A 121,896-nucleotide genomic window follows, 5' to 3' on the forward strand; every position below is an offset into this window, starting at 1 on the left:
CAAGGGTCTAAAAATTGTTTACGTGCCTTTTGAATGTTCAAAAAATGGCACGGCATTTCAATAAAGTATGGTAATAGCTTGAATTTAGAGACAGTACAAAATTGTCTGGCTTTAATGCTGCAGACTCACCCAGTAGAGCGACCATTAGCAGAATAATAACGAGGTAGTTAGCACTGTGTTGTTTATAGAAGTATAACAGCAGGCAGAACGTGATAATCTCCAGGAGCTGTCAATAAGGATAACAGCAACAATAAACACAAAATTAATTTCAAATAAACAAAACAGGAAGCACAGTAAGGTTCAATAATGGCACAATTAAGCTAATAGCCAGACACAAACATTTGTGATGAATGATAACACAGGTAAAGAAGGCTAGGAAGTTTGCTTTGTTCAGTGCAAGTTTTGGATCATGATTTGTGCCAAAAGGGGGGAGACCAGATACCAGAAATCAACAACAGAAACATGAAATACTGTAAAATACAGCATCCTTGCAGTAAAAAACAATTCAGAAAATCTAATACGCTTTGCTTTTGGTTAATACAGGCATAGCAGTTGATTTAACTCAATGGTCACATTTATGGCTCTGCAGTTGTCCAGTGTTTGTCTTTTTACTGTATGTCTTTATGTGTTTAGAGACTTTTAAAACTTGCTACATTAAATAGGGGAGTGGAATTGATATCCCCCCTAAGATGGCTCACTTGCGCAGGTGAATTTGTAATTGTGATTCAAAGTAGTCACTGTGTGAATGTCTGGTGGATCGATTACAACCTGCAATTATGCAAGGTGAAAAGACATGAATGCCAAACATAGGAAAGATTAACTTGGAAGGAGGAACAGCATTCACAAGTAGACCCTCGCCCACAGTAACTGAACGTCACAGGATGTTTTCAAACTACAGCCTCAAAAAAACCCACTGAGTTGAATGAACACCTCTGGCAGTCTCAGCAAATAATAAAACATGAGTCACCAAACCTGTACTGCCGGGTATATTGATGGAACATAAATGAGGGGTAAAATAGGTGTGGTAAAATTTGCATTTTGTAGGCCCAAAGGTGTAGAAGAATATTTCTAACAATACAATAACTGTCTAAGAGATTTTTTTCTTTCCCGTTTTCATTTATGTTCAGGACATACAGTATGTCTATATTTAATATCCTCTCTGGCAATGTCATGCATTGACACTGGGCTGCTACACCTTAATCAACTGTTTGGTTGGAAAGTAAGCACAATAGATCTTAAGATGGAAAACTAATGAGAAATATTTATAGAGCCTCATGCTTCTAAACTTTTTTTTCAGTGAATGAAAATATCTTACCAGATACAAGAGAACAGGCCATCCTACAATGTGCTTCACAATGTTCTCCGCTTTGAGTTTTTCATGAGAGTTTGGTCCAAACGCTACAAAGAGGTAGGTTCCTCCTATGGTTAGGACACAGCCCAGGAAGGACAGCCCGTAGCGCTCTGAAAGAAGATACAGTTTACAACTAATTGGAGGCATTCAGATGTGGAGAAGGAAATGTTTTAGGATATTATGTATAACAGGACACAGTAGAGGGAATTTCAGGTATCACAGTAAAACTCAAGATACAGTATTTCTTAGGGCACAAGAGAGAAAAAAGGAATTATATTTCCAATAAAATATGTCCCGCACATGGACAAACTCTTTGACTTTGTCATTTCAGTGATTAAAACAGCTGAGGCAGTGTGTACTCTGCCAAGTGCTGAAGAATTTGAATACAATGGCACGAATTACATGATATTTGCATGTGAGTGTCAGTGCCAATGACTGTATGGTCAGTAAAACTGCACATCTTCACACTTATGCTGATCTTACTTGCAAAGTCCTTTGGCTTAGATTTCTCGCGCAGAAAAAGAAGACCCAAAATTGAGCTTGCTGAAAACAAAAAGAAAAGCATAACACAATATGTTATACAGACTTTTCATTTAATTTGTTCCATGTATGAATTTGAAAGTGAAATTAGGAAATTTCAGTGAGTAGCTGCTTGTTTTTGCCAACGTGTCAATGATTGTAATGATAATTTATCTCCATCAGGATCATCAATAACATATTAGAGAATAGTATTAAAAATACTTACTCAAGATAGACACGGCATTAAGGGGTGCTACGAGAGCGAGGGGGGCAAAGGCATAAGAGACAAAGTTTGCTCCCTCCCCAAGACAGGTCAGTACAAAACCACACCACCAGGTTTTAGTGCGGTAGAAGGCACGCAGGTCCTTTGTTCCTGCTAACGTCACATGGCTGTATTTCTGCAAGTAGGCATGCAGGTAAGACACAGTAGTGACTGACATTAGGTAAAAAGAAAATCTACTGCAGCATACATAGCTTTAACAAAGCAAACATATAATTAGGCTTAAACCAACAAAACAAAGTAAAATGGTTTTCCTGTAGAGATATTGTAAATTAAAAAAAGGCAAAGAACAGAAGGGCAGCAGGAATAAAGAAATGACAGGTGATAACTGTATATTATTTCATCTACTGAAGGCTGATAACGATACTGTAATGGCAGCTTAACCCTAAAGGGTTATTCTAACCAGGTGACCCTCCAGCCATGTTTACACAGAGCACTGAAATATAAGTACATGATATACAGAAAGCAGAGAAACAAAACTACTCCATATAGGAGTCACAATAAGAGTACCTTTACTACAGCTAATACTATATTATCAAGATGCTTGGATGGCATAGCAGGAATTTTTATGTAGAAAGCAGCTCTGTACCTGAATACTTAGGGAGATGCTGACGAGCACATTTCCAAAAATAGCAAGTAAAGTCCCGATGAGATTGTCCTAAGGCAGAAAAAACATGTATTGAATTCAGTCAGGTTAAAAGAAATGTTTCGGTATTTGTTGTTTACCATCAGTCTAACCGGCATCTAGACTACTTTGCTTGCTTCCGAGTTTTGGTGTAATATGAATTTTTAGATGTGAAGAGACACAAAACACAGTTACATAAAACGTCTTTATAAAAGTTTCAACACCTGCTACGAGAAGAAAAAGTAAAACTATCGTACTAACAGACGATGAAAAAGTAAACTACTGTGTATGAGCCGAGTGTCTCACCGTGTAGGAGCCTCCGACGGCACTGCTGATATCCATCCCGTTCGCCTTCAGAGGCAATTTCTTAATTATCTGCCGTAGCCACACATTCAGACACCAGATATTTCATCTTGTCGATTTGACATTGTATAGCTATCGCTCATTTATTTGTGCTCGTCTGGCTCTACCGTGTGGGAGACACGACCATTTGGGACGAGAATCATTTCACTTCCTCATCGAATTTACTTGTTTTGGGCTGCGCTCTGACGCAATAACGCAAGTTACGCGTGAATCACGTGACCGTGAACAGTGAGGATTTATTTTAATTTAATTTAATTTAATTTAATTTAATTTTTTATTTTATTTTTATTGTATTTTATTTCTTTATTTACAAATGTGATAATTATCCCAGTAACAGGGACAGCCGATAGTGTGTGTTTCAGTTGTTATTTCTATGTGGTTAATTAACCGGATTGACTCTCGAACTGGCTCCTCAGTTCCACTGTCTTTTCGATCGTTTGCAGTAGTCTGGCTTTGTACTTTGCAGTACCACTTGAGGGCAGCAGGCTGTGCCATTGGGCTGTGTGTATTGATCGGTGTAATTGGTACTCAAGTCCCAGTAAATTCTTGGGACCCAAGTCGTGTGCCAGACGCCATTTCAAGCCTAGTTATTTTCAAAAGTCTTAAAAATAATGTCCATTACAACTCGACTACATGTTCATGAATTAGGTAACTCACAAGCTTTCGCATCACTTGAGCACATTCATCTCCAAAGCTGAATCTTTAACTGACTACAAGCTACCCCTCCTCCTGATCCTGACAAACACTGATGGTATGTTTTCTCCTCTCTTTGTGTCATTGCAGCCGTGAAGAAGGGACATAGTACTGTACGTCAGCAACTGTGTTTCTATAATAGGAGCTGTGGGGAAAAAAAACAAAGGTACGTCAATGAAGGGTGTGAGCTACTGATCCAAAGGACAGCAGAGATTTTTTTTTTTCATGTCTCAAAAACAGATAGAAATCATGTGAGCAACTGATGAGTCATTTTTTCAACATGAGATATTGTCAAGAAAATATACAAATCAGTGCGGTAGCTGTGGTAATACTATTTATACTGTGGATTCACAGAGTTTCCCACGTCTCTGCCTTTTAATGTACAAGATTGAACCTAAACTAAAGTTAGCAACTAAGAAAAACAAACATGTAGCTTTGTCCAGTCTAAGATGTTAACTTGATAACGTGAACTTGATATCAGACAATAAAATGACCCAAACTCTGAAATACCATTCAGTCTTCAGATTTCATTTGTTAACCAGCAGGGGGAGCTAAAACACCACACCTGGGAGAACACCATCAACCTGTCCCATTGTCCTCAAATCAAAGCCAGGTATTCCTGTGCAAATTTGCTGTTTTCATTTGATGTTTGATTGGCATTTAATTATGATCCTTTCTTACAATTATTTGACACTGTAAAAATCTGAATACCTGAAAGTAATGAGAAATTAATTATGTCTTCTTGGCAAACGTTCCCTCTTCTGACTGGCATGTTGCAGGAGCTTGTCCTGTTATTAGCTCAGAGCTATGACCTGTTGATTATTGCTGTAGATGTTCAGATTGGATTTTTATCAAAAGATACATCTGAATAATTTTTGATTGGAAATGGAAGCATCCTGCTTCTTCCTCAGAGCCCCAGAAAGCCCTTAAGATCATCACGACATCCAGTGACAGTTGCACTTCCTTTTATTTTTAGCCAGAAAAAGAGTAATCAGGACCACTCCATTTGTGATCAAATGGGTCATACATGTATAATTTACGATATACAGATCAATCAGTTTTTAAGACTTTGTAGGGGGTGGTTTAATTCTTTAGCAGCATACTTCTCTATATTACAATATCATCTCCTCACAAACCACAAAGCCTCTCTTTTCTGCCACGCCTGTGTTCAGTGCAAGTTTCCTTCACGTCTTGTTGCAACGATACATTGGGTTGTTGACCACAGATATTTATCACACAGACTCTGATTACAGCCCACAGACTGTGTGAAGGGAGGTAAGTAGAGATGGTTAGCAGGTGCTTCTCCCTCAGGGTGTTAACAGGTGTGTGAAGGCATGCAGGTGAATGACTTGGGGAATCATGTTGTCCATCAATCGATCTGTCAGTTAACTTTGCAATCAAAGTGTCAAGAATGTAATGGTAGCAGAAAAAAAACTTGAGAAATTGATTTTAACAGAAAGGTTTTTTGATGATTGATTTTGTTGAGTACAGTTTAGTTTTTATCAAATGTACTTGGGTCAATGTGTTTGGTTTAGCTGTAATTTAGTTTGTTTTATGCAACTTCAGTTTAATTGCAGAGATGTTGCACACATTTATGTGACTGAGATGATAAATTTAAAAATGAGAAATGTAATAATATGATTGATGATAAATCTATAAATAAATAAATAAAAGAAAAACAACTGGAACCTGACGACAAGAGAATAAAATTTAGAAAAAGAAAAACTCTGAATACAACATCTATAAATCTGTGAACAGCAAAAGAAGGAACACATTTCTTAGGCAAAATGCGCATACACAACACATCGGTAATGCCTTGTAATTTTACTGTCACTTCAGTATCATTTTTATTGTTTATTGCCAATAAAAACGTGTTTATGCAATGCAATGATGCAATGATTGCATTGCACTACAATTAGAAACATCAAAAAGCCCATTTGAGAGCCTCTTTCATGTTTTTTAATACAACTGACAGACAAACATCATCACAGAAACATCAACAAATTACATTTAATGTGCTTTTATGTCATTAAATATGCTAATGCTCCACAAAGCATCTATTTCTGTCATTATCGTGCCCTCACAATGCTCCTGCAAAATACTTATGATTATGTATTATGCCTCCTGATAGCAAAAGTTAAACGTGAACAGATTTTGAATGAGGCTGCTGGGGTTTTGTCATCTTCTTGGGACCGTGCAGGTTCAGAAGGCCTGCCAGGTAAAGGTGTGTCCCTTCCTCAGGACATCAGGTCATCCCACACAGTGGACAGACCTGTTCACTGCCACCTGTGTGTTCGTGTTTTTGTGTCGCTGTTGGACAGCTTTGAAGGCCCTGTGGAAGAATGAATGGATGTGTGGAAGGTTGAATCAACGAATTTGACATATTTTTACATTGTAGGCCTGCAACTAACAATTATTTTAATAACTGATCATTCTACTCCTTATTTTCTTGATTAATCAATTGATAGTTCAATCTTGTGTTTTCCTCATAAAATGTCCTCAAATGTGTCCTCAAAGACCAAGGTGATGTCTTCAAATGTCTTAATTTTGTCTGACCAATAGATCACAACCATGAATAATCATGAATAATATTATAATAAGAAAAGAAATGTTTGGCATTTTCCTAGAAAAAGGACTGAAACAATTAATCAGCTATTAAAACAATTGGTAATTAATTTTTTTGTAGATTGATTGATCAGTTAATGAAGTCATCGTTTCAGCTCCTCTAATGATTACTTTTTTTAAAGTAATCATTAGAGGATCTGCCATTTACCTTCGCGATAAATCAGTAAATTGTTTTGTCAGTAACTGTCAGCAAAAGCCCGTGATCCCATGATGGCGTCTTCAGATGTCTTGGTTTGTCCAACAACCCAAAAGATATTCAGTTTTCTATCACTGACAACTGTGTAAACGAGAAGATATTCACATTTGAGTAGCTGAAACCAGTGAATGTTTCCGTTTTTGTTTAAAAGAAAAAAAAGAAGAAGATGTAAAAGATTAATTTACATCGTTTGCAGCTGCTATATTTTCTGTTGAAAGACCAATAATTGAATCGACTAATTGTATCAGCTCTCATCAAATACAGCCTATTTTCCCTGGGAGTGTTGCAGGATAGAGGTCATAGAAAAGACTGAGTCAAAGGCTTTTTCTATTTTTTTGCTTCAGGTTACACAGAAGTTTGATTTGACACCTTTTGAGTTTGTCGAACTTTTACACCTCTGGCACACAGTTGAGGCACCCATATGGTTTTTAACGCATTTGACCCCCCTAACTTACAAGAGACAGGGAGCTTTTTCACCTAATGCGTCCGATAAATTGTATTTCTTACCTTCCAATTCCTTTTTTCAATCCGGAACATTAACATTAGTGTCTGCACACTAAAGGATGACACATTTTATTATTACTTTATGTGTACTATCAACAAAATATAATTGGTTTCTTACACTTGTGCCAGTTCCTTGGGGTGCGTGGGCGCCATCCACTATCTCTAGAGGAATGCATGAACGTTAGTGACAAGCATGGCAGTGTGTATTTAATAACTGCCAGGCCTGTTTTAAAAACTAAACAGACCAGCATCAATGTGTAAGGACTGAAGAATGTGTGTACGTTAGATAGGAGACGGGACTGAAGGGAGATGCATTCATTACTATACTGCACCATGCAACAGGAAGTCACCTCTCCATGAGGTGATACTCCATCTCATAAAGCGGTGGTGGAAGAGCAGGCTTTTCCTAAATCCTCTGCAAGTCCAGGCTTGTCAGGAACATTTCTATCAATGAGTCCTAAGTGACAATGACAACATTATAAAAAATGCTGGATTGAATATTTGAGTTTAATTTAGCTCTGCCTATTCCTGTTGGTCACAGGGCGTCCCTCCAGCAGACTGGTTTCGGTGACACTGAGGGGGCTTTTAACCATCAACCAAAAGGGATGAAGAATCGTGTGACAAAAGACACTCTCGGAGTCTGTTTTTAGTCACAGTAGTAGCATGGATATCAACCGAGAAGGAAGTGAAAATACATTTCCAACAAGGAGAAAAGGTTCATTAGGTTCTTCAGGGACTTATTCCTATTTGCTGTCACGGGTATGTGGAGTCTGTACTGAGCTGAATGCTGAGAAGCAAATCAAATTATTTAAGAACTTTAATTAGGGGAATCACACTTTTTACAACTGGCAAATTGTTCTTGTGGTTTTGCTTGATTGCTACTCTCCCAAAAACAACTTCTCGTGTCAAATGTAGAGCCATATTGCGCTTTCATTTATTAAAAGATTCTTACGAGTAATCCTCTTTCATATCAACCCTCAGCCTTTTTTTATGAGCACTATCAATCTCCAGCTTTGTTTAAATTAAGGTGATTATCCCCTTTAGCTCGCCTAATTACCGTAAACTCTTTTCAGTGTATACATTAATGATGGGAGCGTGCACCAAAACATCTGACCATTGATATAATAATCAAAACAACAAAGGTGCGTCCATCCTACTTCCTAGTGGCCCTGTGCGAGCCCTGCTCAGTTGCAGCTTTGTTGTTCTATGTTTCATACCTGGTAATTATGTGAGAGAGGAGAATTAGAGTCTGCTAATCTCTGTAATTAAGGATTTTTTGTGCATGAACACAAATGGAGGTCAGAAAGGCTGTGAATGACATTCCTACCTCGATTCCATAAAAGACTTCAGACGGAGTGGAATTCATGACTAATTCGGATACAATTATATATCATATATAACTTTGGTCATGGGGTCGTTATGCAACCATTATAATTATGAGGCAGTCATGGATTATATAATGTAAAGCCCTATTGACTAACACGCAGATGTTGTTTCTTCCTTCAAGTAAAATGTAATAGTGAATTATTTGTATTTTGATATAACAGAAACATTTAAATGATTATTACCCCACAATGAATGTATCCCCATTTTAGAAATTCATTCTTCACATAACATAGGATGTTACCAGTTTTGGCAGCACTTGAAGTTGCTCGACCTTTGCTCAGATTTCATACTTTTCACATACATTTCGAAACTATTTACCTTGCCATTCTGTTTCTCCGTAGGCTAATTATACTCTTTTGTTTTTCATATCCCTCTGTAAAGCCTTTTGAGGCAAATTTTTGATTCTGGCTATACAATGTAGATAAAATTGACAAAAGATTATTTTTTCTTAAAAATCACATCAATTAAATTTTCTAATAATAAAATCCAAGTAATCTGATATTACAAGGTCATTTGCGCGTAAAATCTTCATTTCATTAATGAAAATAAGTATTTCTGACAAAGTAAAAATTCCAGACAATTTTTTATCATGTTACATTATTATGAGTCAGGGCTTCAGTTCTAGATGCATAACTTTAAACTCTCGATACTCTCATACCCAGGTCATGAGGTCTGATGAGGAATTATGACAATCCGATTGATGTCCGCACAGTGACATGTGATTGCGTAACATTTAAACCGACATTTTAGCCTAGAGTCTGTGTTTTGTGTTCAAAATGTATAATCTTACATTACAAAAGATTATTTAAAAACTGTAAAATCACGGAACAGTTATTATACATTTAACTTCAGTAGTTATCGCACAGTGTCCTTGAACAGTGTGAATTTTCATACAGTTGACCAAAACTCTGGAGCCAATCGTTGTTGTAGTTACATAAAGACATTGTTGTGAGAGCCCACATACAACTGGTGGTTTGTAGCCTTTTCCTTCTCTCACCCGCAGTTAAGAGTACTGTAAGATGACACTTTATGTCAACTGTCGACCCCGACATACTGTATATGTCATGTCAGAGTGTAGCAGTGAACTATAGTTTATGGTGTTTATGGTTATCATTGCATCAGTATTAATAACCTTAGAATCTGAAAATACTCTAAAAATTGGTCATTGTGCATAATAAGTAATTTTCCTTTTGCAGATAATACTAAAGTATTTTTCTTTAATGAGGTATTTTTTATAATGTGGTATTGCTTCTTAAGAAACTACCTGAATACTTCTTCTACCATTTCCCAGCAGGATAACCTAGTGGTGAGGCATGTAACCCGTCTTTTGCAGACCTTTTTTTGGTTGAGATGTGTGTATTTACTGTATTAATGCATACATGCATGCATGGAGTATCTCTGTGTTCAGGAAGATCTTACACATGCTGCCTGCATGGTTCCTGACTGCCTGCCAGCGCAGCCGACTGCACACAACTTTAAACTGTCTGCTACATCTCTTTCGCGGCCTAAAAAACCTGCCTTGTTTGGAAACGAAGGTTTCTTCTGTTTGTGTATGTGTTTGTGCCAGTGATTGAGACACACATGCACATGCACAGAGAGAGAGAGAGAGAGAGAGAGACAGAACTCTCATCTGTCTGAAACCTTAGGAGAGAGAAGAGACCAAAGTGAACAAAAGCCTGTGTTTAATTTTCTTTTTTTTTCCTCTTGTCTTTGGTTGTTCCTTCATATTTTCAGCACCCTGCAATCACGGCATCTTGTTAGCTTTGGATTCAGGTTAAACTTGTTGCAGGAGACGACAACTCCCTCCCTCCTTTCCTACTTAATTCTCCGCCCCCCCCCTTTCAAGTCTCCTCCACACCTCCTCATCTCCTCCTCCTCACATCCTTTCCACTCTTCCATTCACATTTCTGCCTTGATTTGCGTTTTCTTTAAAACGATTGACAAGCTGCATTTGTCCTGAGGGCTAGACTGTATCTCTCCCTGCCTCCTCTATTCTTTCTGTTCCCCCCCTCCCGCCCCTTGCACTGGCAGGTGAATTCTCTTTTAGGAGTCATACAATAGCAGGTGCATGTTTGCCGGATCTGACTTGAAAAGACTGTTTATGTAGACTGAAAAAACCAAACTCTTAACCTTAGTATAATTAAAACAGAATGACATTTAAGCTGTTTGTCCTATATACAGTGTTCCCATTTAGTGCTAAAGTTTAGTCACTAAACTTTACGTTAAAGCACCCAAAACTTTCAGTAGTATTAGTACAATGCAACTGTTGCCAGTCAGTCAGTCCAATAATGTTTTAATTTAGTGTTTGGCTACTCTCCATTTTATCATCATGTGAATCTGTTATCCTGTACCTGGCCTAAATATAAGATGGCATGTGCACACAGCTGCATCTTTGAATCTAAACTTTACATCACATCCCTTTCCTTTACATATTCTACCGTAAGCCCAATTTTTCTTTTTGACTTAACTTAAGGTATTCAGAAAATTTTGTTTACATGGCATTTGCATTTATATTCAGATATTGTGACAGTTGTGTTCAAATCAAAAAAATTCAGTTCATTTAAATTATGCCCTGAGACTGATCTGAGAGTACTTCACTTTTATTCACTCGTTTTATTATTGGAACACATCCCTCACTATTTGATGCTTCACCCATAATAATGGCCATTTTCTTCATTGAGTACTTGACACTTTCCAAGACAGAATTTATCCACTTTGCAGCAATAATTGCTCTGCAATTTGAGGGGATGGATAAAATGTAAATGTTTCATCAATAAGAGATGCTACTCTGCATTAGCTGAGATATCATTAGATCATTTTTACTCCCCTTGGGTCCACATAATCAAAGACATCCAGTTCAATAATTAGAAGTCAAACAGATGGAGAGTAGTTTAAGAAAAAAAATCCTCAGACTTTTTTAGTTCATTACAATTGATATAAATTTCTGATTTAATTCTCCTCAGTCAGTGGTGAAAATCACACTACAAATCACAGGGTCAGAATTGACCCAATTTTGGTCAATATGCCACCAACTAAATAATGGAAAAGACAATTAGTTGTATCGATCCAGTCTTAGTGTTTATTTTTAATATTACTCTTGGTATGGTTGCTAACTTTTATAACCTATTTTAGCTCTTTTTACACTTGTGTCACTATTTGTTAGTGATTGTTAATAATGTCAATCCTAAAAATTTGTGATGGTTTTAAGGTAAAACTTGAGCCCAAACAAAAATAACCATATTTTAGTTTGGGTAAATAACCAAATAAAATTACAAAAAATAACACTAACATTGGGTCAAAACAATCTATTGGTACTGTTAAAGATAAACCAGTGTTAGTGCTCTGTTGACCCAAATGAATTAGATTATTAATGTGCAAGGATTCTATTAAAAAAACTTCCTAAATCATCTTTTAAATATTTAACATCCATAGCTATTTTAATTAGGGCTTCAAAGAGAAATTTAGAAAAGTTAAAATTTAGAAGAATAAGTTGAAAAATTAAAAAAAAAAGAAATAAAGAAAAAAATCAGTTTTTGACTCAAAAGATGTGAACTTTTGGCTTAAGAAGGAAGTTTCCATAATAAACCCCTATAGGATAGAATAACAGATAAGCAGGCATCTTATAACAGTCAAAAACAGATGAATTTATCACTGTGATAACAGATTCTGGCAGTGGACCAAGCCTAGAGGTCACAGGGATTGTGAGCCAATACGTCAGCCTTTCTTGTTCCCTGGTTTGCAATGGGGCGCACCCTGCTGCGGCCCTTGAGCAGGGCACGCTGTGATTGTTCTGGAGGATTGAAGAGAAAAGGAGTGTGTGGTTCCTCTAATTCTCTGACAAGCCAAGACATGTAGACTGAAACTGGGTGCGAGACGAAGAAAGGAAAAGGGAGGGAGAGAGAGAGAAATAGATTACGGAGAAGTATCACAGGTGAACATGGAAAAATTTTTCTGCCCTCTAACCTGAGTGAAACTTTGCTAGTTGCACGTCAATATAAACTTTATTCTGAAGTGCTTTTTTTTCTTAAGATAATAAAAATGCTGAAAAAGTTATAGCTGCAATGGTTAAAACTTCCAGACTGGTGGTTAAATGGTTAAAACTTCCAACTATCCAGATATTTAGGTTGGGTTGTAAATTGCAAAATGAATTCAATTGACAAGAAGCAGAAGAAGTAAGAGACAACATTATAAATAGAGGGACCGTGTGCACGGGGAGTGCATGCCTGCAAAATAATCAGTTTCTGTCAGAGGGTTTCATCACTGAACCTACGGTGAGGTGGTCTAAACATGTTCCCTGCCTTACTCGGTAAGATGAAGCAACAGTCCCTGGAAAGCGCCCCACCTCCACTATCCCACGGGAATATCACCACTCATCCATAGAAGAAGAGGGACGGAGAGGGATGATGGTTGGATGAGGAAAAGAAGCCGGAGGAAGAGGGAGTGAAAGGAGAGGGGTGATGGGGGGGGATGTTTATCGTTAGGGAAAGGAAAGAATGTGTAGAAAAGTGGTTCCTGCTTCATTTAAGACTGGTAATTGATCGAACCTGCTCACATGCCTGATTGAGTGTCATTTCCCTCAAAAATATTATTCTCAGCTCTGCCCTCATCTTCTTCAGTTTCCACTTGACTTTGACCTGCAAGTGAACGTCCATGCCTGACATGTAACAGATTGAACGTACACACGCAACTGCAGACACACACCCAAAAAAATCATGCAACCACATTTGACTCTTACAAACAGCTGAAACTCTAATGAACCTTTTTGAGTTTTAATTGGAACAGTGTCCCTTTCTGTCAAAGATAAAGAGCACATTGTTATATCACACCTCTTTGTGGAGAATATGAGCTGTACTGTATCTGCTGTGAACCCACACCGCCTGTGTGTGGCATTACGGCCTGCAGGAAATTTTAACCAAAATATCAGGTTAAGCGTTCTCTCCAGGGTGTCGAGGGCTTGAGGCTATGAGGACACAGTGCGCTCCCCTGGCAGATGCTCATTTTGCATTAAAATTACGAATGATGTGATGTGTGTTGCTTGGTACAGTGGGATGGACTTGCTTTAAGGAAAGTCTTCCTATGTAAAGGACCATACCAGTAGTTTCAGATGTTTGAGCAATTCACAAACACCGACCTACTGCATAGTGTGATCATTCTCCTAGGCAAACAGCCAGCGCTTTATACAGGTAAATCAACATGTAGTAAGCCGAAACTTGCTTGACATATATAATCATCAATGTGCAAACTATGTTTTAGGGGATAGTCCGCTGTAAATTGAAGAAACTTCACAGTCTCTGCTGGTTGCTGGTTGCCAGCCTCTCGGTGATGACAAGAATACAAGAAGTCACTGTGCCCAGTCAAGAAATAACCCAGCAAACCCTCCGTAAAACCACAAGTTGTCGTCTTAACACATCGGTTTTCCGACACGTAAAACTAACAAGATCTAAGGTGTCACTTAGGGACTTTTTTAGAGGGGCTAGTAGGAGGGGTTTGTTACTTTCTAAAAAAGCCAGTGCTAGCTGTTTCCCTGTTTCCAGTCTAAGCTAAGCTAACCGGCTACTGGCTATAGCTTCATATTTACGATACAGACATAAGTAGTGGTATCAGTCTTCTCCTGTAACTCTTTGCCAGAAAGCGGTCGTTAGGCGTATCTACCAAAATGTCAGACTATTATTTATTTTAAACTTACAAAACTATTGATATGGCAAAACTAGTTTAGACAGTAATGTTTACCTATGTTAATTATATTATGTTATTAGCATTAATGTTAAGGTTATACTATTTGTGTCTTTCTGTAAAGCAATCTGTTACTTGCACAGATCTAGGAATGTTCCATCAACCTAGGTCAAAGTGCAATTATGTACATTTCATCAGTCGCTGCAGATGAGAGAGTCCTCCAGAAGCAAACTAGGAAGTGAAGTTCTCTGGCCTTATGGGTCCAGAATGAAACCAAATATGGAGATGAACCCAGTACACACTCTGTTTGGGTGGGACCCCAATCAGTGGCCTGGACACTATAAATTGGCTGTGTGAGTGTGTGTGTGTGTGTGTGTGTGTGTGTGTGGCGATCTAACCGCTCCCTGTTCTCTCATACGCATTTAGTTTCACTTTTTATCTAAATATTGTGACTCCTTTAAATCTCGACACTCCTTGAGTTACTTGGAAGATGTTTCCGTCTGATTGGCATTACTTACTTAATTTGTCTGTTGGTCGATATGGCAAAGTGGAGAGAACTGAGAGATGATGCAGATACGTGGCTTGTGTGACAGACAAGATTATCACCTGTCTGTATCTGCCACCTTTGTTTTTGTGCGTCTCTGTTGCTGTGCATGTGTTCTTGGAGACTTCTCATAAGAGGGGGAGAAAAAGTTTGAATATGTGCTTAATTGTAGATGTATCAGCCACAACATTACGGCCGTTAACTGGTTTTAATGTTGTGGCTGATCGGTGTATGTGTGAGCGTGAGTGTGTGCGTTCACCTACAGTCTGCACGTCATTCCACAGCTGTTGTTATCTTACCGTCTCTTTCAGCTATGTTCATACCAGTGCTTCAAAGACAAAAGCATAGTCTGAGACAGAAATGAAAGAGGAATGACAGTATACAAACACAACACAGACTAAATATACCAACAGACTTTCCACTATCTTAAACACATAGTTCCTCCTCTATGTTTGGAGTGGGCCCATGTGCCTGTCTTACTGTAGTAACATCATCACACAGTTCTTTGAAAGGACAGTGGGAATCGATGCAGTTATCAAAGTAATATAAATCTATGAAAGTACACAGCCTGTGAAATGTCCTCTGAGTCCTCACTTATTTTCGTTTCCAAAGAGGAAATCGTCAAGAGACCTTATGCATGTGAACTTTACTTTTATCCATAATCCACCTGCAATCACTCTGTTGAACTTTACAGCGTCCATGGGGAGAATTCTGATCATTTTTCAGGAGCTAAAATGTTTTTCCATTTCAGTGGTACTTCAGTCAAAAGATTAAAAGCTCAGGTATCATAAATGTTCTTGGACAGAATTCCAAATTGTGCCTTAAAAACCATAATTCTCCTTTTCTTAAAAGGTTTTGCAAACGGACACTGCGTTTGCAGAAGTGCGGTGTGAGAAGCTTAGTAAATTTTTTGGAAAAGACTTTGTCATGGTTAAAAATCAAAACTTCACTGACTGTAGAAATGTTTTTGTATTCATTGAATTCTTGTCTGGATTGTCAGTTGAAGGCAAATGCCTTCTCTAACACCCTAAAGCACTCTTTGCGACTTCGAGCTCATTTCATGAAGGAAACTAGGCTCCTTATTTTGTTGTCTGTAAAGTCACTTTACAGCGCTGCAGTTACCCCCGAGCAGAGCTCAGAGAAATGTACTCAATGCAGCCACCATATTTTCCTCTGGAGTTACCCCTGCCCCAGGCGTGTAGTGTCCTAACCTCAAATAGCTACAGTGCAAATGCCAAAGGCTGAAACTCAAAAGCGGCTGTAGAGCTCCAAAACTCTGCCGTTCCCTCCTGTTTACTCCCCATTTTCCATCCCCTGCCCTATCCTTTCTTGCTGACACCTCTTCAGCCATTAATTTTACCCATTTCTTCTCCCCACCCCCGCGTCCTCCAATCTCAGTCCTGATCCCTCACTTGGGGCAATGTGGAGTTTCTGGGAGTGGCTGCTGCTGGCTGGTGGGTGGAAGAGTAGAAAGGAGTGGGGCTGAGGAGATGGGGGGCTAGAGAGTCTTTCCAGACTCTTGGAGCCTCTCTAGTCCAGGCCAAACAAAGTGACAGCAGGATTCTGCTAAAGTGGTCTCCCCATTCACATCAGTATCACAGGTCTTACAGGGTCAGGGCACCTGGCTAAGGCCAGCGAACACAGACATTGGTAAACCAGCTGCACAGAGCTCAGAGGACAACAAAGCCTTCAAAAAACAGTCTGCTGATTTTGGTATCAAACACACATGCACTCACACTCCTAAGTAGATTGTTCTTCCCAGCAGTGGACTTATAAACATATTTTGGTTTAGCAAACTAAAAATAATCTGTTATAAGTACAAGTACAAAAAGTACACAATATTTATATTATCGAATTATTTTAACTGCTGCTTTAGTGTGTAATTGGCAATTTACTGTTGTGTTGGACAGTATAATCTGCAAAAACCCCAATCTTATAAAGAAATCTGTAATTGAGTCCTAAAAACCATTTTCTTAATACAATTTTAAAAGCATGTCATTGCAGTGGTAGTATTTATTATGTGAATCAACTTATCTCAATATGTTCTAGAAATGAAAACCCGAATGTTGAAACGAGGAAGAAAAAGGCAGATTGAAGCTAATTTGAATTGAAAACAGATTATATATCTATATCTATATATATATAAAGAAATGCATCATGTTGCTGATCATATGTTTTGCATAAACTGCAGAAAAAGCAGTAATCCACACCTGTCATATAGTTGTAGTAGAGTGAAAAGTACAATATGTGTCTCATTTAATGTAGTGGAGCAGCAGAAACTCAAAATACTACAACAAACAAGTACTTTAGAACCGTATTGTGCATACAGTAACTACAGTACTGGAGTTAATGTACTTAGTTGCATTTCACTGTAGCCAGTTGATACCTAGTACCTGCAATACATAGGAATAACTGATGCAGGGAAATATGCTGGTTCTTACCTTCTTACCTTACCTTCTTACCTTCTTACCTTCTTACCTTCATCTAACAAATAGGTGCCTAATCGTTTTCTGATCTTTTCCATCTGTGTGTGCTTTTCTTTAGAAATATAATGAAGGGCATTCCTCCTGAAAAACTGCTCTGCCAACAATAAGGTACCTAAAAAGGTACAAATATACAGCAGATTGTGGTGCATAACTCAACACTTATTTATACGCCAAAAGCTATTGCACGATAAAAGGATTTCAGTGCTGTCAGCGCTTATCCTGGAACTTGAATTTACTGTAGAAGAGATGTTTGGAGCCGTGAAAAGCAAACAAGCTCTTTATATAATTGTTACAAGGGCCTAAATGAAGTTTACTTTTTCAGATAAGTTCAATATTTGTAATGATGTTTGGAATTTTAGCATCACTACTAGTGAAGTTTTAAGTTGGAGTTTCTGCAGAAGTAGTGGTGTTCAGGCTGGTGTCATAATTTCCAAACAGGCCCTGATGTCCAGCATCACATGCAGGACAGACATTTTTTTTGCCGTCCCGTGAGCCTGTTAGCAGCATGCAGTGATAAGGTCAGGAGGAGTTAAAAACTAACAGAGGAGGCAAGGAAGAGACCAAATTTTAGACAGATAAGGATACCTTGGAATTATTGATGCAGTGTTTGGAAATCCTAGACCCCTCAATACTGTTGAGATATATTTTGTCAGAAACATTTAATTATGTCTGACATTACATACATTTATCTGCTTTTCTTAATTAGACTGAATTTATATCAGAACACGGTGGGTGAAGGTAGAGAATTCAAGTTCTAGAGGAAAAAGCGGCATTTTGGGGGAAAAAGGAGAGGCAGCGGGGTTGAAAAAACATGTCAGGGCTTTACGGTAACAGGTGCACCACTCACCCTAGTTTCACAGTGTGAGCAGCAGAGCAACACGCCCCAGGCTCCTTATATCTCTGTCAACCCTCAGCACACATTCCTCCATGACAAACCAGACATTAGAGCAGATGCAGAGATATAGAAAGAGAAAGAGATGGACAGATATGTATAGTGAGTGTGAGTTGATGAGAAGGATCAGCCGCTGGACAAAAGAATTGCCTTCTATTTTCATTAATTTCTTCACCTCGCATGACTCATTCACTGCAGTTTAAGAGTTGGAATTTGCATCATCTTTATGTTCAGGGTTTAAGTCTTGTGTTGAGAATGTGCTCAAGCAGTAGGAGCAGGATGAGATTTACTGGTCAAACTGTCGAAAGGGGAAAGGGGGAACAGGAAACCCAGGTGAAAGGAAGAGTAAGTGGGAGACAGGAAAAGGAGAAGTACAGATATAAAGTGGGAGGAGGGAGGTGATGAGCGAGCCCCTTCTCAGCAGCACTGGTGCGTGGAGCCAGCGCTGATAACTGTTTGTGTGCTACCATGCATGGGTGCAGGCACCCACGAACAGGCACACAAACAGTTACACAACAGACCAAAGGACCAGAACACTTGGGTCTTGGTTTCTTACTCCACTGGTGAGTTTCAAGGCATGAATGGTAGTCATTTGAACACCTTGCGACATCCATCCGTCTTCTGTTTTCCCATTGTTCCTTGCTTGTCAGTTTGGGCCAGAGGTCTCTGTGGAGCAATTGACACTTTTAGGAAATTAGACATGAAAGTACAACACCAAACAAAATACTTCAAGGATGTTTGATTGAACTTTACTTGTGAAAAATTTGGGAAACCAAGAGACACGCAACAGAAACCTGACTTCCCCTGTTGTGAGCTCATCTTTCTTATATTCCTGCAGTTTTGTATATCTGAAATCATTCGAAACATTTAAATTTGTCACGTAACCAAAGCCAGTACTTCATTTTCTAGGCATGTGTTTGTGTACTGCAAACTCTGAGTGACCGAATTTTGTAACACTTCATGTTACAGGACGGAACTTTAATTATACGGAAAACAGTACCTTCCCTTAAAGAACTGCTTCACATAAACCCAAATAAATCATTCATTTGAAATTAATTGGTAATTAAACCTTAATTTCACCTTTTTCAAGTCGCAACTAGATCATAAAATGTATCATTCATGATTAAATTTGTATACAGTATATTTTTTTAAGGGTTATCATATGACTAAGCATAAATTATAAATGTAGAACTTGTTGCTCATGTTAACAGTTAAGTATTCAGCAGTTGCTCCCTTGACGTCATTGCAAATTTTAGAGCAGCAGATTTTTCTAAAAATAGTTTTTGTCTTGAGCTATATCAGACATGTCCAGAGTGTTTAAAGGGATGTTCTGTATAGCTGGTGTTTAGATGCGTGCATCAGGGCCTTATTGGATGTTTCCCGTGGTGGAACTGCAGAGAGAGAAACAGAGTTAGTGAGATAGGGAGAGAGTGAAGTGAGGATAAAAGAGCTTAATATTTTGATGCGTTCATTTCACAGCACTAATGAGGGACCGATAGGGATCATTTAAGAAATGCGTTGTTAGAGAAAAAGAAACCATAGGCAAGAGGAGCCGTTCACGGCCTCAACGAGCTGATGAAAAGTGAAGGAGAGGCTCGTCGCTTTGTGGAAAAGACCCACATCCATGTTAAAGCCAGCCTCTGTCCACTTCTTTTCCCTCTTTCTACGATTCTAGTTTTACACTATGTCTGCATGATTTATTTCGGAAAGCATATAGTACGTACAAACTGGGGTAATGTGGCATGGAAACAAATAGATTTTAGTTAACTGCATTAGCTTATACTCTAGCTTGAAGACCTTTAATTAACTTTAATTATATAAATGCACTTTCGGGACCGTGGTGTAATGAAGGTGTGTCGTACACAGAGAGTCTTCCATCTTTCCCTTTCTCTTTTGAGTCGATGCCACAGAACCCTCGGGGCTCGGTGTATATGTGTGTGTGTATCTTTAGGCGGTATGTGTGAGCGTATGGGAAAGCTGCACAAAGCACTTTGTGTGTTACCGCGCCAGATTCCCTCAGGTATCACCAACAACAAGTGTTCACACACACAAATGCACAGATAAACGAGTACATACAATTATGCCATCAGATGAAATCTGATTTGCTGTTATAGATGAAAATGCCCAACACTATATTAAGTAGGCCCGATTACTACTTACTGTGCATGTCAGTGCATCAATAACACTAATAATTGAGTATGCATATGATCAAATAAACCTCTAAAAGGGACCACTCTGCACTGAGTACTTCTACTTTTAATACTTTAAGTATATTTTTAGTGAGTAACTTGCAACACATTTTTCAACTCAATTAAAATGTATTGACTAAAAAGCTAAACATTACAATAGATTACTCAAAATATAAGAAATAAATAAATGTTTCTGTTCAAACCCTGAATTAAGCCCACCTCTCCTCAGCAGTTTTAACCAAAACAGTGAAGCATCCATTTTCACATCTATGATCCCCAGAAAATAAAGAGACCAAAACCTGCGTATGACATGGAAATAAAGGGGGAGAGTGAAAAATGATACTGAAAAACTATTAACATGTTAAAGCCGAGTTCCGGATCTCTCCTGCCTTTCTCAGACTCATTACCAAACCTTTCACACCTCTGGGATCCCCAATCTCACTCTTTTATCCAGTAAGATAATGAGATTCAAAACACTCCTGCCTTAGATTGTCTTGCAAAGTGCTCTCTTCGCTGCACACACTCATAAACATGCAAGCCAGTTTCTCTCCAGCCTGGGAAGAGTTAATAATCTTACACCTGTCCCATCAGACACCTGTTTCTAAGCTCTCAGCCAATCAGAAGAGAGAGGGAAAGTCTGCGCTGGCATGAAATAAATCTGGGCCCCGTTCAGAGGGAATCACAACACTTGAATCATCTGTGTGTCACTGCTCTTCTCTGCTAGACTGATAGACTCACCGACACAGAGAGAGAACTACACGGAAATAGCGAAGAGTTGAAAGTAAAGGAAATATATTCCGGCTGACTTGGACTGGAGACATGACCAAAGAGACTGAGTAAGTTCTGTGAGGATATTTTCTTCTGTTTTGGTCTAAAATTGTGCTTCATCAAGATTTTTTTCCCCCAACATTTTTTGTTCATCGGCTAAGGTAAACGCATTTTGGTTTAGACTTTGTGCAACACAGTAAATGTTTTATGTAAGATTGTTAGATTCCAGTCTGGGAGACAGACCCCCCCCCCCCCCCCTTGTTTCCATCTGCAATGGGACCCCCATGTGAAAGATCCCTGTTTTAAGAAAGGGGGGTTTTGTAGGGGAAACCGATATGGATAGTTTTAACACACAGACAGAAACACACACACAAACCTGAGGCTGTGTTTGTAGCGGGTCTGTTTCGGTTTGTGTTGTCACTCACCTAGGGGCCAAAGAGCACAAAAGGAGACCAGGAAATAAGAATCTCGTCTCAAGGTGTTGGATGGAGACAGAAGGCAAAGGCCGCATGTAATGCATTGAATTACACAATGGCGAAACCCTAGACACAAACCCCTCAACCCCGTGTCCGTGTAAAAACATCTGCACTCGGCTGGTTTTAGGGGGAAATGGAGAGTGACTAATAGAGTTGTGTGGCGCTCAGGTTTTTCTGAGGTGTCTGAGTGTGAGACGGAGAGACAAGTGCATCTTAGAGCAGGTGTATGAGTTTTTTTTTTAGTTTTTGTAATGGCGCTGAAATATCACTGAAACAGACATAAACAAAGCCAATAATTTTGCATCGAAACAAACGTTAAAATGACCAGTATTCCATTGCTCAAATACAGTATTTCTACTTTTAAGGGTGCTGTGTTAATATGCATTCACTACTCTTCTTTAATCCTTCGATTTCTCCTTAAACTTCGGTTTTGCTTTGCTTGTGAACACCTGTGCTCTTCCCCTCCTGTCAGCATATTTAATTAACTGTTTATCCAGAGCAAACTTGCTATTTGTTCAGTAGCTACTTCAGACAAACTCAAAAGGGAGTTTATCCCAGCAGACAGGATATTAGCAATCTAATGTTACTGCAAGTCTCTCCAAACAAATCTAATCATCAGCGTCCCAAGCTTTATTTTTTTACCTTTTTTTTTTTTTTTTTACAAGTGATATCTAAAACCAGAGTTCACCTCAGTGACGGTTGTGGGTTTCTATTTACTTCTTAAGAAAGTCTTGTAATCTCTTTTGAGATCTTTGCATATAAGAAGGCTTATATAACATTAAGGAATGTTGTTTGTTTACCGTTCACAACACTGGAAACCACAAAACGCTAGATATGTGTACGTGCATGTGCGATGGTGTTGGTGGGTGGCCCTTGGCTTTTTAAACTTTTTTGACACCTCTGCTCCGGAGGGATGTCACTCAGCTTAGTGGTTTTGCAATCGAAACCCTTCGAGCTCAGGGGCAAGTATGTACAATGCTCCAAGGCTCAGGTGCTGCAGCTGAGCTGCAGTTTGCTCTCGCTTTCTCAACCCATATGGGTCGCATAAGCATAAACACAAACACACTTGAACGCATTTATTTCCTTGGTGGACAACTGGACGATTCTAAATTTTTACCCCTTTTCAATCAACATGTCTGTTCAATCAATCACTCTCACCTATTTTCTCTTCTCCATAGGACTCTGGGACTGGTTTTTCAGAGCGAGAACTTCAACTATAGCCATTATACAAACTACATCATGGACTCCTGGTCCTACCTGGAGGGCCCCGTCCCTGAGCTGAACCACTCCAAACCCAGACTCCACCCTGGAGACGACCTGGCAGCACTGACCATGCTCTATGAACAGTGCAAGGTAGATAATGTAGAATCAGTACCAACGGGAAACCGAAGAGAGTTACATTCGTAATCTGAAGAGTCAATTTTAAGATCTTGTTTTTGTTGACTTTTTAATTTTGTTTTTATTTTTCCAGAGCCAGAAAGACCAGAAGAATGCTGCCTGCAGCCGTGGCAATAACATCAACAAAATAACAGAGAGGTAAGAGCTCATAGACAGATAGTCCATCTGTTCACCTAATAGTTGTGAATTTATATACAACTTTATGTATCTTCATTGCACACTTTGCACATTTTTGCTAAGAAAAGTGCACATGGCATTTCACTGTTAAATCGTCAAAAACTATAAAAATGACATATTATTAAAAAGTCTAAATGATGTCCTGCTTTTATTTCTATCCCATCCCGTTATCACTAAATTAAAAGTATTTTCGAGAGCATCAATAACAAAAAAAGAGAAAGCCAGGGCCTTGGGAGGTCATTAACAGTTGAGTGGGTAATCCTCAAGTCAAACACAGTCAGAGGGATTATTGTCTACCTCTCCAGTCCTTCCATCCATCTAGCCTCTGTCTATCGTCTTCTCTGGCTTGCTTAAAGAGTTTCACAACAGGCGGACGTACGGTTGTTTTCCTCCCTCTGTCTTCGCTGAGCCCCCTATTACTACTCCTTCTTAGGCGGGTGAGAAATGGCCATTGTTGGGGCGCAGTGTTGTCCCCTCAAACATTTTTAACAGAGAAACTCAAACACAGAGAAGAAAAAAAAGTGGATTAAGAGACAAATAGTTCCCACCCAGACTCAAACCCTGTCTTTCTGCGAGCTCACCTCGCGGTAGCTGTGTGTGCTGAGAACCGAAGTGCTTTTACTGACTGTTTGCACAGGCTGTCTGTAGGCTTCTGTAATGTTTAAGGCACACTACAGCCAGTCCCTTTAAGGCTGCTTGTTTCCTTACTGAGTCATGCTGACCTCACAAAAGTGGCTCAGCTGTTGTAATTGATCAGCTTTCTCTTTCCCCCCTACTTTCTCATTTTCACCTTTTTTGTGTTATTTTTTATCTTTTTTCCTCCCGCCCCACCAGGACTCCAACCAGTACCAATGAGCTGGTTTCCCTGGAGGCGTCCGCTAACGTTATGAAGATGCTCTCTGAGAGCATTCCCACAAGCCATCCCCAGGAAGTTTTGGGATCCAAACAAACCACCTCCCTGCCCATCTCTGTTCCCACCACCTCAGACACCTACACAACCTTGACCAGTGTGGTGGCTGACACTTACGACAAACAGGAGCTCAATATCATCTTTGACTCCCTGCTGCAGAAGTGGCCAGAGCCCAGTGCTTTCCCCGACCCCAGCAATGAGGTAAACATTGTGTCATTATTAGAAAGCTGAGCCCTGTTTCATGTATAGCTAGTCCTTCTTTGGGCCTCTCCCTCTCTCCTTTATTAATACATATCCTTGTGTGGATGTCAGGCTCTTCCTTACAGCGATCCCTTCCCTGAGGACCAACCCAGCCCCGTCTACTCTGGCTCCTACACTGCCTCCCCACCAGAGAGATTCAGGAGTGAGTTCCAGTTTTCCCTGGGAGCTCCCCTGGCTTCCCCTTACAAATCCAGCGAGCTGCCCATGGTCTACCTGAACAAGGGACAGTTCTACCCCATCACTCTCCACGGAGTGGACAGCAGTGCCTGCCTCACTGCCACCAAAGTCAAAGTGAGTCATGGTGACACATTAACAGAAACAAGTTTTAGTTAAGTTAGAATTTTTTTTTTTGTGTATATGTTTTGTAAAAAGCTATTGTTCAAAATGGCATCCTTCCCTCAGGCTTTTTTTCACGGGCTCATGAATACATAGATTCTTTGCATGCCACTGAGCAAACCCTTTCCAAGTATCTGTCCCTCCCTTGGAACCAGCTCCTCTGTGATTAATTCCCTGCTGACACCCTGCACAGTGGGCTGGTACCATTAAAATTACAGTGTTCTGCCCTGTGTAATTTATTCGTGCAGTGATGTAATGAGGCCAGAGTGCAGCGGAGCTCAGCTCGGCTCAGAATGGAAAAAAAGAGGAGTGGACAAGAAGCGGGGAAAAGGTGTGGTGTGGTTTAAAAACATAGGCGACAGCCCTTTTCTTTGTTGAGCGAATCCCAGGATAAGAATATACCCAAATACACACCAGCTCACTGCAAATAACTGACAATGCGAGGAGAAAGGGGGGATTTAGAGTGATGAATGGAACATGGTGGTTTTTAAAGGAGAGCTGGTGATTCTTGGAGACATAGGCAGGTGTATGGAGTCGCATTCAGTTTGACAAATGCACTTATTTCTCTGCATTTCTGTCACCTTTTCTTTCTCCACTTTAGACAGTAGTGATGGCTGTGTTTGAGAATGACAAGAGCCCAGAAATGCAGCTCCGCTTTTGGAACCACTGGCATGCACGGCAGCCAACTGTCAAGCAGAGGGTCATAGATATTGGTATGTTCTTCTCACACAAAAATACACACACAAGGTCGTTGTACACCTGTACATGGACACTTAACACCAAGGACATAAAAATGAAAGATTTCCTTAGTTGTGTGTTACATAAGAGAATTAAGCAATCATTCCCATCTGACTAGAAACCTGAGAAATGTATGCAGAACAGGAAAATGAACAATAAAATGTTTTTCTTTTTATAGCGGACTACAAAGAAGTGTTCAGCGGCATTAGCAACGTAGAGGAGGTGGCTTTCAATGCTCTCTCCTTTGTGTGGAACCCCAGTGAAGAAGCCAAGGTAAACACACTTCACTATCAAACTAGTGAGTGACAGGGGAAGGCCAATTCTCTGAAGAGAGAAGTAGCAGAACAGGTGGAAGATTTAGAGGAAAAGAGAGGAAAGGTAGAAAAGGGAGGTGGAGAGAGGAGTGGCAGAGGAGGGAGGAGCGGAATCCCAGATATGTTTTTTGTCCCCAAGGCTCCTTTCACCACAGCAGGCGAGAACCACAAGAGCTTATGCGAGCATCTCTGTGGCCCAAAGGCACAGGGGTGGGGCCACCAAACCCTGCTGGGAGCAGGAAGAGAGGCAACTTTATGCATAGAAATGGAGGTCATAGAGGGATCAAGGAGAGGATAGAGACTAAGTCGAAGATTGTGCGTTAATGGTTTAGAAAAGCAAACAAGGAAGAAGACAGAGCGAAATAAACGTGGAGAGGTGTCTTTTTCGAGACAGAAATGACAGGGAGAACAGCAGGTTCTCTCACTTTTTAAACCAACAAATCAGTATCTGTTTTTATCAATGTCATCAGCTTCTTCATTTGCTTTCATTGGCATGCGTCTCTAGAACCTCTCCTTATGTCTCGATTGGGACACATGCGCAAAAAAAGAAATTAGAAACTTAGAAACATCAGAAAAAAACCTGATGCCAACATGATGCATTTTAAATACCCTCTTTTCTTATTCTCAAGGTGTACATTGGCATCAACTCCCTGAGCACTGACTTCTCCTCTCAGAAGGGGGTGAAAGGCCTGCCTTTAAACCTACAGATTGACACTTACGACTTCAGCTCAGGAACCAACCAGCTCATACACAGAGCTGCTTGCCAGGTCAAGATTTTCTGTGATAAGGTACGTCACTGGTGTCATTTCACTTCATTCGCCGTTTTGACACATGATTAAATTTGGCCAACCACTAAGCCAAGGTCATTATTGTAACCATGTGAATGTGTGGGATGTCCCCAGGGTGCGGAGAGGAAGATGCGCGACGAGGAGAGGAAGAAGAGCAAGAGGAGGGGAAAGAACACTAATGATGCTAACAGTGAGTGTAGCAAATAAACAGCACCTTTTTAAGATAATTGCACTATCTGGGAGAGTGTGTTCTAACATTGTGGGGCATTCGTGCTTTATTTCCAGCCAACAAGTCTTTGGTGACCAGCTCCATGGGCAGTGAGTCTACCTTCTTCCAGACTATGGATGACCACGTCACCCAGCCAGTTCTCTTTATTCCAGAAACACACCTCTCCAGCTTACAGCGCATGGTAGGTACCCCTTTTCACTGTACTTTATAATTGCTCGCACCTCTCTGCCGCTTTTTCCTTTCCTCTCCTCTCCTCTCCACCTGTCCTGAGGGAATCATGTTCCCTGTAGGCAAGAGGACAGGCACGAGAGAGTCGGGAAAAAGCTGTGGGAAAGAATGTGGTGGGAAAAGTGGGCTGGGAAGAGGGAGGAGGGGATGGTGTCAGCGAAAGTGAGGTGAAGCACCGACATGAGATCAGATGAGCTAACTGGAGCCGAAACCAGGCACCAGAACAAGCCACTACAGCTACTGAGCCTGAGATTAAGCCATAGGGGCTTACACAAAAACACACACACCTGGTGCAGCAACACTCAGACACACAGACAGCTGACATTCAGTTTGCGCCACCCTCATATTCTCTTTTTCTTTCACTCACACACACTTGCAAAAACAGAGAGGGGAGTGTGCTGTTCAGACAGGCCAGTGTTCCCACAGAACAGAGTATAGAGAGATATGTGTGCGTGAGACAGATTGTGTTTGTGTAGAGGCAAAGAGACATTGGATGAAACAAGAAGAAACTGTTGATATACTGATAATTTAGATACAACATCCCTACCATACAGTGGGTGAAACAAATAAAGAATATGCAAAAACAAGACCAGCAATTACAAAAGACAGAAAATGTCTTTGATTGGCCAGTACGATAAAGCGTAGGATGGTCCTATCTGTGTCTCTCCATCAGTGTCCACGCTTATGTGGTTTTGTTAGAGGTTATGGGAAATGAAGTCTTAAAGTAATGATTACATTCCTTTTTGAAGGTGTTACGCACAGATAATGCTGGGGATGGGGACACTAAGCACTGCCTTTATCAGCGGAGTTGTGTCTAAGCAGATCTCTGATCTCCACTCTTTCTCTTTCTGTCTCTCTAGGCCGCTCCCATGGACGAGATCGAAAGGTAAGCATAGATAGTAAACACAAGGCAATGTTAACATCTGCCCATCACAGTAAGCTAGTTTCATACAGACACATAGTGGCTGCTTTTGTCTAATGTGAATGTTCGACTTGTGTTGCCAGGAGTACTCTGAAAAGGTTGTATCCAGAGAGAGACCAGAACAGCTCTCCACCCAGCAAGCAAGCCCGAAGAGAAGACCCGCAGAGAGGTAGATAGGACACTAAAAGTCCGTAGATAATAATCATCAGTAATGAGCCAATGACCCTTTGTCATCTAAACGTTTTTTCTTTTTCTTTTCTGTTTTCTTTTCTGTTAGTTCTGTTGTACGTTCGGACAGGCGCAGAGGAGGTGTTTGATGCGCTCATGCTGAGCACGCCAACGCTGTCAGGCCTACGAGACGCTGTAAGTATCACATGACTGCATCAAATACACCCACAAAAAACACATTCCTGATTTATCTGACCTGATTTCTGAGGATCTGCTGTTACCTTCCAACAAACGCATATTCACACATCACGCTCACATGGCATTAACTTTACCGTACGTTATCCCTCAAGTATATCGTCTTTCTTTCAGCAGGAGGTCATGTTAACTGTCATCTCATATTCCTTTCCTTCCTCAGATTTCAGAAAAGTACGGTGTGCCAAAAGACACCGTTGGGAAAATCTACAAAAAATGCAAGAGAGGGTGAGTATCTTATTGTTGCCTTGATATGTCTAATGCACGGCTATTATGCAACTGTCTTAACACACAAAGTTTGGTGAAAGGCGTACACAGAAGATGATCATAAATTCAGGGCTGAGGTTGTGTTTTTAATCTCATCTTCCTTTAAGGAAGCTCATGTTGACGGACCGGGTAGGTTGGTTAGTTGGCTTGGCCTGCTGGAATGTGTTAATTGCAGCTCCGCCAGAAAGAAAGACAGATGACTGAGGGAAGATGAAAACATTTCAAAAGTCCTGCAGTTTGAGTTATGGTTGATTGTTGTACTTCTTTTATGTTTTCATAATCTCATCTCATCGGAGCATCAGAAGGCTTTGCAGTGTTGAAAGAAATATCTGGTTTGTTAAAGACTCTCGAGGCTTAGTCACTGGTCCGTAGTTAAAGTTAGTCACATCAAGTTGAGAGCTGTTGCATTGATATCAGCTACCTATTGACAAAGGTCAGATGAGTTCTTAAGATGTGCACTTAAAAAAAGAACATCACTGTGATTCATTTCCTCATTAGATATTAGGAAAAAAGGTGGCAGTCCAGCGGTAATGAAAAGGTCACCTCCTCTCTTGATGACTGATGATTCACAAAGATCTACTTGTAAACTAATTATCATTATAGGTCGGCAGTGTCTCAAGCGTTGACACTGCTTCAGCTGTCGACCTGGTGATAGTTTGGGTCACTTCCTGGAGGAGATCATAGGGCATGCCTTGAAATGACAGCATGCCCTTCTGGCAGAGGCCGCAACACCTTGGGTGATTTTCCGGCTGCTTGTTAGCAGCAATCTCAGCAGTGGGAGCAGCTAGGCTAACAGGTTGGGTTACATTCTCCCTGCAGTTCCCTCCCTCCTCTTTTGCTCTTGTTTTCAATCAGCCCCGTCCCTGCAGGCAGAATGCGTGAGGTTAGTTTGGGCATTAAAGCCTTAAGGACTTACAGGTTAGTGTCAGTGTTGGGGAGGAGGAAGAGAGTGACCCGTTTTACTGCTCCTACTGATGCAGGAGATATGCCACTACTGTTTTTTCCACCTGAGAAGTTTCCTTTAAAACAGATGACGCGCTTAGCCCTAACAGGAAACCTGGGGATTTGTTGCTTTAGTCACACTTGAGTGAAAAGTAGGGCATAACCCGTTTTAGAGCCGATTGACATAATCTAGTTTTGGAGATGAATAGATTTTTATTTAAACAGGTTAATCCATTTTGATTTGTCCCACTTACCGTGCACCACTGATAGATTTTTCCCCCAGGATCACTGGATTACCCTTTCATTTTTGCCTGTCTTTTCTTCAGGATTTTCGTCAACATGGACGATAACATCGTTGAACACTACACCAACCAGTCGGCCTTCCTCATTGAGCTGTCAGAGGTGATCTCCGGCCAGTTCCAGGTCACTCTCATTGAAGTATGAGAACAAGTCAGCTGCCTGCTTTACTGAAGGATGGAAAAAAAAAAAAAAAATCACAGCTGCCAGTTTAAACCATCTCTCAAAGCACTGCCCAGTCAGAGACAATGTAAGCTATGGACAGCCGAAACCAAAGAGAGAACTGGATTGAAGAGACCTCTCCAGTTTTTGTGATTTCAGATGAAAATGTCAAATTGTTTCTTGATTTTGTAAATACCACTCGCCCCAATTCTTATAATTTTGTTTTATGTAACGTAAGAGCAATTATAATGAACACTCTGTACATATATAATGTAAATAGATTTTAATATGACAGTGTTTTATGAGCTAGCCATGTGCATGTTGCAATCCATTTTCCACAAATTGCTATGTATTTCAATTTTTTTCACAGCACCCTGTACATGATTTGTGTACAGCGTATTTTCAGCATTTTCAGATGTTGCTATTCTTGCTGCTTTCAGTGTACTCATCATTTCTTCAGCAAGAGCCAATGGTGCCTTCTCACCCACATCCTGCAAGCCATGTTTTTCACTGCCAGAAGTATCTTCCTCTAGGTTCCTGTTAGTTTCACGACTAAAATGGCCTCCGTCGCATTCTGAACCTAAAGTCACACATTTCCACCCATAAAACCACACATGAGTTAGTATTGGCCACCATTTAGCCCAAAGCTGTGGACATTTCCTGACTGTATGGTATAACCACAGACTTTTTTCCTGGAAACAGTTCGAACCCCTAAAACCTTGAGGCCTGCCAGAGGACTTTCATAGTATGTGTGTGTTTAAGCGTGTGTATGTGTGCGTGTGTGTGTAAAATGTTACGCATCATTTCAAAGCGAACATGTATCCTTGTAATATTTCATTATTATACAATGGCAAATTTTGGTTTTATTAGTCCAATCTTGTCCCCTTTTGTAAGAAATTAAAGAAAATGCATAGTAGCTTCTGTGGACTCTCAGTTATTACGCATAAAGGTCAGAAAAGCTAACTGTTTTCCCCTATTTGGTGACACAGACAGGGAAAGCAGGGAGGCACTCCGTCCTAGATATATCACAGACATCCTTCAGCAAGTCGACGTGAGAGGCTTACACACACACACACACACACGCAAAGTGAGACAGAGGCAGAGACGCAGACAGGCGGGGAGACAGCCGGAAGGCACAGACACAAGGACAAACAAGGTGGGGAGACTGCTGAAGCAAAGATAGATGAGAGAGAAGAGAGAGCATGAATAATGAAGATGTGGCTGCACCATCTGGTGCCACAGAGAAACAATTTAAACGTTCAGAAGAGAGTAGAGAGGCAGCAACCGACCTGCAGTGAGATACACACAACCCCTCCTGAATCGTAAGTGACTGTGACTTCATGGGCTGTGTGTTTGTTCGCGCGTGTGTGTGCGCTTGCAGTCGCTAAAAATGTCCCTGTTAGAGAGAGAGAGAGTGTTGGGGCTATTGATAACCTAAAGTATGTTCATCATTTTGAATTTACGACCAGCCTCTTCGATGCTGTGCCTCTGCAGATGTTTCCGTGCCTTTATTCTTGCCACCTCTGCATTGAAACAATCGGGCATCTTGTCAAGTCAATGCATTTACAGTACATCACTGCAGTGGCAGTGGACTTGGCAGGTGCAGTGTTTGATGGGACTTAAATGATTTAAAAAAAAAAAAAAAAAAAAGATTTCTAAGTGCATTTCTAATTCTAGCTCAAACGGAAAAAAATAAAAACTCTACTTGATTAAAAAACAAAGAGAGAACATATTAGTAAGAAGTGATACCTTTGTACGAAACACCTTGAACCTTGAATGAGGTGAGACTTTATCAGGCAGCCGACTGTCAAACCCACTTAATTCACTACTAATGCAGAGAAGCAATGATGTCCTGACAGCTGGGTCCGGTCTCAGATCCTCGTGTCTGTCGTCTTCTCTCTTTCCCGTCATGTCAGTAAAACGGGAAAATAGCAAAACAGGAACCACTGCCATGTTTCCAGTCACAATGTCAGCATTGATTTTGTCAGCACTGATGACACATGAGCGAAGGTATGTGTTTATGAAAATCCACTCCACTTTTTTCCATCTCTTCAACATCCAGACATTCTCAGGGCTGTTTTATTCTAGTCTAGTATATTATATTCCTCTATATTCTAGTATATTCCAGTAAATATATGTCTAGTATATATTCTAGTATAATTTTAGACTGATAGATGCCGGAGTGTCTAACAAATTAAACACTTTAATAGAGGTGATTGGTCAGTCTTCTCAAGCTAAATGTAATCAAGCCTCCGGCGACATTTTCAGAAGAAATTTCACACCATTATTCAGGTATACATATACAAACATGAAACATATGGGCTGGACATTCTCGCCAGGGCTTTATGTTGGATTGTGACCCTCACAGTTCAGCAATACTGCAGTACCGAGCAAATTCTTTCCCAGAAGGTCAGAAATTTTCACAGCCATCAACAGCACTGAGCCTGCTCCAGTTCACAAAAAAAATCCGTTAGATTATTTATAACACTGTACCCCCTGCCAGTAAGAGTTACTCATATGTTTTGTTGTAGCTTGTTGCTACAAAGAAGTGACTTTGGTAGCCATTTTATTTATTTTTATTTTTTTATGTGGAGATCACATGATCCTATCGTGTAAAATATTCCAGTCATTACAGCTCGGAAGTTTGTGAACCTTGTCCTATATGGGCTATAATTCTATTATTTTTAGATATTTAATGACCTTTTACTTTTGATTTTTCCCTGTGAAGTTCTTTTTTTTAAATGTACTGCAAGTAGTAAGGGATAGATTTTAGGATTAGTTCGTAACCAAAAGTGACAGGAAACCCAAAAACAATTTATAGCTTGCCTCATATTTCATCAACACACCGGGTTTTGGGTATAAGAAGAAAGTTTGGAGGAAAAAATGTACTGTTTTCTGACTTTAAAATCTGTACTGCCTATTTACCTGCTGTGGAAAATGACAGAATATGAAGCAAGGTTGACTTGCTCATGATAATAGCTCCTTTGTCGTCGTTAAAAGAGATGCGTACTGATTGTGCTTGAGTTTGTGTGTGTCTGCATGAGTAGCGCGTCCTCAAGATGTTTTGTCCCCGTCGCTGAGGGTAATTCTGTCTTTCTTTCTCCAGGCTGAGACACTGTAGCTGGACTCTACGTTCAGATGCTGGCCTGACATAATTACTAACCCTGCTGAATCCTTCCAAGGTCACATCTGGCTTTGAGAAAACAGCAACACACATACACATGCACAGCTGAACTCCAGTATGTCGCCATTTGAGTACACATTGTGGCTCTTGTATAGAGAGGAGTCTAACTAGGTCTCGTGATAAATACAGCCACACAAACTCTGTCACATTGAGACTGGCCAGGTTATCGTATCCTAGCAACAGAGACAGGCATCGACCGTTCAGTCTTTTTCTGTCGCTGCGCTGGAGCAGTGAAACCAGACCTCCTTCTGCTTTTTTCCGGCTGCTCGAAACACTTGTCTCTGCTCCGCTTCACACCTCTGTTTCATCTCATATCTCTGCCTCTGTCTCCCTCTCTTTCCATCACTTCAGCCTGACAAGCACTGCCTCCCTCTCTGACTGAGTCTTTCTCTTTCACTCAGACGGTCAGAATGAAGAGTCTTCCGCAAACGGCAGGAGAGTTTCAAGGAAGAGGTAATCGATGAACTCTTCTTTATTAAGCTGTGGAACTTAAATTTTTCTGATCTTTTTATTAACCTTTTTTTTGTTGTTGCTTTTGCTAATAGCTGATGTTTGCATATTCATGAAGAAAGTTCTCTGTTTCCTTGCAGACGCAGCTAATTCAGAAGTGTGTGGTCAGAGGAGATATTTGTGAATTGTGACTGGAAACAAGAGAGATTTTATCCTCTTCATCATCACAGCCGTGTTGTCTAATTTTTTCAGACTAGATCCACACTGTTCTGAGGGGTCCCGTGACATTGACATATGATAATAACTATCAGCATCGGTGTCTGGAGGAGGAGCAGCCACTGTCATCTTTCTTTTGGAAAATAGCCACACTGGAAAAGACATTGAGCATAGGTACGGTTTTATCTTTTTTCTCAAGAATTTTCCCAGAGAATCAGGGTTGTACCACTTATGATGCACACTCCAGCCTCCATGGTGATGGGGATTGTGTTTGCCCCTTTGGGATTGGTCCTTGTCTTCACTGCCGCAATCACCCCTCAGTGGAGGGAGGGACAGGCACGTCTGGGCATGACAGGGCCGGGGTCACTTCTTCGGTCAGGAGTCAAAGGTCAAGGGACGGGGGTCAGGTCTGGGTCAGTGGCGGCTCTGCTTTTGCTGCGCTCTGATGGACTCTGGGAGAGCTGCCTGCAGGTGGAGCACTCCGAGCTGAAGCAGTGCTGGCCTGTAGCGGGTCCATACCAGAGAGACCCACGGGTTCGCCTAGCGCAAGGTTTGGTCCTGACCTCCTTGTTCCTGTGTGGCGCCGGTATTGTCCTGGCTTGTATTGGAGTCCGGTGCTGGACAGATCTACCTCTGAGAGGTGTGGCAGCCACTGGTGGACTCCTGGTGGTGATGGCCGGGCTGCTGAGCCTGACAGCCCTTGGCGTGTACACCCACAACCTTGGGAGACTGGGGTTGGTAGATCCTAGTCAAGGGATCAATAACCACAGGTTCCCCCACCTCAGCCTGCGCCCAGCCGGCTCGCTCTACTTTGGATGGCTGGGTTCCTGTTTACAAGTGCTGGGGGGCAGTGCGCTGCTGTTCAGCTTCAAACGACCAAGATGTCTGACCTGCCCGTCCTGCCCAGAGCTGCCTGTCTGCCCTGCGTGCCGCTCGTGTCCAGAGATTACCAACAAGCCAGACACAGATGTATATGAGGTCAGCTGTTAGAGAGTAAACCTCAGACTTAAAAGACTTAAAGATGAACAAATCTGGACATGTAGGCACTTCCAACTCATCAGCTAATGAATCTGCCACTGAATGAAATGAGTTGATCAAAAAAATGACAGTGAACCACAGAACATTGCCGCTACTCGATGAATGTGCTCTGGTGGATGTAATTGCCTCTTATTGCCTATACAGAAACATAATTTTGAGGTGTAGAAAACAAAGTGATGATTCATGGAGTACAAAAGATTGTTACAGATTCATTAAGATCATCGTGGTTGAAAAGAGCTCAAGTTCCTGCTGCCTTTAACTGCACCATGTAGTGAAACATGATTGAAGTATCTCTTTGTGCTGCCTTTATCATTGTAGCCATGCCTTTGTACTGTTAGCAAGAAACATGAAATTGTTTGTGTCCGAAAAAAACTGTGAAATGTAAAATATTTGTGATAAATTATAAGAGCAGATTAGCAGCTGTTTAGATTACGTTAGTTTTTCAAAAACAGAAGGATGATAGTTTTAGATTTCATTATATAGATTACCATTGTAAAATTTTAAAGACTGGATTTCATCTGTACCCTTTAGTTTAGAGTTTAACTATTATTTAATGTGATATGGGATGTGATATTTAACTAATAAATATCACATTTCTTTTTGTCACCTTTGCGAATATGGTTCTTTGGAATCCAGCCAACAGTCTTGAATGATTTTCTGCATAAGAATGCGGAATCTGTTTTTTACTGTTTTTTTTTTTTTTATCACTGCAAGCAATGAAAAAGACCACTTTTAAAGGTCGGATTACTGTAAACACATCAGAAGTGACCCGCTAATTTCTTAGCCTGTCTGTCAGGGTAAATGTTTGTATGATACCTTCACTAAGGAGCCTTCATCTAACGAATGTGAGGTTACTGACTTGGTAACACAAACAGTGAGGAGAGACAAGTGTTTGAAGAGGAGGATGTGTATCATGGTGTTGTTTATTCTTTGCAAATTGCTTTTTTGGTGTTAACCTGTTATAGTGTGTTCATACTTGCATTCTGCACTGAATAAAACATTTCAACAATATTTCGAACAATCACCGTTCACTGCATCCTTGCACTACTGTTGAAAACAGAAATCAGTGTAAATGATGATGCATGATTCATACTATGCAGAATAAATCTCCACATACTGATACTGCCTCTGCTCTTAGTGTCACAGCGATATCATACCTTACTAATTACACTGTACGTGTACATCTTTGCTATGATTAAACACAGTGAGGCTATTTATAGAGTTGGACAAATATTTCAAAAAAACATTGTCTGCACAAAAAGCTGAGGGGCAGAGAGATCACCACAGCCAACGCACAACGGACAAGGCCACTGCACGTAAACCCACTGAATTATGTGTGTTAATGTTACATTATGTGACCTGATGAGAGAATGAACAATTTAGTTCTTTCAGTCAGTAGCAAACGTCATTCAGCAAGTGACAGCCGGTTTAGACCAGGGGTTCAATGTAATGAATTTGGTAGTAGTAGGTTGGAAAATCAGTTCCAGTATACTAACTTTGTACTTAAATAGGACAAGAACTGCTTTGAAAATGTTTTGTTTTTTGCATAATTTGTGTGGGTCTACTCATACCTGCACCATCAAATACACTCTGCACTGTAACACTATATATTGCAACTTACTGTACAAACCCTATGTTGTTTATTGCTATTTTTCAACTAATGGTTCAGGCTTTGAACCCATTATTGAAAGAATTAAATCCGTAAATTAATTTAACCTCAAGTTGCTGTAAAGTAGTTTGAAATGGAACGTTTTCTGCATTATTTTCAGTGACGTGACCTTCGGCACAAAGCTTAAAGAAAGCTAACGCAAAGTGCGGGATGCAAGGAAAAGTCTTGACAGGCTGAAAGTCATGCACGTGGACATACAGAAGTAAAGGAACGCATTTATAATCTGCTCTCTCTGTCTCAAATTAACTTACATGTACACGCTGTACACAAACAGAAAAAGGATGTAACTTCACAACACATTTCAGTGATCGTCTCGCTCCCTTTTTATTAAGCTGTTGAAGATTACAGTGAAAAGGAGAAGGGTCACATCAGACATCTAAGCACTTGAGGAATCTTCACTTGTTTTGCTGCATTCATGGCAGACTTGGGCAATAAGGAACACTGAACCAGAACGGTCATACAGCCATGCCATATGGTTCATATACACAGGTGTGCACGTACAAGAGGGCTCAAAAAAGGACATAACCTTGAAATACCAGGAGCTACAACAACAGTGTTTCTGGAGTAAATTTTCTGTGCAAAATATTTCAAATCTGTACCTTTATTAAGGTAATTAACAAATACATAGAGCATTTATAGTAAAACTGTATTTACATATCACATTACAAGAGGCATGACTTATATTACAGATTCTCGTTGAATTCTAAGAAAAGTTCTATTTGATTTTTATTTTTTTATCATAAGAAGAACAAGACAGCTTTAGAATCCCATAAATACATACTGAACTCAGATCGACACTTGGCAAATTGTTCTTTTCTCTGTTGTAAACTCGTCATATTTGTTGTGAGCAAGTACAGGGTTAAATTAGTTTCCAATAGTAAAAGACAAACAAGTGTGCACTGATACATTTCACTGACATACAAGATTAACGCGTTGATTTAGTGGCAATTTTTAACTAATCCTGTCAGATGAAAGTCAGTAGAGGACACGGTGAAATGCACCTCTCTCACAAGCATCTTCCATTTGTCTGACTTTTGTAAACAGAGCAATTCTCCAGTGGTGTGACTATTCCAGCGTGGTCTTAAATGTAGAAGTAGTTCTCAGCAGCTTCTCCGCTCTCCGCCATCTCACTCAGCTGTTTGTTTATTGAATCCTGCAGCGACCCCAGAGAGAGATCTAACACTGGACTGGTCTCTGTGCTCGGAGAACCCTGTGGGATCTCCAGGAGAGCGCCAGACGGCTCTGCGTCCACTAACTGCTCTCCGTCGCTCAGGCTCAGTCTGTATGCGCCTTCCGTCTCTGCGGTGGCCGTTTCCTTAGCGACAGTTTCCAAGGCAACCTCCTCGGCAGTCGCATCCTGCACCGCTGCATTGTCCCGTCCTTTGGAGGCCTTGAGTTCGGCCAGTTTCTCAATTTCTTGAACTAGTTCCTCGTTTTGCTCCTTCCACTGGCGGTACCTTGAGGCTGTCAGATTAGACTCCTCCAGGATCTTGTTGATTTGCTGCAACTCTGCTTCTTTTGCCTGCAGAGCAAATGGGGGCTTCAGTGAGTGACGTACTCAAACATGAATTTGTCTGATTTTGACTGATTGAGAACAACAACCCTGTTTAATTTGATTAATCAGAGTCGATTAATCAAATGAAAAACATACCACAGAGGTGTGACCACTGCACATGTGAACTACTTCTACAGCAACTACATCTACTTCTATACAGAATGTTCTTAAATTAAGAGAAAGTACCCTGATCTACGCCTGATCACATACTTCATGACAGTCCCTAAAACTTCAGTCAAAAGCAAAAATATATACGATCTTATGACTCAAGAATGGATCAAATGAGTATCACCAACCGAGTGATTTTTAACTGGCGAATGTGTCATTATACATGATTTGTCCAATAATTACTGAATGAAGGTGGTCGTCCTGTGTCAGTATATTGTCATTTGATGTTGTGTCTTGCCAGCAAATGAAAACCTGAGCCATGTGCCGATGGACTTTTTCTCCTCACCTTCAGAGTGCTCTGCAGGGCCCGGAGCGTGTGCGCTTTCTCGTTAATGATAGGGTTCTTGTTGCGTCGAATGAACGACTTCCTGAAGTGGTCGTGTGTAAACGGCTGCTCTTGGCCGATGAGAGAAACTCCGCCTTCCTTTATGTTGTTTAAAATCTTACCCATCTCATCTTCTGGGGCGCCTTCTCACAAGGACGGCGACACAGGCAAGGAAGTAAAGTAAGCGCAAGTAAAGGTGGAGACACAAAAGTGACAGGAGAAAGAGATGGAATTAAATGCAAAACAGGGCAGTAGGATTATTTTTGACAACCTCACACACATGAATCTGTGATTGGACCAAATATCTGCAGGGTAGTCAAGAAAACAACATGTCATGGAGAAGAGGATTTTCCAAAGACACAAATTATCAAAACATTTATCAACGGGACTCCATCTTCACAGATTAAAGAAATTATTCTTTGAGGGAGAAAACTAGAAAAGCAGCAGAGAAAACAAGACACTAGTTGAGCCAGAGAGTACAAACCTGTGCCTTTGCTGCCCCCTGTCGGAGGACTCAATAGTGGCATCTTGTTCGTCTTCCCCTTGGGGCGAGGCAGAGTGTTGGACTGCACCTTCTGAAGGACGTAATGAAGAGCTTTAGGATCTGAATGATACTCTGAATGGTGTGTGTGTGTGCGCGCGCACGGTTATGAATGTGTAACCCTCGAACTGACCTTGTTTCTTCTGCGGGGTGAAGGAGATCTCTCGCTTTCTGATTCCGTCTCACTGTAACATTCTGGTCACAAGTGTAGACAGGTGTTAAATAATGATACTACAGTACAGTATGCGCCAGTGTATTAACAATGCATGTGTAATATACTCAGCTCTTCTGATCATTTTTAAATGGCTGACAAGACTTGGTTAAAATCACATATCAAAATGCTGGTAACCATAGCAACACTTGACTCTGTCTGCTGAAATCATAGCCGTAGATTAACAGGACTGCAGTCTTAAAAAATATAATATTATCTATGACAATGAAATAAGTCTGAGGTGTCCAGATGTGAAACGTTTTAGTGATTATTTGTCCGAACAGATCAACCTACCTTCCTCACTATCGGGGCCTTTGTGGAGCTTGTTGTGCTTCTGTATGGATGTAATCAAGCAGTTAATCCACCTGGAGAAAACAAAATGACTTAATCAACATTGACAATTATGTTAATACATCTCTAACGTTTGGAATTATGCTACCATACATTTTATTTTCAACATATGTGATCATTACTTGGAGCAGCACAGACACAGGGTTCTAAAATGCAGACTGTAGGGGGCAGTACAGACCAACAACTGTTAGGGTATGATTTAACACCTCTACTGTGCTCGCTGTTTGCAATAAAATGAATGAATGACGATATTACATTGGAGCTAGTGCAGCCCAAAAACCACACAAACTAGATCCTCCTTTACAGTCGTTAGCCCACTATTGTACAGATGCATTTTGCAATCTGTTATTTCTGTAGGAATTTAGGTTTTGGTGGCTAAATTTGAATCATTACACTGCCTTGGGCCTGAAAAAGAGAAAGAAAGAAAAACGAAGAGAAGAGAGGCAGGCTGAACGTACTTGCTCATGTCGCTGACATTGTCAGCAGCGAAGAAGAAGTTTTGAAACCTCTGGTGGCACATTTTGAACACGCTGGTGGAGAGAGGGGAGTCACAAACATGAAGTGGATCTCAGAGTGCAAAAAACTCGTCACAGTGAAATTAAAACAAATAAATCATGAACACACACACACACGCGCGCACGCGCACCAACACAGAAGAAAGTCTCCTTCCCCCTTATCCATTGTTAATGGTGATGGGACTCCAGGAATTCATGAGATACTAGATGCACTTTTCCCTTAACAGTTAATTTTGAAAACAGAGAAAATGGTTTTGTTTCCTGCTCCATAAATATAACTGTTGCATAAACCCAGAACAGATCTTCTGCTGTGCACAGGGACAATGAAGCTTCTGTTTCAAACTAAAAGTTGAAAATAGTTTTTCATTTCAGCACCATATCTTTCATAAAATCTACAAACTACAAAGCCCTGCATATAACTAGATAAAATGTTAAAAAGCCTGTTAAAATGATTCATCTTTGAGTTCGTCCTTACTATTTTCTCTTGTGCTCTCCGGCGCTCTCTATGTTGTAGCTGGATATATTGACCAGACCCTCTGCCTTCTCATCCTGTAGGAAAAAAACCACACGAAAAAACACATTTCAGCAAAGTTAGACTGACTAAAGAAAAGAGGAACAGTAAAACAAGAGTAAATCTAATTAAATGACTCCTAGTAAAACAAAATGGAAGACAATGTCTTTGGAATAAATTAAGTGCCTGATAATATCTTTTATGATATGTTCAAAACTACTTCCAAACTTTTAATAAGCTGTCAAGTCTAAAAATACTTCCAGTAATATATTAAAACACATACTACACTAAAGTTTTACACAGCAAAATACTAAAACAACAGTACTGAAATCATGTTTCAAGGGTACTACTTCATTCATTTGGTTCTAAGGAGATAAAATCAAATTTACTCCCATGTGCCCACCTGTTGGCTGGTGTACCAGTAAAGTGAGGGCCCCTTGAGGACAAACCAGAAGCGCTGCCACTTCTGGGCGATGAAGACACTGCTCTCCTTCCTCTTCTTCCACAGCCAGCCATCGCAGTCGGGACGACCCAGCTCACGGCAGGACACACGACGCCGACTCAGAGCCGTCGACATTCCTGGGAGGAAAGGACATCCAGGGGTAATCTCAGTTTTTGCGTGGCAACATAACAAGGTATTAGTTCTTGGTTTTGATACGAGTGTTTATGTCATCACAATAGCACTTTCATGATGTGTCTGGCATATATTCTATACTCTTTGCGACTTAATTGTTTCAGGATCCATGGAAGGATGGGAACTTAGTTTATTTTTAATACCTATTTTGAGTTGGGTCTATCTTGATTTTTGGTCAATTCTGGACCCTGACTCTGACTCTGACTTTTTCAAGCCTATCTACACATTTCCAAAAGATAGACATACAATAACCAAAAGAAACTTTTTTTTTTTTACCAGTAGCTTATTCATGTCTCTTTTCTTACTAGCACTTATTATATTTTGGAAAGTAATCTGTTAATCATAAAGAAACTCCTAAAGTAGTATTTTTTTTCCCTATTTTGCCTTTAAATTGGAGCTAAGTTTGCTCTGGTCTTTTCTTTGAGTTTCATTTTTTGAGTTTTTGAGTTCCAGACTCTTGTCAACCCTATCCTGAATTCAGCTTGACTTTGGTTTTGGCTGGACGTTTTACTTATATGCTTGTATGTTTTTACAACAAAAAATGTTACCTTTTGTACAACTCTTTTTCATGTCCTTATTCCCCTGAAAAGAGAATCCAACAGAGTTCATTCAGTGTTTCAAATGAAGTTTAAAACAAACCCAATCAATCTGATCTGGTCGAAATTCAAATTTCTGGCTGAGAGCGTTATTCATTTCCTCTCACCGTGTGCCCCACCATTTCAGGGCAGGAACTGACGCTAGCTGTTTCTTGGTTGGCTCCTTGAGGTGAATGACTTCTGGGCGACAGCGACTGGTCTCTTCTGAGTCTTGGGGAGAGCCTTGAACTCTCCAAACCCTCAAAGTCCCCTGAGAAAATGTGTGTTGACAGTCAAGTGATGGAAACACGATTACTATTTAAAACACCATGAGTATTCAAGACTGAATCTGTGTCTGCAGTCAGCGATCTACATCAATTACTCTTTTCCTCCGTCGACATCAGTGAGCAATAAATCTCACTGGTGTTAATGGTACAAATGCTAATAAATCCATCGAGCTGGCAATTACTCCGACTAGTTTTACATTAAGAGAGTATTTTGCGATTTGTCGGCATCTTATCCATGGCAGGTCAGAGTCTCAAATCCTTTTGATGTTACAGTACAATCAAAGCCAAGATTGTCACCTAAACAGCCCTTGGAAATTCTATTTTTTGTAATACAGAAAAAATTGCTCAAAGAAGAGAATCGGGTGCACAATTTGAGGCTGAAAAAACTACAATTCCTTTACTATATGGGCTACAGAAAGATAATTAAAGCAGACCCAGGTGTATCAACCACAGTCTACACTGATCACAGCAGCATCTCAGTGGGACAGATCTATTTCAAATTACCTTTTAGTAGCAAATGTAAATGTGGCATTTTTATTTTTACCTGCGGACAGTGTATCATGGATTTTCTTCATTACCTTATTTAGCGTTTTTAACATTTTTTCCAAGAGATATATTTAGGAGGCTTAGTGTTAAGTTATTCTTTCATATCTGTTTAATAAAGACCACTTTTTAGCTGAACCCTCTATGTTCTAGCCAATATCCTGCTTTAACAGCTGAAACATATTGAGGACTTTTGAGGGAAGAAAACATCTTGCAAAAGGCCTGGATTTCCTCTAGAGTACATTTCTTACCTGGGGCTGACAGTGGTGACAACCCCCCTTGTTGGTTTTGATGTGAAGTGAGCATCAGACTCCCATCCAGCTCTTTTTCACAGGACAACACTGAGTCCTCCTGTCCCACAGGCCGCTGTTGTACCTCTGGCCCGTGAATAGCTTTCCTGTGGAATGGAAAAAAGCGAAACTGATCACAACGCCAACCGAAACAACTCACTGATGGTGCATTCAGGTGCTATCAAGAGGCTACAACATCTGAGGTTTTAGAATCAGCAATCAAAAAGCATGCAAAAATAAATAACAGAAAACATGGGGGTGTGTTTGACAAAATAATAGATGTTCCTAACTTATTGGTAAGAAGTCAAACCTGTGGTTAGCAGGTCAAAAATAAGATAAATGGTATAAATGACCTGTAGTATAACTTAAAGGAATGAAATACGACTCTATATGCCAGCAGTCTAAAGTTTTTGCTTATTTTTTTCCTTGGACTCGAGTTGTAGTGTATCAGGATGTGACAGGATTATTTACAGCCTTAATGCACCATCCCAGCCTACTCCCTCATTTGTCTGACTACGCCTGCTCTCCATCAGCTTTCACTGTGTCTTTCTGCCTGTCCATCACTTTTTCCTCCCTTCTCCTATTTTTCTTTTCTAGTTCCCCTGGTTTATGTCTTTCTTCATCTCTCCAGACCTCCCTCATCTATTCATCTTTCTCGTCATCTCTTTCTTTTCTCTCTTTTCCAGTCAGATGTGGGTTGTGGGTGTGTGTGGTGGAATCTATGGTATTTGCGTTGTGACCTCATCACAAACCTACCAGTTCCTGGCAGAATAACAAGGTCAAAAGGGTTCATGGGAGCTTCAGCTCTCTTGAGTAAATCTCTGGTAGTTTAGTAAACCAAATTTATGTCCAACCCCTTCTGTCTGCATACTGAGATTTTATTATGCTTCCAAACAGACTTGCTGAAAATTCCAAATTCCCGCAGATCACAGATCATTTTACTGGTTATTCACGAACTCAAAATACTTAATTTCATAGTCAGGACCGAATGTATTTGTGATGAGAGACCCAATTTGCTTCTGACCTATAGCTTTTGATTTTGCATATTCGGATTATGTATGCAGTTTTACAATTAAAGGTACCTTAACAAAGGTTTATTTTACATTCATTATATTATTAAGTTATCTCTGTGTATTACTACACTTGGTGGTCAGTGGAATAGAATGAAACCACTGGCAGGAATATGTATAATGTCAACCATATGCACGTGCACAAGACAGAAACAAAACAGGGACCCACTCATAAAAACATTGCTCGATAGCACTGATAGTGGTCAAAAATTCCTCCAGGTACCTTTAATTTACACACTTTAGTACACACTGTACACACATATTTTTGTTGCTATCTATAAAAGGGAAAATCAGTAACCCTCTACCACTGTATATCTAATTATATATTATTATATTGATATGTCTGGCTATAGAGTAAATATTCTAGAAAAATCAATTGAGAAACTGTCTATGGATAAAATAACCCAGGTGGTAGTTTCTGTTTTTGGCAAATCAACTGAAATAAATAGCTGACAAATCAGAAAACTTTATCACATTGATGCAAAAACCATTTTAAAATCCACTATTGCCCACAATAACCTAATATACCCAGAATTATTAAACAGAACAGCTAATTAGTAGCGGAAAAGCTCATTTATCCTCTCACCTAAAAGACAGGGACCTGACAGAAGCTGCTACCCTCTCAAATATGGAGTGCCTCGGATTCTCCTCCTCGTCCTCTGACCCCTCGTCTTTCTCTTCTTCCTCTTTCTGATAAGAAATCAGCAGAAATGCAAGCATGTGAGCGTGCACGCACAGAGTGCAACTCTGTGTGTGTGTGTGTTTGTGTGTGTGTGTGTATGCGTGCGTGTGTGTTTGTCTGTGTGTTTGCGTGTACTTGGGGCTTAGTGGAGGGATAAGGAGGAGGCAGATGTCATGTGGACTTTAATGGTGCCTTCTCCTCAGGTCTCCATCCATGCAATCAGTGGCTCAGAAGATGAGCACACACGTGCACGCACCCACACACAGACACAGACACACACACACACACACACACACACACACACACACACACACACACACACACACACACACACACACACACACACACACACACACACACACACACACACAAACACACATAAAAGAAATATGACTAGTCTGTGAAACTCTTGCTAAAAGCAGAGCATCTTGTGAGGTCAATAAGGAGTTGATACACACAGTTGTTATACATCTCCTTATGTGTGTTCTCACACCAGGCGCCACCAGCTAGATCTGAGATTAACATGGTAACGGTCACATGGGTGTGTGTGTGTGTATGTGCCTTCAGATGCAGTGTATAATTTAGTGTGTCGTTCAAAGACAAACAACGGTCGGCATGGTGACTACTGAAAGCGTGTAAGTGTTTTTGGAAACGGATCCCAAGGAAATCGAAAAGAGGATTCTCATGACAGAGACGGTTCAGGTACCCCTGACATAAACTATGTAACAATCCAGTTTATGAAGGATGATTTGATGTTTCTCCCCTGGATGCAATTACCCTAAACTGAAGTGGAGTGGTAGATAAATAAAATTGTATGTATGCAACCATAAAAAAATTTCCAGATGCTTGTGAGGCAAACAAGCCACAAGGAAAACGCCAGTCCTAAAAATGTTCCAGTCTCTGTGGGGCCCCATCATGAGTAATTCTGAAAACTGATATTTAGTAATGATATGCCCAGTTTTTCCCATTGTTCAGTCCCCGTGAGGTTGGTGGTGAAGATAATGTGTGTGAACCATGGATGAGAAAGCAAATGATTTAATCATAGGGTTAACAAAACATTACCTAAAACTCTGTAAGTTATTCCTGATGGCTATAATGTTCATTAAATCCAAAGATTTTATTATCACTTAAAGTTTTAAATGGAACTAGTATCATAGTGATAATTCTGCTATTCTTAGAGCTTTGTCACCATCATCTTCTGGAGATCATTAATATATCCATTCCACATTTCATTATATGATATTCATATAATTGGTGGAGTGATGAGGTGAGTGGAGAAAGACTTAAAAGGTCCCTGACCTGTGTAGAGGAGGCCTGCTGGACTAGGTCTTTGTGTCGGACTGACCCAGGGATCTTCTTCACGACCAGATTCACTCCACTGGGATTCTCCCGCAGCTTCTTCACAAGATTTGCTCTGCTCCAGCCCACCTGACACACAGCAAAACAGGTGATTATTCTAATACGAAGCTTACAGATTCAGACACATTGCAGGGACAGTAAATGTACACAACTCCGTGTAAGTTACTTTGTAGCTGAGACAATGTAAGGTTCATACTGTCATGAAGCCTAAAAGACTGACAGGATCACAAATACACATTGAAATGAAGCGGTCCAAAATACATACAGGCTTGTGTACACATACTTTATATACTGTATCACTCACCACTATCTGGTTGTTGACTAGAATCACTTCATCACCAGCCAAGATGTTCACATAGACATCATTCGAAGGCTGCAAAAGGAGAAACAAACAACACAAATAAGAATCCCAAAGAAAAAAAACCCAGTCAAATATGGTGCACAATAACTTGTGGTGTAATATTCTTCTTTATCTTTTTAGGAATGAAATTCTGTTCTTTTTCGCATAGTGCGAATCTCCGTGTTTTCGCCCGTATCGTGAAGCAGTACTAAGATCATGCCCACATTCATATAGTCCGTGCGTGTGTGTGTGTGTGGGCAGTGACCGTGTCTCTTATTAGCAGTCAACTGTGGTGATGCAACTGTAGTAGCAGGAGGATCTAGGCTACTTTACTGTTGACATCATGGAAAAATAACTTCTCCCTCTTTCTCTCTTACAGGAGAGCTACCCTCACAATCATCTTACAAGCCCTCCTTATTCTGGCTGATTAATACTCCTCCATCCTCCCAACACTAACATGTTTATTTTCCAAGTCCTCTGAGCTCAGTCCTCTTTGGCTTTCTCAAAAAAGTCATGCATCTGCTTCTACGAGATGATTTGAATTTTTACACGAGAAGCTTTTATGCATCTTAAAAGCCAAATCACTTTAAACTAAAGTTAACAAAATCAACAGACTAAGGTAATTCGCCACTTTTAATGTCATAAATCATATGTACTAGATTTCCCCTGTGGTTCTACGAAGTTTAACAGTCAACTACAATGAGTATGTTTATTCTAAATATGAAAATGGCAGATGAACTCTGCAACTAATACACACACTGTTTACATGCCGTCTGCAGCACTTGGAACAAGCAGCCTCAAGTAGGTATCTGCAGCACTAGGGCTCAGATTGGTTTCAATTATAAAACAGTGAAGCAAAGAAAGATAAGCCAACAACTAAAAATAATACGTCACACGAAAGTACTTCTAAGGGGATTTCTGCCTTCACAGTAGAGAAAGACCTCATTGTATACACCTGCTACCAAGAACAACCACTGAATGAAATTTTTGATATCACAAACATAGAAGAGAGTTTTATTTTGGAGTATTTTTGAGAAAGAGCCAGAAAAAGGAAAACTGATAATTCTCCCTTTTTATTTTTCGCTTTACATAACTGAAAATATACTTCCTGCAAGGGGCTTTTGCAAAGAGACAAACTGTAACTGAAGTTAACCTTTTGGTCTTGAGTTCAAGTGGAGCAGAGGTTTCGCACCTTTCTCCCCCGGGGGGTGGTTAAGGGCACTGAGGTGGCACTGATTTTTAACTCTGTGTGGTTTGTGAATCAACAGTGAGAGAAGGAAAGTAAATGAGAGAGCCTGACCTCAGCAGCAGTTCCGGTCACGTAGTGGTTACTGCAGCCAGTGGACGTAATCTCAATCCCCTGAGAGAAAGAGAAACAGAAAGATGTTATATACACTTCAGACCGATAAACCTACATATACCAGGAGCTTTGCCATAAAGAACGTCACATCACTGAGTCAAAATGATTCACCTTGATGTGCGTTACTCTGTCAGTGGAGATACTGATGTCTGTCTCCAGATGTATTAGTGGTTCAGCCTGTAATTACCCATCGGCCTGCCCTGATTGATTATTTCACTTTATGGGAATGGGGAGAGCCAATTAATCACACCCCAGATCAGCCCTGATCACATAATCAATAAACATCCCCTGACAACAGAAACATGGAGAGATTTCAACTTTGAACCGAAAAGAGCAGAGCCCAAGAAACCGTTCCTCCCTTCAACTCATAAAAACAACAGAAGATATATATGTATATGTGTATATATATATATATATATATATATATATATATATATATATATACATATACATATATTATTCTATCAACTTATTTGCTGAAAATATCAAAATTTTCTGGGGTTTATTGGCAACGGCTATGACGCATTACTGTATACCACATCACTTCAAAATCTGTAGCTATCAAATTCAAATTCAAACCTGGAAATTTCATTATGTTACCGCATCTTACACACAGCTGACCCTGTGGTTCTACACAACAGACAGCTGGTGATGTGAATGTGATGCCTTTGATGGTAATACTTACTTATTACTTTACTTTAAACCCCTCATTTAGCATTTATAGGTCGTATACGGCACATACAATACATTTAATAAATGGTTTAAAATTAATACTATGTATGTACTAATGTATCTGTAATCAGATATAAGCCATATGTGGAGGCTGGTGTCTAAACAGATTATGAATAACAATGAAGTAAAATACAATCGTAATGATGTAAAATATATTTTCATAGGAGAAGTTATAATTGTTGATAAATACTGTACATTAACAAAAAACTACAAATTTCAGCTGGGTACAGGTAAATTATAATGTGCTATAAAACCATTTACTAAATGTTAGTTAGTCCTTATTAATGCTATAAAGTAAAGTTTTTCAATGATAATAATATTTGTTTATGGATTATGATGACACATTAGGCACTGCTATTCCCAGAGATAACTTCACAACCACATAATGTAGTAAGCTATTCATCACCTATGCTAACTACCCAGATATTTTTCTCTCAAGTCCAAACATAGGGCTTTTATGCTATCATGAAAATATAAAAAAGCGTAATTTCCTATGCTTTAAGCTAAGACATTTACGAGTCATGTTTGAAAGGATATAGGATGAGTCACTGTTTTTGTCGGTCATGTCCTAACATTACGGACATGTCTGAGATACAATTCACATCTGAACTGTTGAAAAAATTCTCTTCTCTTCATCTTCACCCTCTCCTTTGTGGAATACATTTAAATTTGAGAAAAATGTTAGTTTAGATTCACATTTACTTCATGAATTGAACAACTGCAGAGCATGTTTTGTACATTCAATGTATGCGAACTATAATTCTTCCTGCCTCTCATTTCCCCCTCTGTCGTTAGTTCTGCTTACTCTCAATCTTTTGGCCTGCAGCCCTCATTATTGGTGATGCGCTCCAATCAGTTTCTCTCTGTCAATGGAGGATAATCAGGTTTTGTTGCTAGATATTAAGGGCATTTTTATAAATTATCCAGTTCCAGTGTAAAAACCTTTAAACAAGAATTATTTCCAACATTTTGGCTAAAACCCACTCCTCTTACACACCTGCAGCAACACACAGACACAAACAAAATGTGTGCTTGTCTACAGCATCTGAGGTGATGAAGTGGGGCTATAAAACGTGCATATTTTCTGTAAAGATAACACACTGGTGATGATTTGGAAGGACAATCAACTGAGTGAGTGAGCACAAGCAAAAGGGTCTGCTATTGTCATCTAACGAGAGAGGTTTTTACCTAATGGGCTGAGTACACAAAGGGGAAGGAAATTGGACAAACGCATTGAGCAAGCTTGCTTTTTACAAATGAAAACTAAAATGACACTAAATGATGCAGATAACAGAATAGAAAGTTGTTTATGAACAACTTGATGTGAGAGAAGGATTTTTGAGGAAGTAAAAAGAGTAGAAGTGGTTACAATGAGAACCTTAAGTTAGATGAAAGAAGTGATGAGTGGAACCAAATGATGATGGAAACCTCTGGGCAGTGAAGAAGGCAGAAAATGAATACTGAAAAATCACAGAGAGAGCGAGAGAAAATGAGACACAGAGCGAGAGCTGATTGTCAAGAAATTGGTGAAGTGATAGAGCGGGGAGAGAATTTTAAAAATTATGGTAATAATGAGATGGTAGGATGCTGTACACATGAGATGAAATGGAAAAAGAAATCTCATCCAGGGGAAGTAAAGAAGAGGCAGAACTTTTGAGAAAGAGCTTAAAAATATTAAACTGAGTTGATGGAGTCACTGAATGGAATAAATACTGAATATAAAATGTTTCTCAACCATTATGTGTATCTATTGATTGGGGATTGTTTCAGAGGGCAGCAGACCACATACAGTGGATTAACTTTTTATTTTTAAATTCAAAATAATACCTTTCCTGAATAGTGCAACTATCAAAATTGTAAATAGTGGGCATGAGATGATAATAGAAAGGTAGAAAACAATGGTCATTTCGTAGAATTCCTGTGCTTCTTATTAGGGCTGCAAACAGCACTTATTTTTATTACTGCTTAATAAGTTACATATAATATTTTCTTGATAAAATCAATCAAACATTCAATTTATAAAATGTCAGTCAAAAGTGAAAAATGTCCATCAAAATTTACCAAAGGCTAAGATTAAGTCTTTATATTGCTTGTTTTGTCCAACTTACACTCCAAAAACCAAAAATATTCACTTTTATTATCATATTGGACAAAGAAAAGAAGCTGAGATTAATAGAATGATTTAAACATTCAATTGATGATCAAAATATTTGCCAGCTATTTCTCTGTTGATTGACTAATTGATTAACCAAGTAATTGTTTCAACTATATCCTTATACATTATCAAATGGATTATTTACAGGTTATTGAACAGAAACAAAATAGATCTTTCTTTTGGTTGTGACCCCCAAGGACAGACCCCATTTTGAAAACCTCTGATTTCTAATTCTGAATGATTTAAACATCAGAAAGTTAAATTCACATACATTTTACATTTTTATCTGTGTTACAGTTACTGTATATGCTAAAATATACCATATAGTATAGTAAAAGTGTTGGGACTTTTACTGTACTAAATAGAATTTTGCATCTGCTCAGAAGATTTTTCACTTGCTCTACATATAATAGCAAAAGATCAGAGTTAGAAAGAACAAGAGGAGATGTTTACCAGCTGATCACCAGGAGACACAGGCACTAGGTCAACACTCTCGAGCTGAGCAGTGTGGGTAAGAAGCGCTTCAGGGCTGGAGTTCAGGATCTCATCGCACAACGCCACCAACTGACGGCACTGGCGATTGAAACACACCGAAATTTACTCCGAGGAGAAGTTGGTTTTTACTACAATTTATTTAAACATACTTTGAAAATCTATTTGGCATACTATCAAGAACATCTTATTCAGTCCTTGACAAAATAAAAGGTAAAACCAGCAGACTTACTACAGAGATGATGTCTTTTTCCTTTTCATAGACAGTAGTATCCTGTTGGATGAGGGAAACAACTTGACATGAGTTCCAGTTTCATAGAGCAGAATACCAAAATGACACCACAGCAGCCCACGACATGTAATGCTGATATTGATTTGTGGAAGTGGGACAATCTGACTCAAAACTCATGTCCTATTTCCTCCTCACAGCCTGAGCCAGGAAGTGAAAGGCCAGAGGGATACAGCGGCAGGAGAGGCATCATTCCAGACCTCTAGTGGTATTTTAACTGCCTTTTAGAAACGCCGTACTCTTGTAGAAATGAATAAATACATAAAGCATCAGAAAAATATTCTACAAAATTAGCGGTAGAGCAGGGAAGGGCTAATGGTGTGTGAAGTCCACCTAATCCAAGGATTCACACTAATCCCCTCAGCACACATGCGCACACACTTTATGTACAGTGTGTGAATGCAAGTGTGCATCCAACACAAACACACACATGCAGGAAGTCAGTGGTCAATTTACGAGTTGGTAGAATCAGTACAGTGGAACTAAACTGCTTAATCTCTGGTTCCTGGGAGGAAAGTGTTGACAATGCTCCTATAGGCATTACTATGAGGAACCTGAGCTGGCCTGGAGGCTGGAGAGTTGAGGGGGAGGCTTTGAATGAAGGAGGAAGATGAGAGGTTAAAAGATAGGAGGGTAGATGTTTACACAGCATTGAATATTTATTGAATAGACTAAACCAACATACCATTACTGCCTATAAACTAATTTCCAATCCCTGATGATGTATGAGTTACATAAAGGATTGTAAGGGGAAACGAATCCCTGGGAAATGTAACAAGGGATCAACAGTGAACACGGTTGGATTTCTGGGCTAATTAAAGGCTGTTACACAAGGCTGGAGGGAGGGGTAGGAATAGCTGAGGTTTCTGTCATGATCGCCGGTCAGTTCAACTTGTCTGCTTGTTTTTGTTTCGTGTGTGTGTGTGTGTGTTGCTATATTGCCCTCTGGGATTTGTTTTGAGTACGGATACCTTAGAGACAGCACTGCAAAATGTTGGGTATAAACACTTACAGATATCCTGATCTTTATCCTGATCCCTACTTGAGCAAAGTAGTCTTGCCATGGCACACTACTGCTTGCTAAACTGACTAATTTTATTTTAGCTAGTTAGTTAGTTAGTTAGCTAGTCAGTTAGGCTTCATTCACAGCATAAACAAACAAACAAAAAAAACCCATTTAGTTATAGTTATTTAAAACAGAACTTACACAAGAAGCTGGACTTAGAAAGAAATACACAGATTCAGTTAGAAAGAAATTATTATAAAATACAGAGGTGAGCTGTGTGTGAAGATGAGGCCTCTGAGAGAATGTTGCTAACATAACCAAAACATACAGTATTATTAGTGCAAAACAGCCCCTGGGTAAATGCATCTGAAAATAAATGTATGAATAACTTTAGCCGCTTAGAGAAACTTTTCCCACATGATAATACCACAAAAAACTTAGGGCAATCACAAGAAAGAGTTTTAAAACAAGACTAAGAGTCTATAGATGCTAAGGGCTCTGTGAGGCTGTAGGTAGTCACAGTGATGCGTTGAGCTAAATGCTAACAATAGCATTTTAACATGGCCACAATGACAATGTTAACATGCTGATCGTTAGCAGGTATGTTCACTATTTGCTAAATGTTAGCATGCTGACATTTGCTAATTAGGGCTAAACACCAAGTATATGAGGCTGATGGGAATGTTATTAGTTTTGCAGGCATTTGGTCATAAACCAAAGTATTGGACAAATTGACAATTTCACCAAAGTTAATACATTTGACCCTGAGGGGAAAATGAATGGCTGTACCAAATTTACCAACTAACCCATCCATTATTTGTTGACATATTTAACTCTTTTCCAGTAAAACTGCAGGAAAAGTCAGAAGATCATCAAGGTCCGTGGGCTTCATCCTATGAGGACTATGGACATCTGTAAAAAAATTTCACATCAATCCGTCCATTAGTTGTTGACATATTTCATGTCTGGACCAAAGTGGTGGAGTGAGCAACCGACTGACTGATAAACCAGCTTCGCCAACCCTAGAACCTCGGCGCTAATGTGGCTAAAAAACATTTTTTAGAATTTTTAATGACTGACAAAGTAAATGTTACGATAAACCTAATCCAATTAGGCATAAAAAAATGAATCCGGTTTAACTGCTGTAAAGCCAGGTCACACTATCAGGGTCAGGTAGATACAGTAGGATTCACCGTTACACATTTGCAGGTGGCTAAGTGCTGAAACAAGGGTTAAAACCCAGGACAGAAACTCTTTCATGACTTATCCAGATCCACATTGTAAGTGGCAGTTGTGTTAAGAGATGCTGAGGTTTAAATCCGATGCCAGCTCCTACCACACACTATCAGTTCTGCTTTTGATTCTGAAGACATGCGGTGAAAATAAAACAACATCCACACCGCCGTTTTCTGTTGTGTTTAGAGGCATATCACAGGACACTTCCGCACAACTCCGCAACCTGTTCTGCATTTCTTTTCTAACTCTGCCAGAACAGGAAATGACACCTTCATGTGCGTGAGGTGGGCGACAGGTACACTTCTGCTCTGAAACTGATGTAATGTCAGTAGGGTGTGGTGGGAAAACTGAGAGCACGGACCAACACTTCTCACTGCTTTCACAGTGAGGATGACTTTTTAGACACAAAGAGCCATTATGTCTGTATTCTCACAAACACAAATGTATGCACACATCATCACTTTCTGGCTTATTCTAATTAATTAAAATAATTAATTTAATTAATTAAATGGCTTATCTAATAAAAGCCAAGAGTGTCCAAACACATCTAGTACAAAAATATACACTATTGCTCATTTAAAAAATATCTGTTACTATGTTCCCATCAATTTTAAATTACTACAGCTACACCGTATTTGCACAAACACACACACACACACGCAGATATGCAGCAGATGATACTTATGAAGCGTATGATGCCTTTGCAGCGGTCACAGTATTTCATTGCTGAGGCAGAGGTACATGAAGAGGAGAGGGGGAGAGACAAGGGAAGAGGAAAGGAGATGAGAGGATAGGAGCTGTGGGACAGACATGTTTAGTAACCAACAACCACCAGCATGTTCATGCTCCACATGCATGCCCTTCTATTCATTTTGCTCTCAATAAAATATTAAAATACTTAACTTCGAAACAACTGCTACTGTTGTTACAGGAACCCCTCAGGTTTTTCAACATAAGATTTATAAACTGTTTATCTAACAGTGCAGTGTTTCTGTAGAGATGAACCACTTAATGTTCTCAATCAACTAAACCAGAACAAGGGGTCCAAAGTCATAGGGCTGAAACATTGAAAAAAACTGCAGCTCTGGCCTTTTAAGGACAAGTATCAATATAAATAGAAATAATAATTTCATTATGATTATTAGCTTTGTGGCTAAACAAAATAAAAGAAGAATACAGTATTGATCCGACATTCAAGATTGACCTTCTATTCCACTTCGCTGTAACTGCGGTAGTTACAGGTTAGCCACAATCACAGTATTGTAGACTCTAACAACAAATGTTAGGCAATCCCATGCAAAAAAGATGAAAAGTATTAATGTCACTGCATTCTGCTGCACTGTCAAGTAACATGCATTTACTTCACCTCATTAAAAGAAAGGTCTTGGGTTGAGCTGTCTTGTGTTGTGTTGTGGTGTGAAGCACAGTGTGCAGCTTGATCAGGCAGTGAGCTTACTTTACAGCAGTGCTCTGTGCCTGAAAGCTGTTCTCTCTATAGTTGTCTAGGAAACAAAGAATAGCTATAATGTGGGCGTAGCATTCTGGGGAAAAAAAAAGCAGGCAGCAAGGATGTATGGACACACATACACAAAAAGGCTGAAAATAACACGGAAAGATGCAATAACACACACAAACTGACATGCATGTTCAAACATAGACTGTTGATTAAAGGCACAATTAAACAGATTTATTTCTTTTCCGTTTTTTGTTGTCTGCAACTCAATATAAAAATGCAATATATCAAAGCCTTATCAATCAAAAGCCTTGTCTAGTCAAGCCCCATCGTGTCTGCTAGTTTGTTTATATACTTGGACTTTCCCAGTAGATATTTTCTATTTGCCACCAGGTCAGACTTGCTATAAAAAGACTGGGAGAGATACTGTTACTATGTTAGCTCTCTTTTACACCTGCTCCTCAGCTTTCCATCCAAATTTTCCTTAAATTTTCCCTCTTCGTTTTCTCTCCGTGTTGTCTTTCTTGCCTTTTATCACTCCACTCAGCCTTGGATTTCTCTTGTGCTCTCTTTTTCAGCCCCATAAATAATAAAAGTTATAGTCATTCACTTCTGACCGCTCACACGGGTGATGCCTTCTCTGTCCCGTCTGTATTTGAGCTTCTTATGATTTCCTCCGTCCTGCTCTTTTAGTAAGTCACCCAGTGGCAGCTCAAAATCAGTAAACATGTTGATCATGTGTTGTTGCCATATTTGGATATCTATTATAATATCTTCACTTGTCAAACAAAAACGTTACATAACCAAAATGTCACCCTTTAAAGAAAAAAGTGGTGATTGGTCTCAGAAGCATGTAATCTCCCTTATGTCAAAGGCAATTTCAAAAGTTAGATTTTGCAACAGAAAAGCTGTTTTTTTTCTTTTTTTTAGTAATCACCATTAAACTCACATACCTTCATGTAATACCTCCTAATTCATTTCGCTCTCAAATCCAACTTCATACTTGACACACTCTTCTCTCTTTCCCTCTGCCTGTCTCTATCCTGAACTTTGCTCACTGCTCGGCTGGTTCAAAGCAGACTGAGCATGTGCTAGTTAGAAACTCAGACCTGACAACTCTAGCGTGGGATCCCAAAAGCACCAGCTGACTACTGATCTCGATTGCCCCCAGGGTGCGAGAAGAAACACACAAACACTCAAACACACACGGCCAAACAGCAAATAAGAGCCCTTTCTTTGGTGTGAAGGATGTGCTGTTTCTTATGTGAATGAAGTTCTCCAGAAAAAGACGTCATAATCAAGCACGTCAGCTGTCACAGGGTGGGGCTGACACCAGCCTCAATTACCCGGGAGCTAACTTAAACTGGCCATAATGGCTCTAGTGTGTAATCCTGTATGAATGCTATGCTAAATGCAAAGCTGTTGATGTGATCGCTATGGTATAGGGACACACACAAGCTTATGTAATGTGACTCAGCTGTACAGTACATGCTACAAGTGTGTGTGAATTTTCCTCTGCACAACCTGCAGGTTGATAATACTATGATGACAGTTGACGAAGTCTGAACCCACGTGCCTGAGGATATCTTGTTTTGTCTTGTCTGTGAAACAGCTGTCCAAATCTGACCTTTTAGCTCATTTGCCAATGATTTTTAATGAATAACTACACAGCACCTGCAAAAACAAAAACCCGTACTATGCAGGTTTTATGCTATTTTGTGAATGGAATTAGTTACTATGTGGTAATTTAAACCTTGGAAACTCCTTCAATGGGTGACATTTGAGAACAGCGGAAGTCCAAAAAATGAGCCATCCTACTGTTTTCACTTCAGTGACTGATGTCATTTCGACAAGTGAGCCCATCAAAAACCAATTTACATGATCCCCCAACTAATTGGACAAAATGCTCTTTATATAAAACTACTTTTTTACTGACAGTAAATCTTACCTTTAAAACACCTGCATGCACAAACAAACAATTGTGCACAAAGTTCAAAAACAGGAATTGAGCAAACAATAGCCAGTCATTACCAAACGATGATCAACCGCTGAGAGGGACCAGCAACAAAAGCAGTGAAGGTTTTAGCTCAGTAGTCACCCACTAAGTGCTCTGCCTCCGTATCTATGGCACAGACGATGAATGAAACCAACAGTGGACGAGTCCAAATCTGATTTACCTCGTAATGGCAAAAACATCCGATCAGAGTCAACAAGCTAAATCACTCTCAGAAATCCATACTTCCTTCCTTCCCCTCTGTTCCTCTAAGTCCGTAAGAGTAATGTTACTGTTAGTATACACCAACAAAGAGACCGTGACTCTTATTTCTCACACAAAAGTCCCGTAGTTTTGTTGTAGCTCCTGTGAATGGCTAAACATGTCAAACAGCAAAATCTGGTACAGACTATCCTCAAATGGCTAGTACAGTGTATCTCAAACGATGTTTGAATGATTTCTAACATTATCATCAACACTTTAAAGAAAAAAAAAAGAAAAAAAATGGCTTTAGCCATTTTAAGAAGTCAAGCAAAGTGCAAAAGCAGCAAAAGCAGTGTCACCTTGTGGAGAATTATCCAATCAAAGAGGTGAGAACTGTACCTGTCATGTCAGGCAGGTGTCCAGATCTGACTAAAGGAGTGCTATATATAAACTACTCTCAATACTGAGCCTCCTCTTTCACCCACAGCTTCCCTGCACCTCTTACTGCCTCTCTCTAATTATCCCTCATTCTCCTGCTGTCTCTTTAGCTCAGTCTTCTTTTTGTCTTCTTAACCCCTGTCATCCTCCTTATCTCTAATGTCACTACAGTGTCGTTTCAGAGTTAATGGTCTCTCTGCCTGTTGCTCTCTGCTGAGCGTTCAGTAACACACACTCCTCCAGGATGCAAAAGTCATTTCACAGTCGCGGCACAATCCCTCTCTCAGTCTCCTCCTTCTTTCTGTGCCTTCCCCCTTAGCTTCTCGCTTTGCCCTTCCCTTCCCTCCCCCAGGCACTACAACATATCCAGGCCTGTCTGTTCTGCTACCTGTGAAAACTTTTCATCCACTTTAGATTCATCCAGTTATGAATATTCCTTCTCCTCCCTTTTCTTTCAAAGACTTCATAGTATTATGAGTGGGTCGAAACAAACAAAATCCAAACCATAATCTTCTTGAAGGTACTGCCACCTTCAAATATGCCAGGAATGTAGAGGTACAGAATGCATTACTCAGGCTGAACAGTATGAGTTTCTGTTTTGTCTTGTTGTATTTTAGGTAGTTGATTTAAAAATAAATAGCCGATCGCCCAACAGGTTGTAGTTCCTCTTTGGTAACTCAATGTGCATGACAATGACACTAGAAACATGGTTTACTCATGTGTGGTTTCTCTTAAGATGCAGTAAATGTGTAGTAAAAATGTACTAAACCAACACATAGCCATACAGATTGCATAAGAGAGATTTTTTTTAAAATTTAGCTGCAAAAGGCAGACAATAGACGACAATAAAATCAACAGCTGGAGAGACATACAAGAGATTTATGTACTTAATAGCTTAAAGCCATAAGTGGACCAACCTTGTGGACAGTTTCTCCCAGCTCTCCGCAGTAGCTGAATATGTTCTTGGTGGCGGTGAGCTGGAAAAACTGGTACCTGGAAAGAGTGGGATTAGATTTCAAATAAGCCTGGATGGAGACTGGAAGGATTTACTGCGAGCAGTTAGATGTACATCGATTTAATTTCACACAGGTACTTAAAGTGGACAAAGACAAATTAGAAAAGTCACAAAAAAAAGAAAATGAAAGACAGCAAACAGAACGGACTTGTATGGAGCAAGTATCACCTTTCTTAACAAGGGACAACACGTAAACAGCAGGTCGGTGTGTACACCAAAATATTCCCATACACAGTAAAGGTTACCCCTCTAAATGACGTTAGCCCACAGCCTTCTTTTTTACATAAAACCTACAGCAACAAAAACTACAGCCAGAACTGTTTTTGTAACACACAGCAGAGAACATTTCTGAGTAAACAATAACTGCAGAATGAAATAGGATTTCAAGTACTGTATATAATAGTTAGATATCCCCCTCTTTACAAACCTGTTGAGCAGAGAGAAGAGTCCTTTGGCAGAGATGATGAGCTCCACTACAACCTGCAGAACTCCAGCAGGCAGCTTGGTAGTGCTCCGTCCATCGTAGCTGTTGAGGCGCCAGCGGCCCTGGATGCCCATCTGGAGGGTGTGGGCAACGGCACGCAGCTTCTCTGTCAGACCACGCAGGTTATCTCCACCTATACCATATGTCTGGAGGGTGCGCACACATCAAAACACACACGTGCAAGTGGTTAAAGGACTATTCCGCTCCTGGAAGACTCTCGCGCTATTAAACATAATCAATCTGTTATGTTTAATGCATTTCTTCCCCTCATCATACGTACCGTCCCTCAACACTTCACGGATAGAGCCTTTACTACTAATGCTGATAGGCAAAGAATTCGTCTACTTCAATGTCTCATGACATAGAGGGAGGAGGTAGGTACAATATGGATGAAGTCCTCTATCACAGTATAATTAATTTTATATCATGAAATTGATACATATATTTTGGTTTTTTGTTTCTCTTTCTGAAGAAAAAAACATGCAGTCATGTGTTTTTGGCTGATCCAACCAACCCTATCATGGCAGCATAATGCAAATTTTTAGCTCAATATCGAGCAACATTAAAAAATCTACTCATTGTCAAAACAAATTTTTAAGAATGGAAGCAGCATCTCTTCTCCTGATCTACACTCAATTGTCACTTTAGTATAGTGTTAGGTATTAGGTACACCTAGCTAAAAACTAATGTAGTCGAATACAACAGTCCTGCAATAAATCCTCCCTTGCTGAAAGATATAATGCTCAGTTTTTGTTTAAAGCGTTTTAAAAGAGAACTTTATAGTCAAATTGGAGGCAGAAGTTTTACATTGAGGAGTGGTTTTAACACTTTGTCAATTCCATTTATCTCAATAAGGGAAGACTAAACTATACAGACTATATTTTATGTATTAGATAATCTCCCAAATCGCAACAATAATCAAAGGCACCGCAAACTTGATACGCTCACAGCTAACAAATCAAACTTTTTGCGAAGGATTAAGATAACTTTAAAGGTCCTTTATAAAGACAGAAGTTCTCATGTCCCGTGTCTCTGTCATGTGCCACAGTTTTCGGCCCACTGGTGTGAGACGTAACTCTTCACAGCCGCTGAGGAGCAGGTTATTGTCGTGACCCGCTCATCTTTGGTCGAGAGGTTTGGACTGATAGTGCTTTGTTGTTTCACGTGGACCAGCCAGGACAATCCTCCGTCAACAAGTGGCCATGAATTTTTCATGGCCTTTTCAAACCTGCAGTTGTTAATTATGTAACTGTGTAATTGAATGTGTTTGGTCTGTTTCATGTGAGCGTCTGATGTTTGATTTTATGAATGAGCACTGTGTTAGCACTTCATGGAGCATCAGGACAGAGAGGGAGGACACATGCATAAACACACATACACACAGCAGTTAAGGTAAAATTATACACTGTGAGTTTGTGTATGGGTTCTAATCTTGTTTTATATCAAACAAATTCTCACAAGTGAACTTATGTTAAGCTTTATTCACAAACGTATTTACACACTTATTCAGACTTTGGGTTGAACTGTTAATGCTGTAGTGACTGTTTCAATCAATACTACAGTTATTTCAGTAATTCAGCAACAAGCAGTTTAAGCACCCTGAGCTTCAATCTGATGTTCACAGGCTTTTACGCCACCAGAGCTGGAACCTTGCCTGGTACTGTCCTGCTCAAATAGTCCTTCCAATGAAACAAAGGCCATTCTGGAAACACACAGACACCCCCCACACACTCCAACACAACTATTTAAGTGTCCTAAAACTCCCTCTCAAAATTGGACAGGGAGAGGAAAATTAATTAGGCAGCAGAAAAAAAAATCAAAGGGGAGGCGGAAGTGTTTTTCTTAGTTGACTGCAAACTCTTGCAGAAATTTGCATGTAAAGTATTAGGCTCAAGCTTTTGTATTCTAAATCTGCTTTGGTTGCAGTTGAAGCATGACTAGTCCTTTGATGTTGAAGTAACTATTTTACTATGATTTGCTTGACTAGGGGGAATTTTGATATAAAAGTGCAGGGCAAAGTGAAGTTATGAACTCAAACTTGGTGCAAGTTGCCAAAGGGTCTGAGTGATTCAGTGAAGCAGGACTTGTATGGCAATAAGAGCAACTGCTGTGTATTCTGGCTGGATTTGTCAACCAGCTGCTGGTTCTGCTGTGCAAACAAGAGCAGGATCTAAAAACGGTGTAATGGTGGGAAAAAAAAAATCCGTCTCTGTTCTCCAGTATCAGACCATACACAACACCACAACAAGACAAGAAGCTGACTGCTCCGTAAATATCCAGAGCACACCTCCCCTCGCCCATCACCTCCACCGCACACGCACGGCAAAGCAGCCTTGGATACAAAGAGCACTGCTATGGACACCTATTGTACACAAACACACGTGATCCTGCTCTCTCGCTCACCAGAGAGCAGAGTTTCTCCACGGCCTCCAGTACGAGCTCCTGGTGTCCGATCTTATGGACTCCCAACTTTTCCAGGTCCTGAGAGGTCAACTGGAGCAGATCCAGACCGGACAAATGCCACTCCGAGACTGGGTACTGATGCAGGGGGGCGTCCAGACCTGGCCACAGCACACAAACACACAAACACTTCAATCACGTGCAAGGCACAAGTATAAATGGAAACCTTACATAGTCAGAAAAACACGTGCATGTAAAGGCAGAGACATGCAGAGTGAACATGGAATAACAGAGGTTAAACGTTGGGCAGTTAGGCTTGAAATAAGTAAAAATGTGTCTGTGAAACGCGAGGGATTTATATCATTTACTTGCTAAATAGTTATTAAACTCAGTTTGTAAGTTTTTGAAGTAATGACTTAGTAACTATAACCGCTTCAAAATAAAATCACAAATGGGCTTATACATTGTTTTAAATGTGTTTTTTTCATGTTATAGCCAGAGGTAGAAGAAGTATTCAAATAATTTACGTCACTAAAAATAGCAATACTACACCTTAAATGTTCTCCTTTGTGCCATAGAAATGCTGCATTAAAAATACAACATAAGTAAAAGTTTTGACAATATACAAACTGTACATAAGGTATCAAAGTAAAAGTGCTCAATGCGGAATGACCCCTGTCAGTGTATATCATTATGTAATTTGATCATTATTGTTGATGAATTAATATGTAAGTGGTACTACAATGTTGTTCGCTATGTAATTCTATTTCATACACTGTTTGATACTTTCATCTGTAGAAAGGCATCATACTTCACGCCGATTACATGTTTTGTATGTAAAATCTTGATCTGCAAAAGCAACCAGTAATTATACAGTTGTTGTTCAATAAATGTATTGGATAAGAAGTGCATTACTTCACTCTGAGGTGTAAAGTAAAATTGAAATAATCAGAAGTAAGTACAAGTACCTAAAATTGTATTTAAGTACAGTACTTGAGTAAATGTACTTAGTTACTTTCCAACACTAGTAATAGCGCACTTTTACTGTGGGCCGATATTCTAATACTAATGTTAATTTCCTTATATAACAGCATTAGAATGTATTAATCCATGTACTTTACAGTACGATGAACAGTTTCTTTTCTGTAAATGAGTCTTTGGGCGAGAGAGGACATTGGTCAAACAGGTCCTAGAAGTGGAAAACAAGACAGCCATGGTCACTGTCTCCGATGGTACTACCTCGGTGGCTGACGCTGATAGGGACAAGACTGTTGTGGCTTCTCCCTCAGCACAGGCCACTTCCTCATTCCACCTCCACCTTTCACTTCCAAGAGGATTTGTGTGGCGCTTCTATTTCGGACCTGGCCGTCCGAGCCAAAGTACCCGTGAGGCGATCAAGGCGTGACATAAAAAAAAGAAAAAAGGGGAAAAAAAAAGAAAGGGAGCCAGATATGTTCCTCACCTTGGAGCCACTCGCTGACTCTCTCCTCGCTCCAAGACGTTATCGGCTCCATGCTCGGAGTCCTGCTGCAGTCGCTGGTTCAGTTTCCAGCCGCCCTGGCCGACTTCTACCTCTCCGGGCTGCTGGAAGAAGGAAAAGTTGATCCTGATTTGGAGTCGGACGATGACGAGTGGCACTCCTTCCCGCAGGTACAGGTAAGAGTCCCCCTGCTGTCAGCCAATGCGAAACCGTCAGGCTTCGGCCAGGGTGCAGAGACCCCTCCCTCCCTCCCACCCACCCCCTAGAGCCCTTCCTTACCTGGAGGAGGAGATGGTGCGCGAAAGGTGCTGCAGCTTTAAGGCTTCATAACGTCCCATAGTTTTGCTTTCATGCCCAATCACGTCATCCGCACGAAGACCAAAAAAAAAAAAAAAAGGCTCAGGGCCTCTGGTGATCACTCAATAACAACAATATCAGTGCAGTGTAATGCAATTCAGCACAAATAACCCTGTAATAATCCTACTTTTGTGACCGTGTCAGAAAGGTCCTGCTTTAATCCTCTGGTGATCCCTGAGTGTTGAGGTTGCATTTGGTTGCATTACAGTGCAGCTAGAACCTATTTATAGGGAAATAAAAGACACTCTGCTTTTTGAAACAGAGTTGGGATCCCCGACACAAAAATACAAAGAATGCACACACCGCTGCTGCAGCTTTGCATCTTATCCCTCACAGTTCATGAGTAGTCACAAGGTTTAAAGGAAAAAATAACTTGGCCTCCCCGAACAGACCAGCACATCTAATCCTCTCTTCCAAGTCCACTGGTTAGGCTGCACTCCTAGGAATTTTCCGGAAATGTTTCCTATTTTATCCTTTGAGCCGCGTCGACTTCTGGGCTAAGACAACATTGCCTAAACTTTATCAATATTTTATTAACGCTCGATATTTTTACAGTAGGAGAACATTTCTGCCTGCTGAGTTATTTACAGTGTCAGTAATATATATCTGATAGATCCTACTGGAGGAACATAGAGTTTTTGACTTAAAAGAAAAGCAGGGATACTATTAATGTGTAATATTATATTTTGTGGTGATTCATGGGGGGAGGTATATAGTCTCTTGGGGAATTAAAAGCCTAAAACAGTGCTTCTGTATAATTCATTGCTATTTATTCTCCATCAGCCCTTATTATCATAACCGGTTTTTTAGAGTCTCATATTGTACAGTTCGCAACCAGTCTGCTGTTAAATGCTGCCCCAGAAGGAAAGGGTAACGTCTGATGAGTGGGCTACAGTCATGAAAGAGCTGCCCCCTGATATCTGGCACCCCCTGCTGTTATTCTATTTGAACCAAGAGAAAGAGGCAGAGGAAAGGGAAAACTGGGATTCATGTGTCAGCAGGCGAAATGGCACTGTGTCCCCGTGCGTGTGATGTATACGCTTCTTGCCAGTATCTTCAAATATTTAGAGAAAATCTGTTGAGCTGCACACAAAAAACGATTCCTGTTATGTCTTTGTAGATAAACGGTTACATGAGATAGGATCCTAGTGTATAGCTGCTTAAAATCTACGTGGTTTGACATAAAGCACTGTGTCATAGATGGTTGTATTTCAAAGTGTAAAAGAACAAATGAAACAGAAGAACTGCAGTATATTAATACGACTGTAGCGCCCAGATTGGAGTAGTGGAAACGAGTTTTAGTCATTCTGAATGCCGACTGAACAGCTATTGATCCTCTGCTGAGTCAAGATGTTTTCTGCTGAAAGCGTGAGAGGAAAATAACTGAGCTTGAACGTAAGGCATCAGTTCACTAGCCTGAAAGAAAATCAAGACTAATCTTAGTTGATGGAAAACAAATGTACTGCTCAATTCTTGCCCATTGCCGCTTAAGGTGTCCAGTATGACTCTGTGCTATTGTGCAGTATACGGCACTGGTTTTATTCCAGTGATAGCAGCAATTTGTGTGACATATTACTGATTAAAGTTTATGCTTCTCTTTAGCTTTCTTGGTTTCCGGCCTAAAAAAAGGGCATACTTATTGACTTGGAATGTTCCAGTACTTTACAATGGCTTGAGCCATTTCACAGTGAAAATCGGTGACACGGCGATGTGTTGCTGTGGCTTTCTTGTGCTGAACTTGGTCTCAGAGGTGGTTTTCCATAAAGACCTTGTGCGCGGTCTGCCTTTTCGCCCAGCCCAAATACCAGAGACACAAATTCAAGCCTCAACATGCTGCTTTTGCTTGACAGCACACCCAATACTACAGTCGTGTGTATGGAGTCAGCGGATACTGTTTTGCATTAGAAGCGATAACTGCAAAAGATAGTGTTTGTGACAAAGAAGAACAAGACTGTACACAACAACCAACAATGGAAAACTGTGTTTTACACTGTACATCTACAGACTGTCTTTGTTTCTCTCCCCCTTGATCTCTTTTTTTCTTTTATCGATCAATATTACTCCCCAGTCCATCTGCAGCCACAGTGTCCCTTGCAGCCATTTCTGTGACAAATGATGATTCCACAGATGTTTGAAAGACAATAACACTATTTGTACTGTATGGCACAGACCCAGAGTGAATTTTGAATGATTATAATATCATCTTCGCCTGCCGCAGTCAGTCAGCAGAAACTGGGCAATTACCCTTGCTCCATTACTGAGCAGCTAATTAATTTGTTCTATGCTGCAGCGCTACTGATGGTGTTGATCCTTGCGCTGCAGACATGTGCTCATTCAGCTCGGCTAAGCAGGAATTATTATCAAAGGTCTGTAAGTGCTCTTGCTGAAACCTGACCCACCCAGAATATTAAATCTAGAACTCAAACAAAGTGTACTAAGATGAAATTTACTGTATGAAGCACAAGTTATTCATGGGTTAACCATGACCATTAGCATCAGCTTCCTGCATTTATCTGTATTGTATATCAGCTATATCTAGAATATCGCTGCAATACTGGGACTGTTATATCTCTAAATGGAGTCAGTTCCTAGTGCCTGCGTTGCATCAATAAGTGAATCCCTTGGATTAACTAAACATTTCGCCTGACACATAAACTCTATTTTAATCTGCTTTAGATGCATTTCAGGTTTACTCATCCCTATAACAGTGAGTAGGAAAGGCATTGTTTCTCCTTCTACATACTCAGCATCACTCTCCATCTCCTCCACTTCTCTGGTTTCAGCTCATACTGAAAATGAGGCTAAACAAAGGTCTCGTATTTGCATCGGTTTATCTAATTTGCAGGCTGCCGTCTGGGGACTGAATTCCCCTTGTATTTGGTCACAGCTCCGCTAATGCATGTGTTCGACAGCTCCTCGACAAACAGACTTCATTTCTGCGCCAGGACACCAATAAGTCAGGGCGGAGTCTCCGTTGCAAATGCATGTCGAGCAGGACTGAGTCATATTCCCATGAGGCTTCATTCCTAGCCAATGTTGGGGGTAGGGTATCCCTGGGGTCTCTCTCACTGGACGGGAGACACCTCTGAGTCATCGCTGTCACCTGTGATCTCAGTGCAGCATCATAAAAAGAAGATATTCCCTGCAGTCAGAATAGCAATGTACTGTAGATCTCACAGAACATCAACGTGTCTATCAGAATCAGCGTATCTTATGGTAGATTGCTTGTTTTTACAAGAGGCTCTTTTCCAGCCACTAGCGACCCACTTCTTACGATGTATTGATTTTGGGGAAGCAATGCTCCCAATTCCCCGGATTCTTGACATGACTTTTCACCCTGCGAGACCATTTTCTTTTCTATTCATCCCCATAAATTGTCTTTATCACACCCTTAAATTTCGCCACAAGATCAAGCTGACAGTCTGGAATTCATCATAGCACACAGGAGGAGCCATAAACAGTGAGCAATGTCCAGCATCAATCTACTGGTTCACTTGGAGAGAAGAGGAGGGGAAAAAATAATTAGAAGAAAGAAGATGAGAGAGGAGAGGAGAGGAGAAGAGACAAGAAGAGAAAAAAAATGACCAATAGTCTGCTGCATGGCTGCACTAAATAACACACACCAATATAGCATTATGAGGTGCCATGAGTGTTCCCTTTGCAGCTGCTTATCCATCATAGAGACAAATCGATGGGTTAATGTGAGCTCTGGGATGACACTGACTTTGAATATTACATACAGTGTGAACGTGATGGATAACCCTCCCCCTAGGTTGGGAGGGTGACCTTCCGACCACCCTTTAAGCAGGTTGGTACGGTTTAGTCAGAGGATAAATTAGCCGCACATCGACCCGTAACAGCTTTGAAGGGAAAAGGTAAACAGCGTCCTTCTTTTTCTCACTCCATTGACTTTCTTCTCCTCCCCTGTTGTCTGAAAATGTGGAGGAAAAGGTGCCGACAAACAAACATTAATATACATCTGTTGAGTCCATATGTAGACGTAGCCTGACTTCAAAATTATGGCTCATGCAGGCATGTTGCATGCGCAGAAATACTGTCATGTGATATACAGAAAAATAAACGAATGTATGAATTCGTTGGAAGTGCAGTAGACCTTCACACGCGAACGAATGTGACAGTTTTTCTGGAGTGAACAGACAAGGTGTTGAATTTTTAACACCTGGCATACAAAGTCCAAAAGCCACAGATGTGTCAGGAACATGATATACAATTACACAAGACGGGAGGCGTTTTCCTCTACTGATTATATCTGTGTGTTCAACCTGTACCAAAGCTCAGATTGGCTATGGCAGGTTGGGATCACAAACAACCTTTACCAACGCAGCAGCAGCGTTTTGGGATATACAACACATCCATCAAAAGACAGGCACCGATTCAGAAGCTCCCTTTTCCGTCCCACCTCATTTTTAATTTTTGTTTCCATTTTTTTTGTTTCATCTTAATTTGAATTAAAAAAAAAATGTATGTGATTCATCCATGGCGAGGCGGTTTGATGTTCTCCAGTTGCCAATAGTAACCAAAGCTGGCCAAGAGCAAAATCCACTCGGGGGTGAATGAGGCGTGGAAGTGGTGAAGGTGGAGGGCTGGTTAATATCACTGAGGATTACAAGGACCATTACAAGTGCAGTTATCAATGAAAAGGCTGCTGCATCAATGTAATGTCCGGACAGAATCAAACAGCACTGGTCACGACCCAAAGTTCTAGCCTCTTCTGTTCTATTTTTTAAATTTATTGTGTAACCTATTATGTAATTTTTGCAACAGTATGTGTTGTTTTAGGCCTAGAGGAAGACGTGATGTGGGTATAAAGGTAAGGGGCGCTGAATATATTTTCGTGAAATTAAAAACATATTGTAGCCTGGGGAAAAAAAAGCAGGGCCACTCCAGACATGAGGAGTCAGCTGCGCGCTGCATTGTCCTGCAGTTCCCTCTTCTGTGATCACTCCAAGTTTACAGGAGATATTATGCAACCGCATATTTCTCCAGTGGCTCTGCGGCTGCCGCTGATGATTGACAGCTTTTCCTCTGAACGCAGAGGCTCCATGCTCCTCTGATGCACCTGCCGCACCACGGGCTTACCGGCAAGACTCCGGCTCCGGTCTGCATTACGTATTTGCAGTCCACCTCTCCACCGGATGATGGCGCGATCAGACCCGGGCGGAGCGAGGAGAAAAGGGGGCTGGACGAAAAGGCCCCTATTGGGGGAGTCTACCAATCGCAGCTCGGGCTGGAGCCTGCTCGTACTACAGAGCCACACCGAGGTCCCCTGCGCGCATGATCGCAAACTGTGGGGAACCTGGGCGGACAGAGCCAAGTCTTGCCCCTTCTGACCGGGAGAAACCACAAGCCCACGGGGAGGAAGACGTTGGGTACGGCGTCGACAGCAAAGACAGCGCGGACTCTGGCTAATTCCTTGAGGTGGGATTAGGCTCCCCGATCAGAGGAGCTCGGATCACACAGTTTCTCTTCTCTTCGCCTCTCCGCTCCTCTCCCGCTTGTCAAACCCCAAATCCCGAGCAGCCGACGCGCGTACCTGGGAGGACCAAGGGGTTTGTTTAAGTGTCGGCGTTGTTTTCGGTTGGAGTACCACTCTCAGCAAACGCACACAAGTGGCCGAGCGACGCCCGAGTCCAGTCCAGGGACTACGGTGGTTGGAAACCCTCTCGGTTGTGCCTGCAAGCGGCTGCCCGCCCGCGCGTCGTCCCCTCCGAGCGGAGAGCAAAAGTGCCCATAAATCTGCTCCACCTGGACTCGGGACCCGAGCGAGGCGCTTCCTCGGTCAACCGCACTTGACAGGCGCGAGCAGGGGAGAAAATCCTGGGAGGCCAAACTGCCACTTGAGCAGCCGAAGGGGGAACCGAAAATCCGGCGACAATGCCTCTCGCACAGATCGCGGAGCCATGGCCCACGATGGAACTGGTGCAGCTTGAAACTGAGGTAACGAGCGGTGAACTGTGTCGTCGCCGTTGTCGCCTGCAGGGCTCGAGCTGCTTTTCTTCAGCTCAGCTTGGTTTTCGGGGTTCAGGTGAAATTAAAAATGGCGAACGAGGGTTGAGGTCGTTTTTATGGGCACATCCGACACCAATCTAAGGTGATTTCTAGAGGAGAGTCCAGGTGATCGAGAGCAAAGTTACCAGAACGGTGGAAAGCCCGCTCTGCTGGTTTACTTAGACTTTTGGCAGCATACAAAGCTGGGGGTGAACAGAGTTCATGAACAATTCATAGTGTATGCCCCGTGTTTAAAATTGAAGCATGTATTTTTAATCAGGGTAAATCACAATGAGATGAATTGACGGTCCATTTAATAGAGGACATGTCCGTCTGCGTCCTGCATCCTCACTGACACTCAGTTTGTCGGAAACAATCGTGCACAGGCCTGTTAGAGGCTGTGATTGGCTGTCCTAACCACAGGGAGATGTTTCATCATTTCCCATCACTGCTTCTCAAAGAGCTCAAATTAACAAGACTCCTCTTTCAACTGAGGCTAACAAGAAATGCCAATTTCAAAGCCCGGAGCCACAGAGAGGACCAGTCTTTGATCCACACGCAGTGCGCACAGGCTCATCAACACTATCGGTCACTGCTCTCACCTGTAGAGTGGTTTCCAGTGCCTTTCCCGTGTAAGGGCTTTTCATACATGGCATCAAAAATGTAAGGGTAGTGAGAGACTGTCCTCCGCTTGGGGTGTTATCATTAAACTATCCCTAGCCGACAAGCTAAGCCATCAGAACAATACATTTAAAATTCAACAGTGTAATCATCACTTTATTTTAGAGTTAGTGGAGTTTTACTTTACAGAATGAGTTCTTTTTTTTTTCTTCTTTTCTTATGCTTATTAATGGTTTCCCGTAGAGTTTAAACATGCTGGCACCTGACCTTCTGCCACCAGTGTATGAGTGTGTGTGGGTGGTTGGGTGTGTGTGTGTGTGTGTGTGTGTGTGTGTGTGTATGTGGGTGGGTGGGGGGGTTTCCACTGCACAGTTTTAATTAAACATACCTGATGTCAGAAGTGTCTGATTACTACACAGCAGGTAGAGGATGACATTGTTGAGCATGGATTCTAATAAATATTGAATATTTTACAATTTTCTGTAAATACACCTCAGAACACGTAGAATTTAGGGTAAGAAGGAGAGAATAGTGGCCCTAATGTTGTCCAGATCCCTATTATTCTGATGCAGCATCATTATTCATGAACTACTCAACTGCCTCTTGAACAGACTGCTTTCTTAGTGAACATGCATCTGCCACATTATGGTTCTTATGAGCAGACATATGCCGCGTAGAGGCAACCTGTGGCGCATTAGGCTCCACTGGTTTTAAGGGGGGAAAAAAAAACACTCACTGTACAAATTGGTCTTTTGAATTAGTCTGCCAATTAAGCAGGCGATGCGAGCATTTGATACCCACACTATTGTGTGTCTGATCTCAACGATGAATAGCTCTGTGCATAGTATTACACGGTGTCCTCAATCAGCTTCACAGGAGATGAGTGTGACTATGAATGAGGCTAAGTTCTCGGCCTGGACAACCATCTTGATTGGATGGGAGTGGAAATGTAACAAATGCAGCACTAAGAGGAAAAAGATGCTCCCGAAATGATTTGCAAATACCTGATCGAAAATTGGTTGCCGAATTCGCTCATTAAACGTGAGGCCTAATTGATTAAATACTAAAGACAAGTTAATGAATCTTGACTCATTAAGCCATGCAGTTAATCAGAAGAGTACTACCACTATCAAGGAAGTAGACAATATTGATTGTGTACTTGTAGACTGACTGTAGAGATACAGTTGTTACATTTAATTTTAGAGCAGAGTAATATCAGTATTGGTGCATGTGATGAATGAAAAACATGCACAGTAGGCAGAAAGAAGCCCCTCAGATAATTTAGAAACAGTGTCCTCCTGACATAGTTGGTTCAACAGACTCTGCTATTTACAGTCCTCTGCAGTATGTAAGTTGGGTGAGTAGCATATCACAGCTGAACAGATGGTGGTGCAGAGCCTGTGAAGAGCGCCTGGCTCAATACTGTGCAAATACTCTGCCTTTGCTACGTGTAATGCTCACAACTCTCTACTAAACAAATTTGTGAGATTCTTGCTAGAAACTAAGTATATATGTGTAAATATCAGCCTATATATCCTAAGGAGAAATTATTTTTGTTCCCATATCTCAGTATTGGCCCCCAAAATCCGCTATCTGTAATTAATTTGGTCACACCAGTCACTGCCAGTCAGAGTGGGATCGTTGCCATTTATCTCTGTCACCAACCTACCAGCCAGCTGCACAATTTGGTTCCCGATGGCAGAGAGAGAGAGAGACAGAGAGAGAGAGAGAGAGAGACGGCTCAGGGCTAAGATTGATTGAGCATAAAGAGCAAGTGAGAATGGAGGCCATGCCAGCAAACATGTTGGGAGAGTCAAAAGGGAGGCGCAGCAATGGTAGTCTAACTAGTCATATGGACAGATGGGACAGACAGAGAGACACACTTTTGGCGGATTTGGAAAATAGAAGATGGAAGGGGAAATACATCAGTGTTTCATAAAAACATCTTTCTCATCTACATGAGTTAAAACACATGAAGCACAGAGTGGTGTGCTGTGATATGCTGGCTGATGAGATGTCTGCTTCCCCATCACTTTTTTTATGCGAGTGCTTCTGTTTGGAAGCAGAGAAGGTGTCCCGAATGGAAATCAGACTAAGTGCCTTTTTGTGCTTGAAGCAAAGCGGGCAAAAAAATGAATGTGCAAAGAGAGCTATTCTAATATATTTATTTGGGTAAGTCCTCTTATTCTTCACCAAACCACGTCTGTTTGAATGAACTAATCCTCAATGAATCATCTCTGATAAAGGCACTTCAACGAATCATGCCAATCCTGTCCCCGTTTAGTCACTACCACCTGCAGAGGTCACTGCCATTACTAGGTTAAGGCAGGTCCTCCAAAGGATCTGAATCAGGCTTCTGACAGTATTTATTTATCACAGATTTCCAGTACAGATATGCTAAATGGATCCACATTCCTTTAACCCTTTTATCCTTGATTTAAAAAAAGAAAAAAAAATTCCCTTCCCTGCCAAACCCAAACTCTTTCTTATTTTGTCTAATTTCATTGATTCACACATGGGAATGTTAAATGAAAAAATGATGAAAGAACATTGCAGCTGTATCATTATGCTGGTAATGCAGAGGCACTCAAACTTACACTTACAAAAATTTCCATGGTGTCACAGGTCCAGAAGGGGGTGAATTCAATGAATGATATTTAGGTTCTTAAAAACTCCAACCTTTTCTGTGTTAATCCAGGAATGGACACCTATGTTGTGTAACCAAGTCCTAAAGTGTTTATTAGGTAGTTTGCTCTTTCCCACTTTATTCATAATGGAAAAAGCTGATTATGTTGCCTGCTCTTGCTACGGCATTGATTTGCCAATTTTTTTCTGCTCATACAGTAGCTTGATAGGATACTTTCAGCTGGTTAGGTTTTGTGGTTCTTCCCTCTGTGGGGATAGTATGGTCAAAATGGACATGTACGGTGGCATACTCCTTGCAATGGTCATTGCTTCATTGCATATCAGTTCTCAACCTGTTCATCCTCGAATGCTTTATTTTCTCTGCTAGCCTGTCATTTCCTTGCATTGGCTAGTTTGAACCTGCCATTTCACTTTTTCAACCTGAACTCCTACCTCAAACAAGAAGCTTTCCAATTGCACCTACTAGTGTCCTTAAGACGACAAATGAGTTGATGTGATAGCAATGTTAAGTGAGAATTTAGTTCCCAGTCTGGATTTAAATGATCAGATCTGCCTACTGAGTATGTGGGGCTTCAAACCATTCTGTAATGTCGCCTAAAGTACTTTAGATACCCTCATCCTATTTCAAAAGACAGAGCAAAGTAAAAGGTAAAAGTCTATGTATTCATATAGGATTTATAAAGTAGGACTGTACAAGCCTAGTTGGTGAAGGAGAGATAAGGAGACGTGAAGCAACTAGAGTGGAGACTTTTTCTTCATTACATAATGGGACATGTAGAGGAGAAAGTAGGGATGATAAGCAGAATGTGTGCCATGTTTGTTAGCTAGGTGTGGTCAGCTTGGTACACTCAAGTACTTGTGTAAATTTGCATGCCAAGTTCGCATTCGTGCTGTGCTGCGTCTGTGCCTGTGCCTGTGTGTGTGTGCGTGCGTGCACTTGTGCGTGCGTGTGTGTGTGTGTGTGTGTGCGTGCGTGTAGGCTTAGACGCAGCTAATCTGGGTGTGACCTGAGGAACATCTAAGCAGGGTTGTGGGAGTGGAGTAGGGCTGGGTGGGCATGTGATAACACAGCCCTTTACTTGATAGGTGCCCTGAAAAAGTGAGCTCTCATTCCTATTGACTTTTAGAGTGAAAAGTTCATATGCAAGTGAAGCCAAGAGTGTACGTCGTCAGTCCACATTCATACTTGTAGCAGCAGAGCAGAATTGGTGCTGAAAAATCAAATTTCTTCTCTCCATACTTTTGTGTTTGCTGATGTTAGGGAGAAACCCTATAGCACAGACTAGAAAAGACAAAAAGAATTAGCTACTTCCATTTTCTGGCATTGACCAAAAGAGGACTAAAGTACTGTGACTTGCTGTGAATACTCACTGTCAAATTAGATTACGAGAAATTTAGGCAGATAGGATTACAGACACCGACAACATATGGTTATTGTGTTTCTTAGTTACCTAGTTACAGGGCAGAGCTCCTTTAATTTACGTCTTAAAACCCAAATATATCTATCAAATACACACACCGCCAGCACTCTGAGATTGTTTACTTTGTCTAATCATGTGGGGGCCTGTGAGAAATTAAAAGTTCTCCTGTCTGGCTCTGGCTAGGTCAATAGATTGGTGTGTTTACAGTACGCATGTGGCCTATGAAACTCTTCTTGTGAAGTTGTCTGCATCTTGTACAATATTTTCTACATGTGTGTTTATACAATTTAATTTTTATACTTCCTTACTATTTTTATGATATCATGTTTGTTTATTAATGTATTCGACTTCAAGTATATTCGTGTGTGTGCGTGTGTGTGTGTGTGTGCGTGTGCGTGTGCGTGTGTGCATGCCTGTGCTCTCATTGAGGAAGCCGAGGGGAGGGAAGGCACCATTAACTGGGCCACTTGGATCAACCATGCAGAGCTAATGAGGTTGAAATGTGTTGAGCAGCAACATAGGGAAGGCATGGCTGACCACACACACACACACACACACACACACACACACACACACAAACCCAGACGGTTGCACTGACTCACTTAGGATTCCCACAGTTGGTCCTCACCACAGTGGGTTAAACAAAACCAACATCATACACCTCACTGAGGGAGGATAAGGGAAAGGATCAGAAAGTGGAGTGAAGTGGGAAGTGAGAACACTGTGTTTCTTAAAGTGAGATCAAATGTGTCTGCAGAGTTCATCATAGCAACACACATTGCCAGTTTCCTCTTTGTTTTCTTTAAACTATCACTCCTAAAACACATCTGACTTTGAGCTGCACTTGGCCACTTAATTGCTTCCATTTCCCCCATGCCACCTCACATTACGTCTCTTACAGCTTTTATGACGGGCACAGTTTGGCTATAATAAATTGCCTCCCTTGAGATCACGATTAAAGTCCAACTAGATGAACCGTTGGTCTGTAAAAATGCCAGTGGTTGTAGCGCCCAGCCAGTTTATAGCTGTTGCTTGTTGCTAGAGGGAAACTCGAAGCAGAAAATAAGGAAGTACATCCAGTTGTCAAACAATCAACAACAATCCAATCTTGCAGCGCAGACGAGAATGTATTGTGAAGTATTACAGTGACAGTAAATTAGATCCACAGTCTGTGTTCTTTCTGTTCAGGTAGCCTTTTTTCCCTTCAGTGTTTAAGAGCCCGGCAAAGCTGCTCCGTTGTCACTGCCTCTGGCGCCTTCAGGGTCTCTACACACTCTATACCCTTTTGGTTTAGTGTCTGATTGTTAAGGCCACTGCTTGTCATTGTGTTGACTGCCTGTCTTATTTTGTGCAGTCTAAAGGAAGAGGGCATGGAGGAAGTGAACAACCTCAGGGTCGCCCCTCCGTAATGGAAAAACAAAGCAAGGAGCGGAAAAAGGGGGGAGTTGTTATTTAGGGTGTTCTCACACTTGGCCAGAATTCTTGACTCTGGGCCCAGGAGAGTTTCTTTGATAATTGGAAGGGGTCAGTTATCATCAGAGATTTATTTTCACATTCATCAGTGGTGCAAGACTACATTGTGAAGGGAGTACTCCACCAATTTTACATGTCAGAGTTAATTTACTAGTTACAGTTGCATGTGGAGTTGCAATATGGGAAATGTAGGATCCTGTGTTTTCAGAGTTTGCCCCATAGTAGGAACTAAAAGTCAGTCAATTCCACTGATTTCTTTTTTAATCAGTCTCTTCAATTTTTATGGAAGTAAAATACTAAATTGCTGGGACACCACTTTAGAATCACTCACATTTTAGACATCATTTTTCAGCAAAAAGTGGAAGATACTGTTTCCTATTATATGATGCAAAAAGTGAAAAACACCAGTTGAACACCATGGCGTGTTATTCACCATTTTCACCATGAAATTGAGCTCATTGATCATACACAGCCCTCTGGAATTGGTTATATACAAATTTTATTATTGAGAGATACCCTCTTGAACTGTTTTAAGACATTTAAAAATACTCTGCTTTGAATAGTAGTTTGTCTGATATAGCTTTTCAACAAAATTCGTGAAATTACACCTTCATCTATGCATTTGTAAACATTGTTCATTTCAAAAGTTTAACTGCTGGACACAAGCTGTCTTCTACTTCACTTAAAAGTCCATTCTCAGGTGTATTTGCCCTTGAAGTAAGTTGGATATTGTCTTCCAAACTGGTTGTGATATCACAAAGTCGTGCTTTACTTGCATGCCAGACTTAAAACAAGCACAGAGGGACCCCCCCCCCCCCAGTAGGTAAATGTGAAAACAGCCCTCTAGTGTTAAACCCTGCACATTCATCTTTCTACACAGTGGTGGTCAAACATCCAAGTGAAGTAACTATAATAGAAAAACAAAGTTTGAGTAGAGGGGGACTTCTAAAAAATGCGACCCATCACTGCAATATCTGTAACCTAACCGTACGTACGTCTGATAATATATGAATGAATTAACAGAAAATACCCGTCAATGTACAGTGTGTGTGATAATATTAAGACAAGTAATAATTTTATACGTTCAACCGGTAATGTTTTTCAGCCTCCAATATGTGGTTGTAATGGATCCAGGACTGATATTCTAGGCCTCGCTTTAGTTAGAAAAAAGTGCTCACTCTCCAATTGGGATCAGTCAAGTCCTCGCTAATTGTACAAATGCCATCAGTTCTGCTAGAGAACCCGCTTTACTGATGTTCTGATGTCTAGCCTCTATAGACTTTACATGGGCAATAACAAGTGATCCTAGTTTGATTTGACATCATAATGCCCCCTGCTTTTTAAAAATTACATCAAAGGTATCTCCCAAAATCACCTCTATCCTCTGTTTATCGTTCTCCTTGCTGTTCTTTGACTTTGTGTACGAGAGATGCTCATCTAATGTTCTAATCTGACTGAAATCCCACCGTACATTCAACGTTAGCCACCCACTTCTGCCGTGTCAACAACGTGTTGATTTTCTGAATCGCCTTTGGCAAGCCATTGTTTTACAAATAATAATGATTACCCTTTTCGGCAAGACTTACCTACTGGGGAGCAGATGAAGGATGTGCGTTTGTGTGTCAGCCTTGGATAATTAGGTTTGCCAGTGGAGGAGCAAATAGCTGGATACAATGGACTGTTGCCACCCACACATGCTTGCAAATATTCTCTTGCATCTCTCTCTCCCTCTCTTTCTGTGTCTCCCTTCTTTACACACACACATATGATACATGCACTGTCACACACACTGACTGTTTCTCACGTCTGCTTTCTTGACAGAATGGCCAGAGCACAGCTGAGGACGGACTCACGGCTGGTCTCAAGGTACATGGCTTCTCTAGAACACAAGACACACAAATGCAAACACACACACACACACACACACACACACACACACACACACACACACACAGAAATGTGACCCATTCATATTCATGCACCTTAACATCCAATGAATTAGAATGAGGACTTGGACACAATTCTTGCATAGACCTCTTGGCTGTTGTTTTTGCTTTTCTATGAAGGAGAAATTCCATCAAAGGGCAAATTCTTGTGTGAAACCATTCCCATCTCTACCAGAGGAGGAAAAGAAAGCCATCATGGACTCTCATGTCCATGCTCCCAAATGTGTGACTGTGCGTTGATTTATTCATTTAGCAGTTGCATCGACAGCGCTCAGAGGGCATACCGTCTGAGTGAGACTGATGGAGCAATTTTCCGGGCAACCGCGTGAAGTGATGTGTCTGGGTCAATATTATAGGGCCATAGTGTTACACATGCTGCTTGTCCTCATCTGTCCTGCTAACATGTTAACACTTCATACAGAGACAAATACACACAAACATGCACATACAGAAACACGCACTCACTGAGAATCATTGAGTCAGCCCTTTCCTGCCTCCTGTCTGGCCTCTTTATTGTCCTTCATTGTCCAGCCCTGAAACATGATCCTCTTTCCTCTCTGGCCATGTGGACAAGGAAATGTTCCTTCTCTGCTTAGGCTCTTTTTTTTTTTTTTTTTTTATTTCTGTCCTTGCTCTCAAGGGGAAGAGGCTCTGAAGAGCATGTCATTCTTTTCTCTCAGTTCAGAACAATGTGCTGTGACTTGGGGAGAGCTGAGTTTGCTGGATGAGAAAGAAGAAGGTTTTCAGTCGAAGGAGTCCGTACACTGCGCTGGTCAAAGCCAGTAACGTTTAATGGCAAGAAAAAAGACATGCTTTTTATCTTGGACAGTAGTTAAGAAAGCACATTTTCAGAATTAAAAAAAAACAACAGATTTTAATAATAATATTAGGAAAATGGGCGGTGTCTTTAAATCATTATCACAATATTATACATGATATGGCAAACGTATGTAAATTCCCGTATAAAAGAAGAACCAAAAAATTGTTACAAATTGCTCAGAATGTTGGACAACTTTTTTTTCTCTTGATACTGATTTTGATACCTTGACTCTGGTCATCTGCTGATGCAGAGTACAAATTCAATACCATTGCTCAGTTTTCCCGAAATTTGGAGGTACTGCACATTGTGTGGAATCATTTTTATGTCGAGTAACATGAGGCCAGCGATTGCTGAGGCACTAAAAACAAAGTTAGCCACCTTTTGTGTCAGAATAAATGCAGCAGATAACAGCAACACTGAGCTTTATACTGACATTAAAAAAAGAAACTGGATCGGTCGCATCTTGGCAGATACCCGATCCTTATAATGGGGTCAGTACCAGCACTGATACCAATCCTGCCTGTTGGTGACTGGTGAATCCCTAATCATATCATCAGAATGTGACTTGGCTGAAATTCGATAATATTTCATTATGGCTCAGGCCTGGGCAGCGTTGTGATTATGTAAATTACATGTTGTGCTAATTGATTGGGGAGTATTTCAGTAATCTGATCATGTATGTAATCTTGTTAAATGAGATGGCCTCCAACCAGGCTGGTGTGTCTGGGACTCTACAGAAGTGGTAGCTCGTGTTGACATGAGATAGCATAATATAATAATGGATTTTGGGTATAAGTCAGCAGTCTTTAAATAACCTCTTAAAAAATATATCTCACTCTGAGATCCTGGTTGTGGTCCCGGATGGGGGTAGACTGTCCCTAGACCGTTCTGGCACCTTGCAGGCAGGGCAGTCGTAACCCGGCGGTACAGCCATTGCTGCCGAGCTGCTGTTTAAATGCGGGGAATCTGATAATGGCTGCTGTTATCTACTCTAGCCATGGGAGTTACCTGGCTCCAGCAGACCTAATGAGAGTAACAGAGGGTGAGAGAGGGGCAGGGGATAAATCGAACAATTGGGACAAGGAGAGGTAGAGAGTACCCGCCCTTGCTGGCTGATGCTAATGTTAAAACCTGAAATAGGCTTTAAAAGGTAAAGTGATAGTCCTCAGCAAGGTGTGTGTGTGTGTCTGTGTGTGTGTGTGTGTGTGTGTGTCTGTGTGTGTGTGTGTGTGTGTGTGTGTGTGTGTGTGTCTGTGTGTGTGTGGGGGCGGTGAGGTTATTTCAGTCCTCAACAAACATCCACAGCACTAATGAGCCATCCACTGTCTCATTACATTTCTCTCTCCGGCTCTTCGTACTGTATAAAACTTGGTGAATACACAACCGTTTGTCCATCCCATGCTTTTTCTGAGCCATTAACCTGATAGTAAGTTGACCGCAGCAGGTAAGGCACCCTGACAGGCTACTCTTCACAGGGTCTTAACCCAGTGACACCGTTTTAAAGCCTTTTGTGTCGTTCGTCTCAGGAGAGAACACATAAAAATAGAATGAAGTGAGGTAGAAATAGAGTTTTATAATACTGACTAGGGCTGCAACTAAATTGCATTTTTTTTCTTCGGATGACTACAATTGATCCTACAATTAAGGGGTTACAAGATGAGGTAGGAAATAAGAAACTAAATTTTGATAAACAAAACAGTTTATTTTTTCAGACATTTCTCTCATCGTTGCCTCTTGCTTGTGAAATACTATATATTTTAACCTCTTAAGGCATCGGAAAATGATTCAGATAACACAAACCGAGAAGGAAAAAAACCACGTCATTTGAACTGCTCACAGCTTACAGACATGAAACATTTCATGAAGGGTTGAAATTGAGTTAGTGTTTCAAATTAAAGGATAACAAGGTTTGGGAAAAAATGCTTTAGTCTGTCATGAGTTCAGAGAGCACAGCATAATTTAGTCTTCAAAAACAGTTCAAAATCCAAAGATATTAATTTACAATGTAATAAAACAGAAGTAAAAAGACAGTAACAAATTACTGTTAAGTTATTTTTTTAGTGTACATTTCTCTGTCTGGCTTTTTCCCAGTCATCATCTCCATGCAGTTTAAAAGAGATAAGATTCTGTTGTGAAAGTAAGGTAGCTGTTACCAACAAATGGCCTCTGGTTAGGTATATTGATGGGATGATCAGACAGCAGAGCACAGTCACCTGAGAGGGTACTCAACTGAGCCGTCTCGTCACAGGGGGATTATATTACCCAGCAATTTACTCCCCTGGCACAAAACCAGGCTCACAATGTTCTGCTCCCACACAAGAGTGGAAATTGGCCTATTTCTAGCATCAAATCATATCAGCTTCATTGCCCTTGAGGATACCTGGTAGGACGATTTGTTGAAAAAGCTGAAACAATGAGTGACAGCCTCAGTTTCAAAGAAAGATGTGCTAGAATAAGGTGATTTGGAAAAACTCACGGTATTACTGTATGTGGTGAGAGGTTAGCTGTCTGAAACAGGTCTGAGAAATGGAAGTGAAAATTAATTAGCCAGGCAACAGTGACTTTACATAAGGTCTAAAGGGCATGAAGCAAGATGGCAGCCATTTTTGGACCTCTTTTAACAATTTTGTTGGCTGAATGCTTAGTGGATTAATTGAGAAGATAATCGCCAAATTAATCAATGATGAAAATAATTCATAATTGCAGCCCTAATCACTTAAACCTTCTGCCTTGGGCAATGACAATGTGTCATTGATTTTATCTACCAGAACTTAAGAGAAAAGTATTTTAAACGTGAAGTAACAACTGACTATCAGTCAACTGTTGCTGTAGTTAACCAAAGAAAATCTTAGTCTACTTAAATCTGTCTACTCTTCAACAAATCGATTGGTAGCGGGGTGAAAAAATCTGCAAGTTATCTCTAGATTAACTAAATCAGCCACAGTTCACTGATTTCTCTCTACCTGGTAGCCCTATTAGCCTTAACTAATTATAAATACACATTAAAAGCTAGTATTTGAGGGATAATCTCGAAATATGCCAATTCTGATATGTTCACACTCGAAGCTTCAAGCATTAAACACGAAAGCTGATGGAGCATCTTAATGCTGACAAGTTAGCCTACCGTTTTTTAGATGGTATGCCATGTTGGTTGTTGAGCTGTGATATGCAAACTGCTGTTTGCTAAGTTTACACTCGAATTCTTGGTCATCCGTTTAAACAAAATGCACCCACGCCGGCGACTTCTTTGACATGGTGTCAGTTAGTTTGGAGCCGACTGAGAGTAAATGATCAGTAAACATTAAATACGTTAGACCTAGAGGTCTCCATAAGGTTGAGAAAATTGACCGACCAGTCGACCAGGAGACTACAGCCCTACAGTCAACAACACAGAAAAGTGAAGTACCAAGAGTGAAGGCGAACAGCCAAACCTGAACAAAAGCGAACCAGGATTTTCAGAGTTTGTGAGGTTAAGTATCCCACTATTTATGAGAAGATTAAAAAGTAATGGCTTCATTGTACAGTATATATATCATACATCATCTACACCTTCATTATAGTGTGCTCATTCAAAGAAGCGCATAATTTACATTGACACAGCTGATAAAAGGGAGCAACCAGCAAAACTTTTTACTACAATGTCAAAAACGAGATCATTTTTAGCCATTCGACATTTGCAGCATCTCTGATCTGGCATGACAGACACACTACAGATCTGGTCAGAATTTCAGGAGGTAAATTATTCATCTTATTGTAATCTACCCAACCAAATACATTAGTATGTCCTACTAATGGACAGTCTAAACAAAGTAACAGTAGTGGTCTCATTAATTGTGTTTTGCTTCATTAGTGAAGCTGAGTCACTGGTTTTGCTTCATTAGTGAAGCTGAGTCACTGGTTTTAAGTGAAATCATATTATGTATACTTGTTTGTTTATTTGTGTGACAGAGACAACCAGAAGCAAAACCTGTGCACAGTCATTCTAGACATAAGGTTTACATTACTGAAATATATATATATATATATATATATATATATATATATATATATATATATATATATATATATATATATATATATATATATATATATATATATATATATATATATATATATATATATATATATATATATATATATATATATATATATATAGATAGATATGTATGTATATATATAGATATATATATATATATATATATATATATATATATATATATATATATATATATATATATATATATATATATATATATATAGATATATATATATATTTAGATATATAGATATAGATATAGATATAGATATATATATAGATATATATATAGAGAGAGAGAGAGAGAGAGAGATATGAGATAGATAGATATATATTATATATAATATAAATATAAAAATACGGCAACTTGTGCATTAAAGCTCATGAAAACTTGCCTATAAAGTTCTCTATGACATTAATTATTCATGACTAAATGAAAAACCACTAAAGGTAAGATTTAGAGACAAAAAACCTCAGTAACTATATATTAAAAGTTTAACCTTCAGAAACCCAGTTAATCTGCATTATTAGGGCTGTGTGGGTGTGGTTCAATCTGATTTGATTGACAACAGTCTGGCAATATAAGCAAACAACCCACTAACTGTCATCAGATTTTAATTTAAATGTTGTTAAATCCTGGCAGTGCAGGGACATATGAGACATCCCCCTTTGTCTAGCTGATCCCCTTCCACTTCAAACCAGTGAGACAAAACATGAAAAAACTAAAACTGTTGAGACTTTGGCCAAAGACTGTGTGTCCATGTAGGACTCTTAAGTTTCCTAAACCTTAAAAATATGATGATCAAAAGTTGGCAAACACTTTTATAAGTTCCTGACCGGTCGTAGTAAGGATTCAAATGATATTTTAATTTTTATATCTAACCCAATAAGTATAAAAATTAACCCATAAAGATGCAGAATTAGTTGGACCTCACTAACAATGGACCCCCCCCCCCCCCCCCCCCATTAAAGCAGTTAGGACAAACCTTACAGGCCATGTGCTTCATTACCACAGATTGTTACATATTATAGATTTTTACTTATTATTATATCTTGGTTGTCATGGATTCGCATCAAATCAACTGGCAGCCAGCCCAGCAAAAGAAGGCAGGGTTATAAATGGATAATTTAGGATTTTCTATGTTCCTGCAAATGAAGGACACATTCTGAGCACATAGCGCTCATAGTTATTAAAGAAGTGAAGGGTGAACACAAGGCAACCGCTAGAACCATTGTGTGGTGTGTCATTATTAGCTAAATGACAATGGGAGAAAAACTAAAAACACACACACCAAATCATAACATTCATGAGTCATGTTTTGGCAAAAAATATGACCCGTGCTTGGTTAGTCAGTTGACAGAAGATTAATCAACAACAATGTTAGTGATCCTTTAAATCATTTATTAAGCAAGAATGCCAAACATGCTTTGGTTCCAGCTTGTCAAATGTGGATTGCTGGTTGGACAAAACATGGTATTTGAGACGTCACCTTGGGCTCTGGGAAACTTGAATGGCGTTTTCACTATTTTAACATTTTACTGTTTGGAACAAACTGAGCATACGGATGGATGATGTGGATTGGTTTGAAAAGTTTCTTTGGACATTTTGACATTTCTTTCTTCTGGAAAAACTACAAAACTGTAAAACTCTAACTATTTATTAAAAAGGATACTATACACTTCTTACAGTTACCTTTCAAGTCTACGTGAGGTGAATTTAATTTCACTTTTCATGCAAGTGACGCTTTCTTATTTATCATTTAGTTGATAAATAAGAAAGAAAAGCAGCAAATGCTCACATTTGTTCTGTCAAATACACAAGGTGAATGTTTCACACTCAAAAAATCTTGGGCTGTTTGTCACTTGAAATGCTCATATATGCAACGTTCACTGAATCATGTCGAGAACCACACAGTATGTGGTCAATAACATTGTATGCATTGACCTTTTATTTTGGTTGGCGTGATTCCCATTCCAGTATGAACTCTCACCTACCTAGCATGAGGGCAGAAAGCAGATAGAAGTAATATCTTTTCCAGTGGTGTCAGTGACATTTTTCTGTTGTCCCTAATGTAGATAATGGCTCTTTACTGCAACTGGGGGCTGAGCGAGTGGTATTTGTGCCTCACTGGCCAAGTGACAAAATGGCACAGCGGAGCAGAGACAGGAGCGAGGGAATTGTGGACGGGGAATGGCGGAAGGAGCAAACAGCATAGAAGGACTGCAGAAGTAGAGTACAGAGAGAAAAGTGGGGAGGAGGGGGAAACGCTAGGCCGCCCCGGCATAGTTGTCCCTTCAGTCAGTCAGTTGTGGACACAGACGCAGTCACAGAGTTCAGAGCTTTGTGACTGAAGAAAGACTCAGCATGCAGGATGCCAAAAAGGAGGAAGTGGCAGAATAAGTCAGCACTTCAGACACGCATTAATGGTCTCTTGGGAATGATGTGTGTGAAGCAGATGCGCACACACTCGTGAGGTTCTCTCTGAAGAGTGATCCGACGTTCCTCTGGCTAATCTGTCTTTATCCTCAGATCACTAACCGCAGACTTGAACACGCAGTGCATCTTTGCCTTTTCGTTCATGTGTGTGTTAATCACAAGGAGGGATCAGTGCAGCCTTGGTCTTGAGTGTTTCCAGGACTGATTAAATATTTACCAGTGGCAGTAGCATGTCGGCTGGGATTGCAGCTTACATGATGAGCTGTTTGACCTCTGGGCTACCATGGAGCGCTGCAGGGCTGGCGAGTCAGGAAATGGGAAAGTCAAGGCTGCGTAACTCTGCGCTGTGTGTTTGCGTAACCATAAGCCTCTCTGTTTGCACATGCATGTTGTAGGCGTGGCAACTGCTCTCTCGTTCAAACTGGAAATCTCACCTCATTTATGTGGTGTTGCCCACTTCACGCCCCCCAAACGCAGACACTCTTCAATACACAAACATACATATTCCACAGAGGTAGACAAATTAAACTCTCATCTCCAATTCCTTGAGAATCAGTCCATTTATAATCTTAAATCCTGCATGGAGTTGAGATTATATACAGAAGATAGTCCAAATGACCTAAGATACTGGTATACAATCTGTTTCCTGCAGTGAGGGGTTGTGTATCCAGCACTAATTTTCATGGTCATTGTGGCGCATGTGATTTACTATCCTATTTTAAGATGAACTTGGTGATGATGCTCCAGAAGTCACATTGGTGAGGAATAAGCCCTGCATATCTTTGATGTGTGTATATCATAGCAGCTGCTGTAAGAACATCCAGTGTGTAGATGTGTATACACTTGGATTTATGTGTGAGTAAACGGAGTGCAAATCCCTGCCTCTTCATGAATAGTTAAGATACATAGTAATAGAATAATTAAGACAGTAGAACATTGTCTGGATGTTGGAGACAGTATTATATAAACAAGAGTGGAGAAAGGCTGGGGAAGACAGGAAAAGGGGGAAAAATGAAAAAGAACGGGGCACAAAAGAGAGAGAAGGAGAAGAAAACCCATATTAGTCTCTTTCCTTTGACAGCAAATGACAACAACAACATGACAAAGCTTTCCTCTGGCTGTAGCTTCATATTTACTGGAAATATAGAAGAGCGGTATCAGTTCTGTCATCTGATCCTCAGCAAGAAAGCAAACAAGTATATCTGTTTCTTTAAGGGAAGTCTCCTCATGCAGGTCTATCGTCTCGCTTGCCTGCTCCAATCTTTCAGGGAGCACTCTCCTTAGTAGACGTTGTAGACCGCAAGTATTGCTCCTCTGAGGGCTTTCAACCTGGTAAATTCACTGAACCCTCCTCAGGGGGGAAAGGCAAAATCATGTCTTTTCTACCTTCTCAGGTGCTTGTCTCTCCTTCTATTTCTCTCTTCCTATTTTAGCTGTCTCCTTTTCTCTTGGCTCGCATCCCTGCAAGGGTCATTTGCGTTTTACCTCTTGATGAGATGCATCCTATCATTTTAAACCACTCCGCTTACTTTCCCCTTTGGGTTTTGCTGACTAACAGTAGGATTTATGTGAAGATACTGCCAGTGAGCTGAAGATTGCAACATGGGACACATGCATCAGTTATCTTGTGTTTCATAAATAACCTGACACCATCTCAATATGGTAGTATTCCTCAACCATCTGCTGCTCCTGTTTGCCAAGCTCCAGGGAGAGCCAAGAATTATTTGCAAATACTATGGTGATCATATCACCAAACCTGTGATCCTGAATCAGTTTACTTGAAAATATTTGAATCTGAGCCCAGAGTAACAATATCTGAACTGCAACTTTGACATAATCTCTCTCCCACTGCTTGACATCTTTTCCTGTGCTGTTTCCCCAAAACCCTCAAACACCCATGTGCTCAGCTGTCCAGCATGTGATCAGGAATAAAAGATTTGGTTCTGCACAAGGTGTGAATGTGTGTACCTAGATGGCTGTGCAACAGGATATTACTGGAAAAGGACAGTGGGCCTTCTCGAGCTTAATAAAGGTTAAATAAACACAATTAAACTTTATGGAAGGAATGACAATAAAGACGGAGGACAGCTATAGATCTGTACTTTCCGCTTGATCCTGTGTCCTGATGTGTTTTTCCTGCTCTGCACAGGATCATCAAACATTTTGAGAGCTGGAAAGTGTCAGGCATATTTTAGAAAAACCTGACCACCATCTTACAACAGCATGTGAAATCTTGCCAGTGGAGTAATGCATTCTGCCGGCATCTGCTTGGCTGTGATCTCCAGTGAGCAGAGGCCTGTGTTAACAAGGTTTGGACACGCCTTGGAGCTTCACTGAGCTAAACACTTCACATTCCACTGCAGGGTTAGAGGGAGGGGCTATTAACAGAGGAATTGGGTTGGAAGTAAAGTGAATAGAGCTGTTTGTGACTGATTTATATGACTTTTGTCCTCAGGATGTAGCATAACAAGAGTTTAATGTAATATTGTGAAGTCTGCGCACATGCTGTTGGTGTGTTTTGAGTCTGTCTGTGGCATTGTCTACATGTGTCTCTGGACGCGCGTTGGATGTTTCCTGTCCTGAACTCAGTTGAACTTGTTAAAAAACAAAACAAAACATGGATTTGAATATATTATGTCCTCAGTTTGCGGTTCCTCTTGTCAAATAAAGTCCAAAAATACTGCAGCTGTCTCTCCGTTTAATCTTAGCTTTTGAACTCTGTAAATCTATTTTGTGGGTGTTTCTGCGTGCGTGCGTCTGTGCGTGCGTGTGTGTATGTGTGTGTGTGTGTGTGTGTGTTTTGTGCACACATGTAAATCGGCCAAAAAATCTGACTTTGATTGAACGGGGTGCAGCAGTAAGGGAAACAAAAATGTCAACTTTTAAATTTGAATAGGGGGAATTGCTGATGGCAGCACTGTGGCACAGGCTCAGAGGTGACATTGGTTGTGCCCATCACAGATGTGGCTCTAGCATGCAAACACATGCGTAAACACACACACACCATGACAACAAGTAAGAACAGTAAGCAGGATGTGAGCGGGAGGGCGTGTGTTTTTATAGCATTGTTTTTTCAACAGCTCTGTCATTACATTATTCCGCAGTTTGAGAGCATTGTCTTGGATCCCACTTTGTGACAGGACACCTTGGAGGCAGCCTGCAGCCACGCAGACACACACACACACACAGAAACATACACAGACACACACACGCGCGCATAGGGCCCAGATATAGCGCAGACATAGAAAGTGGGCAGCGTTTGCTGGTCTGCCTCTGAGGCAAGAATATTTGATTCTTTGTGTTTGTTTCTGTTGGACTGTTCATCATTTTTCTTTTTCCTTGCCTCTTTTTCCTCCTTTAGTAACATAATTTATTACCCTTCAAACCTCAGCACCTCCTTTCATTTCCTGGGTGTGTGATTAGCTGCTAGTTAGCCAACACAGTAATGAGCAGAGAGCTGTTCATCAAAGATACACCCAAGGGCTTGTATGCCAGGTGCCATATTTGCAGGGTGGTAGCACAAAATCTGACTCGAGCAGCTCCTTTGGAAAAACAGATGTGTTTATTTGCTCATGCATATCCTAATGCACACACAGGCTTTTCTTTTTATCTGAAACACAATCTGTCAGTTACCCAAATCCTCTATGTTGTTGTTCTAAAACTTTTAAGGATTATTCAAGGCAGTGGTCGTTTTCATAATGAAAATATTATATTCAGATTAAGCAAAAAGCCTGTTATTTTTGATGAAATCTCAGAGGATTATGCTTCCATAAAATAATATTTAGAGATTAAAGTAGTTGTAAAGAAAACACTGCTCACATGGGGCTTCTGCTGTGTTCCACTTCCACTGTAAAACTGTATATGTGCATAAACCTGGTGCCCACGCCAGCATTTAATCACAAATGGATGTCAAGACATCTCACAATGGTGGTCCATCATCTACCTGTGGAAATAATAGAAGTAATTATAATAATAATTATTATTTAGCAGTTAGACCAGTAAGAATAACACATTAAGAACCTCAAAATGAGATTGGGCCTAAAAAAGACGACGGTGGAGCCTCTCTCTCTCTCCATCCTTTTCCTCTTTGTTTCCAATAGCCTGGGAAGTCGGCCTCGTTGTAACAAAAGGTGCTGGAAAGACCACTGGCTGATAGACTCTGATGTCACTTGAAGTCACAGGAGTTCTGGGGCCATGTCAGGCTGGATTAAAAAAGGTGAAGTGTGCAAGAGAGGACATCCTTAGGTTTGTCGAAGAAGAGGGAACTCAAGAGTATTTGTATTTTTTTTAGCTCTGGAATGGGGTGAGATTGTTAGATGGTAACCTTTTGACAAAACAATTTATGTTGGTGCTTTTAAACAGCTTTTAGGACGGAGATTGCATTGAGATTGGGAAACCTCACAGGCATCGAATACTGTGTTCGCTTCTGCTCCTGTTTTAGACCAGAAAATCAACACGGTCCCTGAAGACTTGTGCTCACTGTTATCCTGCATTAGCAGGGTCCTTGAACAGCTCTAAGCAGCCAATTTTTTATTACTCAGTGATTTTGCACAGTTATATAATATAAGTCTTAATAGCTTGGTTGCAGGTGTTGGTTTTGTACTGTATACATATTAAGACCTAACATACAGCACAATGGGGAAAAGAATTACCCAATATCTCATCCAGTTTACTTTATCACTCTCAGGCCATCTCGTATAGACAGGATTGTATATTTGGGCAGCAATACACATGAAATACTCCTTCTTTTTAAGGCCAATTGACACAATTACCTGTCAAGTTCTAAGTTTCTGTTTTGTAGAATGAAACAAAATAGTCCCAGTGAAAACTGGTGAACTCTACAATGACTTTCAGCCCATTAATGTGCAGCGACTTGTATTTCTGTCTCCCACAGTGTGTTTTTGATACTACCACCAGGGGGCACCACAGTTGGAAATTTTCAAATTCTATACTCAGGAGCTATAATACAGATTTCAGTATAGTACTCTATGTTGCCTTGGTTCAAACATGCATCGTCGGTACTGTATCCGACCATTTGACTTTCCCTACAGGTGAGTATTATGGTTCCACTCATGTGGTCTGAAATCTGACTCAGTGGCTACATGATTATCAGATTATAATTGTTGCTTGTTTCCTGAAAATAGGTGAGTACCCTTTTTATAGAAACCTAGATGTTTAAACCTTTTCTGTTAGTTCTCAGTTTTAAGCGTATGTGTTGCTAATGTAGAATATGTGTGTCCATAAACAGTTAAAGCACTTAAGCATTAAAGATATGTTTCCTCATATATGCATGTTTGTCGGTACAGTGTAAAAATAACTTTTTGAATACAGGCAGGTTTTCACTGTGCATGAGTATTGCGAAAATGTAGTCATTTATAACACTTAAACTGTACTGTATGTTCTAGAAATACAGGGTTTTGTTGTTTTACCATTTATAATCATTTTAGCAGATTAGTTCTCCTGTTCTTTATGATTTAGATGCCTTTTTTTATTAGTCATTAGATGAAACAAGGAGCGTAAAACACATCATTGGTGCCTCTCAATAGCAGATATTTTCATGTTTTATTAACTGCTTGAGTCAGTTGATTTCCAGTACTCTCTCAGTCTGTGTGTTTTGGCGATATTTTCCGCCTCTCTGCCTCTCCGTCTCCTTACATCACACATGATAATGGGACTGAATGTGTCAGTTTCAAAGGCAGCGAGATCTGGCTCATTTGATTATTTTTGTGAGAAGGCTGACAAGGAACAACCAGACCAGCCAGTTATTGCATTTAATTCTTGTTTGATCAGATGATAAAAATCACGGCAATAACAACAAGTGGAAACAGCCTCTGGGTTCTGTCAAAGTGGCGCATTGAGTGGACTCTGGTGTTCCAGCGGCACTTTAGATGACGACAGGGAGGGAACCCTGATGACGCACACACATAATTCACATTGACACACACACACGCAGACCTCCTAAATGAGAAAAAGCACTGAGGCTTGAAGTTGCCCTCTTTCATGCTCTCCCTCTCACTGCTCCTCTCATTCTACTCTGTACATTCCGGTACAGCATCCTCCTCTTCTCTTCCTCAACCCCCTATCTTCCATAACTACTCCTGAGCACTCCTCCTTAAAGCCTAATTCAGCATCATGTGTTGTAGTCCAGATAAAGTCCGGCTATTCGACTCTTAGTTAAGCAGGTGTCCTTGACTGTCCGGCAAGCAAATTTTTGTCCTGCTGGGTTTCGTTCTCTCAAAGTTTCTGAGCCAAACTTCTCTTCTTCTCTGTGAGGTTAGTCACTCAAAGGTGAGGGCAGCCTCAAATCAACTCCGACTGAATGCTTTTTGTCATGTTCTGAATGCTAACTTTTCCAGCAAGGTCATACAAAGTCTTGCAGAATGGATGTTTGACATTGTGATATCGGATTGAATTGAATAGTATTCAGCAAATCAATCGTTTTTTTTTTTTTTCGTTGAATAGTCATAGTCATGTTTGGTTCATCTGTTATGTATAAACCACTCTGTGTTCCTGTTCCTACACGGCAAGTTAGTTAACAAGAGTGTGGAATGGAAAATCAGCTTCATTACGTAAGCCGGACAGACTTTGCTCTGACACGCACACACACACACACACACACACACACACACACACACACACACACACACACACACATGCACGCATGCACGTGCACATGCTTCTGAGTACAATAAAAAAAAAAAAAAAAAAATCTATTTCCTAATCTTACCATCATTTACACCTTATCAAGTGTCAGTCATAGAGTTGTGTTTATGCAGCAAGTTAATTGAGCCTTTCCAGAATTAACACAAATTAAAATGGCTCCTTACTCTTTGCTAACAGACCGTGTTGTGATTGCCTCTGCAGGCCCAGCAGGGGTGTGCAGTGTGTGTGCCTTTTACTGTGTGTATGTGTGCATGTGCAGTAGTGCCTGGAGAAAGTAAATCAGTGATCGTTAGTGGTGTTTGTGTGTGTGTGTGTGTGTGTTGTGTTGGGTGGGGGGTTGGTAGCATCTAATTGAAGGTTCTGTCAAGCGAGTATCCTTTATCTGAGTTTATCATCAGCAGAAACTGGTGTTAATGGCAGCAGCAGTTTAGTTGGCTTGGGGTGCTGGTGGGTGCAGTATCACACACAGGCACATGCTGGGAGATGGTTTACAGCCCAATTACCCAGCCTGCCTCTGTGCTAGAAGGGGGCTCTAAATCTTTGGATTCTTTTGTACACAATATAACCTTTATTCCTCCCTCTTGAGTTTTTAAGATCATCCCCAAGGATTAGTTGTGCTACGAGCAATAATTTAAGGAAGATTCAGGTTTTATCTAAGTTTATTGAAGTTGCATATTTATAGTTTTGGCCATAATTTCTATTGATTATGATACCATTGTACTCAACAAAATTGCAAGATCTGTTTATATGGCCGTATTTTACAGTAGCTAGCTTGTTGAAACAGTATTAGAAACACAGCAAATGCAGACTGAGTGGCTACTTGGGGGACGATGGACAAACTACCTTGGGCACTGATGACCTACTGGAGCTAAAAATCAAAATTGTTTAAGTAGTAACAGGGTGATGAGAGAGGATGCAGCATGGACAGAATTAACTGATTTCATTAACAATACAGATCATATTTTTTCACCAAATCATAAATTGTGTGTGAAACTATGCCCAAACTATGAAAACTCTTAAGCTGTATGAAACCAGAATTTCCTTTAATGAATGATCTCACTGAACCATATAATATTATATGAGGTCATGAGGCCAGGCTGATGTTGATAATATGAATGAAAAAAATCTTAGGACACAACTTAAAGGGTATTTGTGAATGGATACAGCAGGACTGTGTGTAGGCACAGAGCATGTTAAGTCCAAAATATCAGAGGATTGCATCATCCCAGAAGAGACTAGTAGACTTGAACCACATGCCCCTCAAACTCGTGATCCATCCACCTATTCACTTCATCCCCTCCTCCATCCATTCATGGCTGCTGTGGACCTAGTTGTCATGGTTACTGTTTCCTCGGCGTCACTAAGCCTTTATTGTGACTTGTGTCGCCGAGAGGTTTATGGCAACACATACACGGGGCTACTCTGACAGAGTCGGCCCCATTAATCATCTAATGTATGTTTGCGTTGTCTTAAAGATAAGTCTGTGCGTTATGAAAGGTCTCTGGCATTAGTCACAAGCTACACCGCCAGCCTTTAAAGGCCATCATAATGTATTACCTTACAGAATAAATGTAGATAAATTCCTTCTCATGCAGCATGGATGGTGTGGGGAGGAGGATTCTGGCATCAAACTGCATATTGAAGTAGAGTGTGAAGGCACAAAAGTGCTCTATGAAGATGGAGGTCTGTAATTGTTACCTGCAACTATCATTTAAAAAATGGTGTGTGTGTATGTGTGTGTGTGTGGGGTCTTGCTGGATGCTGGGAGATGGAGAGAAGGGAAAACACGTTGCCATAGTTTCACGCCTCTCCCTCTCAGGATCGATTTAAGGGAAACGTTCCGACCAGTTCCCCTCATCCTTTATAGTTCTCATTAATATGGATCCTGATGGTGATTATTCTCTCATCTCTGCCCTTTCTTTCTTTCGCTCTTGATTTAATAAAACTTCTGCTTTATCCTTCTTTATGTTTCCATTTGATTGTTTATCTTTTCAAGTAAATGTCTTGCATTTATGTGGTTTGGCTCTTTTTTTTTTTTTTCTCTCTCTCTCTCATCTGTTTGTCTTTCCTCAGCAGTTTTAAGTGTTGCACCCAGGAGCATGTGAACTTTGACCTTGGTTGCCATGGCAGCAGTGTCATATGCAGAACAGGAAATGCTAACCATTGACAGCAATATATTGTATATTGTAGTTCATCTACTTCCGAATGAGTTGATAGAACCACATATCTGTTGACCACCCCTGGATGGAGTCACACAGCAGTCACCTCCCAGACTATCTTTCTTCAGGGTTTCATTGCAGAACTGACTCCTAATTTTCAACTTCTAACAATGAATTTACTTTTTTTTTTTTTTTTTTTTTACTCACTCATCTTGGCTGTGTTTTGAGTGTAAGGATATACAACTCTAATAGAAAAATGGGCTTCAGAAGGGATTTCATTCATACTTTCATTCAACTTAACGCAGTCTGACATGACCAGAGGCAGGGCTCCGAACCACCAGCCACCAACCAAATGCTGGTAAATTTTGGCTGTGCCTGCCCCATCTGTCACATTTCCAGCTGATTTGACAAGTGGCTAAGGAGCCATCATTCACTCCCTTTTTTTCTTAACTCTTTGCCAGCTTTTGTTTCTTTTGTCTTTCTGCATTTTATCACGTATTCTAAAGCTTTACAAATCAGTACCTATATCATACCACTTATATACTTATATCCACAGTAGGTCGGATAATGATGTATAGTGTGAAAGGGGTTGCCTGTCTCAGCAAACGTTTTGGATCTAAGGCTAATTTAATGTTTTGGGCCACTCTTAGTAGTCGCATCAACTCTATGTGTAGACGCAGCAGGCAGCTCTTTGAAACAGTCAGCAAACAGGTGGTAACGCTGGATCGTAGCCTCAAACTTAGTTTGTTTATAATAAAATATTTTGATTCTGTCTTTCTAGCCATTGTGTGCTGTTTAATAAAGTAAAGGGAGACTTTTTTTTTTAACTTTTTCTGTACACAGTTGCTGATGGACTCCATAAATGAACAATTTTAAAAGTACTGTATGTATTGAGACATTGCAACAACATTGCATGTAACTTCACACAGAAGGTCAGTTGGCAATTATCTGGCCTCACTGGAGAAGAATGAGGGTGTGTCTGCCCAGGCTGGTTAAATATTGTCCATACATTTTCTTGTCAATAATGTATCTGCAATAAATTTAAGATTTGAACTAAACTGATCAGTCAGACATGTTGTGGAACAAGGCACAAGCTTATCAATAGTGTTTAGGACAAGTTCAGGAAGGATGCGTACACCAGTGTCCATGTGTGTTTTGAAAGTGTGTTTTTGGCAAGTGGTCAGGCTGGTATTTAAGGAAAGAGGAGAACCAGGAGAGGGAGGAAGCAGGAATGGTGACTGAGATATGAAGTTTCTATTTTCGACCGCTCTGGCTGGTGTGAAGGGGTTTGAAGTACGAGTGGGAATGGTTACACAGAAATAAGAGATGAGCGATGAAAAGCTCAGGGGATGTTATTGTTTGTGTGTTTATGGGTTGTACTCTGTGTGTGTGTGTGTGTGTGTGTACGGCGGGGGAAATAAGTATTTAACACATCAACCGTTTTTTTGTTTTTTTTGTTTTTTTTGGTTTAAAAACTGTTCCAATGTAACAATTCACATGAAATTTTGACCAGACATTGGTATTGACTGCAGGAATTCACACGGATAAAGAAACCATAACATTTCAATCCATAAATAAAGTTATGTTTAATAAACGTAATCATTCTTGATAGTAACTGAAGATCAAGATTCACAAGAGGGCCCCTGGAATCTTCAAGACTTAAAGACAGTCTCTTTAGAAGAGTTGACCAAAATCCCACCTGAGCACTGTGAGCAATTAAGTTTATTCATACAGGAAGCATCTTGAAGCTGTTGTTGCAAACAAAGGCTTCTCCACCAAGTATTAAATACATTTTAGTTAGTGTGTTCATGACTTTTTTCCTGTGTGATTCCACTTTATTAAACATAACTTTATTTATGGATTGTAATGTTATGGTTTCTTTATCTGTGTGGATTTCTAGAGTTAATACCAATGTCTGGTCAAAGTTTCATGTGAATTGGTGCATTGGAATTGTCTTTAATTTAAAAAAAAAAAAAAAGCTGACATGCTGAATGCTTATTTCCCCTTCTGAATATGCAAATGTTGCTCTGTATTCCTTGCATGGTGCTGTAGAGTGCTACACATTTCCACTGCAGTTGGCCAGTTTAGCTTTAACTCCATTGACCTAATTGTGTATATTATCAGCATCCACTCGTTCTTCTCTCCATCTGTCTCATCTATCTCTCCCGCTTTTATTCTCTGTTACTCCATCCAGCCACTGCTTATAATCCTATGCTATCGTTGCCGGTGCTATTAATATTAAACATGCCAACGCAGATTTTCCTCTAGCATCTGTGCTAATGCTGTGCTACCTCAGGTACATTTCTTGTTGCATTCACTTCACTTGTCTTTGACATTTGATATAAAACCTGTACCTTTGCAAGTCGAGAGTCGTTGTTCGCGAGTCGACTAACAACGCAGTTTGCTGTTGTGAGTCGATGATGCCATTTGGTGCAATGTATTGCAATATGAGTCAGTGTAGTATGTTGTATTTTTTTTTTTTATGTTTCTCTGACAAGTACAGTAACTGGTTTTTGATTATAAATCTGGCTGTTTAAAAACCATACGTATTTTGTTGTGTGTGGATGCCATGGATGTAACAGACGGCACTGCCTGCTAAAGGATGGGTATTACCCCAGTAGTGCCCTCCACAAAGGGGGTCAAAGGGTCAAAACATGTTTCCTCTCAACGGTGACAGACAAGCTATGACTAGTCACAAACAATCACCAAACCTAATGACTTGGCTGTCTTTCTTTTTATGTCTGCACTTCTTTCATGTGTGTTATAATGAAATGTGCTGAGTAGGGAAAAAAAAGATACTGCCACATGTAATGGATGTCAGAGGCCACCGCCTCCTAAAAATTCTTCTTTTTTTCCAATTTTTTCTTCTAAATGATCTTGTCCTCCATCTTTCTGTGTGATAACAGCAGCCATACTGACAAAGACAGAGATAATCACATTAAGACTTTCAGCATGCGCAGTGCTGCTAGTTCTCTGATCTTTGTAAGCCTTTAGGTTATTCTGCCAGCTTGAATCTAATTTTGTCTCTTCTTTAATGAAAGAGGGCAAAGTTTGTATTGACCCCCCCCACCCCCTTTTTTCTTTGTACCCGCCTGTAATGGCTGTCACAGCAGGTGCCGCTAAAAGGGCAAAAAGAGAAAGTGAGAGAACGAATGGGACAGGGGAAATGATAAAAGGTGGGCAGATGGAGAGGACTTTGGGGCAAAGTGGAAAGAACGTGTGTCACGGGAACAGCCTATTCATCGCAGGAAAAAAAAGATAATGAACGGGAAAGAAACTAGCTGCGTGAATGAGTCAGCCGTGCCCTCCAACATTTAGCAGCACTCTTGGGCCCATGCCCTCGGAGTTGATGAAGGGGGAGAGAAGACAGAGTTTGTCCCCATCTCTCACCTGACAGATTTGGGTGCCTGCCTGCCTGGACGTTCGCGCACAGAGACACACACACACACACACACACACACACACACACACAAACCTCTTCAGTTATCTCTTAACTAGAAATTCCTACATCAGTATATATGCATAGACAAACTGTAGAGCTGTGGACATGCTTCGCTCAACTCAAGCTAGCAGTTGCTACCATTATTCTCTCTCGAAACCTATCATACTAAGATGATTGGACATGTAATATGTTCTCTAGAGGGTGTTTTGTTTTTTCAAGTCAACACTTATAAATGCTAACTAGACTAGACACAACTCTGAACCAAAAGACCTGGGCAACCAGGATACTGAGGCCACCTCTGAACAGGGCTTAAACAGGTGGTTTCATTGGTTTATATGCAATCGATCAGGTCTGCAGCTATAACAGACTTGTTAATAAATAGATTTTGGTTAGGATTTTCCAGGAGATGAACAAACATGGCAGTGGTCTTTCAGATGAACTAAAGAGCTAAAAATAAAATTACTCCAGGGGGGGAAACACAACCAAACATAAAGAAATGTACTTATTAATGATCCAATTACAGATAGATTGGATGATGATAAATGATTTATTAATTATTAATCAAGCTAGTAGTTAAACCTTACAAATGCTCTATAAAGGGTGTTTATATCAGAAAGTGGTACCTAAAATATGATGCGTATTTTCATAGTGGGATTATTTTTGACATACTGCCTAAAATATTTTCAGGAGTCTCTTTTTCTATTCCGCTCTAATTATATAATCACAAAATCTTAGTCACAGTCAGAGTTGTGCTGCAGAGTATCTATGCGGTGTATTTTAGCCTTCTGTGTGTGTGCGTGTGCGTGTGTGCGCGCGCGTGCGTGTGCATCTGTGTGTGCGTCTGCATGTGGGTGAGGGTGTGCGTGAGCGTGAGCGTGTGCGTGTGTATGCTCATGCAGAAAAAAGTCTAGTGTTGGATATTTGTTTTCACAGTAATGAGACAGAATCATGGTTGGCTGGATGGATGTTTAGACTGCTCTGTCTCCCTCCATGTACACTAGCCATGTATGCTGTCTCCCACTCTGGACTTTGTCTCTCTTTCTCCTCCTCTCTGTTCCAACAGTCAGAGCTGTCATGCATTTGAAATCGTGCAGGTGCTGCGGCTGCAGTTTCCAGGAAAGAGGAGAGGCTAGAGTAGAAGACGCCGGGACAAGTACTGTTTAGTGTTTTTCAGATCGCTCACAGTCCAACTAAACTTTTTTTCTTGAGTTTATGCACCATTTTGACAGTGCTTTCTCTGTTTTTTCTTCATCTCTCCTTTACCACATCCAGTCTTCTTTTCTTGTGACTCTATTCTCTAAACCTTATCAAGCAGGTTAGAGCTTTAGTGTATCTCTACTTTGACAAGGCACAGCTGTTGCAGGTCTTAAACCTGTCTGACCTTTACTGCTGTGATTGGACAGTTTTCGTAGCAGCATGCCAGCCTCGGCAACGCCCCCACACGCTCCCTCTCTGTTCCACTTTATGTCTCCTTCAGTGTAATTGATGTCAGAACCAACACTGAGATTTGGCGGAGGCACGAGCTAACGATGTGAACCTGCCCTTACTTGGCTTAAGCTCCATCTCATAACACTCCTCTCTGGAGCGCCCGCCCACCAGCCTGGCCGTAGACTCACACTGACCCCTTGTGTTTACCAAAGAGCATTACACCATGACTGTCTGACATAAGGTACATCTGCTTTCGATCTGTCAGAAAGACACAAGTTACTAAGGGTGCAAGCGCTGGCTCAAATAAAATCTCCAAATGCAACAGATGCATTTTGTTAGTTTGTTTTAGCCTTGATTTGATAGTGAAAGAATGCACTTTCAAGAACCTTGCCATGAAAAGAATTAGCGTACAGTAATAGTTCAAGGTTTGGTTGGTGTTTTACCAGATGAGATTCCAATGGAAATTGCAAACTTCATGCAGGATTGTCATTTTCTCAAGCATCTCTCAGATTCTTAACAAGCACACATCAAAATGCAACCAATTTCCTCCTGCGGTTGCAGGCTTGCAGACTTGTCGGGAATCTACTCTTGTGTTCGTGCAACAGTTTCTTTTCCTTCTCTTCCTCGGTCACTGTACCACTCCCTGTCTCTGCTTCTTTTTCCCAATGAGAAAACTCTTCCTAAGAGTCACTTCCTGCCACTCTGGAACCATTTCCTTCCCCCCATGTAGTGTTTCACTTCACTTCCTGTTCTGGTGTGTATGTGTGTCCATGCAGAATTTATCTGTGTCATTGTGGTATTGCATACAGAAAGTGTTCCCTAATTCTGACGCGGAGGCTATGTATTTGTAAGACACTGAGAGTGACAGAGTCTCTGACACCAGTGACAGCATCAGTGACATGGAAATATCTGAACACAGACATGTGGAGGCTCTTATTCCGCACCAAAGCCCACACACGAGAGGCAAGTGGTTGCTTTTTCATTAACTTCGAATTTTGTCTGAAGTGAGCGTGTGTGTGTGTGTGTGTGTGTGTGTGTGTGTGTGTGTGTGTGTGTGTGTGTGTGTGTGTGTGTGTGTGCGCTGTGAGTGTCAGTGGTGCTGGTTTGATTGATGTGATTGGGATTGGTGACTTAGCCAAAGCTTCATGTAGCTGTGTGAGTGTGTGTGTGTGTGTGTGTGTATGTGTGCTTGTGATCTGAGACATGAGAGGCAGGGGTTTCATCTGTGAGGGTGGATGCAAAGCTGAACTGCCCTATTCTCAGCTGAGAAGTAAAACGTAGGAAGATGTTTCTATCTCCCACCTTCTCTAGCCCTAAATCATAAATGGTTAGTTTTGCTGGTACTTTGAAACTCAAACTCATGTCCTTTCATTCTACAAGTGCAGCTGATTTTCTGCTAATAGAAGTAAACACTTTGTGTTTCAGTATGCTCCTGATTCGCTACCCTAGTGTTCACCTCATGCATTGCTTCACAAGGGAGTCATATCAGAACGCTAAAATTGAAACTGTTAAGTCGAACCATCCTAAACTGCTTAGGCCATTAAATTCTATAACAATATGGAGACTAATTTTAGTTTGACAGTCTAGTGACCATGTGCAGTATGTTCAATGACACCATTAAACAGACTTACTTCTGGATACTCTAATTTCTAGACGTTGCCAGTACCTTTTATATGTGATCAGTCAGATATCTTAGTTTAAATTCAATTCTTGAGCAGCAATTATGGTGGGGAACTCACCTCCCTGCTGCTACCATGTTGGAGTTATTGAGCAGGAAGGAAGTGACATCGGTTTGAGAAAAGAGGAAGTGAGAACTTGTGTGATCGCAATCTATCCTCTTCCTACCGTCTTCTGAGTTTGTGTGTGTGTGTGTGTGTGTGTGTGTGTGTGTGTGTGTGTGTGTGTGTGTGTGTGTGTGTGTGTGTGTGTGAGTCTGAGTGAGTGATTGAGAGGTGTACCTGCAAAGATAAGGGAGGATACCTTTTCTGTTACTTAATGTAAAACCAGATGTGTTCTCTGTAACTGTTAACTTCTCGATTCTAACACAACCATCCTCCTCTCCTAGAACGAGTCTCATATTACCTGGATAGAGAGGGACTTTGCCAATATTAGATGCCAGGTAAGCTCTGACCACTTGTACTGCACCGCTACCTTGTATCAGGGCAATCTGCAGCTCCTCCCTCGCTAAGCAAGAGACTGAGACTCCAGCTCACTGTTGCTTACAGTAACATGCCCGAATTTTATCCACTTAAAATGCGGGCATTTTATCCACTAAAACAACAGTTTTTCATTGTCATCCCTGGAAATTAAATTCAGCGATTGCAAAAATGCTAAAATCAACTTTTCCCAAGCGCGGACCACAATGCAGTTGATCAAATGCTGGTGAAAAGTATGTCTGCTGAGAGCTGGATTATGCCACTGTTTGGTCAAGAGAACTTGACTCGCGCTTTGTATTTATACGGGTGTGCTATGGCGTATTCTGTTTTGTCAAAAAGATATCTGTAAAGAGCAACAGAGTGAGAGGGCATTTTCGGGCCACTGAGGGGTATTTTAAGAGACAGGATGGGCAGGAATAGACTATCATGAGGGGGAAGAGAGGGACATGCCTGGTCAGAGACAGGAAAATCTCTATCATCCGCAGGCGGTGGGACGCCTGAATCGTCTCAACCATGTTGACACTGAGAGGGGATACCTTATCCTCTCTTTCCCTGCCTCCCCCTTCCTCTAGCTTCTTACTCTGTGTAATTGTGGGTAAAGGAAAGTGGCACAGAATTGGGTTTTGGAATCAAGGCAGTTCCTGATGGCACAGAAATATATGAGGTGTTATGCTTTGTTATTTTCAATCCTGGGAGCAGAAAAAAATCGATTTCCCCCACCCTTTCTCTTGTTTTTTGTTGTTTCAGTCTACACTCCCTCTCCCTCCCTTTCTCTCTCTCTCTCTCTCTCTTTCTCTCTCTCTCTCTCTCTCTCTCAGCCGCAAGTGTGTGTTTGTATGTGGGACTTTTTGGGTGCAGTACTGTGAGAATACGAGCAAGCTCTTCCTTCCTGCATGCTTTGGTTCCAGTTCACTTCAGAGGCAGTCACAACTGAAGACACACTAGGCTGATCAGACCAACAGAGAGAGAGACAGAGGGAGACAGATGACAACGGGGATAATGGAAGAGAAAATGAAGATGAAGAGTTAATTAAAAAAAAACAGAGGAGGCCCCAGCAGAGAGAATAGATAAAGGGCAGAGGTTGAGAGATTTTTCCGTATTTACCTGCTGTCCACAGAACGAATTCTATGATGAGCGCACAAATGAGTCTAAAGTGGCTTGTGTAGTACGGTGTTTGCCTTGTTATGAACATGGATGGGATGATAAAACAGCCTGTGAAATGCTGAGATGGAGAAGGACAAGAGAAAGTTCAACCTGTTCAACTTGCTGACCCTCTACCTGTCCAGAAAGAACAAAGCCTTGACCGGGCGGCGTGATCACTTTAACAGCTGCAGATCACCAGCTGCGACAGGCAGCAACACTGACACTTTACCTCCACCAAGGAACCCCTGGACGGTAAAGTGACGCCTTCTCATACTGGCATCTTGATAAACTTTGGGTAGTCTCAGTAGAGCTGTTACCGGCCCTTGATGTTTTTAAGCACTGTCATTTGTGAATGAAAAAGCAGGGAAATTGAATTTATTAACATTGCATATTGCAGACAAGACTTTACTATGGTCCTTGCAGTTATTTGTGGTTGTTTAGAAACAAGGTGCAGCTGAAAACCTGCATGTTCAACCAACTCTGGTTTCCTGTTGTCAAATAGTGTTCTTTGTAGTTGGGTGTTGAAGAGGTAATGTCGAAACTTCACCATGCCATCTCTGTTTAATCAGTCTTTCAATTTACAGACTTACCTTTTTATGGCTGCATCGATCGATTATTGTCATTATTGACTAATCTGAGGGTTATTCTTTCTTCATCTCATCCATTGTTTCATCTCTTTTTTTTCATCCTTCCCCGACTTCCTAGAGCTGAAGGTGACCTCTTTAAAGGGCTTGTCCAAAATCCAAGGAGGCTCAATTTACAATGATGAAACTAAGAAAAGCAGCGTAATGTTACATTTTCAAAAGTTTGAACCAGAGAATGGTTGGCACTTTTTGCTTGATAAATCACTTAAATGATGAATCATGAAAATAAGTTTTTAACTAACTAGATGTCAATCAACAAATTGATTTAATCAAATAATTGTTTCATTACTAAAATTAAAAAAACATGGCAAGCAAGAACAGCAAAGCTTCACATTTGTGGTGTTTTTACTTGGTAAAAATACAACTACTGACTATCACGGTAGTCGTCAAATCGTTCTTTCGATTAATTGTGTAATCAATTTCACACTTTTTGATATAATAATTTCAACTCTACTTTAATGAGCTTTATAAGCTGCCATTGCCAACTGCACTGAGCATCAACCCCGTAGATTAAGATGTTCTGTCCGTAATTAGGTGCACATTACAATATTGGTCATTGTATCGGGTGTCTGCAGAGGGCAAATTCAAGGGCTAAACTGTAGAACAGGCAAGTTGTCCTACTTTCTATTCCCAAATATTCAAATTAAACCCTGTAAGTAGCTGCGAACTTCCTGGGTAGAATTTGAGAAAAATTGTTTTTTCACCCCTAACCACACTTTTAAAATTTATAATTCTCTCTGCAGGGTAACCATAGTATTGTGCCTCATCGTTGGCCTGCGGCATGAAACTACGGCGATAATGAGCGCAGAGAACTGAAAAGGCTCGTGTGTAGAGAGTGACTTCTTGTTGTTGATGTTTGCTGTTTGCTGTTGAGAGGATGGTGACTAGTTGTGGCTTAGGTTTCACAGCAGGTCAGTAGTGTTCATGTGGTGGAGTTCCTCCCAGTACCAGCAGTGCTCCACCCAGTGCTCCACCAACCTGAGAAGTTGTCTCTGAGCAAAAAGACAGGGCTATACAACTTGGGTCCATAAAAATGAAGCATTGGAGGCATTTTGCATTGCACTTTTTAAAGAGCGCACCAGTGGTTTACTTTCAGTTACGTACTTCCATTTTATGTTGCCATCATTATCATTTACAGAAACCTCCTTTTTTTTAAAAACAAAAAAAAAAAAACCACTGTACCCACTGGTTGTAATCACTCAACATTACACACACATCTCTGTCTTTACTGTGCTTCCTCTTTCAGAGGTTTTTTATTTTAATGTACTGCTATTTACAGCAGGAGACACTGTGAAGAGCAGCTCTTTGCAAACACTCTGACATTTTCTGTCCTTCAGACAGTCCTTACAAACATACAGTATCTTTATTGCTTTAGCCATTTGTTCCTCCATCACTGATTGTTTTATTATACTTCTCCCCTCTGTTTTGAACTCTTCAGGAAGATGGAGACATCAAGGAGATCAACATTACCCATGTGGTCAAAGAGGGCTCAGAGAAGGCTGATGCCTCTCAGTTTGAACTGCTCAAAGTTTTAGGACAGGGCTCCTTTGGCAAGGTAACACACACACACACAGTCTGCTCTTTCTGCTGCTCTCTTTGTCGGACATTTTTTTTTCTCCCTCCTTTCAGACTCCCAATCCATTATCTGATATAAAAGTGTTTTGTGGTTTTGTTTGGTGTTTTTTTTTTTTTTTTTTTCATATTGAAGGTGTTCTTGGTGCGAAAGGTGACCCATCCAGATGCCAACCAACTCTATGCCATGAAGGTCCTCAAGAAAGCCACACTCAAAGGTACAGTAGCCTGTGATGCTACTGACTGGTGTCATCACAGTGGGACGCTATAAAACGTTGGCTTTGTGGTCAGAAATTTTCCCGTAACCAAAAGGTTTGAATTTTCATGACCCCAGCAGTCAACCTGGTAAACCAGTCTGAACCCACCAGCAGGTGCAGGGGAGTTGCTCTGCAGCTGAACCGACACATCCTCTTGTGGAGGGGAGCAGATGAAATTACCAATGTTCAAGACAAAAGAAGCAATTTGAAGATGTCCCCTTAAGCTCCAGGACATTGTGATGAGCATTTCTAACCATTTTCTAGCGTTCTAATCTCTTTAAAAAGAATCCACAGATTAACGGATAATGAAGATAATCATTAGTTGATGTAGGATGATTTCAAAAAACTTTCTCTTTAGCATTTGTGGTACTTTCATTTCTTGTCATCAGGTGACAATACCCCCAATTTCATGAAAAAGTGTATGCTTTTATTGTAATTCAAAGAGAACTTCAAAGAGAACTATACACAGAAATGTTTGGGCATTCACCTTTGCACACAAGTGGTGTGGTCGCATCCTTCTCAGTAAACGTCAGCTTATCACTTTTTGTTCATACAGTCTCAAATTGATGTGGTTAGTTTCAAGTGTGCAGACTTACAGATTTTGTGTGCATCTTTAAATTCAGGTTTTATTGTCATGAGCATTTAGTATGCCGTAGTGTAGATATATACTACTGGATTCGCTACACTCACCATTCAGTTAGAATGTTGTTGACTAGTGTAATCAACAAAATCATGTATTTACCCGCTGGGGTAACGCAAACACAACTCATCAACATGCTGTGTGGACAACAATGAGTCACTGTCTACTTGACTTTATTTTATTTTATTTTTTTTTTAACTTCATTAAAAAAGCGCAGCGTTTTTTGAATCCAAAACCTCAAGTCTCTACTACTGCCAGCTTCCACAGTACCACACTGAAACTCCGCTTGATCTGTGAACCTTACTGTACAGCAAACTCGAAACCAATTTTTTCGACCCAATTTCTCCGTGCAGATGACTTTGTCAAGGTACTTTTCTGTTTTGAATTTTAACATTAAATTTATACCTAAATGAAAACGATTACTGGAGGATCTTTGCTCACTCCTTTTTCAAGTAATCCTGGTTGTGTAGTAATACTATTTATGAACACTCACTAAACTCTGTAATCTTTTTCATCCCTCAGTGAGAGACCGTGTGAGGACCAAGATGGAGAGGGATATTCTGGCAGACGTCAACCACCCATTTGTTGTCAAACTTCACTATGGTGAGTCAGCCTGAAGCTTTATCTCTCTTTACTTCCCGAAGCTGGAAAATATTTTTATTGGATCTACTGATTCAATCGCAGTTTCATTGCTCTAAATTCCAGAAAAATTTTCTTCAGTCATGTTGAATCAAATTTGAATGAAACTTGTGTGTATTTGTAGCATTCCAAACTGAAGGGAAGCTGTACTTGATCCTGGACTTCCTCAGAGGAGGAGATCTCTTCACTAGACTCTCTAAAGAGGTGAGAGTCATTAGATTGTGATGTTTTATTAGCCTAAGATCAGGCTTTCTACTCTTCAACCATTAGTCCAGTCATTTATCTGACTTGGTAATAAATAATTTATAATTTTTTTTTTTTCTCCATTGTCTCTCCATTGTGGTGTTCTTTTCCATTGTTTCATGCTCTCTCTTTCTGTGTCTCACCTCCTCTCTGCATGTCTCTTGCGTCTCTCAGGTGATGTTCACAGAGGAGGATGTGAAGTTTTATCTAGCAGAGCTGGCATTAGGACTGGACCACCTCCATAGCCTGGGCATCATTTACAGGGACCTTAAACCCGAAAAGTAAGAGCAAGAAGACACATTGAATGTACAGTCACAGAAACCGAAACACACACAAACAAATGCATATTTAATGAACAATGCGTCTTGGACCCAAACCAACCTGGATATGCCAGAGTCACGTGACAGACGACAGAATCACTGACCTTAGTAAATATGTTTAGACTGCACCGACCTTCGGAGAGAATTCCTCAAAGTTGGCACAGTTTTACATTTGTAAAGAACCTGGACAAACAGTGATGGGGGTTATATTCAATCCTTAGAATTAGATCAAAATCTTTTTCTCATATGTGAAGTGATTCTATTACTATTGTACTTTAAAGGCACCTGGTGGAATTTTCAATTTGCACTTTGGACATGTGGAATTATCATTCTTCACCAAAATGTGCATCTTTTAAGCCTAACAGGTATTATGAATGCAAACCTACCTCATTATACATTTGCAAAGCCTTATTAAGTTTTGAACCCTGCTTGTGGTCTTCTTTTCTCCATTTAATTGCTACTTTTTTGCTACTTTGGTGCCACCAGCTTTTGATATTCATTCCCGTACCTCCCTTTCTCTTTACTTCCCAAGGTCCCTTTAAGATGTAAAGGTTACTTTTTATATTTTGCCAGTGATAACCCAGACCACAGCAGAGCAAGGCATACCACAGATAAAGGGAAATTTAGTCGAAACTGGTACCAGTGTCTGCAGTGTTTGATGTCTTGATGAATAAAATGTTCACACCTTCTGAAACGTTAATTTTTCTAACATTTGACAATGTTTTCTTCCAGTATTCTCCTGGATGAGGAGGGACATATCAAACTCACTGGTGAGTCTCCTGCTCCTTCTCTTACACCCAGTTACACACACGCGCGCGCACACACACACACACACACACACACACACACACACACACACACACACACACACACATATAATGGCTGACCGACTTGTTGACCTCCATTACTCACCATGTGATGACAGAATTATCTCACTGACTCAAGATATCTGCACATGTGCCCGTATATGTTCCCCATGTTAATTATTACACTTTATCTTATTATCATCCATAATCACAGCCATTTATTTACCCGGGGTCCTGCCGCCATTGAACCAAAGGTGACCTTTTAGAGAGGCAATATAGCAAGTCACACTGATGAAGCTTCAGAGGGAAAAATGCCGACAAGGATAAAGTGTTGTAAGATGAAATATGAGATTTATGTTAAAGCTGGTTCGGCTGAAACTGCATTGCAGATAACAGTGTTTGGGATCTTTTATTCACTTCAGTATACTGGTAATTAAAAATATAAAAAAGTGCTGTTAAATGAGAGACAGAAAAATATCAGCTACAATGAAAACAGCTGCAATATTAGGACACTGATTCAGAATGACAGAATAAAGTAGTATGGTACTGTAGGATGCTACTTTCTGATGCTGTGTAGCAGTGCATTGACTGTGTCTTGTGTATTTTTTTTCAGATTTTGGTTTGTGTAAAGAAGCCATTGATCATGAGAAGAAAGCTTATTCCTTCTGTGGTACTGTGGAGTACATGGCACCAGAGGTTGTGAACAGGCAAGGACACACCCACAGCGCTGACTGGTGGTCATTTGGGGTACTAATGGTAAAAAAAACCTTCTTTCTTGTCTGTTAGATTACTTTTAGGACAACAACAACTCTAAGACTGGTGGTAGTATGTAAATGATAATGTGTCTGTATTATACAGAGCCCCAGGTTGTAAATGCATGTTGTATGTTCTCTCTCTCCAGTTTGAGATGTTGACAGGAGCGCTGCCATTTCAAGGGAAGGACCGCAAAGAAACTATGAACCTAATTCTGAAGTGAGTATCCCCTGGATGGAAGAGAAATCTAACACAGAAGCCCGTTGTCACATACAGTACCTATTCAAAATACCTTGGTGGTTTTCTGGTGAAATAATTTAAGCTTTGTGTCGTCTGTCTCTCCCTGCAGGGCACGTCTGGGAATGCCTCAGTTCCTGAGTGCAGAAGCCCAGTCTCTGCTTAGGGCTTTGTTCAAGAGGAACCCTGCCAACAGACTGGGTTAGTATGAACTCATGAACATGACTGAGACAGATGGCAGCTTATACGCTGACTGACACGGTTTTAAAGAGAAGTGTTAAGACTGGCCCTGTGTTTCTTCAGAAATATGTTAATAGTCTTTGGTTGAGACTCATACTGCTAGATGTTGATGTTTGGCTAACAGGATCTGGTGCTGACGGTGCAGAGGAGATCAAACGACACGGGTTCTTCTCCACCATAGACTGGAATGTGAGTGTTTGACTGTTGATAATATTTACATATATGAACAGTAAAAAATACAATGAGGGTGTTTTCATTTCACAACAGCTGTGGTACTCTGTATTTAACCGAATGGTTTGAGTAAAGGTCCTTTTATTCCTTTCAGAAACTCTTCAGGAAAGAATTAAAGCCTCCATTCAGACCAGCGGTGGCGCGTCCAGACGACACTTTCTACTTTGACTCTGAGTTCACGTCCCGTACCCCTAAAGGTCAGAGGTCAAAGCTGAGAGTTCAGCCGCACTGTTTTTCTTAAGTGACTCCATGTCTGTTTTCCTATGAGGTTTACATCCCCGAAAGCAGTTCAGTGGAAGGGCTATATTTTCCCTCTGTCAGCCGAAAAAACAAATCAGTAGAGGATGTAGTTTATTTAAAGGAGACACAGAGGTGATTAAAACACCATTAAAATGCAGTAACACTTTATTATAACTGTGCTCATAAAAAATACATAAGTTTGAAAGTGGGGTGTATTGCAGTGGCCTTTTTGAACATGAGCATCTCTAGCACTGTTTCTAATCTCCATTTCTGCAACACTTGACCTTGCAATATTATATGACAGACTCCCCTGGCGTCCCCCCAAGTGCCGGAGCTCACCAGCTCTTCAGGGGCTTCAGTTTCATCGCGTCGACTCTGTTGGAAGAGGAAGGCTCAGTGGAGCCAGTGCAACCTCCACAAAACCCAGTGGTCCAGGTCAGACTGCAGTTTAACTGTAGCAGTGTAATAGTTTACAGACAACACAGTTCAACATGTTATACAGCAGTTGTGTCAGTTCTCATGGGTAATGACATGATGGAAGAGGGGGGAGATGGGAAATACAGTGTTTAAGTTGTGTGTAAGGCAGACAGGGAGAATAAGGGAATGAAATGGTTTAACAGAGGTACATGGCTTCAGATCCTGTTTCGTGCCTGGCAGGAGCAGTAATTAATTGCATGTGGTAGACTGAGAGGGACAGTTTTATGAGAGAGAGAGAGAGAGAGAGAGAGAGAAAATGCTGCTAGAAATAGATTCAGCTCCTTCCCGAAAACCATCCACATCCCTCTCCCTCGTCAGCCCTGTCAGTCTGTCACGCCTCCACTCACTGCTGCTCTTCAAATTTCAACTCTCCCTCTGCAGCAGTTACACGGGAAGAACCTGCTGTTCAGCGACGGCTACGTATTGAAGGAAGATATCGGCATGGGCTCCTTCTCCGTCTGTAAACGATGTATCCACAAAACCACCAACACAGAATACGCCGTCAAGGTGTGAACACACACCACACATACAAACCACACAGAACAATCACTGCTCTATCTCTGTAATGTTATTTCAATAGTTTTGCCATACCACTTAAGGAAAGATACTAAATCATATTAAGTATACTTAATATGATTTACTTAAACTATTAATTTGTTCAAAGTACAGAATACAATGCTTTCTTTATTAATTCTGAAAACCAAAGAATTATATGTGCAAAATGTGGATTAGAAAGTAAAAAGAAGCAAAACCATTTATCAGCCTAACTCGAAAAAAACTCTCAAAATATGACTGTTCTCTCTGTGATTGACAGATGATTGACAAGACCAGTACAGACCCATCTGAGGAGATTGAGATTCTACTAAGATATGGACAGCACCCCAACATCATAACACTGAAGGATGTGAGTATAAAAACGCACAATAATTTGCCTTGGGTGTTAAGTGCTCTGAATGTCACAGTTGTTGATATGATAATGTGTACCTGTGCGTGCGTGTGTGCGGGGGTGTATTTCTATCTCAGGTGTACGACAACGGTAAGCAGGTGTTCCTGGTGACAGAGCTGATGCGCGGAGGCGAGCTGCTGGACCGGATCCTCAAACAGAAGTTCTTTTCGGAGAGAGAGGCCAGCGCTGTGCTTCATACCATCACCAAGACTGTAGAGTACCTGCACTCACAGGGGGTGAGGACCACTAGCGCTAGCTTCTTGCCCCTGTACCCTTTAGTCCTCATTGATGATGACTGATTTAGTGCACATCCAATTTGCAAATGAGGTTCTTCAACGTACCAAGAGTATCCAATCAAATCTAATAAATGTAAAAAATGTGTTGATGTTCATTTTGAGTATTAACAAATGAGTAAACTTGAATGTGCATCTCTGTCTCTTTTCAGACAGACCTTTACATTTTCTCCCCATTTTGCTCTTTACTTTGTATTACAAGAAGATTTTCTATCTGCATATTGCAAGGGAACCTCAGCTTCTGTAAGCTGCAGTGTCAGTGTATTCTCACAGTAGAAATCACAACTTTTGAATGCATATGGACATAGAATCTGTTGAGCTTATCTGCTCAAAAAAACATTCCTTGTTTTCTTCCTCCCCCCCTGTCTCCTCTTGTTCTCCAGGTGGTGCACAGAGACCTGAAGCCCAGCAACATCCTCTATGTTGACGAGTCCGGGAATCCAGAGTCAATCAGGATCTGTGACTTTGGCTTCGCTAAGCAGCTGCGTGCCAACAACGGCCTACTGATGACCCCATGCTACACTGCTAACTTTGTGGCGCCCGAGGTCTCTGGTTTTTACTGAAAAGCTTGATGTCGAATTGAAACATTACAGTGTTAGACACAGAAATAAAATGTGCGACTGTCTCTGATCACATCATAGGTGTTGAAGCGTCAGGGCTATGATGAAGGATGTGACATCTGGAGTCTGGGAGTCTTATTGTACACCATGCTGGCTGGGTAAATACAAACACCCAAACTCAAGTCTGAGAGAGAGTTCTGCATCTCACTGCCCCTCATACTCATTCTCTCATCTGTCTACTTTTCTCCAACCAGTTTTACTCCATTTGCCAATGGACCTGAGGACACCCCCAACGAGATCCTGAACAGGATAGGCAACGGTCACTTTAGCCTGACTGGAGGCAACTGGGACACTGTGTCTGATGCTGCCAAGGTACTGCTCCAAATCTGACTCGCAGCTCTTTTTGCTCCTGCTCTTGGAGATTACCCCAGTCTCCTCCTGTCCCCTTGTCACTTTCACATTTAATGTGTGCTCCCTTTAGGACCTTGTGTCCAAGATGCTTCATGTGGATCCTCATCAGAGACTGACTGCTAAGCAGGTCCTCAGGCACCCCTGGATTGTCCAGAGAGACAAACTACCCAACAGTCAGCTCCCACACCAGGACCCCAAACTGGTCAAGGTAACAGAGCGCATTCTCAGAAAATATACTCTTTATCGCCTAAATTATTTAAGTAGCAATGTCCGAGCCATTTAACGAATATTGGCTGATCATAGAGTCCTTATCAGATATTTTAATATTCTACATAATACGGTTACATATGGCCTGACAATTTAATAACTCATAATAAATCACAATGGTTTGGATCATAGATTAACCTTTTTTTGAACAGCGCAACAAATTATGTAAAGATAAACAGTAAAAATTTCATATATAGCTTGTAGAAACAAAAACTGTGACCAAAAAGTTACAACGCTCCATATAACAGGTTGAGACAGATTTTTGAGTCATAGTGGTGCCATTTCGCATATTGCATTGAAAGTTAAAAATCCCACTTTGCTGACATTGTAGACATTATTAACTTTTTAAGCATAAAACATTACGTTATGCATCAAGAAGCTGGTGTAGGAAGAGAGCAATGTGGTCAAGTGATGGATTGGAATTTGGTTGTGTTTTATTAAAGCCACCTCAGAGTAAAATGAATAATTCCTCAGTAGCTTTGGAAATTATTTGTGTTCTGGTTATCAGCTTATCTCAATATTACTGGATGGCTTTCTCTTTCACAACCACATTTTGGCGAATTGTTTTGGCTACAATGACCACGCTGCTGTTTATGCCCAGGGTGCAATGGCAGCCACCTACTCCGCCCTGAAGAACTCCCAACCAACTCCAGAGCTCAAGCCCATCGAGAGCTCCTTCCTAGCCCAGAGGCGTGTCAAGAAGCTTCCCTCTACCTCCCTGTAGAGACTGAAAACAATCGAACATCTCACTGGAGACTGACCAAAACCGCACCTCCTGGCTCCAAACCACCCAGTCAGCTTGCTCGGGGACTCACTGTCCACTCGTCACTACCAGCCAAGGAACACTGACTGTGGTCCTGCCCCCATTCTTGTGACGTCAGTTGTCCTGCTCTTGCTATCATCACGCCTTGTTCAGACTCATCAGCTGCTGTTAGCCAGTCGCCTTGGACTAGGAAAAGGTAGTGAAGATGGATGGGGCGACGAGGCCAAAAAAAGGGGGCGGTGGGGTAGAGGGGGTGTGGGGGGGGTTCAGGTTTTTGGCAAATGTATTAATGCCGCGTGGCTGTACGTATGAGTGTGTGTGTGTGTGCGTGAGTGTTCGTGCATGACCTGCCACAGAGTCGATGCAGCCACATTTTCGATTGTGACAATGAAAGTTTCCCCTCCTCATTGTTGCTGTAATTGGTTGTCATTCCGCTTGCTGCACGCCTGTCTGTCTGCCTGTTTTGTTCATCTTTCTGTTCTTTTTGTAAAGTTGATGAGCTTCATATTACCGGTTGTGCTGCCAAATCAACCTGTGCCGACAGCACAAAACCACAGTACTGTCCAACTGCTGTTAAATGTTTTTGAAAGAGCTTTATTAATATGAATATTAAACATCTCTGCCACAAATGCCTCTTTGGCTTTGGTACAGCCAGAATATGGGGATTATGGGAAATGTCAAATGCTGGTGTTTTGTTTAATGTCAATCTATGCTTGCATTTTGTTTTTTAAGAGAGCGTGTGTCAGTTGCATGACTTGCAGTGTGTGTGTCTGTGTGACTGTGTGTGTGTGTGTGTGTGTGTGTGTGTGTGTGTGTGTGTGCACGGTCTTGCAGGATGCTGCAGGGTCATGTGCATGGTCCGGTGACGTAATGATGTCATGTGGCTTCCTCGTTTCTCTCCTCTCCCTTTTCTCTGCTTAGTCCACCTGCTGGCAACCGTTTGAGGTGTCTGTTATTTTATTACTACAAAAACTAGTAAAATCGGTGGCTTTCTGTGAAAGAAAACTTGCCCAAGGAACAAAGTGGCATGTTATAAATTTTACTTTTGCTCTGTTTTCTTGTTTCCTCTAGTTTTTTTTTTTCAGTGTGTTTCTTGGATAATGCATATTGGATGCTGTTTCTTGTGTTGGCTGCTTTTGTTGTTGATTGTTTTTTTTTTTGTTCTTTTTTCTTTTTGTCCAAAGAAAGTGGTGATTTAAGATAGTGAAAGACACGCTGAGCACATCACAGTCTGTGGACTGAATGCCGTACAGGTCTCCTCTTCTGTTTTCCAAATGTAGGGAGGAAGGGCTGACTGTTGTCTTTTTGGATTTGAGCACTCAGAGGCAGCCTCTCCCCCTTAAATTCTCTGTCAAGTCACTGGTTGTTAAAGTCACACGGACCTACTCTCCGTGTGGAGTATCTTCAGCAGTCTTGATCTTTTGAATTTCCATTGATTCTGCTTTCATTTTCATTAACACTGAATTTGAGAAATCCTAAAGAAGAGTAAATGTGTGTCTTTGTAAGTAGCCTCATGGGGTAGGTCCTGCTTTCAGCTCGGTGCCTAGGCCTACAGATGAGGCAGAATGTCTTACATGGAAAACACATGAAAATAAACCAAGCAGCCAGAAGATACTCTACATGTGTAGAAGGGAAGACCTGTGTGGCCAAATAATCTATGAACCAGCTGTCTTACCTCAAAAGGGATCAAAGTTATATTATTAATTCTTGTTTGGTGGCAAACTCTCCTTCATTTGACTAAATTTATGGTAAGATGTTATTGTATGATAAAGATGAAGATTTTTATATCTTACAAATATTAAAAATTCAGTTGCTATGACAAAACTCTCTCTCTCTTGTTCTGTGTGTCTTAAATGAGTACTCGGGTGATTTAGTTAAAGGTTTTAGTGAAAAAATAGAAACTGAGTTTTTGTCTCTACTAAGCTCAAAAAGTACTGGATCATACATTTCCCATAACCAATGCAAACAATAACATAACCTTTCTAAGTGGATCAGATATCAACTAGGACATTAGTGAATGTATATTAGTTATCAACTATCATTGTAAAGTCCGCTATCAGATAAATTCATTTAGTCACAGTTCGTGGAATCCACACTCCTGTTTAGTACTACAGCGATCCATGACCTCATGTTATATTACATGAAAATTACCCCAAGTACTTCCACGTGAGTGAGTTATATCCATATAAGTCTATTATATCCACAAATACCCTGAGTTGAGGTATCAAAATCGGTATCAGGAGGGAAAAAGGTGGACTGGTGCATCCCTGTTATGTACCTGTTTATCTGACCTTCAACTCCTGCCTTCTTCTGGGGTCCACAGCAGGGTGTGTTTCCTCTGCTGGTCACTGGAGGGAGATGAAGTTCAAGCTTGTTTTCACGTAAAAGTGAATTGAATCCAGGCCCACATAGTTAAATGCTTTTCCGTCAAAGCAATCAGCTCTGACCACGTCTAAAGGAAAAAAACTATTCCCTCTTAAAAAAAGGGCAGCTTCACACAGCCATTGCACAGTTTTTGCCCTCTGATTAAAAAGCACTGGAGGGACTGCATCTGTAATTGCATAAAGTCAAGTGTTAATGTGAATTGATTTATATTTATACATTCACACTGGAGACAGCTTACAGTATCTATGTAAATGACTGTCTGCTTCAGCGCCTCTCCGTGTGTCTCCTCTCGCCCGTAGCATTTTAATTGTCATTGTATTCCATTTCCTCCTCCTCCTGTTCTTTTTTTCCTTCAGCATGCAAACACTGTAATGCCTTGAAGCATTACAGCTGATTCTGCTTTACAGTATCAATTTGTAGTATCACCACATACTTCTATGTGCTGTTGCCGGTCTCTCTCTATGCACAGCAGCACTCACTTACATAACAGTCCTGCAGCTCCTGCTTGGTGCTGCATCCGCTTTCTACTGACATGCTTTATGCTGAAAACAAGCACTGTGCACCAATATGTCCAAGAGAAATGCAGACCTGACTTATTTATACACAGACACACATTCATACTTCGATATATTCCCACTGGCCTGGTTCCCTGTACTTTGACGTCATCATACCAGTAATTCACACTGCAATTAATGACTTCCTGTTCTTTTATACACACACACACACACACACACACACACACACACACACTGACTGACTCAGCCTGCAGCAGCCGAAAGAGAGGCTACTGATATTGATTACAGGACTGTGGAAAACCAGCATCATCACCACCATCTGTGCCCCATCTCGCTAGAGATTCAGTTTTTACCCAGGTCCTGTCTCCTCAGCTCTGTTCAAATGGAGGCTGAATTTTCTTGGCTTTTTGTAACATTGAGAGCGTGCCGGGGTGTATGTGAGAGTGGATGTAGTTCCTTGTCTGCTCCGAGCTGTAAAAGGGATAATGTACAGGGTTGAATAATTTAGTAGAAGTTCCTCACTATTTCAAGAGGTCTTCTGGTGTGGTCTGTATTTTTTTGTTTTGTTCTGGCTGATGTGAGTTATGGTTGTGATGTGCTGCTTCCAGCATTCCCCGAGGTTCTGTTAAAGTACATATGCAAGCACAAAAACCTAAGATTGACAACCTTGCTCTATCCCTCTCTAAAGAACCTGTCTCCAAGGGGAATTTATCATGTTTTATGGTAACCCATAATTCATTCTAACCCTGCACACATACACAAACACTATGCTAGATTTTCTACAACAACACATGCTGCATAATTCATACTTGGGGGAAAATATGCTTGTGTAACTGTCATCATGTTACTAGATGCATGTGATATATGACATGGTACATAGAACGTATATACAATAATAGCTGCACCAGCTATGAAGGTTACCCAACACTGATCAACACGACTGCGGCTGTAGAGTCCCTGAAGTGCAACAATCTCTGTTTTCCTCACAACATTTCGCATTGTCCTTTTTGCTTACGTACAGTAATAATAAATATAAGATAATAATAAAAGATGTGTATTAAATATCTGGACAGTGTCTGACACATCATTTATTGTTTAGTGTGTCCAATAAGCTCCCAATGATCTGAAGAACTCTACCTTTTTTCAGGCCTCTATATACAAGTGACCTCTTTTATCTCTTGGTCATTTTTTAACTAAGCCTGAGGTCTCTCTAACCATTGGTGCAGTCTTTTTAAATCATGTTGTCTGTATTTACAACTGATCTTTGGCACATGTGTCAAATCCTAGATCCTAGATATGTGTGTCTAGACCAATGCCTCGGACACCCTTAAAAACACTCTAAATATCGTCACATCAGCAGTAAGTAAACTGGGAAATGTGAGGAAACTGAGGCAAAACATTAATACCATATTGAATGTGTGCTAGCCTAGTACAGAGTAGCAAAAACCGGTTGTAAAAATCTGCTGGGAGTTCCAAAATAAAGATTTTTATATTTTTTACAATCCATTTAACTTATTCAAATTACAGTATTTTATTTTCATTCAGTTATAATAAATGTACTTATGCATGACATGACATAACGGTGCATATATATGTCATTAAATTAGACTGTAAAATCATAACGTTTTTTATAGTAACCATATAATGGGTAAGAAATCCAGTCCAGGTGATTTGTAAACACAGACTGACGTATGTGAGAGGCAGCTGTTTCCCCATCCTCACCTCTGCAACTTTATTTACTCAAGCCTGATGATGTAATCTTTATCTGTAATCTACTATGTATCTACTAAAATACTCAATCAGTCATTTTAACCAGAACAGATAGGACAACCTGTAGTCACTCCCTCACCTTTGCCCGCACAAGCACACACAGATAAAAGCAATCTGGACCAGAGGGTGCAGTAAGAGAGATTGGGAACAGGCTTTCATCACAAATGTAGTTATAAAGGGGAGAGCAGAGAGAAATAGATAGTAATGGATGCTGGATTGGGAAAGAGATCATTGTATTTTGAAAGGATTAGGCACTTAAACACTTAATTTATTCCTTCATATTCAATGAGGAGGCAAGTTGTTTAGTATGTGGGTCTCTACGGTCTGCTTGTAAAGGCAAAAGAATGTTTCCAAGAACGTGTGTTTGACTTAATCATAACAATGCAGTTTCTTGTTAAGCATCCCGCTGCTCAAGATGTTTGCCAGTGATGATGGCAATCTGTGTGTGCAGCGCTGTAGGCACCATGTGGGATTAGTTCAGAGTGAGTGGATTTTAACTGCGGGATGTTGCACAACCAATAGTCTCTTCCAAAAATGGGCATCATGTTAAAAAATACTCCACTGGAGCATCTTGTCTTGATCCCTAAAATCTTTACTCACCCAGTCATATTTATATTTAAGCAACTGTATAAATCGAAATTGTGTAATACGTGCAAGTAAATAATCATTTTCAGTATCCTGCACCGCTTTAACCAAGTTCAAATTTCAGTAGATATTCTAACCATATAATTTTTTTTCGTTCCTTAACATAGCATTCAACATGCCCCGTGTTTCATGTAAATTATTTCATATTATACAAAATTAGAGCTTCCTCAATAAATTTTATTATCATTCAAAAAAGTGTAAATTTAACTCTTTCATCATGCTTTGTTCTTATTTAACTTTACACTGTACCTTTGTTTTTCTGATTTTTCTTCCTGCTCTACAGCAGCACAATTGTCATTGTATCCTCTTTTATGATTTTAATCCTTTTACAAAGGCCCTTCTTTTTTTCGGGCTTTTTGAATAGCAGGATAAAGACCTGAAGACCATCTTTGGCGTTTCCTGTCATTTATTCCTCCTATAGGCAAACAAAGTACAAGCTCTTCCTTTTCTTCTTTTTGCTTCTCTGTCTTTGTGATTCTCTGCCTTTTGTTTCGCTGTACTCTCTAGAGATCACTAAAGCTAAAAGCACGGAGAGCGCAGTCGGTGCTATGACTAATGCAGTACCAATCCTGAGATGAAAACAGAGAGTTAAGTGAACACTCAAATATGCAAGCACACTGACGCTCACACCTCTGACCTGCTAAAAGCCTCATTGTTTTGATTCTCTCTAGTGACTAAGTCACTTCTTAGTGCTCCAAATGCACCACTGTAACCTTTTTAATTTTGTGTATTTGTGTGTGTGTGTGTGTGTGTGTGTGTGTGTGTGTGTGTGTGTGTGTATGTGTACTTGAGAGGGTATTACAGTGAACTTATCCCGTGTGTTACTTCATACCCTGATCATTTAACCTCTGCAATGTGGCCGCAGAACCAGTCAATATTTGTCTAGACAGAAAAGAAAAGCTCAGCTGTTAGTGAAGTAGATATTACTGCAATCACAGGAAGAAAGAGAAAAAAATCGAATTATTATATCAGTATGATGTAGCTATCAGATCAGTCTAGTCAAAACTGGTAGAAACTGGCTATTATTAATGATCTGAAACCGGGTTCAGATTTCAGTTTTTAATGTTGCAGCACTTCAGTAACGAGGTGACTGAACAAGTGAAGACAGTCGTACCTGTTCACCTTCAGCGGGCCACAGAAAAGGCGACAGTGCAACTTTCAGGCCTTCATTTCCTGGACAAGGTATTTAGATTCAGGATTAAACACATCACAACAGCTTTAATTTGGGTTAAATGCTCTGGAAAAATTGGACTACTGAGATCACCAGACCATGTGAGTGTGAAAGTCTCCTTTTCAGTCCCCTTTTTTGTTTTGCCACTATGATGCTGCTTAAAAATGTAAATTTTTGGAAAGGTGTTTGGATATTTTCATTCACACTATCTTTGTTACATAAAGTAACACACCAGTATTGAAATAATGGGATTCAAGAGTAATCGCAAAGCAGGATGGCAGACAGGCAGAGGAATGTTTCTACAAATTCTGCATCATTGGTTTTGGGGCTAAACATAGCAGTATTCTTGGTGAGATTTTATTTAAATATACAGTATAAATACCACTAAGCCTGGTATGATTTCTTGGTACCACACTAAAATTAACTTTGCATGGTATTAATTTAATTTTGAACGATCAGATTTACAATATTTGAGTAATACAGTCCTTTCCCCTCTTTTTTCTTGCTGCTTATCAGTTTCTTATCAACAGTGAGTCTTCATTGCTTGCCATTTGAGTACTGCTTAAATTATGTATATAAATGTTGATTAAAATCAAAGTTTCTTTTTGTTAATAGAGTGAATCCAAATGTTCATGTGTGTGTCACCTCCGGATTATGTGTTTGTTTTTAGATAAGTGTTTGCCTTCATGCAAAAATATTACCTGTATGCGGCTTAAAGAGGAAGGTACAGTTTGTAAAAAGGCTGTGAGCTGTCAGATAGGTCAAAAGAGGGAGGAAATGTGGGGGAGAATGAGTACTGGGAAATGGCGATAAAGCTGAGAAACAAGGTGATAAAGGGAGAGAGAAACTGGAGCATCACCCCTCCCTCCTGCGTTTGCCATCTGATGTTGAGACTCTGTTGCTAGGGGCAACATTCCAAGTGAGAGAAAGGGAGAACGAGGGGAATGGAGAGACCAGCTGGTAAGAGGGATGGCAGCAGAGAGGCTGGGAGAACAGGGAGTGAGCCAAATGGCATCAGCAAAGACGAGAGAGACCTGATACTTCTGCATGTCTTGCCTCACTCTGCCTCGCTTGACTGAGCAGCAGGGCTGATCAAAGCAGAGCTCCAGATGACAACGACAATGAAGCACAACAGTCAAGCAGGGGACACGGCAGCCTGCCAGCATCAGCGGCACAGAGGCAAGGCTGCCCAATCATCAGCTAACATGCATGTGATTTCAGCAGCCAATGAATTGCCAGCAGGCTCCTCCCAAGCACAACTACTCAGATGCAGAGACCGCACGAGCCCGGCTTGGATCTCTTATTAATGAATGGAGCGGTTCCCAGGCTGCATCACTGCACATCTCGGCACTCTTTGCTCGGCTGCTCTCTGCTCTGACACAGGAAGACGGAGGGAAAACCATCAACCGCAACAAGGACAGCAGCAGCACGGGAAGAGCTAGACGCTGGCCATGAAGGGACGACAAAGAAACGCAGACTCCCATGATGAGGACACGGCCGAGGACACGGCAGCAGCTATTAAAAACACCGACCCACGTCCTGATCTCCACCGGCCAGGTTCACCCTCTCCATCATCATCTTCTCCCCCTCTTCCTCCATCAGCCATGCCACCTTCTACATCTGCCTCTGCTCTCCTGGCAGTTGCCTCTCCAGCCACCAGGCGCTCCCTTTCCATGGGAGACTTCCGGAGGGTTACAGGGGCTCTGCTAGCCGGTTCTGAACCCCCATCCACCTCAGCCACGGCCCCCTCCTCCAAGCTGGTCACCCCCAGTTCCAGCATGGAGTTTGAGGCAGCTCGACGGCGCCTCCTGGAGGTGGAAGAGCGTCAACGTGTCATCAGAGAGATGGAGCGGCGGCTGGAGGAGCTCAGGGAGGTGTTTGTGCGCTCAGAACAGGAGGTGGTGGTTCATGGAGAGCTGGTGTCAAGGATATCTAGTGCAGCCCAGCAAGGGGAGCTGTACGTGGCTGAGAACGGCCAACGGCTGAAGAAAGCCCTGAGGTTCAAGAAACATCGACCCACCATCGTCTTCTCCTCCATGCTTGGACTCCGCACGTGCCTCCCCTGGCCTGTGAAGCTCAAATAGGACAATGAGGCTTGCATTCCCACCTTTGCTTTAGAAATGTGCTTCACAAAAACAGGAGGATAGACTTCCATTCTGTAGCTGTCACTCATTGACACGACTGCTCTCCAGTTTCCACCTTTCTGCTATTGTATCCTGAGGCTGGTCCTCCAGGTCTTTTAGAGTGCCTACAATAATCACAAATGCTAGTAAGGAGCTTCCTGTTCAGTGTGTCTCTGAGGAAATTCTCTGGCTAGCAAACCAGTCAAGCAAGTACCAGTGCAATGTGTACAGATGTCATTATGTTTTTATTGTTTTCACAGATATTTTGCCGCTTGCAGATTGCGATGGTGTTGCACTTGCATAGGAGAGATAGCTTACTGATATAGAACCCATGGTGCATGGATGAGTCATTTTTCAGGTGATGTGGGAGAAGAGGTTTGGACTGGCCTGTGAAGCGACAGGAGCTTTGCTTTACATCTCTTAACTAATGCAGCAAAGGACAAAAAGCCAACGAGGATTATGTAATTTTAACCTTATCAACGGAGGAAGAGGAAAACAGGGAGAAAGAGGCAAAGAAAAAGAGATGAGGAGAATGAGGAAAGCATTGACCCCTCTGCCTCTTCTGCCTATTAGAAAAGAAGTGAAGGGCGGTGAATGAGGACGAGAGGTGAAGCTATGATAGGGACTGCTGCACTGTTATATAAAACCAAGGATGCAGTAAAGAGGCAGGGAATGGAAAAGAGGAGAAGTCTTGAAAAAGAGAAAATGCACAAAGTAGTGTGTAATTTAGGTGGCTGAGACATTTACAGAAAATGTGCCTTGGCTTCTCCGTGATCCACTA

At 40.7% G+C, this 121,896-nt stretch overlaps 6 protein-coding genes across 14 annotated transcripts in view; 4 read left to right on the forward strand and 2 right to left on the reverse strand.

Annotated features, from left to right (window-relative positions):
• Positions 1 to 3,339, reverse strand: part of nipal3 (NIPA like domain containing 3) — a 6,355-nt gene extending 3,016 nt beyond the window's left edge. Inside the window, exons 1-6 of the mRNA XM_040138218.1 lie at positions 3,082 to 3,339; positions 2,740 to 2,808; positions 2,097 to 2,268; positions 1,835 to 1,894; positions 1,316 to 1,461; positions 130 to 226 (exon numbers count right to left, since the gene is read on the reverse strand). Of these exons, the coding sequence (XP_039994152.1) occupies positions 130 to 226; positions 1,316 to 1,461; positions 1,835 to 1,894; positions 2,097 to 2,268; positions 2,740 to 2,808; positions 3,082 to 3,117 (580 nt within the window). The 5' untranslated portion in view covers positions 3,118 to 3,339. The remainder of the gene's footprint in view (positions 1 to 129; positions 227 to 1,315; positions 1,462 to 1,834; positions 1,895 to 2,096; positions 2,269 to 2,739; positions 2,809 to 3,081) is intronic.
• Positions 3,340 to 21,029: 17,690 nt separating this feature from the next.
• On the forward strand, positions 21,030 to 29,994 carry grhl3 (grainyhead-like transcription factor 3). Its single transcript, XM_040137711.1, has 15 exons — positions 21,030 to 21,162; positions 22,749 to 22,923; positions 23,042 to 23,106; positions 23,980 to 24,256; positions 24,368 to 24,607; positions 25,254 to 25,365; positions 25,569 to 25,663; positions 26,334 to 26,492; positions 26,607 to 26,682; positions 26,778 to 26,902; positions 27,810 to 27,835; positions 27,955 to 28,040; positions 28,149 to 28,234; positions 28,455 to 28,519; positions 29,827 to 29,994. Exons 1-15 carry the CDS (start codon positions 21,146 to 21,148, stop codon positions 29,942 to 29,944), a joined length of 1,722 nt encoding a protein of 573 aa, XP_039993645.1. The 5' UTR covers positions 21,030 to 21,145; the 3' UTR covers positions 29,945 to 29,994.
• Positions 29,995 to 31,062: 1,068 nt separating this feature from the next.
• cldn23l (claudin 23-like) lies at positions 31,063 to 35,860 on the forward strand. Of its 4 annotated transcripts, none has more exons than XM_040137642.1 (3): positions 31,063 to 31,281; positions 33,495 to 33,596; positions 33,734 to 35,860. In XM_040137642.1, the coding sequence occupies exon 3, from the start codon at positions 34,041 to 34,043 to the stop codon at positions 34,797 to 34,799; it is 759 nt and encodes a 252-aa protein (XP_039993576.1). In that variant the 5' UTR covers positions 31,063 to 31,281; positions 33,495 to 33,596; positions 33,734 to 34,040; the 3' UTR covers positions 34,800 to 35,860. The 4 variants fall into 4 exon arrangements, with proteins under 4 accessions (XP_039993576.1, XP_039993579.1, XP_039993577.1 ...); XM_040137645.1 differs by having other exon boundaries at positions 33,846 to 35,860; XM_040137643.1 differs by having other exon boundaries at positions 33,545 to 33,596.
• A 979-nt stretch (positions 35,861 to 36,839) lies between these two features.
• On the reverse strand, positions 36,840 to 63,573 carry cnksr1 (connector enhancer of kinase suppressor of Ras 1). 2 transcript variants are annotated; one of them, XM_040138179.1, is made up of 22 exons: positions 63,490 to 63,573; positions 63,193 to 63,401; positions 61,734 to 61,891; positions 59,274 to 59,476; positions 58,749 to 58,824; positions 51,445 to 51,486; positions 51,174 to 51,293; positions 47,774 to 47,833; positions 46,438 to 46,506; positions 46,074 to 46,202; positions 44,679 to 44,782; positions 42,984 to 43,129; positions 42,031 to 42,173; positions 41,876 to 41,909; positions 41,097 to 41,272; positions 40,658 to 40,731; positions 40,126 to 40,197; positions 39,611 to 39,681; positions 39,239 to 39,300; positions 39,049 to 39,139; positions 38,526 to 38,707; positions 36,840 to 38,038 (listed from the first exon to the last, which is right to left on the reverse strand). In XM_040138179.1, exons 2-22 carry the CDS (start codon positions 63,242 to 63,244, stop codon positions 37,598 to 37,600), a joined length of 2,505 nt encoding a protein of 834 aa, XP_039994113.1. In that variant the 5' UTR covers positions 63,245 to 63,401; positions 63,490 to 63,573; the 3' UTR covers positions 36,840 to 37,597. The 2 variants fall into 2 exon arrangements, with proteins under 2 accessions (XP_039994113.1, XP_039994115.1); XM_040138181.1 differs by lacking the exons at positions 58,749 to 58,824; positions 59,274 to 59,476; positions 61,734 to 61,891; positions 63,193 to 63,401; positions 63,490 to 63,573 and adding an exon at positions 56,150 to 56,239.
• A 5,260-nt stretch (positions 63,574 to 68,833) lies between these two features.
• On the forward strand, positions 68,834 to 112,734 carry rps6ka1 (ribosomal protein S6 kinase a, polypeptide 1). Of its 5 annotated transcripts, none has more exons than XM_040137300.1 (23): positions 68,834 to 69,525; positions 77,559 to 77,603; positions 100,734 to 100,787; positions 104,050 to 104,166; positions 104,320 to 104,401; positions 105,603 to 105,683; positions 105,844 to 105,923; positions 106,137 to 106,243; positions 107,015 to 107,052; positions 107,702 to 107,844; positions 107,990 to 108,060; positions 108,191 to 108,279; positions 108,443 to 108,507; positions 108,644 to 108,746; positions 109,094 to 109,224; positions 109,648 to 109,773; positions 110,081 to 110,170; positions 110,290 to 110,448; positions 110,889 to 111,050; positions 111,147 to 111,223; positions 111,320 to 111,437; positions 111,547 to 111,684; positions 112,345 to 112,734. In XM_040137300.1, exons 1-23 carry the CDS (start codon positions 69,463 to 69,465, stop codon positions 112,465 to 112,467), a joined length of 2,262 nt encoding a protein of 753 aa, XP_039993234.1. In that variant the 5' UTR covers positions 68,834 to 69,462; the 3' UTR covers positions 112,468 to 112,734. The 5 variants fall into 5 exon arrangements, with proteins under 5 accessions (XP_039993234.1, XP_039993236.1, XP_039993238.1 ...); XM_040137304.1 differs by lacking the exons at positions 68,834 to 69,525; positions 77,559 to 77,603 and adding exons at positions 99,464 to 99,631; positions 102,115 to 102,219; XM_040137302.1 differs by lacking the exon at positions 100,734 to 100,787 and having other exon boundaries at positions 68,835 to 69,525.
• Positions 112,735 to 120,443: 7,709 nt separating this feature from the next.
• LOC120795025 (syntaxin-4-like) lies at positions 120,444 to 121,076 on the forward strand. Its single transcript, XM_040136466.1, has one exon. It carries the CDS (start codon positions 120,444 to 120,446, stop codon positions 121,074 to 121,076), a length of 633 nt encoding a protein of 210 aa, XP_039992400.1.
• The last annotated feature ends 820 nt before the right edge of the window (positions 121,077 to 121,896 follow it).

This window comes from Xiphias gladius, chromosome 10 (genome assembly GCF_016859285.1).
Source record: "Xiphias gladius isolate SHS-SW01 ecotype Sanya breed wild chromosome 10, ASM1685928v1, whole genome shotgun sequence".
Lineage (NCBI taxonomy): Eukaryota > Metazoa > Chordata > Actinopteri > Istiophoriformes > Xiphiidae > Xiphias > Xiphias gladius.

Coding starts and splice junctions, on each gene's coding strand:
- grhl3 (XM_040137711.1), top strand. Junction 24,257..24,367: donor TCCCCGACCCCAGCAATGAG/GTAAACATTGTG, acceptor TGTGGATGTCAG/GCTCTTCCTTACAGCGATCC. Junction 26,903..27,809: donor TCTCCAGCTTACAGCGCATG/GTAGGTACCCCT, acceptor CTGTCTCTCTAG/GCCGCTCCCATGGACGAGAT.
- cldn23l (XM_040137642.1), top strand. CDS start 34,041: ATGATGCACACTCCAGCCTCCATGGTGATGGGGATTGTGTTTGCCCCT.
- cnksr1 (XM_040138179.1), bottom strand. CDS start 63,244: ATGGAGCCGATAACGTCTTGGAGCGAGGAGAGAGTCAGCGAGTGGCTC. Junction 61,892..63,192: donor AGTCAGCGAGTGGCTCCAAG/GTGAGGAACATA, acceptor TGCTGTGGCCAG/GTCTGGACGCCCCCCTGCAT. Junction 41,910..42,030: donor CTGAAATGGTGGGGCACACG/GTGAGAGGAAAT, acceptor TTCTCTTTTCAG/GGGAATAAGGACATGAAAAA.
- rps6ka1 (XM_040137304.1), top strand. CDS start 99,590: ATGTGGAGGCTCTTATTCCGCACCAAAGCCCACACACGAGAG. Junction 105,924..106,136: donor TCACTAGACTCTCTAAAGAG/GTGAGAGTCATT, acceptor TGCGTCTCTCAG/GTGATGTTCACAGAGGAGGA. Junction 108,747..109,093: donor CACGTCCCGTACCCCTAAAG/GTCAGAGGTCAA, acceptor ATTATATGACAG/ACTCCCCTGGCGTCCCCCCA.
- LOC120795025 (XM_040136466.1), top strand. CDS start 120,444: ATGAAGGGACGACAAAGAAACGCAGACTCCCATGATGAGGACACGGCC.